The sequence below is a fragment of the Perissodus microlepis genome, chromosome 10, assembly GCF_051167445.1.
Source record: "Perissodus microlepis isolate ML-2025 ecotype Zambia chromosome 10, ASM5116744v1, whole genome shotgun sequence".
NCBI lineage: Eukaryota > Metazoa > Chordata > Actinopteri > Cichliformes > Cichlidae > Perissodus > Perissodus microlepis.
The window spans coordinates 11,364,016-11,507,039 of record NC_140470.1 but is presented as its reverse complement, the minus strand read 5'-3'; the positions used below and the strand labels follow the sequence as shown (position 1 = coordinate 11,507,039).

At 40.8% G+C, this 143,024-nt stretch overlaps 7 protein-coding genes across 12 annotated transcripts in view; 2 read left to right on the top strand and 5 right to left on the bottom strand.

The window, feature by feature from the left end:
• thoc2 (THO complex 2) overlaps positions 1-17,092 on the bottom strand; it is a 23,320-nt gene extending 6,228 nt beyond the window's left edge. For 2 of the 4 annotated variants that reach the window (XR_014801525.1, XR_014801526.1), the window contains exons 1-32: positions 16,945-17,092; positions 14,384-14,439; positions 13,777-13,868; positions 13,320-13,371; positions 13,134-13,204; positions 12,859-12,980; positions 12,632-12,765; positions 11,837-11,997; positions 11,585-11,677; positions 11,244-11,399; positions 10,143-10,315; positions 9,744-9,939; positions 9,598-9,636; positions 9,339-9,469; positions 7,492-7,593; positions 6,674-6,758; positions 6,030-6,123; positions 5,800-5,880; positions 5,605-5,701; positions 5,163-5,280; positions 4,877-5,056; positions 4,572-4,736; positions 3,983-4,258; positions 3,662-3,803; positions 3,090-3,247; positions 2,565-2,693; positions 2,342-2,473; positions 2,041-2,225; positions 1,275-1,450; positions 968-1,070; positions 401-786; positions 1-99 (exon numbers count right to left, since the gene is read on the bottom strand). The exon at positions 1-99 is cut by the window's left edge and continues 995 nt beyond it. Coding sequence is in view for 2 of the 4 variants with exons in the window: in XM_084941964.1 (XP_084798090.1) it covers positions 41-99; positions 401-786; positions 968-1,070; positions 1,275-1,450; positions 2,041-2,225; positions 2,342-2,473; positions 2,565-2,693; positions 3,090-3,247; positions 3,662-3,803; positions 3,983-4,258; positions 4,572-4,736; positions 4,877-5,056; positions 5,163-5,280; positions 5,605-5,701; positions 5,800-5,880; positions 6,030-6,123; positions 6,674-6,758; positions 7,492-7,593; positions 9,339-9,469; positions 9,598-9,636; positions 9,744-9,939; positions 10,143-10,315; positions 11,244-11,399; positions 11,585-11,677; positions 11,837-11,997; positions 12,632-12,765; positions 12,859-12,980; positions 13,134-13,204; positions 13,320-13,371; positions 13,777-13,868; positions 14,384-14,439; positions 16,945-17,009 (4,209 nt within the window). In the remaining 2 variants the exon portion in view is untranslated. The remainder of the gene's footprint in view (positions 100-400; positions 787-967; positions 1,071-1,274; positions 1,451-2,040; positions 2,226-2,341; positions 2,474-2,564; positions 2,694-3,089; positions 3,248-3,661; positions 3,804-3,982; positions 4,259-4,571; positions 4,737-4,876; positions 5,057-5,162; positions 5,281-5,604; positions 5,702-5,799; positions 5,881-6,029; positions 6,124-6,673; positions 6,759-7,491; positions 7,594-9,338; positions 9,470-9,597; positions 9,637-9,743; positions 9,940-10,142; positions 10,316-11,243; positions 11,400-11,584; positions 11,678-11,836; positions 11,998-12,631; positions 12,766-12,858; positions 12,981-13,133; positions 13,205-13,319; positions 13,372-13,776; positions 13,869-14,383; positions 14,440-16,944) is intronic. The other 2 variants (XM_084941964.1, XM_084941963.1) reach the window with 1 other exon arrangement.
• Positions 17,093-17,429: 337 nt separating this feature from the next.
• stag2a (STAG2 cohesin complex component a) lies at positions 17,430-43,190 on the bottom strand. The gene is made up of 34 exons (XM_084941965.1): positions 42,955-43,190; positions 39,466-39,578; positions 39,234-39,312; positions 37,907-38,065; positions 36,427-36,523; positions 36,266-36,342; positions 35,933-36,137; positions 35,674-35,825; positions 34,398-34,471; positions 33,976-34,099; positions 32,313-32,411; positions 32,087-32,166; positions 31,695-31,802; positions 30,732-30,840; positions 30,335-30,452; positions 30,029-30,132; positions 29,837-29,929; positions 29,657-29,746; positions 29,374-29,577; positions 29,200-29,270; positions 28,956-29,043; positions 27,431-27,511; positions 27,016-27,108; positions 26,716-26,887; positions 26,487-26,626; positions 26,301-26,402; positions 25,757-25,905; positions 25,546-25,674; positions 25,245-25,453; positions 22,088-22,328; positions 21,851-21,961; positions 21,620-21,746; positions 21,193-21,270; positions 17,430-19,751 (listed from the first exon to the last, which is right to left on the bottom strand). Exons 2-34 carry the CDS (start codon positions 39,507-39,509, stop codon positions 19,728-19,730), a joined length of 3,831 nt encoding a protein of 1,276 aa, XP_084798091.1. The 5' UTR covers positions 39,510-39,578; positions 42,955-43,190; the 3' UTR covers positions 17,430-19,727.
• An 893-nt stretch (positions 43,191-44,083) lies between these two features.
• Positions 44,084-45,733, bottom strand: epd (ependymin). The gene is made up of 6 exons (XM_084941974.1): positions 45,572-45,733; positions 45,360-45,391; positions 45,096-45,233; positions 44,822-45,008; positions 44,636-44,717; positions 44,084-44,540 (listed from the first exon to the last, which is right to left on the bottom strand). Exons 1-6 carry the CDS (start codon positions 45,645-45,647, stop codon positions 44,414-44,416), a joined length of 642 nt encoding a protein of 213 aa, XP_084798100.1. The 5' UTR covers positions 45,648-45,733; the 3' UTR covers positions 44,084-44,413.
• An 8,995-nt stretch (positions 45,734-54,728) lies between these two features.
• Positions 54,729-56,845, top strand: LOC146378860 (uncharacterized). The gene is made up of 4 exons (XM_084941962.1): positions 54,729-55,623; positions 55,721-55,822; positions 56,117-56,308; positions 56,422-56,845. The coding sequence occupies exons 1-4, from the start codon at positions 55,456-55,458 to the stop codon at positions 56,611-56,613; spliced, it is 654 nt and encodes a 217-aa protein (XP_084798088.1). The 5' UTR covers positions 54,729-55,455; the 3' UTR covers positions 56,614-56,845.
• A 148-nt stretch (positions 56,846-56,993) lies between these two features.
• On the bottom strand, positions 56,994-68,735 carry myo1ca (myosin Ic, paralog a). Of its 2 annotated transcripts, none has more exons than XM_084941960.1 (32): positions 68,162-68,735; positions 65,490-65,648; positions 65,281-65,396; positions 64,514-64,712; positions 64,260-64,340; positions 63,949-64,128; positions 63,769-63,867; positions 63,464-63,571; positions 63,296-63,367; positions 63,092-63,211; positions 62,896-62,978; positions 62,646-62,751; positions 62,473-62,553; positions 62,294-62,385; positions 62,117-62,211; positions 61,946-61,992; positions 61,724-61,804; positions 61,505-61,610; positions 60,820-60,937; positions 60,631-60,744; positions 60,433-60,509; positions 60,128-60,196; positions 59,741-59,825; positions 59,485-59,644; positions 59,288-59,371; positions 59,047-59,140; positions 58,896-58,951; positions 58,681-58,816; positions 57,792-57,862; positions 57,613-57,710; positions 57,440-57,539; positions 56,994-57,327 (listed from the first exon to the last, which is right to left on the bottom strand). In XM_084941960.1, the coding sequence occupies exons 1-32, from the start codon at positions 68,177-68,179 to the stop codon at positions 57,301-57,303; spliced, it is 3,132 nt and encodes a 1,043-aa protein (XP_084798086.1). In that variant the 5' UTR covers positions 68,180-68,735; the 3' UTR covers positions 56,994-57,300. The 2 variants fall into 2 exon arrangements, with proteins under 2 accessions (XP_084798086.1, XP_084798087.1); XM_084941961.1 differs by lacking the exon at positions 68,162-68,735 and adding an exon at positions 66,376-68,121.
• A 6,979-nt stretch (positions 68,736-75,714) lies between these two features.
• Positions 75,715-86,487, top strand: arhgap35b (Rho GTPase activating protein 35b). Its single transcript, XM_084941959.1, has 7 exons — positions 75,715-76,535; positions 78,270-82,176; positions 82,336-82,477; positions 82,877-82,954; positions 83,113-83,244; positions 83,459-83,564; positions 83,703-86,487. The coding sequence occupies exons 2-7, from the start codon at positions 78,463-78,465 to the stop codon at positions 84,112-84,114; spliced, it is 4,584 nt and encodes a 1,527-aa protein (XP_084798085.1). The 5' UTR covers positions 75,715-76,535; positions 78,270-78,462; the 3' UTR covers positions 84,115-86,487.
• A 2,221-nt stretch (positions 86,488-88,708) lies between these two features.
• On the bottom strand, positions 88,709-141,474 carry LOC146378857 (cell adhesion molecule DSCAML1-like). Of its 2 annotated transcripts, none has more exons than XM_084941957.1 (33): positions 141,121-141,474; positions 130,016-130,336; positions 127,486-127,632; positions 111,145-111,291; positions 110,792-111,070; positions 109,478-109,753; positions 109,009-109,305; positions 108,248-108,520; positions 107,099-107,383; positions 106,863-106,982; positions 106,586-106,762; positions 105,810-106,009; positions 105,417-105,513; positions 105,129-105,257; positions 104,867-105,034; positions 104,674-104,744; positions 104,146-104,386; positions 103,019-103,204; positions 101,883-102,038; positions 100,151-100,290; positions 97,829-97,982; positions 97,157-97,274; positions 96,845-97,008; positions 96,653-96,751; positions 96,227-96,415; positions 95,745-96,032; positions 95,475-95,630; positions 95,357-95,387; positions 95,113-95,231; positions 94,856-95,008; positions 94,442-94,642; positions 94,045-94,356; positions 88,709-91,797 (listed from the first exon to the last, which is right to left on the bottom strand). In XM_084941957.1, the coding sequence occupies exons 1-33, from the start codon at positions 141,341-141,343 to the stop codon at positions 91,364-91,366; spliced, it is 6,351 nt and encodes a 2,116-aa protein (XP_084798083.1). In that variant the 5' UTR covers positions 141,344-141,474; the 3' UTR covers positions 88,709-91,363. The 2 variants fall into 2 exon arrangements, with proteins under 2 accessions (XP_084798083.1, XP_084798084.1); XM_084941958.1 differs by having other exon boundaries at positions 103,058-103,204; positions 141,121-141,472.
• Positions 141,475-143,024: the final 1,550 nt, after the last annotated feature.

Genomic DNA, 143,024 nt, shown 5'->3' with positions numbered 1-143,024 from the left:
AGAGAAGAAACTGGCACAGCCTTCCTCAAGCCATACTAACCTTAACAGACGAGGAGTGGGACGGGGAAGCGTGACTGTCGAGCTTTCGTCTTTTGTGATCTGTGAGAGACAGGCCGAGGGACACTGGTGTTAATTTGTGCATTAGTGCCATCCATTTAATGTCTTACAAACATGCTACAAAAGGTAAGAAAATGCTGACTCTAAATATTTAATTTTACTTAAGTGAATTCATGTGATTTACAAATGTAAAGCATGTCAGAATCCAAGTGGACAAACTGTCGCAGAAGTAGAAGAATAAATGAGATGAAGTGTACGGACCTCGTAAGAGGCCTGACAGAGAAGTCAAAATGTCACCGCACACTGTCATGAGCAGTCTAACACCACTGGAACGGCTTCTTACCCCTCTCAGATTCAGCCGACTCAGATCTGGGACCTGGTGACTTGAGGGACCCGGCCACAGCACTCCTGTCTCCTTTCTCCTTGCTCTTGGCCTCCTTGACAGCATCACGCTCCCTGGACGGTTCCATGGGCTCCCCGTTCCCAGCTTTGACCTTGTCGTCTTTTCCACTCTTCTCCTCTGGCTTCACTTTCTCCCTGTCTGCCTTCGGGGTCTTCTCCTTACCCTCTCGCACCACCCGCTCCTCTTTCCCTGCCCTCTCATCTCTCTGCTTTTCCCGACGGTTCTCCGCCTTTGCCTCTGGTGTGCTGCCGGGTGTCTTTTCTTTTTTCTCTTTTTTCTCCTTCCCACTCTTCTCTTTGTCGTCCCGTTCTTTAACGGCTTTGGTGCTGCGGAGACATTTTTCCTTTTCAAAACCATTTCATTGAAAATGCTTCACAGAGAAATCTTCTGAATCCAACACTCAATTATATTTTATTTATACATTGCTGTATCACAAAACAAACTGCACACACTTTCAGCAGCCGATGAAACTGGTGGATTTTTTAAAGCTTTGTTTTATTCTCCTACCTGTTGAGAGCACCGTTGCCATTGCTGGTGGTCACTTTGGCTGCTGCACTGTTGGCTTTGTTCACTGGCTTTGTGGTCCCCTGAGATTTATCCTTGGCCCGATCTGCCCAAAAAATAAATAAATAAAAAAAATAGTCGGACAGGGTTTATTAAAATTACGGGCTTTCATATTGGAACTGAAGCACTGAGTGTTTATGCTGCATCATTGTGGGAAAATAGTAATATAGACATACACAACAAAGAATTTAGTGTTTGTCAGATTAAAGAGAAAGGTGGTAGGTGTCACACTTTAAAATCCTTCACTCACCACCATCCTCTGAAGTCCCCTCCTCGGTCTTGCTTGTGTTAGTGGCAGGCTTGCCTGTGCTGCCGGGGCCGTTCTGTTGACTGGCAGGTGTGGCGCTGCGTGCTGGCTGCTCTTTGTGGTGAAACTCATTCTCAGGGACCATGTGCACCTTCTGGCTTTTCAAGCGACCTGAATAACTGTAAGACGCATAAAGGGTTTGCAACAGCAGAGACAAAACTTCTAAAAGAACTTCTCAGTGTCACGCAGTGCAAGAATTAAACTTTTAGAAAGGGGTAAATATCAGGTAAAATAAGCCCCATTGTATTTGTCTAATCATAGATTGCACACACACACACACACACTTGTATGTGCTGATCAATATCCAATATCCAACACAATTCTTTCCTATACACAGTGAAAACGTTCAGGGAACAACATTCACTGCATATAGGATTTTTACTCAAATGTTTATAGAAATCCAGGTTCTGTCCTGTCTGCATACTTAAAACAATGGACTTGCTTTGTAGCTTTAATGGGTCAGTGGCATTAGGTTCTTCCAATTAAAAGTCACCTTACCACCTATTAAAAGGCTCAATTATCAACGCTTAACAACTATCTCCACTCTAGGGCTAAAAATCAAGTGCACCAACCCATATTTTAACATAATCATCTCAGCTACAGATACAAGCTTCCACTCCTACATGTCTGATAAGAGTTCATAACCCCACTTCACGCGATAGATGTTAACTATAAGCTCCACATAGAGCTGATCAGCACACAATGTTACCCCATTGCTAAGGCATAGAGGTCTGGTCGCTTATCCTTCTCTTCAAGGCAGATCTTGTGGACACGGCACTCTAGTGCTTGGCCCAGGTTCAGGACCTTCGGGTAGCAGGGCAGGATCTTGGTAAGTACTATTAAAATGTTCCTGATGTGGGTGTAATCTCCTGTTTCCAAGCAGTGAACGGATGCCTGGTTGGGGGAGAAAGAAAGGGTAAGATCATGGTTAAACACACACCATTAAGAGCTATGCTTAAAATCATTTGGACTGAATATAATAGAAGAGTAATGGTGAACAGACAACTCACTTTAGTCAGCATGTAATGCCATTTATGAACCACATGGCGGAAGTTTTCATAATCTAGCTGATCTGCTTTGTTTCCTCCATCAAAGCCTGTGGCTCTGAAGATGGTGAGGAAGCCGGGATAATTGGCACACTCCTACGACCGCACAAAAACAAGAAAGATTCACATCCAGCTCAACACGCAGCAGAAATTTTTCCAGGTACACAGAACATGTAGACATGGACACCTTCTCATAGATGGCACGGTCGCTGTGCCAGCGGGTCACCGTCTCCAACATGCAGCAGAGGAAGCGTCCATAGCGGTGAGACTCATTCTCCGTACAACTGGCCACAGTATAAATGATAGCAGAGAACACCTGCCAAGGACACAGTGGACAGATTTTACTTAACGACTAAGGCAGCATGATCTATACATTATAATGTCCATGTATATTATTGGAAAATAAGGGGCAGTGCCCACACAAATTATGGTAAGTGTTCAAGCTTTTATGCTAATCATCATTCAGCTGAACCTTCTTAGCATATCACTTCAACCTAACATGATTCACTTGAATGGTTGAAGAACCACTCAATGATAAAGACTTTATTTTAATGGATTATTTCTACTCCTTCTCTTCTGCAGAGCGGGATGAATTAGAGCCTAGTTTATTAATCACATTATGAATATTTATTATTTTTCTTTCTAAAGCACTTTGGCTTTAAGAAGCTCTAAAAGTGGAAGTTAAATATTGTTGTCATGCGCAACCTCTTACCCGGTCGTAGCACAGTAGGGTGCAGAAGTTGGGAGTCTTCTGCTGATGGACAAGCTCAACGAATCGGGCACAGTACACCGCGTCGATGGATGAGAAGATGCAGCGAGGGAACAGGCAGAGCTGCAGGAACTTTGTTATGGTCTCATTTTTTGTGGATTCTGTCAGTAAGCATTTAGATTTGTGTTGGTAAAACAATGGACATTATATCTTCTCTCATGAATGATCCCATTACATCAGCTTTATTCCCCATTATTACATTAACTGACTTACTAGTTACTGGCTGTGTCTTAAGGGAGTTCAAGGTAAAAATAACATGAACAACAAGAAAACAAAAACTATTACATACGTATGTGACCTGTCTGTCATTTACTTATGAAAGCATCACTGCAGCCATGCAGCTGCTGGATGTTTGCTTAGCGAGAAATGCTTGTAAATAATGCAGCAGAATTTATATTTATAGCTTTCTCTTTGGGTCAAAAGAAAATTGATGCACTACTTTCTTTTCTTATTTAGAAAGACTGTGCACAAGCTGACTAAGATACATCAATAGCACCAAACATTAAATCACTTACTGGCCAATAACCAGTTGTCTTTCTCCAGTTTGAGGCGGTGTAGAACTCTTTGGACATGCTCCAGCTGCTTCTTCTCCTCCTCCTGTAGTTTTTCCTGCAGTGCAGTGCAGCGTTCCTTCTCCTTCTTTTTCTTATTCAAGGGCTACATTGGAAATAAATCACAATCATTTTACAAGTACTTCACTCTTACAGATATTATCTTAGTCCTTTGACTTAGGAAATTACACTGATTAAAATCTTGTGAGCAACACAACAAAAACATCATTTCTGTAATAAATCTGCAATCTGCTGTCCAGCAACAACTCTCAAAAAGCTACTCACTATCTCAGGGTTCTCCTCGATTTGCTTGATCTGCGCCTTGAGCTTATTGACCTCACGCTCGTAGGCAGCATGTGGCACGGCCAAGTCGTACATGGTGAGGGACCAGAAGGTGGCGTAGAACTGAGGGCGGAGATCATCCCAGACCCTGGCTGGATGGAGCGATACCACAGCTTCATGCACCGGTGTCATCACCTGTTCGCAGGCCGCCACATACTTGTGCACCTTCTGCTGCTGCCGATTACCTTTTTCTGCCTTCTTCAACTCATCATACTTAGACTGCATGAAGAGAGCATGAAGTTAAAGGACCCTGAATTTTTTCAAGTTAATAAACAATATCCATTTTAAGCAATTCAAGCAAAAAACTAAACTAAACTTGTGAAGAGACAGATATACCATAAAGTCTTAAAACTTCAAACTTAAACAACAAAGTTACTTTTTAAAATATTTCCATTTTATTCATAAGACTCGAGTTCAGTCAGTTTTCAAACCCACTTTTTGAAATCTTTGTTTCAATGAGGGAAATCAAGTCCATAAGGACTGAGACAATTCAAAGGCAGTATGTTGAAAAAAATTAGAGTGATCTACTCACCAGTATCTGATGGGCATACATTGGCCTAGACAAGAAGAATGCAGCGTCATGTGGAGTGTGGAACTGGTTACAAAGGATGTCAATAGAGGGAACCCGCTTGATGTAGTCCTCCGTGCTGAGGTTGGAGGCCAGAAAACCACCAAACTGCACTAATGTGTCATGACACTGCAGGAAGTAAATTATTAATTATATATAGGAACAAATAAAACATAGTCTCTTAATTTTTTGTTGTTAGATGTGTTTCAATTTAGTTGTCAAATGCAAGGACAGTCAACTGTTTAATTTTACTGTGAGAGGGTGAGTACCTGGTCATACAGATGTCCAACAAGTTTAAGATGTTTCTCTCCACCCTCCAAGAAAACCACGCCGTTTCGTTGCTGGGCCATGAGTAAACACAACGGTAGTGCTAGTTCGTGATCCAGAAGCACCTCCTTCAGACGCTGAGACGACTTTTTAGTGTTTCTGATCTGGCCGAAGTATCCACCCTGCAAAGAGAATCAGACTCATAATCCGTGTACCTACGCTGAGGTTAAAACAACGGGCTCAGGAAATCTTACAGCTCTTTCTAATGAGACTGCATTAGTCTCATACCTCGGCTTTGAGTTGCTCGCCTCCCGTCATGGCTTCTAACTGTTCCGAGGTCATCTCATCAGTGATCTCAATGCCAGCCATTTTCTGCACCACTTCTTTCAAGATCAACAGGTCAAAACTGCAGTAAAAAGAGTTAAGTTCCTCATATGTTTAAATAAGAAACATATAAAGCAAAGTAGACAATGACCGCCAAAAACAACCACATGCTCATCTCCTTAAAGACATTTTATGATATTTTTAAAAGTGGGATTAATTAAATCTTTTCTGATTTCTCGGTAGTGATATTACAAGTTGTACAGCAAGTATCTTTTGTTATTTGAAATGATTATTAAAAAATATTTTATCAGGCAAAGTAATATGAAAGAAAAAAAATCCAATGGTCCTTGGACTCGCAAGTTAGTAATTCTATGCCGTCTCTGCTAAACAGTTTGTAACCACTCACCTTTTCCCTGCTTTTAGTTGATTGGTGACATATTGAAGGAGGCCAGCCAGCTCAATCGGGTACTTTCTGAACACAGCTCCACACAGACTTGCCAGGCCTTGGCGTATCAGAAGAACAGGTGTTTGTTAGATATTCATTAAAATATCAAACAATTTCTTTTCTTTTTCATGCAAATGAAACCGTGAAGCCACTCACTCTGAAGCCACGAGGAGATGGTAGTGTCATCGTGCTTCATCTTTTCCTTCTCAGGATTGGCCAGAGCCTCAATTATGCAATCTGAAGACAGAGTTAAAAGGAACAACACAGACGGACAACTCCCTCACAACTCAGAAACGCACACACACACACACTTGTTAACAAACTGAAAAAAGGACAAAAAAAAAAAAAGAACAAAAAAAAAAAGAGGAAAAAAAAGTGTAGGATACAGGCCAAGACATCGTAGTTGAGGGATGTGAGGTATTTCAGGGAGTCGACCACGGGGCTGATGAGGTTGTCGTACCATTGGATCTGAGACAGGATCTGCCATAAAACAATGAAGGAGGAGGATGAAAAATGACATTACACATTCCACCACACCTTATAGCATTTGTCACATATAAAAAAAAAAAAAACTGTGTCTGAACACACTGAAACAGATGAGATGCTCATTTGAGCAGTCTTATATTGTGAGGTGCACTGATTTGTTAAAATCAGTCTCCCAGATGCAGAACAAAATGTCCTACTGATGTGTATGAACAAATTTCATTCAAAACATTTTGCTTTTTTCCATGCAAACATTTCCTGCCATTTAGTTTTTGCCAAGTGACTATAAATTTGGTTAATGGATGTAGAATTTGCAAGCAGGACGCTAGACATGAGCAATTCCTCGAAACCATGTAATCAGAAACCAAGCCTGCTGTAGGACACAGAGAGAAATCTTACTGGCAACTGTATGGAATAGAAAAAAAAAAAAGGTGCCACATGTCTAGAGAAGTATTTCTTTACGGCCATAAAAATGAAGGATTGGTTGCTCTTTGTAGTTTGTGGACACACACAGTAAAATAAAATAATTGCAATAAAAGGGACTTACATAATCAAAGAGGATGGTGGGATTACTATGGCTCAGTTTTCCAATCTGCCTTCCAGATTGTTTCACGTTCTCTTTGGTCAACCGCCTAAAGAGTGGAGCAAAAGCAAAAAAAAAAAAAAAAAAAGGAAAAGAAAGGGAGGACAGGGGAGAGAAAAGACTTAATAACACAAGACGACACAAAGAGCACTGTGAGCAAAAACTGTCACTTCTATAAGTTTCAAAGCAGTTGGAAAATGTTCTTATGGTTGTCATCTTAAAATAAGAGAATTGTTACTATTTTTTTCCCCAGTAGCAGGACAGTGTTAGGATAATTACTTGCCCAGCATCAAAAGTAAGTCCCCCTTTTAAATCCTTTTGCTACAACATCCTCATGTTTAACTGTGCTTAAAACAAAGCTTCACTTGAAGTGGTTAACTAAAAACCAAACAAATCTCTGCATATTTCTATTAAATGTCCAACTTGAATAATACTACTACTACTAATAATAATAACAACAACATTTTTTTAAATTCCACAATTGCTTTTTAAGACTAAACACACACACACACACACACACACACACACACACACACACACACACACACACACACACTAAACTTTCATTTGCTCCTGCTCGTTTAGTGTCATGCAACGATAACAGTGATTAATATTCAACTATTATCCAAAATTTGTTCCTGAGTTTAGTAATGTACCACACATCATTGAAAGGTAATATGAAATTGACAGATTTCAGACAAAAGATTGATCAACACTTGAAGATTCAACAATATTAGATGTTGAAAAGATGATCCAAAGGCACAGAAAAATATTTTACTTACTTCATGATGTATTTGGCCCTATCCACGGTCTGAGCTTTGACTTTAACCAATAATGGATGGCTAGAATATGTCTCATTCTTCCATTGCCCATATAACCGATACCTTAGAGAACACATAATGAGAAAGCAAAGGTAAAAACTTAAAAACACTGGTAAGAATGGCAGTGTATGACATATTAAGAATCTACAATTTCACATCTATAAGAACTCAGACTAGAGCAGGGCGATATGACCAAAAATATTTATCACAATATAACTGACGATATAATTGACACTAGACAAAATACTTTACAACTCCACAACTTTATTAGTGCAAAAAACCCAATCAATGTATTTTCACTTAAACAAGCAGCTGTTTTTTTATCTGCATTAAAGTTAGATAAAAATTAACAGTGCAAATGTAAATTCCTTGCTGACAGTTTAACCAAAAGGCATTTCCAGTGGAAATTGGCCGACATATCCTCAGCATAACCATGTATAATATCCACAAAACTTAGAAAGAGGTTATACACACACAATACAGTAATATTATGTTGAAGCACAGTACATATCACTCCGCGAGGCTCCAGCCTACGATAGCCGTAATGCTCCGACAATCCATCAAGCGGTGCGGCTTCGTAGCTTGGCAAAGTCGTACTAAAACATTTGACAGATTTTCGAGCGCCGTGTACATAAAATCGTTTCGAGGTCAGTAAACACAACCAGAATTCAAACATAAGGCACACGGTATTATAAGGGGCACTGTCGATTTTCAGAAAAATCAAAGGATTGATTTTAAGTGTGCCGTATTTTCCAAACAACACGGTAATAACGACGGCCCGCTAGCATGCGCTACCAAAAATAGTGCTTTGTTGTGTATCTGACGGACGAAAGCTAAACCAGTTCCACACCACTGAAGTTGCAGCATTTTTACAAACCAGTTCTGGTTCATCGTTTCATTCAACGATCCGCTTCCGCCCTTCTCATTCTGCGTCGCCGCCATGCTTTTTCCGCCATGTGCGTATGAAAACAAAGGCACTGCGCATGCACGTTTTACCCATATTCTATCGTGATATTTTCTTATCGTTGCCCAACATTATATCAGTATTACCGTTAAAGGTATGATATGGCCCAGCCCTAACTCAGACGACGCTTTCAAGGGAATTAAGTTCATTAAACTTGCAGTTCAGAGCTGTTTAGGAATTTTCTTATGCATCTTATTTGCTCTTGTCAAGACAGCAAGTGAATGTCTAATTTGTATCACATGCTTCACAAAATTAAACAAATAATTAACCGTGTCATTTTTGAAATAATAACACTAATAAAAATGTTTTAAATGCATCTGCACATTAGTACTATGACAACCCCACTGGCAAATGAGCTACAGTACCTGCCCATTTGTAGTATACAGGAAATAATTTCTTTTGACACTGTCAAGACAGATCAGTATGCAGAAACTTTCCCTGTATTTCAAAGTGCAACTATCATAGGTAATCTACAAGTTTGTATTATCATCTGACAAACTGACATGTACAACCAGAAGTAAAACAAATCCTCCGGGAATATGGAGCATCAGTGCCTATCAGCGCTGTGTGAAAATGTCCCATCAAAGGCTCTAAAAATAAAATTCTTGCACTGCTTAGAGGAATAGAAAAGTATATTGCACATAGAGCCACGGATCTCACTTTGCATAACCAAGCATTGTTTTAAGAACTGAGCGTGACTGTGTGTGGTAGTTGTTCTTTGGCAGCTGGTATACACCATCCTCGAGCGACGCCAGAGGGTTTACGAACCAACAATTACACAGCACCACATGCGGTGAGTGATACTATGTGCAGCAAATGAGTGTGAGTCTGTGCGTGTCCTTACCTATGCTGGTAGGGAAAGAGTTTGAAGAGACCCCACAGCTCCTCAGACATGCAAGCATTGCACTCCATCAGAGAGAGTGACGGGAGTAGCACCTGGTCTGCAATACTCAGGAAACAGCTCAACAGTGTGTCCTACAATGAAGATACCATTAACATGAATAAGCTTCTCAAAGTTACATAAACTAAAAATTAACCCATTAAATATAGATAAATAAATATCAGTGTTTCTATAGGTAACAACCATGTGACTTTATGCTCACCATTTTGTCTTTCACCTCAGGTCTGTTATCACTTTGGTACTGAGACAAAACAAAACAAAACAAGAAAAACACAGAATAGCAGTCACAATTAGATGAAGGCTGCATTGCAGATGTGGAAAACAAATAGAGGGTGGTTTGTGGTGTACCTCTTTCATGAATGCCTTGCCAAGACGCACAATCTTGGCAAAGAGGATAGGGTCATGGGAGAGGTGAGGGCCCAGGTAGCAGAGCATGCTGAATGTGTCCCTCCTTAGGTCCTCAAAGCTCTCTGCAGGCTGAGGGGCCCGCTTGCTCCTTAGTGGGTGCATTACACATCCTCTTGCCCCTTTAGGAACACCAGCCCTAAAAAATACAGAGGAGCATATCAAAGTTTGTGTTTAATTTCATATTTTTTCCCAAATCAGTTCTCCATGTCCCATGTCCTAGTGGGCTTGTACACATAAAACTGAGAAAAATTCAAACCAGCTGTAAAATAAGATGTACTTGTGCATTCTTTTGGCTCTGACTACACATGGTGTGCAGTAAATGAAACATGAAATCAGCACCTTCTGTAAAGAGGCTCCACAGTCAGGTGCACAAGCTGGCAGAGTGCCAGCGCGATGGCCTTGTGAGAAGTGGCATAGAAGGAAGGCATCTGGTCCATAATACTCTGGGCATGGTGCCAGTCTCCGATCCTGAGCAGCGCTTCCAACAGACCAAGCTTCTGGTTATCAGGTGGCTGTAGGCACAAAAAAATAAGAGCAACTAAGTGTCTGTCTATTGTTAAATATGCCAACGTCCAGTAACATTCACTAATGTAATTAAAGCAGACGCAAAAACTAAGCACAGCTGCTGTCACAAAACAAACTGACAAAGAGGCTGCACTAAGATGTTAGTGCCTTCAGTTGCACACCATACTTCTTGCCTCTTTATTTGCTGGCATCAATTGTTCTCTAGCCTACACCGTCACACACTGAATCAATGCTTTTGTTTGGAGAAAGTCAGAATTTTATATTTTAGAAATCAAAAAATAAGAACATTCGTTTGGAAACGGATATTTTGACATCTCTTTTATTTTACCCATAGCTATCAAACCTTGTTAGTACAGTAAAGTTCCAAATTTTTTTCTACTAAGGAACCCTTTAATGATTAAAAAAAGCAATTTATACAATAAAATTTGATTTTTTATGTTATTCTCTTAGCAAAGTTACTCTATTTCAATCCAGTGAACTACAACGAAGCTTAAAACTGAGTATGATAAAACGCTTTAACTGAAAAAAAGAACAACTCAACTTAAAACTAAAATAATAATAATGTGAACTTTAAGAACTACTAAAATAAAAACATTTTTGCAATGTTCTGAACTTCAGTGTTCTGTAAGACACTGTCTGCATCATAATAACAAAAACACTCAAAATAATAAAAACCAAACTTAAAAAAAGGAACAGTTTAAACAATAAAAAAAAAACGAAACTAAAATCTCAAAACTCACTCTGGAAAGTAAATGAAGTAAAACTAAGTAAAATACACAACTATAGTAATTCTGCTCCAAGTAGACAGTTCTGCTACAGTTCCTTTTTGTATTGCATCACTTGCAAACATCTGGCTCACCATCCATCCTGAACAGACCTGCATGCAACCGTAATAAGAAAAAAACCCTTCATCACCTTGTCATTTTTCTCCTCTTCCTTCTCTTTGTCCTTTTCTTTGTCCTCACTTTTCTCAGAGGGCAACACAACCATGACCAGCTTGCGAGCTATCTGCTTTGCCTCTGAGATGTCTCGTTTGTGCTCCTCTATGATGGCGGCATCTAGTGGCATAAGCTGGGAAAGCACAAAAACAAAAAAACAACAAAAATTCAGTCTAGAGGCGATGCTTTGTCCACAAGAGTCACAATTAACATATTTGAACTAACAGTAAATTTAGGCATATATGATCCATAAGCCTAGATTTAGCTGATGTTATAACTACTGTCGTAATTAGCTGGATTTGCAGGTCTCTTCCTTACATGTACGTAAAGATCTTCCAGCTCTATCAGGTTATAGTGAAGGAGAGCAGCAGCAATATGGTAAAGTGACTTTGGGGTTTCCTCATTGGGCTCCTGAAAAAGAACATAAATCAACAAAGAAAACAGAAGTGATAAATATGATTCAGAGATTACAATTATAGGAGACATTTTAAAACACAGGTAATAACTTTGAGGTCATTTACTATACTGCTAGACACAGTCTGGCTTCTTTTATTTTTACGATGTTCTCACCTGGTAGAATTTGAACTTAAAGCCCAGGATGTGGCAAAGGGTGAGAGGCTCACACATGTAAGACTTGATGAGGGACAGGAAGAACTCATCTTGGTCAGATCGACTCTCATACACCTCCAGAATTATGTCCAATACTCGGTTGGGGTCTAGGTTGAAACATCCTGCAGGCAAAATAATCAGGAAAACTAAGCAGCCAAAAAGGAGAACTTAAAACAGCTAGTCCACAAATTCTGCTGCTATAATGCAAGGTTAACACAGAACAGCAGAGCCACCGGACCTCCTTGCGGTAGGGGACAAGGATACAGGTTTTTATTTTTAGGTCACCCCTCTGTATCTGAACTGCCTTGTAATACTATTCCTTTGATCTCAGACTGATGAAATCCAATATTGTCAATTTATCATACACTAAAGTAACCACACATTCAAGTATCAATTTAAAATCATCACTATCCTGATGCATAATATGTGGTAGAGACACTGAAGAACATTAATAAAAAGTACTGAGTTTATAAAGTCTGGTTAACAAAACTGATGCTGAAAACAAAGAGCCACGACACTGAATAATGGCAAGAAAGTGATTTTTCAAAGCATTTTACAGTGAAGCAGACCTTAGATCATTTGGATTTAAAATGTAATTACTTTATCATTTAATCCTATTAGACAACAGGAAAACATAATGTCTCCAGCCATGGCTATCAGTGACAGAGAGAGAGATAAAAACACCCTTAAGAAGTGTGTAAACGATAACAGAAGCACCATGTGTGAAGCAGTGACAATGAAAAAGCAGTTTGTTACCTATGAGGGATTTGATGCTCTCCAGAACAATATGGCTGGTAATATTCCCCGACAGGTCTTGGCCTAGCTCAGTGATTAGTTTGGCGTAGCCCTCGTTCTCCTCTCTTAGCAGGTTAAACTTTTGCTGTTTGTAACTGAAAAGAAAAAAAGAAATGTTACACAAATCTTGAAAGAACTTATGAAGAACCTTATCTATGCCTACATCTTTATCACATTTCTATACTTACAATAGTTTAGTCTTGATTTTAACAATTTTCTGATTGAACTGATGGGCTTGTTTTATAAGTCCAAGGGACTCGAGAGTTTCTGGATCCAGCCTCTCTTTCAGAATGGCTTCAGGGACACAAAACTGGGGGGGAAAAACAAATTTTTAAAAAAGAGGCAAGTAATTAGTTCATTTTAGTACATTATTAGAGACACGACAGTCAGTAAGGCCTCTATAAATTTAAATAGAAAGTGGCATACAATTTGTTCTATCAGCTGATAAGAAAGTAATACTTACCAAACATGCTCCGACCAGCTGTGTGTAATGGTCACGTTTGTTTTTTTCTTCCAGTGCACTAGTCTCTAAATCTGTGAAAGTAAACAAACATTAAAAACAAACAATAAAAACATATCAAATCAGATAATGTCGTCATAGTACTAAAACAAACAATCAAACAAACAAACTCAAAACCAGAAAAGTTACCTAGTATACTGAACACATCTGCTAAAACTGATGGCATGTCTTCTCGGAGTTCCTGAAAACAAACCAAAACAAAAGATAAGTAAAAATGTTTTAGGCTTGGCAAAATCTATTGTTACGAGGTACAAAGAAGCTCTAACAACAACTCCTGTGAGTGGGTAGATTTTGTTTCTTTAGTATCTGCAATTTACCATCATATCTTTAAACAGACGTATAATTACACAGAAATACTGAATACATTATGTGCCAAAATAAAATGATAGTGTTTATACACCTGACATACAGAACTTTATACACAAAAACAAAATTTGAGATGTATTGCTATTGGGTTAATAATGTTAAACCATGAGGTGGTAATAAGAACCCCCCCACCCCAAAAAAAACCACACAAAACAAAAAAAAGCCCAACAACAACAACAACAACCTTGAGGTAAAAACAACAAGCTAAAAACACATGTACCATCATGTCCCCAAGGACGCTGGTGACAAGATCCAACTTGAGATTCCCCTGTACAACTTGCCAGCAGAGCTCATATAAGGCAGTCTGTATGTCTGTAGGGGTAACAGATAAAAGCACAAGCCAAGTTTTATGTAATACTAAAATTAAAAAAAAAGTAACTGAGAAATAATTCATAACATAAACTAAAACATCAAAGATTAGTGTAAGTGATTCAATGCAGTTGAATAAACAAGGAAAGTATTTCCTTTACTGTCACAACGTGACAGTAAAATTTGTCCTTTTGGACATAAAATCACTTGATTACAGTGTTATCTGAAATTTTGTGACATGTGTCAGCACACACACCAAACAGAAATCTCCACATGGGCTGCTTAGTTCCCTTCTACCTTCCAGCCATTGTTACACGTGGATAGTACAGTGTTTCATTGATTTTATTTTTTTAAATCTACTTATTATTTAAATTTAAATAATTTTAAACCTTTTGCATTCGTTTTGGAAACTATGAGAATTCCCAAGGTGGACGTGTGTACATGAGGAGCAAGCTAAAATACAGTGACAGATGCATACAAGAAGAGTATTAAAGGAACGAGGGTCACACTCAACTCACCTTTAATTTCACTTCCATGATCTGCTTTCTCTGTAAGGTCTTTGCAGAGTTGTACACTATGAAGTAATGAGAGAATTCTTTTTTAGATTAAACTAGGATACATAAACATGATGATGAAAACCCTTATAAAGCTCAATGAACGAACCAGGATGCATGAAAACGTATTTAAATCTGTTTGTTCAGTGCCAACAATTTCTACATAACATTATTCTTGTAATATCCCGTTCACTTCCACCAAGTTATATTTCTAAACCACATAACACTATACCTTTATTTACACCTTAATCCAGTCTTAACATTACACCACAAAAAGCTTTAGGTTTATCCTAATTATCAATGTAGTAGCTCAAGAAATATTATATTACCTACATTGTCACTACACGAGTATTTATGCTGAAACTGCTGTGTTTGTATATAACAATAGCACTGGCTCTTATGTTTGCTGGATTGATTACTGACTGAATCTTTGGGCGGGACAACCCTTACCTTCTCTGTTGCCAAACGCTCACACAGATTTATAGTTAGTATTTACTGAGTGCCATGTTTCTCCCTCTTAAATTGACTGTGACTGTGATAGCTTAGCTGGTGGACTGAAAGACTTAACGGTTCACCCAGTTGACAGCTTGACTGGTCTTAAAATATCAGAAGTAGTGATGACAAAGGCAGACTAATAGAGCACGTTCTGCCAGGCACATCCCATTCATTAAAAGGTACAATTACACACACTGGAGCACACTAGCTCCTTTCCTCTGTAAGAAACGCAGCACAGTCCATCAGCTTAACTGTTAGTGATAACAGCTTGTCAGGTGCTAAACACACTGTGAACAAGAAATGCAAATGCTACAAAAAGTCAGAGTTACGGCAAGCGGACACCTTGGATTGCCAGAGCCTGTAAGGTCAAATGTGGCAAAGCTGCTATTTGTATAATGAGGCTGACACAACATTTTCACCACTTTAAGCTAAACCCTGGTCTCTGGGACTGGTTAATTGCAACTCACCTGGCATAACTAAATGATATTTTAAAAAAAATGTAGATCCAGATGTCCACAATGTTTTATATCAATGAATTATATGGCTTAAAAATATTGGTTACGTAATAACAATGTGATACTTATCAACATGAAAACCACATTTTCATTTGCTGCCTGTCATTACAGAGGATGGCATCTCATTGTGCTGCCAAATCACACTTCCACTGCAATGTACTCAGCTTTGCTATAACGGGTAATTTGCCTTGATGGAAATACTTTAATAGTTACCCCGTAGTTGCAACTGTTTGGCACAATTTCCAGTTAAAGTACTATCAGTTATTGACACAAGATAGTGGAACGAGAGTTTGAGTTGGTGCATCCCACTGCAGGCCTTTCTTAAATATGCAAGGCCTACAGCACATAATCGTAGCTAGTACTGTGGATGAGCCTATTGTGTCTCAGCTCACAGGCGATGGCAGTACTCAACATTAATGCGTGAAATTATTATTCACGCAACGTTTTTCTTGTATTTTTTGTTCTGAAGAAACTAATTTTAAGATAACAGTCGCCGTACATCAAGGTGTTGGGAGAGGCTTTTACAGTACTGCTTAAATTATTAAGTTTAACATGTAATGTTAGTGATAAAGTTGACTCTGGTAATCGAGATGCCTTTATACAGTACCAAGCGCACAGATGTGCATCGATGAATAACCTTGGCTATGTCCACAGTCTCTATGCAAACCTTACAGCGGCTATCCTACACCAACATCTAGGTGAAATTAACGCCAGCTAAGAAAAGTATGACGTTAGCTGTAGCTAGGTTAACATTGTGATTAAAATATTCATCTCCTAAAAGATATATCGTCAAATGATACGTTTTGTTACACTGAATCAAAAAGCGTCATCTTTATTCTTCCAGGCTTACCCGACTAAACATTAAAGCATACGAAAAGGAATTCAACAAAACAATTACTGTAGCTAACGTTACGGCTAATCTGCTAAAGCGTTTTGTCAATGTCCGTTGTTTTCCCTCCACACGATTATTTAGTGTTAAGGTTTATAACAGGCTGCCCAAGGGGTTTTCTCGCCAGCTAATACTCGGTTGTCTGCTCGAAGTTGATAACTGCTAATTCCTTGAACTTTGGAAGTACATTTATTCCAGTTTACTAGATAGTGCGATATCGAAGCAACAGAAGAGTATGCTATGTGTATGCTAGCTCGCTTAGCGTTAACAGCCATAGTGTTTACACATTGACGGCGAATCAAATGGGAGCGTAAAGCTAGCCTTACTGCTAGCAGACAGCATTAGCGTCCACGGTGACGTTCAAAGCCATTGACGTCTTCTTTTCACAAGTCTAACAAATTAACTGTATTCAGTACTCAGGAACTAAATTACATGTATTGTTTTTTTTTTAAGTAAGTGACACTTGTAAGCCACTTTAAATTTTAGCTGCTTGGCTCAAGCTAACACACCTAAAGACCGGCCTTATATTTGAGTGCTAGCTACGTCATTCTCGATAGTTTTTATTCGTAAACAACGGGTAAAAAGATGCAAAATTCAACACTGCGTTGAAATTCAGATGCACTCACAACTCATGTTTTCCTGTTTTTTCCCAGTTTTTGATCCATTCACTAGGAAGGGTAAGTGTCGCCATCTTCCATGCACACAGCCCGGATGTCTAGTTTATCATCATGGCACACACAGGGTCAAATGTGGTGGTTAGCCGCCGCTGCTAGATCACTGGTGCATTGTGGGACATCGACAGCTGTGCGTCCGAGGTTTTCGCACGGAGTGGTGGTGATGGTCGTGTAGTCTTGGAATAAGTTTGATTCTCCACGTTGTACTATTTAACTTGTTTAGTTAAATAAAATCCCGTGACACTTGAACAACCCAATTTAAATCTACCAGTAACATTTTCTCTAAGAACTACCTAAACAACAAATTGCAGGACAGCTGCGATTTCCATAATCCTCCGGTGCACTCATGTTTCATCAGTAAAAGCCAGTTATAGTTACAGTACAGGTGTTCTAATACCATATCAAATCATATTTATTGCTGTGTTATTAAGTCGTCACACAGTTGTAGAGGGTTTATTCTGTTCATGTTACATCTCCATACATAAATACAAACCGTAAAGGATGCAATGGGCACTTTGTAAATAGAATATAAACACAAATTTAATATACGCAAATATTTAAATATGTATAAACGTACAGATGTTTGCACATTTTCAGCAGTTTGATGCAAAACATAAAAGCTCCAAAATGACATGAGTCATGTAAATTTACAGGCAAGTCTAAGATGTGTTTTTCTCATTTGCCTAACATGAAAAGTTATTATGTATGTGGTAATGTTTAACCCTCTTGTTATGTTGGTTTCCAGGAACACCAATTATGTTCCTGGGTCAATTTGACCCGGGGCATGTGTACTCATCCAAAAAGTGTCAGAAACACTGGCATTGATTATTTTCCAATTTTCTTGTATAATTTTGATTTTCTGGATGACATCTCTTCTGTTCTGGGTCAACATAACAGGAGGGTTAAGACCTGATGATTTGATTCTCCAGATTATAGTGACACTGAGGAAATAAGGTATTCATTTTCAGCTACAATATGATTACACCTTCTTTCATAAAGTCTGATTCTGCCAGCCAGGCCAATACACAGAAGAAATACTGGAACAATCCACGGTAAAACAAAGAAAAAAAAACAATGCACTGTGTGTGCACTTACAAATTAGTAGATTAATGTCAAAGACTTACATTCTTTTCCTTTGACAATTCCCCAAAATTTCACACAAAAAGAAACTGTAAATATAAAATGAGCACCGATTCACAATATATTACACATTTGTAACTGTATAATATACAATTCTGATACTATGATTGTTGGCTAAAGAATTTAGAAGCTTTGTAATTTAGAATATTTCTATAACTCTTATACACGCAGCAGTCGCAAACCAACCAAACTGGCAGTTTGAAAACTATTTCTGAACACCTGCAAATACAAAAAACAAAACAAAACCAAACAAACACACATCGTTCTCAACCATTTTAAAAATCCTTTCTTTTAAAGATTGCAATCATGGCATGTCTCTAATATTAGATATTACTAGATACTATACAGTGGAAAAAAATAGTTAATATATAGGAGCGATTACATATTTGAGGTCGAGTCAAAGTTTTACAACATTGTGATTTCTTCCAACATTAAAAAATAATTTTAGATGCAGCCTCAATTTGTCAAATTACTACATCTGAGCAATGAGGTACGTTTGTACCCGTTCGCTACAGAGAGACGAAAAGAAAATACAGCTGGCCACATCTATAGTAACATAATCATTTCCTTTAAAAAGGATCATTTCAATCTCTATGTGAAATAACATGATTAATAGAAACCATTAATTTACATTTGATTGTCATTACAAAATATCTATAAATCAAAGTTATCTAGAAGGTATAAAAGCAGAACACATGTCTCTAAAAAATACCATCACAAAGAAATCTGAGAATGCTGTATATATATAACTTGTGGCAAGGCCTTTAAACAGTATGACACGCCAGTTCACATTATACTTACTGTGTACATGTTTTGATATATGGCTACATGCCATGCCAGAATCTACAGTTTAAAAGTTCAGAAGGTGAACAACAATACCACTGACACCCTTCCAATATAACGCAGTAGCCATTTAATAACTGCTGCCATTATGAAACATTATATGTTCAGCGTATGTTCGGATTGCATCAGAGAGGGAGTTCGTTTAAACCTAAGATAGTTTCTCGATGTAAAGCTTAAAAATGACCATCCAGCACAATTACCACCTCTGTGACAAAGTGCAGGGTTATTATAGTGTTCAACAATAACTGAACACTACAAGCATCAAAACAGTAGTGTTATTCTGCAAGCCTATTATATTTTCTGGTGTTCATGAAATTGTGTTCACCCTCCCTGTATATTGGCCGCTATGTATTTACAGACATTTTTCATCTACTTAAAGAGTTTAAAGGTATACATCATTCACTTGAATTTTGACCTGTTATTGTCCCATCACCATGCAAACTGCCACACAATATCCGTACCTGTACCGCTTCACACATTATAACAAGTGTAGCCAAGTGATAGCTGGCATCAAGTTTTTTAGGGCGACTGAACAAAAACCGAAACATCTCTGCCGCAGTGTGACCAAAATCCGGTGTGTGAAAATAGCAGAATAAAATTCAAATCCAAGCTCAAGCACTCCTTCTAAGTTTTAACAAAGTGTTAAAGAGGCAAACATTGGTGTCTCACAAGCCTACTAGTCCAGTCCACTCTCATTTATAAAGAGTCATTTCACCGTCCAAGGAGTTCGATGACATGCTGTCCTTTTCATATTAAAACATTGAAACATTGAGAACCTAAAGGCGAAAGAAAAAACCAGTGTTAGAAATTCAAAACCAAATAAAAACAAACAGATATCGAGTGTACAGTATGAACAGATGAGAAATGTGTGGCTATTTTTACACCTAAAGTGGTTCCTCCTTTGGGGTTCTTTAATCAAACGGTCATAAATAACAAGAAAATGGACTTCTACCAAATAAGGCTGGGCATGCGTGAACTGTACGTTGATCTATCATGCTTACTTGGCCATTCACTTAAACAGTTTAGAAAAATTGTTTCAAAAGCATGAACTTATCTCAAGGAGTGTAACCAGTGCCATCCAAAACACAGTGAGAAAGTTATTTATTATTATTTTTTGCTCTCTTGCTCTTGACGAAGGCGGTCGCACTTTTCTCCTCCTCCTCCTCTCCCTTAGCTTCCCTGCTTAGCCTCTTGTGTCCTTGTCTAGTCTCGTGTTTTTTGTATTACTTTTCCCTGGAACACTCTCTCACAGTCTGTTCTCTAAAACCTAAAAGAGGAATTATGGATTTGATTTGATCAACTGGTCCCTGAATACAATTGACACCCTTTTTCTCAACGAGAAGTCTGGGCTCGGGTGAGCCTGAATGCTGAAGATATCTACTTATTCGGAACCGTGATAACAGGTTTCTTGCTGATTGGAGCTGGCTTGGCCCTGACTTATCGAAGAATTAAGAAAGCGGAACCGGCTGTTCAAACCCCCACAAGGCTGCCCGCTGGGATTGAAACGATGGAACGAGGCGTGAGTTTCTCAAAAAGGGCTCATTGAATGCAGCATGGATAAGATCTTGGAGAAGCTTACAGCTGCCGTGAATACTCAGAATAAGACCTCTGAGCGCAAACTGGATCACATCTTGGAGAAGCGCACTGCGGTCGTGAGTTCTCAGAATCGGCTCTTTGAGCACAAGAATGACAACATCACGGAGCGTAAGTTTGATAACATGATGGAGAAAGCTCACGACTCTCCAACGGGAGATTGAGAGACCAGTGTCGGACTGTTAGAACAGCTTTGAAATTCATATGAGTTGTTCGCACTAAAGTAAAAACCACCATCACTTCATGCGGATACCCTTTCGGCGCCAGCTGCGGTCTCAAGGCTGGAGCTGAACAACAACACCCTGATAACGACTGTGTTTAGACTGTTCTTCCCATTCTATGCAAGGCCACCTGGGTTGGCTGGAAGACTGTTTACTTAGCCTGGCAGGGTGAAGGACACTGTCTCAGCTGAACTCTGGACACGCACACACACACGCACACAGACATATATACACAGGCAGATGTACACTCACTCTTCCCCATGTGATGTTTGTGTAATGTATGTATGGTCGGAAGGGTAAGACGGCGCTGGCACGGCTGGCAGCCTTAACCCAATTTCCCTCGGGATGAATAAAGTATGATCAATCAATCAATCAATTATTATATGAAGTGGAATACTCCTACCGAATCATCCATGATGGAAGATGGATCAAAGTAATCTGGCTTCAGTTCGGTTCTTTCTCTGCGATTCTTTGATGCCGGCTGAAAGATAACAACTCAGTTAGAAGAATACTCCACAAGATGAAAAAAAAAAATACAGTTAAAAAATTATTAATTTTAACATCAACATTTGCTTTTATTATTTATTTATTGGAAGGACTGGCATGACCAGCTTACTCTGCTAGAAATGCAGGATTCAGATTATCTCGGAAATTTGGTTCAGTTCATCTGGATGCTGCATTTTCAGTGGGAGAAACGTTTCATTACTCATCTCCCGCTGAAAATGCCACGTCCAAATCAGCGGAATCAACTTCCTAGGATTTCCTTACTGGAATTATTAAACATGCATCTAGACAAATTTAGACTATTGTTTGTTTGTTTTTTTAATTACCAAATCGATGTCCATTGTGTCAAAATCCATGCCCTCATTGATATCTTCCAAGCGGTCTTCAGATGACATCATCACATCCTCCACTATTGGCTCCTCATCATCCTCCATGAGCCCAGAGCCTCGACGACTGTGACGCGTAACAAAAAAATAACACGTCAGAAAAATGCTTTTTGTCAGACTCTTTATTGGCTCAAAGTTCGGCCAAAAACAGTTAAGTGCTGAACTTCTTACATTGCTTGCTGCATGTGGTTCCTCATCTTGGCGTAGTGCATGCTAACCCGCTCTTGCTGCTGACGGGCTTCAGCTTGTTGCCTTTGTGTCAGCATCCAAGTAACCTGGGTACTGTGGAACAGGGTTCATTACTTCATAATTCCCACAGTTTTAAAAAAGTGGATTTACATACTGTACTGCAACTAAGATCTCTGCAGACATGTATGTATGCAATAATGTAATACACATATTTTTTACTTGTAATCAATGGTAGTCTGGTGTTGAGGGTGTGGCTGCTGCTGCTGAGGAGGCACAGGCTGATGGGGATGCTGCTCTGCTGGCATGGTGAACGTGGCTGTGAAGCTGTCCTCTGGCCTCATTTTCTTTGGATCCCTCAGTACAGTGGAAGTTAGATGGGGTGAATGCATCATCACTGGCGTTTGCACATTCTGCTCACGGTTCATCCAAACCGCATCGCTGCTGCTACTGCTGTTCTCTTCTGCCAGAGAAAATCATTTGTTACACTCCTTGAATTTTACTGAACACACGCAGTGGCCATAACAATGAGTGAGCTGTTTGATTTATTATTAAAGTGGCAGGCTGTGATGAGAATTAACATGAAACATTTTGCAAGAGGATCCTAGGAGAAATACATGTCCCTAAGAGAGAGATGCATTTTTATGTTTATGTGTGACATTTGAAGGTGAATACTGCACCGTATTCAAATTCACGACGGCGTATTCGCTCACAGAAAGACCTTATTTCAATCTCAGGCAGACTTTAAGAAGTACAGCAAACAAACTGCTGTGTCAGTCATGGAATACAAAGAAAATGTTGTCACCTTAAATACAACTCTACTAACCAGCAGCTGTTTTGATGTAGATCAGGGGTCGGCAACCCTGGGCACGCGTGCCAGGGTTAACTGATGGCACGACCATAGCTGGACTGGCCATCGGGCATACTGGGCATTTGTCCAGTGGGCCCATGGTGATTTTTGGTTTTTATGGGCCGATGATTTCATTTATTTTTTTGTAACAGTATAAACAATGAAAGGTGGTGAATTGGCCAGATGCTGGCCGATGTGTAAAAATAACTCAGTTGTTTGGTGGTGGCTATGGCGGAGCTTCCACAGAGGCCAGCAGGTGGATGAGGGAGAGGGGAGGCAGGAGGAGGAGAGACCCGAGGTGGCCGCCGGTCCGAGTGTCAGGTGAACTGAACTTCAGGTAAGAAGTTATGACCTGCAGTCTGTCTGGGTCAGATATAAACCAAGTTTAGGTGGAGTTTATTTTCGTTGTGCTGACTTTTTACAGTCAGTTACAATAACTCTTACTGCGTACTAGCTAGCATGACGGAGTTCCTATACAGCTGGGTGGGTGCTTTGATGTTACTGATAGTGAACTTTATTTTATTCATAAGGTTAGTAACCTCATTATTCTGTCTTAACGCTGTCAGCTGCCTCTTCTCTCATTCTCTCCCCCTCCCTCTCCTGTTGCTACTTCAATCATGAAACTGATCAATGATCAGCTGATCGGCTTTTCTCTCTTGTTTGTTTATCACCAACTTTGTGCCAGAAAGAGGAAACTAGCGGATGTCACGCTAAACAACAGCAGCAGGTTTAAGCTTGATCAGCTGTTGTTAGAATTTATTTAATATTAATTTCTAGTATCAGCTGATGTTTGCTGGAGCCACAGCTGTAAAAGCTGCTGGTCATGATATCTGTTTGCATATTTGATGAGACGGAAACATGAAGATGAAACCAGGAGATGTCCTTACTGAATCATCAGAGCTGAACAGGTGATGGAGAAACAGGTTTACCTTTTAGGTGACATGAATGAGTTGAAGGGAAGTTATCAACGGTTTCTGAGAGACAAATAACACCAGGATCCTTTTTTTTTTTTTACATAGCTGACAGCTGGTAACTGTGCAGGGGCGGGTCTAGGAAAGTTTTGCCAGGGGGGCCAGGCAGGGCATTAACAGGGAGCAGGGGGACACAAAGAAATACTTTTCTTTCTTATTCTCATTTAAAATGTCTCGCTTTTAATAAATAAATATCTGAATCCTACAATCAAAGTTTTTGTCTGATGTAAAATGTATAGAAATCATACATATACCAATAAGACTGTACATCACTGTCACAACAGCGTCTGTTTTCATTAAAAGGTTTTATGGCTTTTCCTATAGTACCTGGTGGGCCAGTCTCTACTCAAAATGCCCGGGCCGATTTTTTTGTCCCAGTCCAGCCCTGGGCACGACATGCAGTGAATTAATTTGAGAAGGTGCATTAAAAAAATAAATGGCCAGGCCAGCAGTGCACATCGCAAATTAGCTCGCATAGACATGTTAGTTGTGCCGCTTCTTAATGACGGTATCTTAGCTAACAACCCCAACTACCAGATTCAACTTGTAATTGGCTAACTTAGCCTACTGGTGAGAGGGACGTTGCTAGCTGGCAGTTTTTTTCAAGTGATGTTGAAATTTTCAGATTCCAACACTTCAAATGCATCAGGAGCTGTTCGCTCAGCGCAGCATGAGCACCACGGAAATACTTGGATACATCCGAAGACTGAGACAGAATTCACAATGTATTTTCGGGACTTTCAGGTGTATGGACCAATGTTTTCTTTCTTTTCTGATCAAACCAGAAAGCTTTAATGAGCAGCTGGATTTGTCTCGCATTAACTGGCTGAGTTAATGCCAGTTAATGCGACATCGAAATGCAGCTGATTGAACTGAAAACCTCGACTCTGTGGGGTCAAAGTTTGCAGAACTACGAACGCAGCTGGTATCCAAAGCTGTGCGTGTTCATGGAGCTTGCATTTTCACTTGCTGGACATCACTACCTGACAAGTTTAACTGTCTTCAGAACATTGCAGAGACCTTATTGACAGTATTTGGTTGTACAAATAGCAGATTTTCTCTCACATGAAGAGTGTCCTCAGGTAGCCGTCTGAAACCTGGACACTTGGAGACCTGTGTCTCTGAGTGGGAGACCAGAGATCAGATTAACATGTGTGTCTCTGTATTAACAAACATACCATACTGACCCAGTTTATTTTTCTTATCATTGTTGTGAGGAGACCATAAATAGCATTTGCATTTTCTGTTGTACAGTTCATTTGCTGTTATGGATAAAAAGTTTCTTTTTTTGTTTCAAAATAGCTGATGACTATTCGCTGATAGCTGCCAACATCTGCGAACAAATATAATTCTATAACGTTGTTCTATATAGTGTGTAACTGTTAATATAGAGCATTATTAAATTTATTGCTAATGCACATTGACTTCCGAGGAAATTTTAGATGGCACTCATAATCAGAAAGGTCGCCTACCCCTGATGTAGATGAACTCATGCTGCAGATCGGTTGCTGTGGTAGATAAAATAAATGGTCCACCAAAGTACACCAGCAATGCTCACCTTCAGGCAATTTTCTTTTGCTGGCAGTGGCTGGCTTGGATTTCTTACTCCTGACAGTGGACCCTCGACTGCTGATCCCACTAATTACAGACATAGTGTCGTCGTCTGCTCCAGCCTGCAGAGAATTTCTGTATGAGATGAGAGGCAGCCAGCAGTCTTCTCTCTGCAGGGCCATCTGAAATGTCATGAATCGCTCCAAGTACATGTGACTGCAAAAAGTGAAATGACAGTAAACATTAGAGTCTTTTTAGAGGTTCTCATCATTTTCATGCTCACATTACTCATCGTGCCGCAAACTTACACTGTCCTCTTGTCCTGTCGAATTAGTTTGCTAGAGAACTCACTCAGGATATCCAAAAATGCTAAATTAAGCGGTGGACTTCCTTCTCCTTGGGGACTTGGCTCTTTAAAGGCAAACTCAATCCCGTCTCTAAAATAAACAAACAAGACATGACATATGAAAGTTCCTGTTCATTAGAGCAAATGAAGTTTGGGTTAGGGAAATGACTTACTTATGTAACATGGCAATAGCCTCTCTGGTCTTCAGCTGATCCAAACCAAACGTCAATGAGAAGCGCCGGGCGAGCTCTTTTATGCCGCAGAAGGCTGATGACGAGCGGTCGAAATTGAAGCCGAGTTCAGACAACATCTCATTGAACAACTGCAAAAGAGGTTTCAAATATTGTTTGTCTGATTTCAGTAATTAAAAGCCTCTGAAGACCCTGAGAAGATTTTTTTCCAGACTAAAATGCAAATAAAGGATTTTGGGGCTGACTCCTTTATCTCTTCTACTTGGTGAGGTATCGCTATTTGAGGAGGCCCGAAAAGACTTTATCGGGCTTCCAGCAGTATGATGATCTAAGTGATGATGATGCTGGATCTCAAGGACAGCCTGGCTGCTTACTGACAGTACAGAGACAAAAGGCGCTTCCTTATCTATGTGTTAAAACAATTCATCTGTGTCTCCTGAACAGCGGCAAACCTGGTCTCATCATAATATCAGCAACAAGTATGTTTTACACATTAGTGACCAACCATCTGTTTCACATGTCATACCCTTTGCAGGCTCAATATGAGCGTCTTTGCACACTGGATTTTGTCGATTTGTCTCGTCTTACTCATTGTTTCCTTGATAATATCTCCATAATCGTTGTAATACTGAGGAGAAACAGGAGAAATACTGTTAACTAAAACAACAGGGCTGGATGATTTCGTTATAATCTCTACAGGATTTAGACCTACCCTCATGTACTGTTTAAATATATCTGCTCCGGTGTTTATTTCCACAACATTGTAAATGATTAATTTGCAATAGGCAGCAAGAAGGTTTCTCCTCTTATGTAGAGCTTCGATTTTACTGGCTTCATCATCTTGTTGTCCATCTAAAAAAGTGAAAAATTTATAAAAAGTCATGTTCCTTCTTTAAACAGAGTGTGGTAGGTTCATATAAAACAGGGTAGTGTTTTCTGACCTGTGCTGTTGTCATCATCCTGATCAATGAAAACATGATCCAGGATGAAGTTGAGCAGCTCTGCCTGCAAAGAAGAGTCTGGCGAATAGACCAGAGACTCCAACTGTTCCCGGCCTGAAGACATAATTTGGTGACTGAAGATCAGTAGCAGATCACACAGTATAGTGAAGGCCTGGAATAAACACAACACTTGAGCATATATGGAAATGCTGACCACAGAAATTTTCAGTTGCGCTGAAAAAACGAAAAAGGAAATAAAAAGAAATAAATAAAAATGATCTGACTCATCAAAATCCTCACCTGCTCTTTGACTGCGTTGTTGATGGTGTTTATGTAGCGCTGACACATTAAACAGAAAGCTCGCATTTGCTTTCTCAAGGTTACCATGTCACCCTGAAAGGAGTAAAGGTTCAGTTAGTAAAACCCTTTCAAAGTAACATTGTACCTGTATTACCCAGGCATTAAGAAATGTATAACTCTATTTATAAAGCTTGACAGAAAACTGCAATCAGACTGGGAGGTGTTGTAAGCAAAACAAAGTAAAAACTGCGTATACATGGTGTCCAAATGTAACTACAGAGAGAATTTACTGTGACACAGGCGGAAGGATACTTTCAAACTGTGATACACTGCCAATCATATTTATTTGGGAAATGTAGGCACAGAAATGTTATTACATGTATTTTGCCAAATATCCCCAAAATGTGAACAGTACCTTTACTGAAGTACCATCTGAAACCTTCGCTAGATGCCACAGGATAATGTAATGTGTGCACTGCATTGCATGAACCACAATCTGAGAGGAACAAAAATCAAGCAGATTAGATAAACGGCACATTCAGTATTTTAACATGAACTTAACAGGTCACTCAGAGGGTAATTCTAGTTTACTTGAACTGTACTAACTTGGTTAATGGTAACTTTATTTTGAAAGCTTGACTCTAAATTTTAAAAGAGTTCGATGTTCAGTAATTATTAAGACATGTCAAGGTTCATTTGTGCTTGCTATTTCTTTTTAAATACACAAAAGAATTATTCATATAATCATCTATTTTTTCTGTTTTTATTTTCTGTCACGCACTCGCCACTTTGTTAGGTACACTTGTTCGACTGCTCCTTAACACAAATATCTAATCAGCCAGTCACGTAGCATCAACTCATTATATTTTGGCATGTAGATATGGTCATGACAACCAGGTGAAGTTCAAAAGGAGCATAAGAATGAGGGACAGAGGCAATTTAAGTGACTTTGAATGTGGCACGGTCATTAGTGCTAGACTCAGACTCTGGGTTTATAGAAAATTGTTTGAAAGAGAGAGAAAATATCCACTGAGCAGCAGTTCTCTGGGCAACACAATGCTTTGTTGATGCCAGGTCAGGATGGCCAGAGTGTTTGGAGCTGATAAGAAAGCAACAGTAACTCAACCACATATCGAGCCTTGAAGTAGATGGACTACAGCAAGCAGAAGACCACAACACCCCTTTAAGTTGCAAGCAGGAAATTGGGGCTACGGTTCACAGAGGCTGACCAAGACTAGACAACAGAAGAGTGGAAAAATGTTGGCTGTCTGATTCTGCTACATCACTGGGAAGGTAGGGTCAGAATTTGATGTCAACAACATGAAGTCATGGATCCATTCTGCCTTGTATCAACTGTTCATAATGGTGGCAGTGATATAAACGTGTGGGGGACACTTTCTGGGCACAGTTTGGGCCCCTTATTATTAACTGAGCATAATTTAAACACTAAAGCCTGCATGAGCATTGTTGGCTGCCTATGTCCATCCCTTGATGACCACAGTGTACAATCTTCTGATGACATGTTGAAGCACCACATCACAAATCTCAAACCACCTCAAACTGGGTTCTTGAACATGACAATGAGTTCACTGTACTCAAATGACCTCCAGTCACCATATCTGAAACCAACAGAGCAACTTTGGGATGTGGTAGGAGGGGAGAGCCACATCATAGATGTGCAGCATCTCTGTGATGCTATCATGGCAATATTGACCAAAATCTCTGAGGTATGCTTAAAGCACCTTGTTCAATCTATGACACAAATTGAAAGCACAACTGGGTACTAGCAAGATATATTTAACAAAGTGGCTGGTGAGTATATACGATCAATGATTCTTTCCAAATTATCCCTCACATCACCTGTAACTCAAGTAACATATGGGAATGTAAACACCCTGATTAACTCCATTTGTAGGATTTTGGGGATGACACTGTAATACCTGTTCAGGCATATCGCCATTCTGTAGACCTGTGTTGAGTAGCCTGTAGTTGCTGGTGAAGAGATCCCACTTAGTGAGGTCATGTGCACTGAAAGCAGAAATGTATATTAAATCTATAACATTTAATATGCATGCATGCTGTCACTGACAACTTAACCCAATATGAGAAAACAGAAACGTAAGATTTTTAACAAGTAATGTGTTCAAATCAAAAACTGAAACAGTTTCCATAAACTGCTTTTACTTGTGGAAAGTGGTGATCTTCTTAAGTGTGGATAGAACCTGGTAAGCATCATCCTCATCAGGTTCTTCACCCTGACAAACAAGAGATCATATGCTGAAATCTCAGATATTTGCCTCTACTCCTGCGAGCATCCTTTAAAATAATCCACACAGATAAACGCCTTACAGCACCTACCTCTTGCAGGAAGTCCTCCAGGAGTCTATTAAACTTGTCTACAAGCTCGTCAAGAAGCTGGGAGCGGGCGATGTCCACACGGTTGAAGATGGTGAACTCCTCGTTGCAGAGATAGTGGTAGGTGGTAGAGCAGGCCTCCAGGACCTCAGTGTCTGTGTGCTTATCCACGACTTCCCAGATTTGTCGCAACAGTGCGTCTAAATGCTAATTGAAAGAACATAACATTGTTTCACCAGCAGCACATACAATGCACTTCAGCTGTAAAACAAGCTTTAAAACAAACCTTTTCTAACCGCCCAGTTGTGTAGATGTCAAGATCAAAGAACTTTGGTATCTGTAGCAAATTGGTCACCTTATCAATATCAACGCAGTACTACAAAAACAAAAGGGAACGCAGTCAGGCTTATTTCATGAATATTGAACCTGATAAAATAATGAACTCTGAGAACTCTGAATCACTCACCTTTGCCAATAACAGAGGCAAAGCAACTGCAAACATCTCTGTGACTCGTGTCCGATCATCCAGCTGTGTTTTCTTTTCCTTTGCAGTCAGGACCTTTTCCATGCACAAAACCCCGACAGCACAGTCAACATGAAATCATTCAAGGAGCTAAGTTAATCCTTTCTATCTCAAGCATAACGGCTTGACACTCACCCTCTTCCCCGTGCCTCTGCCTACAGGAGGATGACATTCGCAAGCCTGCCGAATGGCACAGAGCATGATTTCAACCAGGGCTGTCTCCTGACGATCGTTTAGAGCTAAAAAACAAAAAACAAAAAAAACAAACAAACAACAAAAAACACAAAGAATGTTACCAAGTATCTAAGGAAAAGACTTGCCCTTCTAAGAGAAGCACAAATTAGAGTAAAAGTACAACAAATAAGTAATAGAGTGGCAAAAAGATTCATTTTCCTCACTAAAAATCTCAGGTGGGACTGTTCTGAGACAGCGCTTCCTTACCTTCCTCTCCTGGCATTGGCTCATCCAGCAACAAGCTGATCATAGTCTCCCAGTCCTTTAGCAGCTCTGACGCACACTCCCACAGGCTATCCACTAAGTAGGCCCCATGTTCATGGAGCTGTAAAAAATGGAATGTGAATTGTAATGAAATGAAATCATCTATTTAAACACAGATAATACATTTCTGCTATTTTTTTATTCTCTTTGAGCCACATAAAAAAGAAATTTCCAGTGCCTTGCAATAGATGTATGCACAGTTCTGATTCTTATTTAATTATTTAATCCAATCTTAAGAATAATTAAGTACAGAAACACCAAATTAATGATTGATACGTTTCAGTTGAAACTGCCATTTCTGCAAAGCAGGGGCACAGGGCTGACATAAAAGCCTGGTCACCTCACTCTCCAAGAAGAAGAACACAGTAGTCTTGATCAGGCTGCCGTTGAGGCTCTGCCTGCCCCTCCTGGGTAGTCCCTCCTCCTCAGGACCTCGATGGCTAAACAACCTTCAATCAACCAAAGAAACAGCAGTTTAATACACGTATGAAAAACAGGCTAAATGAACGTTTTCAGCCTCTTTAGGAAAGGAGGTGGGACAAATCTCCAAAAGTTTATTCTGTTCATCTGGACGTAGCGTTTTGTGGGAGAAACGTTTCGTCACTCATCCAAGTGGCTTCTTCAGTCTCAGCTGACTGCAGGCTTCCCCAAATCTTATAAACAGCACATTTGCATAAAGACTAAAACCAGCCCACTGAAGGAACAATGGGCTGGGAGGTCAGTTCCTTAATCATAATTATGCAAATTCTCATGACCATTGATCAACAACCACTGACCAAAACCCACTGATCAAAGACCACTGATCAATGGCCATGAGTACCATTCACAAAGAGTTGGGGAATGGCTGCAATCACAGCATTGTAAGATGGCGAAAGGTGCGACAAATATCTCATGCATATTTCCTGTGTCTCCTTTATGGAATCTAATTGACTTTACACTTAAGCTGGCCTTCACGCAAGCATTATTTTCATACTTTTGGTTTTGTAATAACAAGGAGCCAGTAAAAAAAAAAATTCAGAGCCACCTTCCGAGCCGAGAGCAGGGTGGAATATTCCTTTAAGCCCTTCCTCCTCTCCCTCCTTTCTTGGAGCTTAGTGTGCTTCCCATGAATGTTGCTCGCTATGCAGTGCCAACCAGACTCAGGCTGAATCAAAGAGCCTGTTTACACAATAAGCCAATCCCTGGAATGTTTCTGTCAGTTTTATTACTGGCACCAAAACCTCCATAATATTTTGAATAGATAACATTCATTCAAGCTGGTGATTCAATTACATCTCTTTCAAATCTGCAGAAAAACACATACTTTTTGAACAGGAACTCCCCCGCTGCGACGGCGATGGGTCGATGTGCCGAGTAAACCAGATGATAAACACTCTCACAGTCCTCTGCTGTCAGAACCTCATCACTACTCCTGTTACATGAAAAGCATAAATAAGTCTTTGTGATTATTGGATTTTTGATTAAGAAAAACAAACCCTGAGAATTATCATTGTTATTTACATGATTTGTAAAAAGTTTAATCACAATAGCTTTCAGAATTAGGAAGAAAACATAAATGCACACTAAGAAAAATAACACACTTGTCTGAAGAAAATGTTGACATCTGCTGTCGTGTTGAATTAAAACATTATGTCCTAATAATCACATGCTGTGGTACAAAATTAAATGGAAATTTGAGGAGGCGAGATTACTCACTGTAGGACAAGTGTCAGAAGTTTAATAGCTTGCACTGCAACATCATACTCCTTATCCAGAGTCATAGAAACAATGCGATCCTGTCAGTGAGAGAAAATGTCAGATCTCCATAACATTAGTTGCAGGTATGATGATGGACAAATGGTACTATTTTATCTTTGTCAAACATTTACATCTATGCAATGATATCCAAGAAGCATCTACATTTCTAGTAATGTTTACTCACCTTGAAGCGGCTTGTGAAGAGTTCCAGCCGAGTGCTGAGCTCTCTGTTGTAGAACAGGCCTTGCAGGGCAGTCAGGCACTTCAGACGCACTTCACCTTGCTGCAGTCGTAGCAGAGATGCATTAAATACTCGTGAAATCTGAATGCCTGTGTTACTCTGCCACTATTCCAGTTAAAATTGCTTATAATGCACCCCTAGAGGCAAGTTAAGTGAAGTTATAAGCAGGTTTTAGATTGATTTCTCTTAGGCAGCTGTTTGCAATCCAAACATTTTGAAATGCAGTTACATGAAAAGTCTATGTAGAGGTAATAAAAATGCGTGAGGACCAGCAATAATAAAACAAACATGGGACATAGCAGCAAGACATGAGGGTGTCTTTCAGCATCAAATAGGATTCTCACAGGCAGACGATTTCCACCAAACAGGAGGTCTGTATGACAGGCGTCTTTCTCACCCAGCACAAGTGGCTGAACAAGAAAAGCAAGTACACCTCATAAAGTATCCACCTGCTTTCAATGTGAGCCAAGTGAAGGCATAAGCTCAAGACTGGAGCACCCATCTAAACTCTGGATAAGTCTAGTGATTGGAGGTGTTTGGAATAAAAGCCCTCTAGCTGAAAGAAAATGGTAGCAGGAGCTCTGGATTTCAAATTTTAACTACCGTAGTTTTCGGGTCATAAGCCGCTACTTTTTTCCCCACACTGTGAACACTGCGGCTTATACTGACATGCGGCTAATGCATATTTTTTTTCATGCGGCCAAAAACATTTTGCCAGGTAACAGTAGACCAATAAAATTGATAAGTAGTATATATACAGTATATATTTTTACCAGTTGTTAAGAGACGTAATGTTGTTTGTGCACTGTTCCGTAAAAAAAACATAAGTAACGTAATTTGTGTGTTACTGATACGTACGTATACTTAAAGGTAGCCGTGTTACAGGCGCTGTTCGAGGAAAAAAAAGCATTTGCAGTATGTATTTTTGTATGTTACCATAACGTTTATGTTACCTTACGGAATAAATTAAACGTTAAAAATCCTCACGTGTAATATTTCTGTGTAAATATCTCATATTACGAGTGAAACGCATACGGCTTAAAATCTAGTGTGGCCTGTACAAGCACAAAATTGATTTTCTTTCTAAAATTAGAGCATGCGGCTTTTAATCAGGTGTGCTCTGTAGTCCGGGAATTACGGTAATAGGCTTTAACAAATGGGAGATTTTCCGGATAAAGGGTGCTACAAACTGAACGTGCTGTGTACAAACATGACAGGTAACCTATGTACAGAACGAATGCGTTGCGTTTTTTCAGAAAAGTGGTCCTCAAAAAGCTGACTGTTGACATGAAGTGACGATAAGCTGGTACTAATATTCCTAAACTAGAAAAAGAAGATTCTGAGTTCATCAAATTCTCATGAGAAGGAGCAGGGAGAATAATATGGTTTGAAGCCACTTTCATACATAGACTGGGATAACCTACTTGCCGAGTACATTCTTTTTTTAAAGTTGTTATTAATTATATCGATGCTTATCTCAATATCTCAATTATACTGACTGTTTCACCTCTGGTACTACTACATACGCTGACTCTCAGAAATCTAAGATTTAAGATGTGGGCTTTAATTTGTTCTTCCATAACACACGTTTTTTCCATAAACTCACCTTGTCATGCATTGTCCAGCCAACATACTTTAGGTAGCTGTCATTAAGGAAGGCGTCACTGTACAGCTTCATCCACACTCCTATTTCCTCAATACAAATGGCTCTGATTTCAGCAATGGCATCGCTGGCAAAAACAAAGACAATTCACTAAACTTAGTAAACGGGCCTGTAACAGACCTGGCAGCTGTAAACAGCACTGAAGAAGGTTCATTGTGAATAATGAACTCATGCTTGTATTAACATTGATTTTGCACTAGAGGGTGCCAAAACACTCTAAATGAACTCTGTTCTGTCTGCTTCTTGTTGTACAAACTCAAAAGTGATAAGAAGCCCGTGATGAAATCTTACATTCAGCACACAGTCTGGTTGCCATTTACCATAATAATCTGGGGGAATTCCTTATCGCTTAAGGATTTACTTACCGATATCTGTGAACAAACACTCCCTTGAAGATTGCATTCATCATGTTTTCAATTTCATCTTGATTTTCTTGAAGCTAAAAGATAAACAGAAGGTTTTTGAAATTAATTGCACAAAAACTCCCTGAAAGTCCAAGATTACGGTTGGCATTGTTCTATACTTTGATTTTTTACAGATTTCATCCACTATTTGTTACCATTGTTAAAGGTAAACCAGAAATCCTGGATTTATATGCATTTTGTGAACTAGAAAGGACAGTTTATGTAGAATGAACTCAAAATAAAAAGAACCAGTCCTGTTCAATGTGCTTATTACACAGGCAATCAATAAAGAAACCAGTCTTATCATTTCAGATTTGGATCAGTGGCCTTATGCAGTAATAGTTCAGTTTTACACTAAATCTTTCATACCGCTTCTGTGAGACATTCACAAGATCTCAAAGTGAGATTCAACGGTCTTTTGTAACTAATCATAAAATGTGTAATGGTAAAATCACTCATTTTAAACGATTCACCAGGAGACGTGTCGTCAGATTCATATAACGTCATAACTGACACTTTGTAAGTTGCCATTAAGCGCAGCCACCCTCCTCTGAATTTAATAACAGCCCATGCAATCACAAGTCTAAAAAGCCCCCAACTTTTTCTGAATTTCCAGATGTCATCTGAACTGATGCGGAAAGGCAACAAAAAGTGTTGGTGAAAAAACACACTGTTTTAATCCAGTGGCCAATGACGTGTCATTACAGCACTGACAAACTGTGAGAGAAAAGGAAACCGTGATTGAAAATGATGTCTTTCTAAATTAACCATGACTAATACGACATGCATTGAAGGGAAAGCAGCAGTCACAGGGATTCGGCCTTCAAGAGGCGATGTTAGGCTGCCTGCATTAAGACCATGAAGCAGCTGTTGGAAAGAGAGAAGTATGCTTCTGTGGCTGTGGCTAAAATAAACAGAGTGAATTACAAGGCCACGGAATGGTAAACAAAGTCATAATTTTAGGTTATAGCTGGTTAGGGATGGGGCTTTAAATAAATCAGTAGTGACTGAGTCTATTCTCCAGAGACACAAAGGCAGAAAAGACTACACCTGTATGGCATACCTGCACGTGAACGGGCAAATACAATCAGCAGCATGCCCCCCCAGTCAATTTATATATAGAGTGAAAAATTAAAATGACAGAGTTAAACAACGCTCACACCCACTGACGTGTTGCTGTATCACACTCCAACATCAACGCTGGGTTGAATGCTTGACAACTTATCTTTCTTCTTACCTCTTTGCGCTTCTGTAACAGTAGCTCCAACCTATCATTGGCCCTCTTAGCAATGACCTTGTTCCTTTCTGCCTCATACTGTCTCTGTGTGTTGTCCATATTGATGCTTAGGTTCAGAGCCACGTTCACCAAGGCTGTCATCAACTTCATGGCTGGCAGAGACAACAATGTTTAAAACACATGCGTGTAGGAACAACAGCTGTCAGATAACAGCAGCATGGGCGTGCAGGATGGAGACAAAATCCACAATAAAACTGACCTGCTAGTGTGCTTGTGTGTCTAAAGGCCCTGACCTGTGAGTCAGACAGGCCGGTGAGTAGCGAGATGATTGTGTCCATCATATACTCGTCATAAATGATGCTGTACTGACACTGTCGCACCAGAACCGCAATGAAGTCACAGAAGTTTATCCTGAATTTCTTCCACTGTGGTCCTGAGAGGGTTAATGGATAGTCTCCGCTGTCCTGTACAGCACAGAGATAATCAGATTGGGGTCCCAAGTATTACATTTGTTTCAGGCCAGATTAAAAACATCTCCCATGCTGGTGTGGTTCTTTTAAAATACGTTGTATTGAAACACAGCCTACATCACCTCATCAAACTCCTCTGTCATTTTCCGGATGATTTCCGAGTTCTGCATATGTCTGAACATCTCTCCACTCACAGCACCTAATACAGCAAAATTGAGCGTGTGAATGTGCTTTCAGGCACCCAACATGCTGCACATTTAGACAATACAAGTAGGAAAACTACCTTTACAGCCAGAGCACTGAATGAAGAAGTTGATTAAGTCCAAAAGCGTGGTGTCCCTGTCATGTTTGTATGCCTCAATCCAGTCATCAACCACAGACTGGAAAGGGAAGCACACTCACACAATTATCACATAATTATTTACACTTCTAACTAAAATATAACTTTGAAAACATTCCTTAGAGAGCATGCTTTGTTGACTCCTCTTAATCCATTAAGCTTGATTTATAGTTGTGCTGAATCCCCGCAATTCAATTCAGTTTTATTTATGTAATGTCAAATCACCACAAGAACAAGCACGTCAAGGCGGTTTATATTGTAAAGTAAAAAAAAAAACATATGTTAATACAGAGAAAACCCCAACAATCAAAAGACCCCATATGAGCAAACACGTGGTGACAGTGGGAAGGAAAAACTCCCTTTTAACAGAAAGAAACCTCAAGTGGAAGGTCGGGGGTGAGGGGACAGGACAAAGACACACTGTTGAACACGGCCAAAGATGAATAACTAATGGTTAAGGGGGGAGGGGGGGTATATAACCACACAGGAAGTGTAAAAAAAAAAAAAGGTGGGGGGAGTAAAGAAGAAACACTTAATACTGCATCATGGGAAGCCCCTAGCAGCTTAGACGTATTGCAAAGTAACTAAGGGAGAATTCAGGGTCACCTGATCCAGCCATAACTAAGAGGAGCTTATGCCATGGTGGCTGTCATTGCCGTTTGCACTTGTACGCTGAGGAGCCTGCATCGGTCTGACTTTACGAGTGAAACTGAGCTGATCATGTTTGACTTGGACCTATTACATTTTGAACATCTGTTACGTTTAGTAAAACGCAGAGCAGAGAAGAGTCCTGAAATGACTGAGCCATAAAACAGATTATCAGAGCTAGGCTAATGTCTATGTTGAAAGAATACTAGCTATTGCATTAACATCAAGCTACAGTCTATTACATTTTGTTTAATGGTATTATCTTTGTGCTAATCAATATGCTGCCTTTCGGTGAATTGAGTCGCTGCCATGTGTAGTTAATGCATCGATGCACATCAGGCGTGGGTAATATTTTTGACTATTCGAGTAGTCATTAGGTTATCTTTTAAGAAAAAAAAAAACCTGTTTGTCCAGTATTACCACCAGGAGGCAGCAGTAATACACCTAGTTTTTTAGCAGCCACTACTGAACAAAAACAGAAACAGAACCTGCTTCTAACCGCAATGCATAAGGTTCAAGGAAATCAGGTCAGATGTAAAGACAAAAAAAAGCTGTCAATAAGTCTTGCGTGGCACTCCTTTAAAAAATAAACAGAAATGAAGTCCACTGCATAGAGTGTGTTGTAAGCTTGAAATGCCCACAGTAACTATAGCAAAGGTTTAATACAGTAATATAAATCAAGCTTTATGGATTAAGTATTCAAAAAATGAGAACCACAGACACTAAACCAGGCTACATATTGTTACTGATTGAAAATTAGAATCCGTGCACCCACCTGTGTGGCGCTCTTCCCCATTTTAACCACCTCAAACAAGGTCATGTTCTCCATTCCATTCTCCTGATGGTGGCCATTCACCCAGCCGGGACCAGTGACCCTCCCAGCTCCACCACCTTTGGCCTTGTCTCCAAGCGCCTTCTTCCCTTTCTTGGCTGCCTAATGAGGAGAAAGATGTTCTTCTGTTATCATACACTGCATCAGTGTGCCTCTATACTCAATAGCTTATCTGGTTACTGGGCATTAGAAAAACGGAACTAAATCACATTACAGACATTTGATGCAGAGATGAAACAGACTTATTTTCTTATCAAACGTAGCTGCTGCATGATATAAACTTTTTTGACTATGTATTAGCATTGTGATAGCGGGAAACCAGTGAGGATGTTTTACTGATTTCTACTCAGTGTATGCTGGATATACTGCAAGCCTGCGTGTGACCATGACTGCACATAAACCAAGGCCTGTGCTACAAGGCAGGATTTGGGCTTTTCCAGGTTTCACTCTGGCTTTTAAGAAGGTGGTTCACTTCCTACTGGAGCACATAGTAACTAATGGTGTTTGAAATGAGAAATCAACAGGTACAAAATCACAATCCAATAACCAATCAATTCTCTGAAAAAAAAAACCCAACCTTAAACTATCTAATTAAGTTATAGTTATTACTAATTACAATTAGTAGTTAATATTATACAATAAAATTACGATTATAATATAATTGTTATGTAATTGTAAAAAAAACAACTACAAATGTAATCAAATTAAATAAAAATGTATTATTTACATTATCATGATCAAAACATTAATAATAATAACAATAATAATAATAATGGCTGTCTGACTGCTAACTGTTTACTTACACAGTCTGCATTTTTGCCAATTTTCCCTTTCTTGCTTCAAATTGGCTAAACTTTATTTATACAGTAGGTATTTTCCAGCCTTACAGCACTTTTCCTCTCACATGCACTCACACAACAAGTTTCTGCGCAATAACTGTGTTACTTTAAGTCTGTATTAGGTGTGTAACCACTTTACAGTTTCCTGTTATTATAGTTTTATTTTCCTTTCTAACAGCAGCCGCTCTGCCGTCAGCAGACTTCTCAATATCTGCGATCGTTCATGCGCTACAGTCATCCCATTCATGTGGAGGTGCTCTTAGATAGACTGATTATAACCCTGGGTTGACTAACACTTTTAAATTTCAAACCACTTTCACGTGACTGCTTTGCCTGATCGCTGATGTCGGAGTAAGTGAAGCCAGATAACAGACAATGTTAAAAGTGCTTCTCAGCACAGTGCCCAAGATAAGAAAGTCAGGAAAACATACCAGGCCCTTTCCTGTCTTCGCATTTTTGCCATCGGGATCCTCAAGGTCAGTATCTGAAGACAACTGAGATTCTGCCTCTCTGTGCATAACACATTATTAGTATTTATTACAACTGCAAAAAGTAACACAAGCATAGCAAAAACGATCTCAAATATCATCAGTGCATACATACAAAATAAACATTGAAGGACATAAAAACATTACAGCAACACTTCCATGTTGTTCTACTTACTGAGGAAACTGAAACTCAGTGTGCAAGTCCTGCGCTGCTATCATTTCTTTAACATTTTCTGGATCTGCTGGAGTAGGTGCTCTTACTGCTCTGGGTGCTGAGCAAGGATATACCTTTATAATAGCACATGAAAAAGAAAAAGAACATAATTATTAAAAAATGAAATGAATGAAGCAAAAAAAAAAAAATCACTGTACAGTCAAAATAATCTTATATAGGGCCCAGCCCTGCTGTTTCAAGAAAATGTTAATAAATCCTTTGAGAAGGCCGGGATTTCCTTCTGCATAGATTACTTATAAATGTTTTTTCTAAGTTACAGTTGGACTTTACATGTTGTTATTTAACTCTGTATAGCCATTCACAAAACAAGCACTGATTTGAGTGACCTGTAGAACTGCCTTTATCAGCTATAAACTCCATCAGATGTTTCTGGTTTTGAGACTTCAGCAATGTTTCAGAGATACTTTACAGCAGCGGTCCCCGACCTTTTTTGCGCCACTGACCGCTTTATGCCCGACAATATTTTCACGGACCGGCCTTTAAGGTGTCCTGGATAAATACAACAAAATAAAACCAGTACCCCCCCCCCCAAAAAAAAAAAAAAAAAAAAAAAAAAAAAATCACACTAATTTTCAACTCTCGAGGCCCGGTACCAAACCCAGGGGTTGGGGACTGCTGTTTTACAGGACCAGGACCTTTTTCACTCATGCATCATCTTAACTGGGTAAGAGTAAGACTTTGGCCAAGTCAAAAAATGTATAACCATTTTTATAATGATTTAAGGTCGTGAACAACTTGCCAAGCATTTAAGAGAAGTTCTTGATTCGATTTCATTATCACTGGTCTATCAATGGCTGCAAGGCATCCAGGTACTAAAGTAGCAAACCAGCCACAAACCATGATGTTCCCTCCACTGTGTTTTGAGGTTTTACTGTTACTGTGCAGTTCCTTCAAGGATTCACCAAAATATGTGACTTTTCAACTTACATCCTATCAACAAATAAGACAACATTCACATATCCCTGTGGCCAATATTTATCTGTTAGAAAATTATTATGAAAAATTCAACATTACCAATTACAATAAAGGTAAGAATAAACTTAATAAACAAAAGCAAAAGAAATTTAGCTGTTATTTTAAACCCTCAAAATTTTATCCTTATAAATGTTGTTTAATAAATACACCTTGATTGGACTTAATGAACTCCATTTACATTGCTCATATATGGGTCATACTAAACCTTCTTTGGCAAGAAGGACATTACTTTTTCAGTAACAAGTCTTTGCATGATTTTAGTCATAGTCTTCTTAACCATTTCATGTGAGCCCAAAGTCAAAGAAGTCTTCAACACACAATTCCTTCTAGCCTACAGTTATTTTTTAACGTGCTCAATACTGACATGAAAAGTACATTTTGTTTGCTATTAGTTTAGTCATACTGCACATAGTTGTGGTATGCAGTATGCAGGTTGTAAACGCAAACACAAGATATCGGCAATGGAACGCGGCTACAGTATGTTAAAATGTGAGCCAAACCTGCTGACAGACATAGTAATAATGTTAGCTATGCAATGGGAAAAGCAGAGAGCGTGTAACAGAGCCGCTTATCTCAACCTGGGATGCACCATGTTCGTTCGCAAGTCAGCTAGATCTATCTAGCTAATTAGTACATTGACATTTAGACAACAATAATATGTTTTGATGCCAGTTGTAAGACCAATTAATGTGATTTATCCAGCTGAAGCAGCAAGATAAAAATTACACACTGACATCAAAATAAGAAATCCACCCATCCAGGCTCCACATAACCACATCAGCAATACCAAACCTCTGCACTTGCCATGTTTATTACCACTATCAAGGGCTGTTAGGCTTAGCAAAAAAAGTCTCTATTTGTTGTGGATCACTTGACAGTACTACAGCAAACTATTAAGTAATACATGAAATTGCAGATTAATCTTTTTGACAACTAGGGGCTGGATTCTGGTTGCTGCATGGTAGCTGCTAAGAAAATATTTCAGATGACTGAGACCGCAGTAGTGCGCACACTGACTGTGTCACACTGTTGCAGTTTACTGGGACACATGGAACTATTTTTAATGACATCTGTGTTTTTAAGTGTTCTACAACAGGCTTATAGACTGAGAAATGCAAGAGGAAATGCTTGTTTGACTGCACTACTGGTTCAAAATGCTCCAAATTTGCTGGGTCCAGATTCTAAGATGTCATGACTTGTGGCCTCTCCTTGGATAATTGAGCAAAAAAGTAATACAAAGAAGCCTCTTAGGCCTCTTCAAACCATCTTCTTAAAAAAAAGGGGGGGGGGGCATAAAAACATGTATATCACATTAATTAATTAATTAAATACACTGGCAAAGTTAAGTAATACATCTTGTTAGTGGCCATTCTCAAAAAAAAAAGCTTTCCAAGCTTAAGGGGTGTGTTTTCCCCAGACTCGCTTTCACTCTCCACTTTACAACTTGCAAACTACACTTGTATCTCCAACACAGCTGTTATTCGGAGCTGAAAATAAGTGATTTTGTCTCCCAGCTCTAACACTTAAAACAGATACTTAGAAATGTGTTACTTAATGAACTTTTTTTAAGAAAAAAAGAAAAATGCATGTGATCGCGACTGTTTCATAACTTTCTGCGTAACTTTACGTTTACAGCAGATACTTTCAGAGAAAAGGGGAAACTGCGGACCGCTCTTGTTCAATAGAACATATTGTAAGTGGAAATCCCAGTAAACACGACACGGCTTTTCCTGAGCAGAGTAGGGGCTTGTCCCTAGGCTCTGAACGCCATAAATGGATATGCATACTGTACGGATTTCAGCGTCTCAATAAAACGTTAGCTACTGATGAGCACAATTGTCTTTCGCTTTTATTACTGTCCACCGTGTCGGTAAACTGCATCGTTACTCGTAATTTGAAACAATTTAATGATACCGCAGTTGTGACACGCGCAGTTGTATACTTCCGAAATACAAACAACCACAGATGTTTGGGAGGCTGAGTCTGCTATCGGCTCTCATCTCCTCCTGACGTGCCGTCGTTTTTACGACGGCCAAGCAGTTCTCAGGCTAATGTGAGCTAAATCTATTGATAATGTGATCTTGGCCACAGACGTCAACGCTCTGTTTAGTTAGCTACCCTTTGACCTTTTTCTCTAATTAATTAATACCGGGCTCCCACAACTGCGATTAGACTTCGCGCCAGTGTTTTGATACACCATAAGAAACTAGCTTAGCTAGTATTACCGTTAGCTGTAGCTGGCTAACTGGACCACTAGCACATATAACACAAACTGGAAACACACAGAGGCTGCAGTTGGTAACTATCTTGACTATAGCACATTCTGATGAACTAGTATTTCTATAGGTATGACTATTGGTGACACTAACAAGTGTCTTGACAGCTAACCCAGAAAAGCGGCTTCAATGGCAAACTCCCTTGATGTTAACGTTAGCTATCCGCCATTTTACTTACCTCGTTTTAATTCAAAGACGGACTGAAATCAAATAATCCACGCGGTACGGACTGTTCATAGAGAATGCTTTCGTCAGTTCCCTGCACTGGCTGTCATTTTCCAAATTTTAACAATTGTAGTTTTATTTGTTGGCTAACGTTAAGAAGCTTCTTGGTGGCTAATATAGCAAGGTACAGTGTGTATTGTCGTTGTTATGCATGCAGCACACACACCACCTGTCGGCGACACTGTGTACTGCCGCTACGAGGGACCATATCCTGTCAGGGCTATCGTAGCGGCAGGTCCATATCCTGGTTCCTCGTAGCGGCAGGTCCATATGGACCGCTCTCATGTGATCGCCGATTGAGTCACGGAGATTGTCCATTAGGTAGGACAGTACCTCGCATGCTGTCTAACTTCCCAATTGATTATTGATAGTCAATCAAATCCTAACCACTGTGCCCTAATTTACGGGCACAGTGTTGTTGGGATAAATGCTCTCAGCTCTTTGATCAAGTAAGAACTTTAAGACTGAACTGGAATCAGTAAAAGGGCAAAGTTTGGATATAGCTGGTAAAAGCTGCCCTACATCTTCCACTCCCTGCACTGCTGAAGTTTTTCGGAATGAGTTATCAGAAAATAGATTAGTGGCCTACTGAATGAAAATCCAAGTAGGCTAAGTATAAGTCAATAGATGTGTACAATGTTGTACATTTAAGCTTATTTTATTATGCTAACATACAAAGTAATAATATGTTTCTACTTTGTACCTTTAGGGGAATTTTCTGCTTTCTTACTACACAAAGAATGATTAATCAACAGTTTACCTCAGTAACACAATCAAAAGAGTTCATTTGGGGTCAGAATACACATGTTAATAGAATGTTTTTTGTGTTGTTTGTTTTTTCACTAATCACACTGGTACCCATTAAATTATATAGGCTATTGATTAACAATGATTATTGCTGTTGTAGCCATTCAATTCTTAAATTGTTCACTCAATGTTGGCAGTGTCTTTACTATGAGATCTCCTATATTATTTAATATATTTTAATATATTTAAAAATGTGTCATTTGTTTTAGACACATGGTTTTTGTTTTTTTGCTCCAGGGCAAAATTTGTACAAACTCAGACCAACAAGAAAAACATGAGATTTTTGACAGCTTTGACATTTTATTGTTCCATTAATCATATCTTACAGGTTTTGTAAGCAGGCCGACTTGGTAAGCCACCAACTGTTAGTAATTGTAACTAATTCTAAAATCCATTTCACCTCTTCTCCCTTTACATCAACATGTATGCTTACAGTATGACGCGTTCAAAGCCATATCTTCCCACGGGTGCTGAGGGTGTGATGGAAACAGATGTGATGCAGTGCAGTGTCACAAGAAAAACTCACATAAAAGGAGAGAAAAGTCTATAGTTCTGGCAGGCCATGCTTGCATAAGGGGCTTAATTTTCTGCTGGTGAGGCTTCATCTACACAAACTCATTGAGGAAACCATTTACTGTCCCTTCAGGTGTGTCCTCCACAGGCTGTCCCATACAAAAGGAAGGCACCACAAGGAGATCGGGGTCCTTGATCTCGTTTTCAATCTCCATGGTCCTGTAAGAAAGTAACAGAGATACTTTATGGGCATGCATCCCTGTAGTATATCGCTCAGATGTTAAAAAGAGCTGAAAAAAATCAACACAGCTTACCTGAAAAGGAATGATGTGGACTCAGTGAAGTAGAAGGTGAACACAGGCAAACATCCCTTGGTTACAGACATGGAATAGTGGCCTGAAAACGAGAACAGAAAACATTCAAATACAGTGAATATCACCACAGTTATACAGGAGCGTCCCTCGAATTCTCTCCTCTGTTTATAGCGCGTCACCCCATACCTTTCTTGTCGGGCATCGATCCTGTCCATACGTCTAGCTGTAATCCCTCCCCTTCGATGGCTGCACTCCCAGAGTGTTCTTTAGTGGAAAACGTGGCATCATCGGGAATATCCAGAGGGTGCATGCTGCAGTGCAGCGTTTTTTTCACACAGCTCTGGTTTTTGCTTTCAATCTCGTAGAATGTCCCCTGCCAGAGACAGACTTGCATGTTAAGTTGCTAAACAACTTCAAGTCATGTATTTACTTGTCGGCGTTACAGATTTAAAGCAGTTACCTCTTCGAACAACATCAGCAGATCCATACTATGTGAAGCGTTTGTGGCGCTGCTCTCGTTTGATCTGAACCGTAGCTTCTTGCCCATTGAATCATAGGTGAATGCACCATATGCTTTCATTTCACCTTTCATTGACATCTAGTTTCATTCGAAAGCATACGGCGAGACACAACAAGGGAGAGTTAAAGAGTTTAAAATGTCATGCAAGGAGCAGGAGTTGATCTGAATGACAAATAATAATAATATATATTTTTAAAAACTTACCACAGACATGAATCCTGTCATATTGGGTGCATCTGAAAGATAAAAGTATGACAGTTAAGACCTTTCATATACTAACAAACATTAAATATAATTTGATCCAATACACAGACTGGAGTTTGTGTGTTGTAACTAAAAAAAATGCAGCGATCCTAAAAGATGCCTGAAAAATAATTTCAATTTTTTATGGATAGGGTAAAACTGCAAAGTCTTACGACAAGGCTGATGGTGATCTGCATGGGTGCTGGCGGTCAAGCACATGAAGAAGAATAGCGTAAGAGCTGCATACATTTTTCTGGTCTGGAGGGAATCACAAATGAATGTTCGAGATGGCAACAGCAACCAAAAACCCCAACCAGAAGCACATCTAGCTCTTGGTCAACCAAACAGCTGCTTTTATAGGGCTGGTAACTGGCACAAGACAAAAAGTCTGACGTAAAAAGGACCTGGGGTCATAACCCCCTGGACTTCTGACTTCAAGCTGTCCAAATACATTAGTTCTTGTCCCTGCTGGTCGGCACCCAGTGGAAGAGTTTTACTTTTCGTTTTTGATTGTGCAGCTGTCCTGTGATGTTTTCATGCAATGTGTCTCTGGCTGGCCCCCTACTTTCAAAAGCACCTTTCAGAGTGTCATGTGTAAATAAAGGGTAAGACCAATCATGCACGGGGGATTATCAAGGCTGTGTCAGGGAAACAGAGTTAAGTATAGATGAAAAATGACTTTATGCTAAGTATCATAACAGCTCCCTGTTTACAGTGATGTTGTGGTAAAGAGGAATGTAGGACTGTAGGTTGTAGGCCTAAGACTGTGAGTGGATTGACTGAGGGGTTGGAAGTGAAATGTGTTAGTTATACATCCAATGTCTGTTAGGAACTGAAACTGAACCAGGGAATCTCTATTCCTTAATGAAAGCTGACTGACATTTAAGACAATGTTAGAATCCTTTAAGCGCATGTCCTCTCTCTTATGGCTGGCAAGCCAAGGAAGTAAAAAGACAGCTGGAGGTGGCTAGGAAGCTTGAATGTGAACATTCAAGATCAAACTTATCAGTAGATTATATCCAGTAAAATGGCATTTTCTGTTTATATATATGGCCGGTGTCCTTTTTGGAACTGGTTTCACGTTCCTTTTTTGCATTTATCTGCTACAAAGCATCAAACCACATCATAGTATTTATTTTACAGTTTGTGTTGTTATGTCATGTTCATCATATGTTTGACAGCTACATGTAAATTATTGCATCCGTGCATTCTCTTCCACTTATCCTTTCCAGGGTCATTGGAGATGACAGATGTTTTAGGGTGAGAGGCAGGTTGTTAGTCTGTCACAGAGACATACAACCATTTGCACTCACATTCACACCTATGGGAAATTTAGGATTACCAGTTAACCTATCCCCACTAACTGCATGTCTTTGGACTGTGGGAGAAAGCCGGAGTACCCAGAGAGAACCCACGCAAACACGGGGAGAACATGCAAACTCCACACAGAAAGACCCCGATGGAAGTGAACGCAGGACCTTCTTGCTGTGAGGCAACACTGCTAAGCACTGTGCTGCATTTTAATTGATATTTAAATATTTTTGATGTCAAAGCACTCATCTGCCATATTTGACTGTAGGGACAAGGACTCCTGCTTCTTTAACTCGAAGTCATGGTGTTCACGGAGAAAGGACAACTGATGAAGCCTTGCTTCTGTATGACCAGTAATGAATAAAAAAAATCATGTTTTTTAGATTTGAGTCATGGTAACCTTTGAACTTCCACATGAGACACAGACAAAGGAGGGAAAAAAGCAGCCAGGTGTATGTACAATTTTACAAAAAAGTACTAAATGTGTGACTGTGATGACTGACCCCCCCCCACCACCACCACCACCACCACCACCACCAAAAAAACAAAAAAACACTCTTACCCTTATCTTTATACAAGTGATCCAAGCTAAATAGAAATCCTGGGGTGTGTATACTGGATCAACTGCAAAAGTCAGGGCAGAAACGTGTTGTTTTCACAGTTTCAGTGTGTGCAGCTGTCTGTTGTTTTACTTGCCATCAAAATTGTGTGTGTATGTGTGTTTTCATGCTAACATTGTGTGCACTCTGTCAAACAGGTGAGAAACATGCATCAATAACAGGCTTCTGAAAATATGAATCAGTGCATATAAAATACTGGCATACTCGCATTGAAGTATTTATGATGTAGTGGTATGTTGGTATACTTTTAACAAGTAATCACTAAAAGCTCCGTAATGTTTGTTTATATGATTTTCAGCTCGTTTTATTTGCATTGAGATTTTCAGATTTCTTTTTAATATGAACCCAGATGAATGAATTCTCTTCTACTCTCATTTCAGTTTTGCGTGAAAAGAAATCATTGAATGTAGTTTTTATATTTTCAACTGACTCGACTTTTGGTAAGAACTAAAAAAACAGAACACTGGCAATAACTGTGTATTCTGTGCATTTCATTTTTCTTTCCTTCATTATTTTTTGATTACTGTTACTTTCAAATTCCATTTCAAATATAAATTTATGAAAACACCTACTTGTCTCAGGAGACTGATTTACGATAAACTACATATCTGGATTTCAGCTAAGCAGTTTGCTGTTTCTCTTTCAAAATAGGAAGGAAATGAATAACAAAACTAAAAGGATGCTTTATACCACAAACATTACAAACAACTAGGTTCAACTCAGACTTAAAATAGATTGAGAGTAAACTGCGGGAATCACATGGGAAATTTAACATCACTGTTTGAAGGAACTATTGAGGGGGAGGGGGGGAGGGGGTAATGGAAAATGAGGGAAGCCCTTTTCTCAATGCACTTCTTCCCCTTCTGTTCACAGTTCATGAAAGGCTCAGCACTTTCTTTTTCATAGAGGAAGTAAGCTTATTAATGACCTGCCTCACAAACTGGGCACTTTTTGTCTTGTAGTTTAGCTCTTAGTGTTTAAGGCTGTCCTGACCTTGTCTGCAGAAGTTTCCTCTTTCTGCAGACAATCATCAGGAGACACTGAAGCCAGAATGAATCCCATCTTGTCCTGCTAGATCGCACTTGGGCAAAATAAGACCCGAAGGCTGGAAAACAAACACATACAATCTCAACAAGGTCCAAGAACTCCTTAAAGCAAAACTGAGCAACAAGAACAACAACAAAAAAATAAATAATACAAAATATTATGTCACTTACTGCAGCAGAGAAAAACTAAAATATATTAGAGTTCTCTGCAGACAGATAAACACCTGTCTATATTTTACTGGTCTTCCAAAGAAAGTCTTAATTATACCCGCAGGGCTAAACGAATCATGTTTTTATGACACACTGTAATTTGGAAATAGTTCACAGATGTGTAATAATAGAAGCTGAAGTAAAATAGCCTGGAAATGATATCATGAAATGACTCTACTGATCAAGAAATGTGTTTAAAAATAGTAAATATAAGATAATCATAATCAGAATACTTTATTAATCACAAAGGAAACTATGTGGTTACAGTGGCTCTAAGACAATAACAGCAATAGACTGAAATACATTAAATAACACAATATATTACAAAGTTTACAATATATAAGAAATAGCTTTAATATATACAAACACCAAATGTCTTTTTTGAGTGATGCAGATCTGAAAGTTGCCATTTTTATGTTTAAATAAAAATATTTTTCAGTGATTGATACGGGCATGTACTCAGATGGTAAACAAAAGTTTGCCACCATTCTCTTTCACTCTCTTAATCTCTCAGACACACACACCCACAAACAAACAAACACACACAAACAACATTTTCAAATTGAAAGTTTTTAGTTTTGTTTTCTTCTTCTTTAGTCAGATCCATATTTATTTTAAATCAACCCTCTACACCAAATCCTCGCTGTGGTGTTAATATTTTGCATTATACGGCTGCTTTTGCAACATATTACACACACATTTCTGTTGATAAGCAGATGGAGCAAGTTTATCCAGTTACTGAATTACAAGCATGTCTTAAATCTAAACAAGCAAGCGTGAGTGCCTGTGCAAAAGCAGAAGTTGGAGCATTCAATGCCACAATCCCAGGCGTGGACATCCTACCAAATTCACCCCAAGCCACAGAATGCTCGGTGAAACTGCAAAAAACCCAAGAGCTACACCTCTACAGGCCTCAGTTAGAATATTAAATATTAACGTTCATGGCAGTGCAATTAGAAAAAGGCTGAACAAACCACAGGAGTTGAGGAACAATGTCCCTTGGTGCAGATGTGCAGATGTCTGACCATAATACAAAGCACATCAGTGGAAAGAACTTGCAGCAACTGTCAAGCACGGTGGTTGAGGGGTGATGATTTGGGCTTGTTTTGCAGTTACAGGACTCCTCTGAGTATTCTAGAGTCAAACTTGAGGCTGTGATCCCAAGCACACTAGCAAATCTACAACAGAATGACAGAAGAAGAAAATAATTCAGGTGTAGCAATGGTCCAGTCAAAGTCCAGACCTCAAGCAGATTGAAATGCTGCCGTGGGACCTTAACATAGCTGTGCACTGAAGAAATGCCTGCAAACTTCATGTTCATGTGCTTAGTTTTCACAAAACAGTCCTGTGACAGACTTCTTTTTCTCGTGACTGTATGTGTTTACAATAAGCCGAAATCTGGGTTTGCTGTTTATAGAAAAAGTTGAAAAACTGGAAGAAATTCATAGCAAAACTAAAAGGATGCTTAAAACCACAATTGCATGAAACACAAATAGGCTGAGAGTAAATTGTACAAAACGTGGGGGATTTAACATTACTGTTTCAAGAAAATAAGCGAAAACAGGTAATGAAAATGAGGGAAGCCCTTTTCCGACTTCATCCCTTCCCTCCCCGCTGACCACATGACAGTTCACAAAGAGCTCAGCATTTTCTTTTTCATAGAGAAGTAAGATTTTTATGACCGGCATCAAAATCAGACCACTTTATTGTCTTGTAGTTTTTATAAGCTCTTAGTGTACATGTCCCTATGAATTTTCAATAGTCTCTTTATGTAGTGACTGTGGTGTGATTGAGACACAGTGGGTCCAGAGGTTGCTACTGAGAGCCACCAAACCACATTCCACACAACTTACAACTCTTCCCCAACCCTTATTCCCCGTGTTTTAACACAGTGGGCATGATTGCGGATGCCATGCAGGTGCGTCCGCACGGCACCGCAGTCCACGCTCCACCACAGTGACATTATATTCTCCCGAGAACCAGCCTTATTTTCTATGTCTTCTATAATGGACATTTGTTTTTGATCTATATCGTTTGACTCGTTTGAGGTACCTTACTAAGTCTTGATGTACGAAATAGAGGACATCCTGGGCTTTCCATTGATTTCTCGTGTGTTTGATTAGCTCCAAAGAGGAAGGAAATCACAAAAAGGTGTAGTTTTTTCCACGGTTCTCAGGAGGATATTGCAAAAAGGCAGAAATCTATCATCAACCCTTAACACTAACTTACCTTGAAGACATCAATTGATATAAAAAGGCTAGGGTTACAGGGTTGGGTTAATACTCTCCATCATTTAGAGGCTCAAAGGAAATATTGAAAGTACATTTCCATTGCAACATGGATGAAACCCATTTATGCTCAGTTAGAATGTCTAAAAGACAAATGGGCCTGAATCCCCTTTAATTTCCTGCATCTAAATTCAGATACAAATTAAGTTACCACGTTTGGTGATATTGAAATAAAATACACAAATTTGTTACTTCCAGTGCACACTGTTACCATACTTCTTTATTATTGCTTTGATTGAATAAAATTCTGAAAAGCCTTCAGCTTGTCCGATGTGCTTTGGAGGGAGTACTTACAGAAACTAAAAACAGAGCTCATAGATCAATGTCTCTGCACTGACTGAACTATCAGCCTTTGCAAAATGCTATCATGTTAAGCTAATGAAGTACTTTGTGTGATTTTAAAAGAATTATATAATTAAATAATGCTTATAAAAAGTTATAATAGTAACGTTTTTACAACTTAAACCGCATGGGCAAAAGCACCGAGCCACCCAGTTGTCACACCTACAGAAGGAAGGGTTTCCATGGCCTTGAAGCTCCCAGCGCACAGTTACTGTGCTGATGTTAATAGCAGATGAGGTTTGAAACTCATTTATTTTTATTCATTTAGCAGAATGTTGGTGACTTTTGTACTACGCGCCTTGCACTTGGCGACTCCTCTCTCTTTATATGTGACTCTAACTTTATGTGGTCTGCTATGTGTCTGAGTTCCTGTAGTTCAACTTCACAATATTACCACTTACTACTTACATCATGGGATATGTCTGAGGGAAGAAATTTCACAACATGACTTGCTGCAACAGCGGCATCCTGTTACAGTATCACACTGAAATTCTGTGAATTCTTTAGAAAGACTTATTCTTTCACAAATGTTTGTGAAGGCAGACTGCATGGCTTAATGCTTCATCTTATACCCATGGCAATACGACTGAAAACACCTGAATTCAGAGATTAAGGGACTGTGTGGCCCAGTACTTTTGTCCATATAGCATAATGCCTCAATATCAAAAACAGCAAGGAAGTAGTACCATAGTTCGAAATGACAAGTGAAAAACTGTAAACCAGAATCAGAATAACTATGTGAAGAGTTAAATAGTTTTACCTAGCCCTCATTTGTTTGCGCAGTTCAAAGAAACTTTAGAGAAGTTTAGCATATCCAGTCTGACTGTGTGAAATGTTTTTATGTAACAGCAGATACTTTAAATAAATGTAGGATAACCTGACGTCTCTCTAGCATTTCCAAATTAAAGGAATCCTAAGGATCCAACATTTTAAATCTTTATACTGTATGTTTAACAAGACTCGGTGAAAAAACATAATGTGTAATTTGATTTATTGTAATCTTTGCTTTATAAAAAAAAAATACAGTAGATGCAGAAAAATAAAACCAGCCAAGTATAAATGCATAATTTCACAGTACAAAGTACAAATTTCAAAATCCCCACCATGAAGGTGCATGAAAGGCTGGAGTGTTAGAAGTGAATTAACCTGACCCCACGAAAACATTCGTACCCCGTTTTTGTTATATACAAGTAATCCAAGCTAAATAGAAATCCTGGGGTGTTTCTGCTGTATCGCTGTAAAAGTCAGGTCAGAAACGTGTTGTTTTCAAGACTACAAAGTGTGCAGCTGGCTCTTGTTCTTCTTTCTGCCAACAAAGTGTCCCAGTTGTTTCTATGAACTCTGTCAGACAGGTGAGAAACGCAGGCCTGTACTTGTGCTAGAAGCGTCGTCAGTGGAGTCTAAAAAGGCCGCACAGGAGAAAGTCAGTCACATTTGGTTACAGCAGGTTAATAACAGATTAATAACCACCAGCTAGTAAAAAAGCACAGACCAAAAACAGAATTATTATGACTGTCTAGATAAAAACAACCTGTGGCTTCAACAAGCGAATTCACTGAAACCATAACTTAAATGCCAAAGTGAAACTGTCACACAACAAAGAGGTAGGGTGAAACCTCCTGTCAATAAAATTTCTAGGGATAAGGAATTGTCAGAATTTTTCATAGTTTGAAACCAAATGCATATCAGAAATTTCACAAAAACATACCGACTCTGGAAATTTGTCTAAAAAACACTGTGTGAATACCCAAACCTAATTTAAGATCTTACAGAACATTTTTATGTTCCTCTTCAGAGTTGTTCTGAAAATGCATTTTATTTAGTTTAAGCTTGGTTGTTAGTAAAGCTACCCATTTGAGTTTCCTCCACTGTCTGAAAGATCAATTTTGCACAGAATAAAACAACACAATAAAGCAAAGGTAAACTGTTAGAGAAGACACATTGCTCTGTCACAAGATAAAACTTGCTTCTGTACTGAAATTTACTGGCTGAAGTTAGGAAATTATTAAAAAACTAAATGTAATATTTATGTAGAACATTATTTACACATGAACTAAATATATTGGGAATTTACCTCAAAATCATTATCAACCCCTTTACAGTTAAGCAATTTTCTGGAATAGAACGCTGTTCTTTTAAAGCTCAAGTAAAATTTGAATGATTTTGATTTTTACTCGAAGAGACCTTCTGAACCTACCTGAAAGCTGCAAAATACCTCAAACCAGGCAGCACAAATTTCAGTAAAATATCATTAATTCCTAATTATTTAATTTTATTTATTTAAACTGTGTGGTTTTTTTTATTCTTATAAGAAAATGCTGATATCAAAACAGGTACCTTTAAGGAGGATACAAGAAGAAGGACTCAAAAGGATTTAGGATAACATCATTCAAAGATATATATAAATACATATATATTACTATTAAAGAATTCTGGATCTTTTTTTCGTTATATATATAAAACGAATAAAGATCCAGAAGTCTTTAATTATAATCTGTGTATAGCTACAATTGCTTTAGCAGTGAGTGTGTGGGTTCCTGACTTGCGCTTTCAAGCGATGCAATTGATGAAATCATGGGTGTTTTTTTTTTAAATTGGTCTTTTTTTCCATCTTGTTTCCCTGACATTCAGTGAAACTGCTTGTTGTAACTTGTCCACATCATGAGACTGAAATATTCCCTAAAGATGCACAGTCAAAAAGTGTTCGATGTTGATGAAGTGTTTTTCCACCTTTCCCCTTTCCCGAGGTAAATTACTGGACATTTCAGGAATTAAGAAAGTTATGTTTTTATTTATTGTGTAAACTAAACACTGAGCGTTGCGGTCAACTTGCCAGAGTGGCAGTTACAGCTCAAACAGATGATTTTTTTTAAAGTATGCTTATTCTCATGCTTCCTTTTCTTTTCTGTCTTATCAATTTGTCCATGTTTAAATGACCTAAAAATGGGTATAAATGGGTGAGTATAGAGTATAGAAATAGAAAGACACAAAAGAAAAGCAGTTTACAAGCATGATGATTACAAGTGGGGGGAAAAAATAGCAAAAAAATAAAGAAGGCAGTCCTATTTTAGTTTCACAGTGAATGACTTTTTCTGAATCATACAGTCACCACAAGATGCTTAGTGAGAGAGAGAGCGAGACGGCAGAGAGAGGAAAAAAAAACAAAAAGTCCAGACACCATGTGAAACCGAAAGCAAGAACATGAGAATATATAGTGTTTGTGAGTGCCAGTAAAGCATGAAATTATCTTGTTTCGAGTGGCACTACTCCACTACTCACTACTCCTCCAAGGTAAGCCCATGTTACACTAGTTTACAAGAGTCTGAGGGTGTTTGTGTTTTTCTGATAAATAGATATAAATATCTATATCTATATATGTATATATATAGATATGTGTGTGTGTGTGTGTGTCTGTGTATATATATATATATACATACACACACACTATATATATATATATATATATATATATATATATATATATATACATACAGATATTTTTTACTACTGAATGGCACTTTGAACTATTATGTATATACACTATAGTGTTTATGTATGCTTAATGACTGTGCTGTCTTAATGTACATTGAACTGGGAGATCAGGGAACTGTTATCCTTCCAGTTAATAAGCGACTGACTGACTCAGCATGAAGACTGTTTTGCATCGAGAGCATATGTAACAACAAAAAGAAGAAACTTTTTTTAAAAAAAAGGAAGATTTTTGTTTCTTTTTTCTGCTGATTAATTTCAACTGAGTCAGGAAACCTGAAAGGGACAAGACATACAACGCTTCTAATTACAGGATTCCTGCAGTGGCAACCACCTGCTGAAGTCAGTTTTATCTGTACTCAAGAGATTTGACTTCAGGTCTTTGCACAGACACTTTTAGGTGCAAGGCTGAAAAAGAAGAGGACATAGAAAAAAAGAGCTTCCTTTTCACAGTTTAACCATTTATTGGAATTTAAGAAAGAAAGCATATGGATGTCATGTGGCAGGGGATGACAGATGAGGCGTGGAATTTCTTAGAGAAATGTTGTTAAATTTCCCATCTGCCATATTCATTTTCTTCAGAAGTGTTACTTTCTATACATAGCAATTTTACAGGAAGTCCAAGTCAGCTTATTTTACTTAATCGTTGGGAGTTTAAGCAGCTGCGCAAACTGTTCGTTCATTAGTTTATCCCATGATGGCGCACGTGGTTGCAGATGATTTCTAACCTATAACTCTGGTCTTGTCTCCGATGTTTCAGATGACTGTTTGGAAAGCCCTCTTGCTCCTTTTTTGTATACTGGACTGCATGGAGCAATCCGCCTCATTACCAGTTGCTCAGACTAATTCCATGTATCTTAATTGCTTCAAGCACACACGGTCCACTCGAACTCGTGTGCAACAGCTGCTAGGGAAATATGTAAGTACTAAATTTAGTACTACTCCATGGTTCGACACTAGTTGTTTTTTTTTCTCAGCTACAACTTATAAGTTATTGTTTTGTGTAATATTTATAGAAGGAGCAGCAGCTGGGAAACGGGCAGTTTGAGGACAGAAGCCGACACTTGAAGGACCTGCCCTCACTTTCCACAGAATTCTATCGGTGGATTAATCTGACGGTTAGTAAGTCCCTCTGTGTTTCAAAACACTTTCATAGAAAATCATTCTCTGATTAACTTTTGGTGTTATTCTGAGAATTTCTTGTTTTGACCTTTTCCATTATGAGGAGAACAAAAAAACAAACAAAAAAAAAAATAGAAAGAAACCTGATGACTCTGTCAAAAGGTTTGCTTTTACAGAATAAAAATGCTTGTAAAAATTTGCATGGAATTCCCCTTTTTGAAACTTCAAGCACAGATGGGGTTGTGCAACGCTTCATTATGCAATCATGTGCTTGTCACTTGTGCGTTCAGGAGTGGGAACGACTGCATGCCGCTTTCTGGGACATGAAAACCTACTGGAATATGCTGGAGTGGAAGAGAATACAGCTGGAGAACGAGGAGAAAGATCAGAAGATGGTGCAGGATGCTCGGACAACTCTAACTCAGAACATCAGACACATTCAGCTGGACTTGCGGGACCTGATTAGCCAAGTTAGCACTCAGGTATCAACAGTCTTTTTACTGAAATCCACCCACATTTCATCATCCCCCTTCCCTGTGGAGGAAGTGACACCAAAAATGGTCTGATATAAGATTTGTTTTGCTTTCTCCTCTAGATGAGCTCTTTGAGAAGCTCTTGGAAAAGGCCAGCAGCTGCTTTGGTACAAACACCCCTGAACCCAGCAAGCAGGTCCAGGACAGTATGGGACAGCCGAGTGGAAGGTTACATCATCCTGAGGGATCTGGACCTTTACCTCACCAAGCTGGCAAGAGACTTTCTTTTACTGGCTACGAAAATACAGTCATGACTCAAAACTGAAAAAAAGACAACACACACACACACACACACATGCGCACAAAGTCAAAGAGAAAAAAGGAAGAGATAGTTGAACTGACTCTCAGCACTTTGATCAAACTGGAAAGATTGTGATATTTTTCATTCAAGTGTTTTTATTAACATTTCGCGAGGGGCTCTGATTATTGCGAGTCTGCTTTTTATTCCTTCTAATTTTAAGGGCTTTCTTGGGTATTTCCCAGAGTTTCTGTCTCACCTCTGACTGTAAGTTAGACATGAGCTTTCAGAACGGCGAGAACGCTTCCCAACATCCTGTTTTTCCACCCACGCCCTCGATCTAGTGGACTTTCCAAAGATATTTTGCTATTTATTGAAATATTTATTACAATGCTATTTATTTCAAAGTGGTTTATTTTAATTCTCTTGCAATATGTAATACAGTGTTTTACAGAAGACATTTTATATTTGATAAATATTTTGTATTTTTTTCAATAAAGAGTTACAGCATTTGAAATGGCGACTACTTCATGTCTTGATTTTCATCTTTGGTTATCAATAGTTAATGCAACACTGAAGATAATCTTGTTATAATGAAGATGTACAGAATATGATTCAATAAGCACTCTGTCGGGCATGTTTTGTATTCTGTGGTTTTCTCCTGTAAGCTGCAAACTGATCAGTTAGCTGGTTTTCTGTGTCTTCATGTGGCGTTGATCTGAGGGGCAGTCTGAAGAGTGAAATCAGATTGAACACAGTCAGCTATCAAATGTTTTTGGTATCAAAACACCCCTCCCCGTCTGCAGGCTCCCCACATGATATCAGAGCAGCTGCTGACTCACCACTAGCAAATGTCCTCGTCTGCCTTTGGTCACTTTCAGCTCTGCGCCCCTCACAAAATCAATTATTCCTTCCTTGCCTCGGGCCACAGTAAACTGGATGCTGCGTGCCAAGAACAGATGATAAGATGGACTGATGGTGACCACCACACAGAAGCAGTCAGTCTGAATCTTACCTGCCCGGGTTGATGTTGACGTTGCTGGTCTTGTTGGCCATCATGGCTAATTTTGTCACCAGCTCGATCGAGTGGCTGCAGTGCAGCAGCAGATCCCCCTGTGGGAGAGACAGCGGGCTTTAGAGTGGCTGCATGGTTGCTTTATTCCACACAGGCATGACTGTTGTGTCCTACTGTACCTTCTGTTTATTGTCCTCCCTTGTGATGTGAAGAACACACATCCCATCGCTGAGAGAGCTCAAAGCGATATCTGTTTCAAGAAAAAACACAAAACAAATCACTAAACGCACACTGAACACTCACAATGTGCATAATGAAATACCTAGCAGTGTTGTGGTGACCTCCTGAACCGTAACACGAAGCTATTGCAAAAGTGCCAGAAACCTTTAATGGCCACTTGAGGCTAACTCCAAAAGCAAGTTATTCCCCGTAGACTCCGATCTTAAAAGTCCCCAACTTTACAACATCTTTTACAGTCTGGTGCAAAACAGTTTTGATCTCTGTGGATAGTTTTCCCCTACGATAACAACTGTATGGGGCAAATCATTCTTAGCTGATTCATATGCACAGCGGAGTTAAGTCTGTGGCCGTTATGAGTAACAAGTGTTCCTGCAGAGGCAGCTGTAGCCAGCAGCTGCCTGCTAGACATCCCCTCTGCAGAGAATTATCTGACTCATAACGACTTCCCGTGTAAAGCCCATCCACGAATTTGTGAAGGTTTTTATTACATTGTTTTACAGCACTAATTAGAATACGTGCGTGAACTTGAACCTGTATAGTTTGCTAGCAGTAGCTGATAAGTTCACAGTCCACTTTATCATCCAGATATGGAAACTTCTGCTTGAGAGTCTCTAGAGACTGAGCTGAAGTTTCCAGAAAAAGCCGTTTAGATTTTGTGACCGCAGATGGACGTTTAAAAAAACAGAAGAAGCAGGATTTAAAACTGTAAAGATTCCTCCCTTACAAAAAATATGCATTTACAAGTGATGCATTCAAGAACATTATCTCAATCACTATCTCAATATACTACATTTGTAAAACTGTCCTCTTCTCAGGGCTGGTTTTCACCTCTCAGAGCTGTGTAGTCGATCCTCTGCTTGATTTTGGTCTTGTCCACCAACACAGCAAAGGTGTTAGTGAGGAGCAGCTGGCGAGGGCGCGGCTTGAAACCCCTTTTGTCATACTTTATGACTGAAACACCGTACTGAAAAGGACAAGGAGATGCATTACTCCAAAGCAGCATTTATTATCGCTATCAGGCTTTAAACAAAAAAAAATCCTACCTGCACTTTGTCATTGCCCAGAGTCTGGACGACTTTGAGACTGATTTGCTCACGTTCTGTATAAAGCAGTAGAAATGCTCTGTGAATTTTTTATGCTTGCCAGTGGGTGGTGGATAACAAGTGCAAAGACAATGAATACATAAACGTGTACCAAGCCTGGAGTCCAAAAACAGCTTTGAAACACTCTCAGGGTAGCTGTCTTTCTGATCCTTGAAGATCTCACTGGCTACAACCTTCTGCATCATCTAGAGGACAAACAAAAATCAAGTGAGATTTAAATAAAAATTAAAACAAAACAACTAAATGAAAGCCAGTCAGCTGCAATCTGACCATCTTGCAGGAAAAAAACAACAACAAGATAACAGGTAGACCATCTTCTGTTATCAGTGTACCTGCTTCTTCCATTCGGGCTGGACTCTCCAACAATACTTTGTGACCATGTTCCGCATGTGCAGCCTCTGCAGGTGCTCCGATGCCTGTAGGAGACCATAGAATTAACAATGCAGACTATCTATTCAAATATCATATTATCTGTGTGCAATGATCTTAGACAGCAGGGGGACTCAATTTGAATGTGGGGTTTTTGCACCTCAACGAGGGACGGAGGAGGTGTCGGCCAGGATTTGTCCAAAGCACTCTTGGGCAGGTTTTTGCGTAGATTTTTCAGGAAGGAGTAACGAACATGATCCAGGAAATAGTCATTCTCAGGACCGTATTCCCCATGACGGTAGATGAAGCCTTTAATGAACCTGGAAAAAAAATGCAAAAATCATGATGGAAATTATTATATTTTGCAAAATACAGCACCAAAAACTAGACGCCAAAAAAAAGTTTCATTCAAGCACCTGCGAATTAAGTCAGCAGCCTGGCGACGCCTTTTAGCTCTCCTGCGTGCTTTCATCCCTCGCCACCCCGACTGGATCACTATCACTATATATATATATATACACACATGCACGTATGAACACCAAGACAGCTCTTATACTCAGCCAAAGAGAACACCCCAACGTTAGTGCAGCAGACATATAAAGTCAGTTTAGACCCACAAAGGAATGCTGGGAAAATGAAACAAAGCTGTAATGCAGATTTATGCATTTGTACCAAGCAGGTAGGTCCAATGTAACAATACGATACAAACACATTAAACACTTGTATATTCTCATTTTAGGGGCCATTCTTTAAGGAGAAAGGTGGCAAAGTATGAGAGCGCCAACAGCTGGAGGTGGTCTGACCTGCACGTCTGATGCGCTGGTACTTGGCCCTCTCTCTGTAGCCTCTCCATGATGTCTGCAGGGTCAGTGCTGAAACATGAGGAATATAGTTTTACTGCGTACCTTATGATTGTGTTTAAAATGTGTTCATTTTGATGATTAAAGTCAGGAGCTGTTTCACTAAAACCTCCCAAAAAGCTGAAGCTTCACATCTTTGACACTCTAAACTCATTAGAAGTGTGTTTCATGAATATTTGCATCACTACCTTATATTTTATTTCAGTTGTGATGCCCTCAGTTTGATAATCCTTGCTATTGCTGCTTACCTATCTCTGGCTTTTTCGCTTCTAGAGCATCTTCAGTATTGAAAAGAGTTTTTGGAAAACGGATGAAGATTTTTGATCTGCAGAAAGCAGCCAAAAAAAAATAAATTGTGATCAACACAAAATCAGTGTGCCTTTCAATGGACACTTATTACAATTAAGTGTGATTAAATGCCTTGCATACAACATTAAACAAGTTACCTCCCCAGTTTGTACTCTTCATCTTTGTATCCCAGGTGCTTAACCAGTGTCAAAACTCCATCTGCGAGTCTGCCATGCCAGTTGGGCCACGTCTCAGGACACAGGGGCTTATACCTAAGAGCATTTATGAACGGTTACAATAAAAGAAGAATGAACATAAAGTAAACAGCCACTGCAACTGTGAACTACCGCTGCAGGAAGGCTTCAAAGCGCCGACGATATGCAAAGCCAGCTCTCCTGACCCTCAGGTTTTCCATCAGACCCAGGTACTTCACCTGATGTCGAACCAGAACTTCATCAAACCTTCCTGCGGGGACAGAAACGGTATTTATTAGTAACAAAGAAATATTTCTGGCCAATGATATGAAACACAATCCACACAGCAGGATAAGCTTCATTACATACATTAAGAAGCTGGGGTTTTATTTATTTGAAATAAAAAGGACATTTTTATTAAAACAGTTGCAACTAAATCAAAATTCCTTTTGTTAGATTAACTTATAAACGTCTGTAATCACATGCTAGTTTGTTGTTGAATCAAACAAAACACATCTTCCCCTTTTACTATTAGAGTGTTTAAGAAGGTATTTCCTTTTCTGAGAGGTTTTGATTGAGAACGGGAAATGTAAGAAAAGAATTAGGTCAAACATAATTAGTTTATGAATCACCAACTAAACATAATTTCTAGTTCACTGCCTTGTGACAAAACTGAGAACACAGCAGCCAGTATTAGACGGGTAACCTTTATATTGTTTTTCTTGATCTGTATTTAGGATCTTCTAATAAAGCCTTTATTTGACTTTATTGACCCGGACCCTCCCTAATAAAAACGCTTATATATCCCAATTAATATGACAGGATGTGAAACATGTACCTGGCTGCTTGGCGTCATTTGGTTTGATGCAGCGCACGTAGGATGGCTCTTTAGACCTGAGGATTTCTGTAAGTTTCATCAGGCTGTTTTTGAACTGAGTGGCAGCCTAAATGATCAATAAAAGAAAATTAAATGATGTGAAATTCTCAGAGTGTATTTTCTGTTTTTTTAAATCATGCCTACAAATGATCAACATAGAGAGTGTGACTGATTTGTTACCATCTCTGGGCGTTTCTGGTCGATGACTTCCTCTCTGCGGAAGCAGTGACTTAGGATCTGGTTGTCTGACTGGCACATGACCTGAACAGAGACCAAACCACAAAACCACAAGTCAACATTAGATGCCCCCCCTCTTCCTCTTCACTCAAGCAATGGCAGGAGACAGAGTGGTTTTCAAAGGTTGCGGTGAGGCTCTACCTTGTCCCTTTTCACTATCCTCACCTCTTTCAGGTTCCTGTTCAGCAAGTCATTGTTCTTGTCGAGGAAACCTGAATGGAAGCAAAAACACGGTCATTGAGGAATAGGCTGCTTGTGAATCATCCTCTCTATGTGTTGTCTCATAACAGGAAATGTAAGTATGAATACACTATTGATCCAGCCTTAACAGTTTACCATTGACATTGTAGTTGACCTCTCCGGCATAATGCAGCAGTCTGAACTCCTCCCTGCTCATCACCCTGCGAGTCTTTCCATTTGCCAACTTGTGCCTGAAATAAACACACACATATAGATTTACTCACATATATTGTACAGTACAAGTACAAGTCTTTGATATAAGATGATGCTTACGTGACAAAATGGGGATGGCCGCCCACTGTGTCCTCCAGTTTCTCTAAAAAGGAGACATCACAAGTTTCTCCGGGCCTTAGGCATTCCTCGTCCTGTAAGTTATTCACACTATTTAATTTCTCAAAAAGGGAAAGAGAAATAAATAATCAAAGATACAAACTCAACGCTGTTTTACGCACCAGAATGGAGATGATGCCTTTGTGCTTCTCTTCTATCAGGTCACAAATGATCTTGTTGTCAAAGTATTGCACAGTTTCCCACTGCATGTGATGGGAAAGAATGTAGTTTTAGCATCGAAATTCGATATCAATAGTTGTTTCACACTGACTACGCAATTAGCAGCTGTACTCACTGCAATTCCTTCCGTCTCATATTCTTCCTGCTCAGATCTGAGGGTCAGCTCTATAAACAGCTGCTGGAGCTTCTCATTGCAGTAGTTGATGCAGAACTGCTCAAAACTGCAGGCGGGAAACTTCTTTTACAACAGAACAAAACTACCACACGTTGCAGGGACACTGAAGGCTACTTTTGACAGCGAAACCGGTTGACGAACTGCGCTAAGAAGCAGATGACGGTGAAGAGGAAAACAATATAATCCATACCTGTTGTGCTGCAGGACCTCAAAGCCATAGATGTCTAGAAGCCCTATAACTGAGGAACCTTTGCTGCTGTGGTAGATTTCATCCTGCACAGCATATACAGTGCACATCATTCAGACAGAGATAGAAGACAACAACGGCCTCACAATAACATGGAGGAATTTCTCTTGTTATCTTTAAGTTGTTATGAGTGCTGCACCTTAAGAGCCAGCGACTGGTTGATCTTCTCCACCAGCCACGTGAAGGTCCGGCCATACACAGCCTTGGCTAAGGCGTCACGGGCAGCCTCCGCTTGCTCAAAATTTAGCGGGGTGATCATCTGCATAAACATAAAAACAGCCCAGTAAAAACATGTGCATCGAACAACTGAAAACCTGAGGAGTGATGATGAAAAGATGATGACCTCTTCTCCCTTGGCTGTGAGCTTCTTGTGAGTGAGTGCCTCCCTAAGGGCTGAGCCATCAACACCCAGCAGCTGGAGAACAACAACACATCTTCTCTCAGTCAGGATGTTTTGTAAGATTTCTAAGCATATTTAAACATCTGTCAATACTAGCGGGATTGTACTGACCCTTGCAAGATTAGAAATCTCAGTGGTGATATAGGTTTCACCTTCCTCCCCTTCCCCAAACTGCGTGTTTCCCAGATGGAGAACACTGGCGATGATATTCAGCAATTTCTGAGGTGGGAGACAGAAAGAACAGCTGGGAACAACCTCACAGATGAACAATTTGTTTTTCAAATGCGTCGACGATGATGTAGTCTTCAGAATAGCATTATTTATAGCAAAACTGTCAGAAAAGAGCTCATTAAGGATTCCAGTGTTGCAATGATATAAAATGATTTTAACATGGTAAAACTCTGACTGTTACTGACCTGCACTTCTTCTTCTGTGAAGCCAATGACAGGAAGGGCCTTCATCACAACCTTCCAATTATTCTTGTCACTTATGGAGCTGACTCTGGGACAGTTGCCCTGAAAAAAGAAACAATTTAAAATGATGCCAAAACGAATGGCGCAGACAATTTGTAATTCTTGAAACTGCGCGACACACACCTTAACCAGATAACGGTAGTTCTGGGGGTTTCTTTCCAGGTTCAGTGTGTTGAGTTGGTCATCTTCTCCTCCATCCAGAAGCTGATAGAAGATGTGGAAGTTTCTCTCACCGTGGTTCTGGTGTACTACGCGAGATTTCTCCAGCAGGTAGTTTAAGATGTGACCACCCACCGGTGCCCCCTTGAAGAGGTTACACAAAAAGATGAGAGCTGAGAGCAACTATTAAACACAAGTTTTCTTCTAGAGTTGTTGCTTTTCGATGCTATGATGACTGATATGATGTTATCCAATATATCAGTTTTAGCGTTTACCCTAAAGTCAAACTGGACATCCATGTATTTCCCAAAGCGGCTGGAGTTGTCATTCCTTAGTGTTTTTGCATTGCCAAATGCCTTTGCAAAAAAAAAAAAAAAAAAAAAGACAGGAAATTAGAGAAAGGAAGTGAAATTAAAAGAAAGAATGCAAAATAAAATCCCACAATCCCACAAAAATCCCATATAAAAATAACAGATAAGTCAGATGCAAATACAGGCAAAACAGCTTGAAAAGCCTAACTTTTAAATACCTCCAGGACAGGGTTTGACTGTAGCAGGCGGTCACCAAGTGCAGCCATGCGATCATTAGTGGGGCAGGTGACAGCGTAGTAGAGGAGGATCTTCTTGGAGGCCTCTGTTTTACCTGCTCCACTTTCGCCTGATATGAGTATACACTGGTCTTTTCTCTCGGTCCGCATGGCCCGGTAAGTGTTGTCTGACAAGGCATAGCTGAGGAAAAAACAAAAAATGCAGGTTCAGCTACAGATCAACATGTAGGTAAAACACAGCAGTGGAATAAAGTCACACAAAAATCAGCGTAGATCCAGAAAACCCAAAGCAAATACAGAGAGGTTGTTGTTCCATCTGCAGTAGGGATCTGTTATGGGACCTCCCTGACCGTATGTAAGGGTTGTTGCAGCTGTAGGGAGCTAAAACAATTTGAATAGCAAAAGGAGATTTACGGATACGTGCAAAAAGCAAGCTCAGATCAGCCAACTTTACATAAAGCCACTTTCAGCTACTCTGTTATTCACAAATGGTTGGCACAGCGAGTAGCTCCACATGATTAATTTTATAATCACTTTATAAATAATATATAATATTTCAAAAATATCAGATTTAGTTCATAATTATCTGCTCATGTGATTTGCTTTCTTCTCATCCTGACTGAATATTTAGGGTTTTTTGAGCTGTAGTCAGACAAAAGGCAAAAACTGAAGCAACATTTCATTTTTGTTTGGTGTTTATCAAACTGAACCATTAATAAAAAACGCCTGAGGAGCCTGAAGTGACTCACATGTGAGGCGATATTTCGTAGAAGCTGACCCCTCTGTAACGATCCATCTGCTGCTTGGAGTAAATCTCTAGCTCTTTGTACGGGTTCATCGACACCAACACTGAGCCGATATACGTCTGACATCAAACACAGGGAGTAGACACCACGTTCAAGTTATGGCTTACCACATCACGGGAAATGTTTTAGAAAATATGAAGAAAAATTATTACATAAATGAGGTTTTCTCTGAAGCGCCGCCGCAGATTTTCTATGAAGGCTGCCTCGCTGTTGTAGTTTTCCAGCAAGACAAAGTCCTGCACCCCAACCCTGTCCCGGGCAGTCAGCGCACCCTCCATGACCAGACGCACTCTTCCCTCAATGTCCACCTCCTACACAGAAAAGGAGAAAAAGAATCGTTACAAACGTACATGGAATGTGAATTTCTCTTCATTCTTGAGTCACTTCCTGCCTTAAATGGCAATCGAAGACAGGTTTTTAATCTTTCTTATAAATATCTAACATAAGCAATTGCATGCTGCTGACAAGCAGGGGGCACAAAAGGACAAGTCATATTTCCAGCTTCACCCAGTAGTAAACAGGTTAATACGCAGCGCACAAGAAAACAATAATTACCACATGATTTTGATGGCACAATATTTATTTCAAAACACTTTCAAAATGCCAGGGCAAATGAATCAGGCCTAAATCCCCCCAAGCGGCGCTCTCTAAAGTTTACAGAGTGCTTCTTGACTGTGGAAACAAGTCCTGCAAGTGCACAAAGAAGAACAGTTCCACCAAGCATGCCAAGATTAAACAAAGAAGTAATTTAAGGAATCCTAATGATAAACAGACAGGATAGACTCCTCTATTTTTCGACAGAGACAGTGTATTATCATGTGTGTACACAGTACACAAAGTTTTATATCACCAGATGGGGTTTAACTAGAAAAATGTGTGTACATGTCAACCCCACTGTGAAGATAAACATCGTAGTGGAGACAGGAACGAATTACTAGCGAAGTTCTTAGATATGCCCTAAAGTCAGATATAACATACACACAACAACATGCAGCATCATGCAAAGAGATAAAAGAAATGTCAGCAGTCATTACTTACTGATGAGAAATATCCAGAAAAACACTTGAGAGTATATTAAATGCACAATATACCACAGCCAGACAAAAGGTGCTCTATGTTCGGTATCAAAGGCTCATTTAAGAAACAAGCCCTACTCTTTCACATTCATAAAATACAAGCAGTAAGTGGAACAAAGGGGTTAGACTTCCACAGGACGTTTGTTTTTCTTGAACGCAACAGCCTCTCGAGGGTCTCATTTGGCCGGCCAACGCTGCTAAAAGGTCATTATCTCTGACCACTTCATGCAGGAATATCCTTAAAAAAACAAGAGGACAACAGTGGACGACAGCCAAGAAGTGAATGCAAAGAAGTCACCGCACACTTCCACTGCAGCCCCTCCTCTCTGCTTCACCTTGTATTATTGTTTTCCCACTTGCAGGTGGGCTTCCTACAAAAAGCAATTACTGTTCAAAGTCAGATTTTCCAAAAGGATATGTCTCAAGAATTTCAGGGTCAGATTTAGGGCATGCTTTCAGTGATTTTGATGCAATTTGACATTCTACTCATTATACCCATATAAAGACAAGCAATGAGCAGTGCAGACAAAAACTTATCCTTGCAGTACTTTTAACAAAGGGAGTGCAATGATGTAGCAGGTTTTCAGTTTTCAAATGTTCTGCAACAGCTGTAATGAAAAGTGCCTGGATAACACTTGTTTTAGCGCTTAGGTTACAGTCAGTGTATGAGGTTGCAACTCATCACATTCTGTACAGTGTCACGGGGTCTGCCACATTATTGTGAAACTCAAGAGTTCATCTCAGCGTGTTCTCTCGCTGTAGATGACTGGGCCACAGTTGAAGCTCTGGGCTTTAACGGACTTGCTTTGCCTAAAGCTTTCATTTCAGCTTCCTTAGCCCTCATACCTTAAGAGTTTCTGTGCTGTGGAGTAGCTGCTGTGCTCAGAGTACCTGCGCAGTGTCCAGCTTGAATTTGTAAGGATCTTTTTCAAGTTATGTGTTTTTGCTTTCTTTCATTACAAGATTTTTGTCAACTTGATTGATCAGAAGCCTCATTCAGTACTCTTCTTTGATACCAAAATCAGAAAGATTGCTACCACTCGTGTTGGAGGTAATATGTGGTTCAGTTACGTTAAGGGCTATAGGACTGGGATGGAGATTTAACCAGAATCAAGTGTAATCCCTGTAGCTTTGTTTTCTGTGAACTGACCTGAGGCCTCCTTTTTACAGCACCTTGAGTGTGATCTAGCTGATGGTGCATGAGAGCTTAATGTAGGATTTGACTCTGAGTATCAGGGAACTTCTGTGAAATCTGCAGGTTTGTGGGTGCAGCTGCAGCTGCAGTAAGAAAGTTAACAGCAGGACTTGGCCCTAGGCCTCATGACTAAGCTCTGCAGGGCCAACTTCATTTCGGATTGTCTTCCTTATAAGGCATGCCCCACCACTCTGTCCCAGGGATAAGCAGCAGTGGTACCATGGTGGGCTCCTGACCAAAGTTGTGCCAGCAGGGATATGATGGAAAAATAGTGTTTATGTTTTTTTTTTTCTTTTATCCGGACTGCTTGAGTTAAGGCTTACACAAAACCCCAAATATACACTGACTCATACACAGGAAAAAAATTCCAAGTGACTCATTGTTCTGTTTTGCTTTTCCCCCTCTGGTGTCTCCATGGCAGAAAGAGGGAATAGGTTGATCGGATGTCGACCAGTACAGAAAATGCTTAAACATAGCCACAAGTAACCACAAATCGCGAGTAGGTGGGCTGCAATAAAAAGGAAAATAAAACAACGAGCATCATGGACCTTACCCTGGCTTGGTACCTCATCCTGTCCTGTTGTTGCTGGAAGAAGGTTGAACTGGTGGTTCCCCCTCAGGCTGGTGCTCCTCCTCCTGTCTCACAGACTTCTTAAACGCAGCTTCTCATCCACCTCTGCCCATGGGCAACACAATTAGGCAACTTTACGTCTTACCCTTCGGTCACTTTCTCTGTTTCTCTCTGCCTTGGCGTGTCTTCCGTCACGTCTTTGCGCTTCCTTGCTTGACTCTCCTGTGCACACACACTTAGGCCAAAACACAAGCGGCTCCTCTTGTTTGCACCTTCAATTCATCTTGTCCATGACAGGTCAAAGTAAATCACCGCCTCTCTGTGATTCCCTGTCCTTCCTTCTGAATTATTCTGCATGAAACAAGGGCAGGAACTACACTCACACGTCACTCTGAAAGAAAAAAAAAGTCGAGGGAAAGTATGCTGTTGGATAATGAGAAAAAAAAGAGGGCCAGAGAAAACAGAGAGCGGAGAGGGTTAGGAAAAACTTGCTAAGAGCCCCAGACTAAAAACATGTAATCACTGTGCAGCTATTAAGAAAAGAAAAAAAAACCCAGAAATCACATGATTGGCCCTTAGGACATTCTTTCCTTCCCTCCCTGTTAGTTTGCTCCCTCCCTTTTCTCCCACAAGCCGAGGCAGATTCACATGGGATGTGAATTATGGAAGTGTTTCACCAGCAAGACTGCCTGTCTCCTAGTGGCTGTCATCCACTGCTGACGAAATAACTTACACCATCATAGAAATATCACTCCGCAGATATATTAATATGAAGTGTTACATTCCCCATCTGTTTCCTTTTCCTGGCAACAACCACAACACAACACATTTTTAACTTAACACTGACTTAACATATGAGCCGTGCGCATGAATTATCAGATTCCTCTCTTATTATCCTCCCTCCTATTCAAGGCATTTTTTTTTATGTGTGTGTGCTTTCAAGGCCACATCACCTTTCTAACAGAACAGCACCCTCCTCTGGTTCCCCACTCCTCATCTTTCCTCTCACTTCACTGTAGCTCAGCCTGTTTCCATGCCACACCCACTTTCACATGCCAGCATCAAATATCCAACAGAGAGGAATCTGAATAATGCTGCCCAGATGGGAAAATCTTTTACCTTTTTTTTCCCCTTCTTACTCTCAATAGTGCTTAAAAGGAGATAAACAGTTTTGTATAAGCAGTAAACACAAATACACCAATTTTAAACCAATCAGCCTCACTTCATAATGCAGAGGTCTCCCTTACGCTATCAGAACAGCTTTGACGCTTAAGGATGTTGATATCAAACCTCAGCCTAAGCATGTGTTGTGGCTTTTGATTCTGGGAGTTGGTGGGATTCTTTGTGTCCTGTGGGTTGTGAGGTGGGGCCTCTGTGATGTGGGCTTGTTCAGCTCATCCCACAGATGAGCTGGATTAGGATGGGGAGAGTCTGGAGGCTGTGGAGTCTGTGATCTGTTCTTAAGGACTATTTGTGGTGTGATGCATTGTCCTGCTGGGGTAAGCTGCTACCACTGAGGAGTGCTATTGTCAATGGAGAGGTGTGCATGCTCTATTTAGGATCATCCACATGGATGCCAGGGCCACATGATTCCCAGCAGAACATTGCATTGTAACAAGAAGATACATTTATCCACTTCACTCATCAGTGGTTTTAACATTATGGCTGATCACTGTATGTCAGCTGGTGTGAGTATTTCTCGTGCTGCCTCCTAAAGTATACAGGAAATACTTCTTACATGAGTACACAGATTTATGCACAACATGCCCTTTGTTTACTCGGTTCTCTCACCGTACCCCCTCCAATTGTGTAGCTCTATTCACTGCAGGTCAGCTTTATATGAAGCACAAAAATAAAAGGAAGTGTGTACAATGAGCTGATAATTGATCATTAAGTTGGGTCATAAAAACCACAGCATATTCTCCTTTTGAAGTCAAACAATGTGGAAATATTCTTTATAGTTTGGTGGCTTGTAAATGATACTTCCTCTTATATGATCATTTTTTTCTCCAAATACCTCTGTGGTAAAAACCTAATTCCATTTGCAGTATTTAAGCTTACAGAAAAGTCAATTTAAAGCGTTCTTACTATACAGGCATCTGAGACATAATATGCACCAGGCTGACTGCTGGCAGCAAATATCCAAGATACCGAATGTGCAATGACATGCATATGGAAAACATGAACGCACTTTCTCAACAACATCTGCATTTTTCTGCTCCACAGACAGTATAAGTAACACTGGCAGGCTCACGCCCAGGAAACCCGCACATATACTAAAGTCAGTGATGAAGAAATTGCAGTTTCATGTCCATTCCCGCCTCCTAAGATATGTTATTTTCCAGTTGAGTTGTTTTTCAATCATTGTTCCTATCTTTGTTTAGCAGTTCCTGTAAGAGAGATTTCCTTCCTGTTTCCTGATGTTCAGGATCTTCCTTTATTAGCGCGCTTTGTGTTTGAGTGCAATGTGATAAATATTTTTCTAATTATTCATTACATCTTCTATAACTGTATATTAGCACCTTAAAATAAAGGTTAAATAATGTGTATTGATGACCTGGGCTCTAATCCTAAACTAAAATATGTTGACAAGACTGAGCTGATTGACTCAAACTAAGTTCCTCTTACAAACACACCCCTCAACGCTTCACCTCAGATGCCCCACTTCTGTCAAACTCGGTGCTAAAACACTGTAAAAATATTCTTTTAGCGTCTCAAAGGCAAGTCAAGTGAAGCACATCTCTGCCATTTTTTTTTCAGCTGTTTCCCTTTCATGCAACAACCCTCTGCCTGAGTTCAATTTCAGATAATCACATTATAAACTCAAAAAGTAATTCTGAACAGCTGACACATTATGGAAGAAATCCAGAGAGCCCAGCCTTCTTGTCACAAGCTGCCTGTCAGCTGTGGAGACCAAGATTTAATAATGTTTTTTCTCATTTTGTATTTAAGTCGCTCGGGTTTTCTGATTCAGTAGAACAATAAATCATAGAGGAATGGTGTTTTATTTGGTATGGAGGGAAAAGTGGTGTTTCTCTCTTCCCCTCTGTTGCACACACACTATGCATGAATATTATAAATTTAACTAAAACCATGAAGGAAATTCTAATATCGTTTGTTTTACCTCGCCTGGCTAACCCAGCTGTTTATTATTCCTCCGTGGGGAACCCTATCGTCCATCTGCACTGAGCTCCATCAGCACCCATCTGCTGTCCCTTTCACCTCACGCTCACCTCCGCTGCCTCTCATCCCCCAGATCTCTGTTACACGACAAAGACCGCTTTATAAATTGACCAAGGTGTAAAACTAAACCCAACCGAAGAAACAAGCTGTGGAATAACTTACAACAATCCAGAATGAACATGTAGTACTGGGTGTAGTAATCTATTTCCTTCAATGTTAGGCTTTTTCACTTTTAATAAGAAGAAAAGGCAACACGAGGATGAATTTCAGTATTTGTAGCTCGCCCTGCATGATCATTTCACCATAACAAGCATGAGTGTCTTAATATGTTAAGCCTTATTTGATGCCCTAAATTAAAGGAAGGCTTAGGGCTCTGCCTAGTGGTTGTAATATCAATTACAGTGAACAGGCTCCTCTGCTATTATTTTAAAGGGATGGATTACCATTAAATTTGGTTCCCAGAAAGTGAAACCTAATGTTTTGTTTTCTGGGAACATAAAAATACGATTCCAGGACTTTCCCTGAAGTCTACTGGCATTTAAGATCTAGCTCCATGTTTCTTCCAGCTCTGTTGAGCACAAAAACTTTCACAGAAGCGTACTAAAGTACAGTACAAGCAAACATCTAATAGATCACAGAAACACACACAGAGACATATAAATATATTGCACACAAATGTCTGTAATGTAGCATAAACAGAAATAAAGAACTATATGCTTACCTGGTCTAAGTTTTTAATCAAATAGAACAGAAACATTTTCTATCAGGCTGAACTCCAGAAGAAGTCGGGTAATAGCCACAGCCTCGGTTACTTGTGCAGCTCCAGGCGATGCTTGCAGACTACATCAAGGCTGGCTTGATTTTCTACAGCAGCGGGGACTAAATGCACTCCAGTCCAGACCTGCACAGTCTAAACAGATAGAATTACAGAAAAGCACAGGCACTCTAGACTACAAGGCTGAATCTTTTTAAAGGCTAAAATCTGTGACCAAAAGAAGACTTCTCTGCAAAGGAAATAGAAAATGTCAGGCCATTTACGGACTCTAAATCCACTAGGAGGCAGTAATGTTAAAGTTAATTGTCTGCTAAAAGTAATGAGATATGACGCAGATGACTGAAGTCAGCCTCTATCAAAGGTGGAAGAGTTGTATTGTACTTTTCCTGTAGAAATCAGACCAGCTTATGGCTTCCTGTATGAGTTTCCTTTACTATGTCGCAATTTAAATGAATTTTATGTGGTGCACTTTTGGGAAACTCAGTAATGCCAGATCATACTTTGTCCCTGTTTACTTAGTAAGTTTTCTGGGGGAAAACGAAAAAAAATAAAATAAAAAATTAAGTATCGCATCTTATTTCAAACAATTAAAAAATTCCAGGAGCCTGGTAAAGAGCTAGGGCAGCCTGAGGGCGGAGGCTGCATTAAGCAGGCCTGTGAGTTGGAAGGGCAAAACAGCTCCACCACTGCAGAGACGTGATCTGGAAGGTTAAATACACGCTATCAGTCAAACGTTTGGACACACCAATTTAATGGTTTTTCTTTAATTTTTACTACTTTCTACTTTTTAGACACATACTGAAGATATCAAATATATGAAGCAAGATATATGGAATTATGTAGCAAAGACAAAATGATAAATAACTCTAAATGTGTCTTATATTTTAGATTCCTCAAAGTAGCCACTCTTTGCTTTGTCGACAGCGCTGCAAACCCTCGGCCTTCTCTCAATAAGCTTCACGATGTAGTCACCTAAAACGGTTTTCACTTCACAGGTGGGCCTTGTCAGGGTTCATTTGTGGAATTTCTTGCCTTCTTAATGGAGTTGGGACCATCAGTTGTGTTGTGCAGACGTCAGGTTGGTACACAGCTGTCAGCCCTATTTGACAACTGTTAGAATTCATATTACGCCAAGAACCAACCAGCTAAGTAAAGAGAAGCGACAGTCCATCATTACTTCATCATTAAGAACTAAAGGTCAGTCAGTCTGAAAAACTTTGAATGTGTCCCTAAGTGCAGTCACATAAACCATCAAGCGCTACGACGAAACTGGCTCAAATGAGGGCCGTCCCAGAAAAGGAAGACCAAGAGTCACCTCTGCTGTTGAGGATAAATTTATCCGAGTCACCAGCCTCACATATTGCAAGTCACCAGAGTTCCAGTAGCCAACTCCTAGCTTCCACAGTCACCTGACCAAAACCCAATCGAGATGGTTTGGGATGGGGTGGACCGCACAGTGACAGCAAAACGGCCAACAAGTGCTCAGCATCTCTGGGAACTCCTTCAAGACTGACTACCCTTCTACCTGAAGCTCATCGAGAGAATGCCAAGAGTGTGCAAAGCAGTAAAATCAAAGCAAAGGGTGGCTATTTTAAAGAATCTATAACATAAAACATGTTTTGAGTTATTTCACACTTTTTTGTTTACCACATATTTCCATAAGTGTTTTCATAGTTTTGATGCCTTGAGTGAGAATCTACAATGTAAACAGTCATAAAAAGAAAGAAAAACCATTAAATGAGATGGTGTGGCCAAAATTTTGACCTGTAGTGTGGGTTAACACACAGATTCTGACAGAAGTCTGACTGTCAGTGACAGATATGGGCAAGCGTGTCCTGGATTGTTGGGATGGCATGGCGGTGGCAGTGGTGGGAGAAGAGCAAGGCTGGGGCGAGCCACTGGGAATCAGACAGTTATATAAAAATAATAAAAGTGTAGAAAATGATGTATAAAACATTGGACACAATTTTCAGGCTCATGCCCTGCATCCTATTACAGATTTATTACATGTAAAGTACAACTGCACATGAATTAAACATAATCTTGTGCTGGGTAAATGCTCTGCAAAAAAAAAATGTTTTATGAGCCTTTACTCAAGTTAAATTTACACCCCGTTTAAGCAACTTAAGAGTACACAAGTTGTACATTCAAAATAAGGTACCTAAATAAAATGTCCTCATTATGTAGAGACTGGGACTTCTCAGAATTACAATTAGGCCATTATTTTATTGGATAATTGCAGCTGTGGAAGACTTTAATCACTCGTATACTGCTGTGTCATTAGATGTATACAATTCCATTTATTTTAAAGCTGACTTATTATGTTGCAGATAAATAACAAACATGCATGCAAAAAAAAGTAGAACTGGAAGAGAAAAATACACAGTACATTAAACCTGCACTTTAATGAAGTTATGTTCCTACTGGTCCAATCCATGCTATTCATGCTTTAATCTTACAGTTGGGCACTGTAAGATTAACAGTACTCTAGTTCAGTGGCTCAGGAGAATGTGCTGAATCTTACATGAACATTCATAACCGCACATATAACAATGAGACAACAGTGTGTGACACAAGAAAACCTTTCCACAGCTACTGTGAAAGTCAGCGCACATTGGTTTTATTACTGTTTTATATTTTTTCACTGGTTTGATTGTGATTTTATTTAGAATTTTTACTTTCAGTTCTGCTTACTTTTGGTTAGTTTCCAGTGTGTTTGCTAGTTTCAGTTCAGCTTTTATTTTTCAATAATATTCATTTTCGTTCTGAGTATAATTCATTTCACTGACAGCTTAAGTTGCAATATAATTATAATGTGGGTATTAATTTTTCAGGGGAAAGTTTTAAGGTCAGAATAGATATTGCAATATAAACACAATGCCACATTATAAAGATTAAGGGAAAGTAAAAAACAAACAAGCATAAACACACTGAAAAAAACTCAAACTAAAGGCATTTCCTCTATATTTTATTCCAATTCGTTTTGTGAGTATAGACAATCAACTCAGTTGGTTCTGTAGCTTTTATTTTTACTTCATTTCCTATAACTAAACTTTTTTGCCACCATATGCAATGTTTGTTTAATGCCTAGCCTAACTTCTTAAAACTTGTCCATAACACCAACAACAGCAAAACATTAAAAAAACAACAACATAGGATATAAAAGTTAAGCTAAAAGTGAAACATTTAAAGTTAAAACGCGTGCATTTTGAAATGGGTATAAAGATAAACAACTGTAAATGTTAGTTTTTCCAGCAACTTTGCTTTACTTTGACATCTGAACTCATACAAAATATATATGTTTTGAAAACTAACCATAAGTAATTTACTTTTAGGTCTATATAGTTCAAACTTTTCACTTAAGAGTGGTTTATCCTTACTAAAAAGCACACTGTCAATCTGCATGCTAGCCAACAACAACTTTATGTAGCATTGCTGTATGCTAATTACAAACCTTTATCCTGATATTAAACCACTTTTACACACATAAAGTTCACAGAGAGGATGCAGACGCCCTCTTCATGCAGTGCACTAGTTAACAGTTTAAAGAGCTGCTGTAAGGCGGGTGTTGTCAAAATACTCGGACTGAACGTGGAGAAATCGATTACTTCTCAGTAACGACCTCTCCGCATAGTGTGGCGAGCTAGCAACAGTGAGAGCGCTGACCTGCTGCAGTTGTGTGAGGGCGCCACTGGGAGAATCCCTCTCTCCGCTCCCTCTGTCTCCACAGCTCCGTTTTCCCAAAGAAAAGAAGAGGAGAACTAGGTCCGGGGAGGAGGAGGGCCGCCATTACGGAAAGCTGACAGAAATACCACTTTCACACGCGCAATCTGCTCCTAAATTGATCGGGACATGAGCAGTTTGTGTTGCAGCAGAAGGCATTTCTTAAGCGAAACAGCACCGGCGATTGCATCAAACTCACCGTTGTCTCGTGTGCGCGACCGGCCCAGCGTTATGTGGGCACAACAATGGACAGAATAATTATTGAAAAAGCAACGTGGTGAACCGGGAGGAGAAGACGACTGAGTAGATTTTTTTTTTCTTTTTTAAACACACGTCTCAATCTCGCACTGGTGAAGAAAGCGTTGCGGGGACAGAAATCGGATTGTTCTATTGTTCGGGATATTTATTTCTTGCCTTTCCCGTGTTTGATTTCAGTTAAAACATTAGTGCAAGGAAAAAAAAACAAAACAAAACAGGAGAAATCCAGACATGGGTGAAGGATATTGTATTCAGATGAGCACATCGCACAAATTGTAGAGGTATCGGTTTCATGTGCGAATAGTTCCGACCCACAGTGCATTCTCTGCGGCTGCTTATGCACATCAGGCGGCGGCGAGGGCTGCGGCAAGAGCTGGCCTGACAGATGCAAGAGGAGAAAGGGGGAGAAATGCAATGGTATGTATTCTACGTGCTCGCTCTGCTTTATTGGCTATTTCCTAGCGAAGCTGTCGAGTGCTACACCCCAAGACAGCTGGGTAAATACATTCCCGTGAAAGGTTGTCTGTCTGTCGGTGTGCAGGAGGTAAGGCTATCCCGGCTCTCCGGCGCTGCCATTTCATTATGTAGACAGCAGGCCTGGCGTGGTCACCCCTCTCTGTGCACCCTCAAGCCCGTGTTAACTGTTAATCCTTTTGCAGAACATATAAGGTTACACAATCTTAGCTTTAAAAAAAGTAGGTTGTGTGAAGGGAATTGATTAAAAGGGCGCTTTGGTGTGCTGTTTTGCTGATGGCGTTTTGGTAAAGGCATGCTGGTTGTTTTTTTTTTCTTTATTTGAAAAGAACTTGTCTGCTCGTTTGGATATCAGGCCTTGCTCAGCTGAGCTGTTTGGACTGCCCATGTTTTCTTCCAACCCCACCATGAAGTCATGGTCATATGGCAGGTTAAATATTTCTTCATGACTCATGCTTTTTTTGTTTTGTATTTTTAAATGCAGGATTTTTTCACTCAGGAAATCTTATTACACATTAATTAACCTCTGCATATGGTTTATTTTTTAATTTTTTTAGATCACATTATGTGCTGACTATTGTAGCAGAATTGCATCAGTGCTATAATAATAATAATAATGGAAGCATTAGTCTGTGCCATAAAATTGGCAGTAACATTAAGTGTCTTAAAGGTGTGAGCAAGTCCGTAGCCCTTTGGCAATGATGGTAAGTGTGACTAAGGCTGTTTAATAAGCTCTTCATTCATTTTTTTGGTCAGGGAAGATGCTTTTAAAGATAGCTGCTGTTTCCCTTAGGCTGAAGAGTGTTGACTGAGGCGCTTTCACCATAGTCATTTTAATGCTTGTCACCCCACTCACTGATCAGCTGAGGTCGTCATTTTAACAAAAAGGGGGAAAAAAGTACCACTCCCAACATGTTTCTCCAGGGATTAATGTCATCTTTTGATCCTCTGTAGATGTTTTTAAGGAATTCTGGAGATCAGTACAGCCGGTGCTGAAATGAGTCGATTAAATAAATTTGTCGATCAGATAAAAGATTATTCAAAAATTTAGATGAAGCGCAGTCAAGTGTACTTGTCCATTTTATTCAGTTCATTAATTGAATGTGCAAAAATGAGCCTTCTTCCTTATTTGAGATTGTGTTTGGCCCCCTGCAAGGAGACCACATTGCTGGTATTCCTGTTATTATATGTCTGTTTTCATTACGCTTTGCTGGTGGCAGGATGTATGCCAGTGTGCATATAATATTAATGCAGTGATGTCAGGCAACTTGAAATCAATTAAAAATAATGAGAACCAGTATTGGTTGGTGTTACGGGTTCTTTGTGGCATTTACCATTGAGAGGATTCATCAGTCTTTGTCAAACAAAGGGAATAAGCACAAAATGGATTAATATGTGCCTCCATTATTATGATAGATAGATCTGTTGTTAAGAAGGATAAAAGTAAAAAAAAAATGCCTCATTCAAACTGACAAGTACATTTTTACATCTTAAAGTAGCATAATGATATTTACTTTTATTATTATAGCTGCTTAAGGGGAAGAAGGGCCTGACATTTGCCCAGTCATTCTCTTTCATACTGCTTTGTTTTCCCCCTTTAATTCAAAATGAGTTTTTGGTTGATTGCTTATTTTGTCTGATTTCATTTTTTTGTTTGTTCTCTGTTTCTTTTGACAGGATCTGATTCATGCAACGAGTGAATGAAAGAACCGTCTGCTCATATCACTGCGGCGCTGTCTATTATAATTTAAGCCCCAGCAGACGAAAGAGAAATCTGATCTCCTTTGTAGATCAGCAACTTTATGGACAAACATTCAAGTGAACTCCTTCATACAGTGCCTGTTTAAGGCAGGATGAGTGTCAGCAGGCTATGATGGCCAAAAAGCAAGATGCGCGGTCGCCCATTTACAACCTCATTGTGGTGGGTTTGTCCGGAACAGAGAAAGAGAAGGGGCAATGTGGGGTTGGCAAGTCCTGCTTGTGTAATAGGTTTGTGCGTCCTAGCGCTGATGACTTCTACTTGGATCACACGTCCGTGTTGAGCACCAGCGACTTTGGGGGTCGAGTAGTCAATAATGATCACTTCCTGTTTTGGGGGGAGGTGTCACGGGTTCTCGAGGAGGGGCCCGAGTGCAGGATGCATGTTGTGGAGCAGACCGAATTCATCGATGACCAGACGTTTCAGCCGCACCGTAGCACTGCTATGCAGCCCTATATCAAACGGGCAGCAGCAACCAAGCTGGCCTCAGCAGAGAAGCTCATGTACTTCTGTACGGATCAGCTGGGTCTGGAGCAAGACTTTGAGCAAAAGCAAATGCCAGAGGGTAAGCTGCAAGTCGATGGCTTCCTCCTTTGTGTCGATGTAAGCCGTGGCATGAACCGAAACTTTGACGACCAGCTGAAATTTGTCTCAAACCTGTATGGTCAGCTGAGCAAGACTAAGAAGCCCATTGTGCTGGTCCTCACCAAATGCGACGAAGGAGTAGAGCGCTACATTAAAGATGCACATACCTTTGCTATCACAAAAAAGAGTCTACCGGTAGTTGAGACATCGGCACGCTCAAACATAAATGTGGACCTCGCCTTTCTCACTTTGGTTCAGCTTATCGACAAGAGCAGGGGCAAGCCTAAGATCATCCCATACTTTGAGGCCCTAAAACTCCAGAGTCAGCAGATAGCTTCTGCTAAGGATCGCTATGAATGGCTAATCAACCGTATAGTAAAGAATCATAATGAAACCTGGCTAAACACCAGTCGACGCATGAACAACTCCCCAGAGTACAAAGAATATGTCTTCTTGGAGGGAACGGCTAAATGCAAGAAACTTTTTCAGCAGCATGTCTACCGTCTGAAACAGGAACATATTGAGAGGCGTCGAAAAATATACGTAAGCACTCTTCCTTTAGCACTTAGCTCTTTAGTGCCTGACCTGGATGAGATTGATCAGCTGAGCTGGTCTGGGGTACAGAAAGTCCTTGAGTCCAAGCAACACTTCACCCACTGGTTTGTTGTTCTGGAGGACTCGCCATGGGAGGATACGTCTCACATCGACAACATGGAAGATGAGCGAATCCCTTCTGACCTGTTGGAGACTGCTGAAGCAGAAGAAATTTTTAATGCCCACCTGGAGCATCTGCGCAATGAGTGCAAACGGGCGGAGATGAGGCAGGAGTTTAAGCACAGACTGGCTTCCTCCCCTTTCGTAACACCTGGTAAACCTTGGGAGGAGGCCCGGAGCTTCATCATGAATGAAGAGTTCTACCAGTGGCTTGAGGAGCCAGAATACCTGGATCTCTATAATCGGCACCAGAAGGAGATCATTGACCGTGCTAAAGAAGACTTCCAGGAGCTTCTGCTGGAATACTCTGAGCTTTTTTATGAGCTTGAAGTGGATGCTAAACCCAGCAAGGAGAAGATGGGGGCAATCCAAGAGGTTCTTGGGGAGGAGCAGAGGTTCAAGGCACTACAGAAGCTTCCTGCTGAAAGAGATGCTTTGGTATTAAAACATATCCACTTTGTCTATCATCCCACCAAGGAGACCTGCCCTAGCAGTCCACACTGCGTAGACTCTAAGATCGAGCAGCTGTTAGCATCACGTTTTCCCTCCCATTACCCCTTTTTTGACGTGAAAGCTCATTTTGGGGACACCAAGGCTGACAGAATAAACCTCGTTATACTTGGGAAGGATGGACTAGCCAGAGAATTTGCCAATGAGATTAGAGCTCTCTGCACAAACGATGACTGGTATGTGTTAGACGGGAAGATGTACGAACTGACACTGCGACCTATTGACGGAAATGTACGTCTTCCGGTAAATTCTTTCTACACCCCCACTTTCACTCCTCATGGGTGTTTGTGTTTGTATAATTCAAAAGAATCACTTTCTTATGTGGTGGAAAGCCTCGAGCGACTTAGGGAGTCAACTCTGGGCCGAAGAGATAGCCAGCTAGCACAGCTGCCGACTTCACTGCTTTTAGTCACTAAACGAGGTGTAGGATCATACGTTGATATAGGTGGTGACACTGCCTTAAACTTGATAACACAGGGGCAGCAGTTTGCAAGGAGATTGCAGTGTAGCTTTTTAGACCCCGCCTCCCCTGGTGTGGGCTACGGCCATAACATAAGCGAGACCCAAATAAACCAGGTGCTGAGGGGCCTTCTGGATATTAGGAGGAGCACATCTTTTAGTAGCAGCTCCCCACCTCTCCTCCCTGAGCCTCCAGGTCTCCGAGACTCTCAGCCAGTCCCAGAGGCAGACCTTCGCATTGTCATGTGCTTAATGTGTGGAGACCCCTACGACACCGAGCAGCTCCTGTCGCCTTTCTTAATGCATCAGCACTGCAGGCCCATGTCTAATAGCGGCACCTCCGTGTTGCTGGAGCAGACAGTTGGTGGACATAAGCTGGCTATAGAGCTCTCTCTGCTTTCATACCACGCCTCCTTCACTTTGAGGAAGAGCAGGTTAGTGCACGGCTACATTGCAGTCTACTCGGTCTCCCGAAAGGCCTCCCTGGAGACCCTTTGTGCATTCTTGTGCGAGGTGCAGGACATCATCCCTATTCAGCTGTTGGCAGTCGGAGATAGCCAGGCAGAGCTCACTGACAGCGATTATGCCTGTGAACAGCTGATCCAGGGGGAGGAACTAGCCCATGAGATTGAGGGTCGCTTCAACAGCGTGGTTTGTGGGTCTGGGGGGGTGGTGGGGGGCCTCCACAGGATAGAAATGTTTCATCCGTTTCTGATGGAGGTAGTAGAGAAGCGCAACATCGTGGAGGCCACGCACATGTACGATAATGTCGCTGAAGCGTGTACCAATGAAAATGTCTACTCCCCGCGCTGCAGCTCTCCTAGTCCTGTCACTATGTTCCTGGATTCCGAGGACGACGTAGAGCCGTCGCCACCGTACTATGATGGCACGCTCACATCTCACAGTAGCGGCTTCAACATGCCCGACTTAGATTCCAGTGACATCTCCGTCATATCTGATATCAGGGACTTTGAGAACAAACTGAACAACAAAGTACCCCCCCAAGTGAGAGTGAAACCAGGCGTCACTTTCGATTTCCGGAAAATGAGCCGTAACCCATATATCGACACGCTGGGTCATCGGCGGTCCTTACCCTCTGCTGTCACCTGGGTTCCTGGCGGCGACATGGGATACGATCCCTCAGACTACGCCGAACCCATTGACGCTGTTTCAAAACCCCGCCCGAGCAACGAAGAGATCATCTACTCGGTACCACATGACAGCACACAAGGAAAAATCATCACCATCCGCAACTCAAACAGGATGCACTCCAATGGAAACGGCTCAGACAGCGAAGCGGACAGCAGCTCTCTGGAACGAAGGAGGAAGTTCTCTGCAATTGGCGTGAAGCCTCGTCTTTACCGTGACCGCTCTAAGCGGCTGGGCAAGTTCAGTAGCTTTCGCACGAGCTTCATAGGCAGTGATGACGAGATGGGAGCTCTTCCAAAGTCCAAAGAAGATGACTTTGGGACCCTTAAAGGTGAAAGTCTAGTGAATGAGGAGAGCGAAGACCCAAAGAAGAGGAACATTCTGAAGAGCCTGCGGCGGACAGCCAAGGTGTGTTATTATTGAGAAAAGCCATTTGTCATGTTGCATAGCTTTCAAATTAGTGTAATGACTGGACATTTTGTTAGAAGCCATGGAGTGCACCTTGGTGTCAGCGTAATTATTGCTTTGAGATACTAAGAGTTTCGTTCTTTTTCTTTTTTCCTGCAGAAAACTAGACCAAAGCCCCGTCCAGCTATTCCCAAGCCCTTGGAGAGCAACTACTTCGGGGTCCCCCTGGTGAATGTGGTATCCCCAGACAGACCGATCCCTCTCTTCATTGAAAAGTGTGTCCGCTTCATTGAGACAACAGGTAAGTGACTTTTATTCCTCGTTAATTAACAGCTTATTTCGTGCTGTTCCTTTAATTGTGTTTAAAGTTTCATTCAAAGAAATTCTCACTGCACTCATCACTTATCAGGTTTTTAATTTGTACTTTTGGTAAAGGTCTTTTATGGAATTTATTTTAGTGATTAATCATCTTCACATTCCTGCAGAGTTCCTAAACCCGTGCACCTGCTCATGACCATAATGCAATGTGAAATTAATACTAGGGTGCGTTTAATCTTCAGCATCTGTTTAATCTTCGGCGTCTGTGTTGCCTCGTCTGTTTGCAAAGGGGCTGATGAAGTGTTTGTGCTTTGCTTGTTTCCCACTGTGACACCCACCCACGTTTTTCCCCCTTTTCTCTGCTTCGCACGTTCTCCTTCAGGCCTGAACACGGAGGGTTTGTACCGCGTAAGCGGCAACAAGTCGGAGATGGAGAGCATGCAGAGGCAGTTTGAGCAGGGTGAGTTGCTCATCGTACTTGTTTGAACCAGCTGTAATTATGTGACTGCCTAATCAAAACATGAGCAGGGTTACTGGAAGAAAGTGACACAGAACTCATTGCTCATTCCCGATGAATGCTACGACTGACGGGCTTTAACTGTCATTCTCCCTGTGCAGACCACGGATTAGACCTAGTGGAGAAAGACTTCTCCATAAACACTGTGGCTGGAGGCCTCAAAAGCTTCTTCTCTGAACTGCCTGAGCCCCTGGTGCCTTGTGCTCTGCAGGTGGACCTACTGGATGCTTTCAGTAAGCAAACACTGCTGGGCTGGGAGAGTCTTTACTAAAACATAAAAAGATTATTTCTTTAGAAAGGAACAGGGGTGGGAAGGTTTTGGCAGAGCTGCTCCATTTTAGGTGTTTTAGTCTTGACAAACATTTTTCTGACGGCGTAGAGAGACGTTTCAGCTTTAAATCACTGTGTGTGATGAAGTCTTTAAAAAAAAACATCCTGTTTGTGCAGAAATCAGTGACAGAGAACAGAGGCTGTATACCATGAAGGATGTCCTGAGGAGGTTCCCCAAGGAGAATTATGATGTCTTCAAATATGTAACGAACCACTTACACAAGTAAGTCCCCTGTTTACGGTTTAAATCACTTTCATGCGTTCTCATCTCCTATTTTTTTTTTTTTTGTTTGCTTGTTTTTTACCCCTCCTCCGCTATATGAGAAGGAATCAGTCAGTGTACCTTTCTGTGTTTTCTCAGGGTGAGCCAGCTGAACAGGGTGAACTTGATGACCAGTGAGAACTTGTCCATCTGTTTCTGGCCCACCCTCATGAGGCCAGACTTCTCCACCATGGATGCTCTGACTGCCACGCGCACCTACCAGACAATCATTGAGACCTTCATCCACCAGTGTGCATTCTTCTTCTACAACCAGCCCCTCCTCGACTCCCCCACCGGCCTGGGGGGCCTCCCTGCCTCACCCACCACCACCCTCGGCGGGAGCTCTGCCTACTCTTGTTACCGCTCCTCTCCACCTCACACCACCCCTCACTTCAGCCCCTTGCAGCAGTCCCCACCCACCACCCCCCAGTCTCCCCTGCAGTCTCTGCTCCCTCCCCTCCACCAGCACCCCCACGCCCACCATTCCCCCGCTGAACAGGAGACACTGTGAGAGACAATGAAACCATGTGTGCCCATGATGATGCTGGACCTTATCACCAACACACTAAAAGAAAAAAAAAAAAAAGAGTAAAAAAAAAAAAAAGAAGTAAAAGAAAAAAATGTGCACATGCACATTTCATTTTTGATCATGATGGACAACCCAGGTTATGAGGACTGGAGATGGAAAGTGTCTGAGAAACTTCCCCAACCTGCCAATTATGTTCATGCTTGTGTGCGTCGGAGCGGAGGCTACCATTACCAGTGAAGCTCCTTCCGCCCTCTGATCTCCTGGATGAGTGGATGTCGGGTCAGAGAAGTGGAGGGCAGGGGTCACGGTCACAGCGAGCCACCACTCATCCCATAATACAAAGAAATAGAAACCTCTATGCCAAGCTGGAAGAGAAAGACTCGGGCCCACCGTGTTTTTAGTATGTGTAAAAACTGTTTTTAGTTTCTTTTTCTCTTGAAAGTACTGCCACTGGATTTATAGTCTGGTCCTCTGTGGGTCCTTTGGGCAGCAGTTTGCTCCATATAGCAGAGTTTCCTCTGTGTCTGCCTTTTGGGTTTCTGTCATCGGCTCTACTTGAGGGGTCAGCATGGGGATGGGAGGGAAGGGAACGGTTGGGAGTAACACATCCAGGGATGCACTTTAATGATCACTGTTGGGTTTTTTCTCCTCAAAAGAGGTTTTTCTTTTTTTTTTGACATACTGTTTTTTTTCTTACGTGATTTTAATTTCACAGCTCAAACAGCCATACCCATTGCCACGACAGAGCTCTGGCAGATCAAACTTTGTTTACATCAGACCTGTTTTTTGTATCCACAAACTTATCTGAAGCACTTTTTTTTTTTTTTTTTTAATAGTGTAGTGTTTAAATATGAAGAAATGCCACACGGATTCATTGTTCATGTTTGTTTGTGTAGTGGTCAAGTGTGGCATCAGTACAGGCTTGTGAAACAAGATCCTTTTTGTAAAAAAAAAAAAAAAAGAAAAGGAAAAAAAGTGGATCCGGTGTGGGTGGGTGGGGGTTTCCCATTTTAGGTCGGTGGGAAATCCAAATCCGCTCGTGTTCCTCATTCATCCAGCCATGTGAAAAACTCGTTTTGTTTGTCCTCTTTTCTAGCTGTTGGTTGATCAGAGTGGGCGTATTTAGGGATGCTTAGTTCGATTAGGCCGTTGGAATATCAGTGAAGGCTTTGCCTGCCGTCGGTCAAGTGAAGGAGAAAACTTTTGCCATTTTGAATGTGTAACCCAGCCACGCCATACATGCAAATTTTACGCTAGCATCTGTTGTCCACGTAAACCAAACACTTGAAACATGATAGGTTTCCGGACGTGTTGCTGTGGCTGTTTATCAAACCAAGCGCTTTGTATCCATGTACTATTAACTCTGAAGGTTTAGTATTCTCAACGCACTGTCACTGCTAGTCCTGCTATTGAAACACAATGACCAGTGGAAGTGAAGTACCTGCGGATCGAGACGTTCAGGAAGCACCCGTGGCAGTTTACTTGCTCTAGTTGATTAGTTTTGTGCTGCAATATCGTCCTTCATTTTCGCTGAAAACAAGCAGCACTGATAATGAAGGCCTAACAACTTTAATAACGGTTAAGTCCATGAGAGGAAGCACTGTCAATGAAGGTGAGAGATGTGGACCAGAGGACTGCAGCTCTGCTGTAGTTCTCGGTTGCTATGACCACAGAATAGTGGGATCAACTGTATGAATATTTAGGATCAACAATTACTGGTACTTTTTGGGATCATAATGCTGTTGGAAGTCAGTCATTTTACCTGTTCGTCAGGAGTATAAAATGAGGGCTTTCCTCAAACCGTGCAGTGCTCGCAGCTGAACCTGGCACAGAACCGACCAGACAACACGATTCCCTGGAGTATATAAATGTTACGGCATCGCTCGCGATGCCCATCCTCGGCAGATCCTGCTGAGGCAAAAAAAAAGTGAGTGCGTACTACTCTATGATGGTTGTTTATTTGTATGTTTGGGGGGGAGGGGAGGGGGACACCACCTTTTAGTCAATAGTAGAAAACATTTCTAGTGTGTATTTCAATGATTGAAAGTCCATTTTTACAATTTTGTGAATGGTTCGAGGCCACCTGAGTTTAGTGCATGATTTAAAAAAATAAACAAAACACACATACACACACATGCACACACCAGGGGAGAAGGACGAAAGCCTCCCTCCCTGTTTTAAAACGTGAAATTAGAAGAAAACCAATACTGAAGTGAAAATAGCTGCAACGTGAAAGTTGATGTACTGTGCACCAGAAGCAAACCATGGAATTTGTCTGACTGAGAATAGTGTTTGAAGATGAAGGCCTTATGTGAACTGTATAATAGTTAATAAATTAAATCTTGTAAAATTGTCCCCAGTTTTCGCTGCTGCCTCTGTCTCCCATTGATCCTTTTCTCCGTTCAGGTTTGACATGAGATTGGAGCTCCGCTGGTAAAAGCGCATTCTTTTGATTATACTTTGCGAAGCCACACAATAGCAGCCAGATGAAGGTTGTCACAACAGTAGAGATCAAAGAATTAAAAAATATCAATCATCCCATTTTGTAAGTTAAAAAAGTCACTGTTGTAGGAAAATGGAGCGGAGGGCTAATGACAGTTTTTGAAAAGCTATTCTGCACTGTGCTCCCACCCGACAACATATAAGGCTGTTATTTTCCACTTTTTAGCTGTGGAGTAAATAAGTGTGCTTTTTCTATTACTACTATTTTCTTGATTGACAGCTTAATAAACAAGCACAGCAACGCATGAATAGTCTACATGGCTGCTGGCACATATTGCCAAGGACAATGATTGAAGATTGTGTTGTATGAAACTTTTAATATAATAATCATAATCATCATGATAAGGTTATTCTCCACAGCATGCATGCAGAAATACCTTTACAGTAGTAGTAGGAGCTATTAGTGAAGCACACATGGTGCTTGTGACTCTGAAAAGCATCAATTATTCACAGTGTATCCGTCATGAGTGACTGCACGCTTTTGGGCGAGTACTGTCGTCACAGTATCTGTTAACCTCTGTGGGGAAGGGTCAAACATTATAGCGTTATGTCGCCCTCTTGTGGCCGTAGATCTGACACAGTGGGTAGGTGTTTCATTACATCTCGTCCATGTTGTACAGTTTTCTGGCGAATCTTTACAAGCGTGTGTCTCTGTGTGTCTGTCCTTATGTACTGCTACTTTTAGTGCTATTTCTATTGGATTTACTTATTACGGTGGGCTTGTGAAAACACGATCACTTCTGTGGCTTAAGAACTTCTTGAAGTGTTAGAAAATAAACCACATGATGTCATAATAATATTATTACCTATCATGGCTCCACTATTCAAATAAAACTAAGGAATCCTGAGCTGAAAGAAGGTGTAGAGTTCAGTATTTTGGACAAGTCAATTCTTTTTCAGTCTTTCTCTTTCCAGTATGCAGATCTAATGGAAATACAAGCAGATGGTCATTAGCGCATATATCTAATCAGCCAATCACATGATTGAGAATGGATTCTTGATGGATTTGAGCATATATATAAATGCATAAAGAAAGGCCTGCTGAAATTCAGAATGAACATCAGAATGGGGATCTGTAGTTTACAGAGAATGGTCTGATATCAGAGATCAGAGGAGAATAGCCAGACTGCTTTGAGCTGACAGGAAGGCAACAGTAACTCTTTGCAACCACGTTATGCAGAAGAGCATCTCTGAACACACAACACATCAAAGCTTTAAGCAGATGTGCTACGGCAGCAGAAGGCCGCACAGGTGCCACCTCTGTCTAAGAACAGGAAATGGAGGCTTCAGTTTGCACGGGCTGAAAACTGGACGATGTAAAACGTTGTCTGGTTTGATAGGTCTTGATTTGTACTGCAGCATTTGGTAGGGTCAGAATTTAGTGTAAACAATATGAAAGCATAAAACATCATGTTTTACTAACATCTACTTATTTCTGTTCTTGGATTTCACTAGAGAGGCTTTGCACAGTTCAAAATAATCCTTGTTTGTCATATTCTGAGTCTAGGTCCATTCCCTCAGTTCATTGTCTGCCTAAATCTGTGTTAGCTCCTTTCCCCTCTTTTAGGCCAGCTGTCTAAGAAGGGTTTGATCAGGATGGGCTCTTGTGCTTAGCGCCACAACCGTGTACCTGAGATGAACTTATCGAGGATATTAGGCATCATGAGGAGCCAAGTGTAGAAAAATCTGTTTTGTAGAGAATCTTTCAAACATTTTTTTGATTTCCAAGAGTTTTTGGCTTATGGAAATCCATGGAAGATGACCTTTAGAGAGCATCCACCATAATAACAGCATACATATGACAAAACAGAAGGTCAACCATCAAATGTAGCCTCTTAAAATGTTGTATGATGTCAGTCTGCCACAGATTACCACAATTATGTAACTTTTCAAGACTTTTTCATTCACGTGGCAGCTCATTTACTATATATATATATATATATATATATATATACATATATATATATGTATGTTCATGAACACTGGTTTGGCTGTAAACTTCATGCGTGTGTAGGTCCAGACATTTTCACAAGACATACAAACAGACCTCTAGATAATGACAGAAGCCGTGACATATGAAAGATAGCTTTATTGCACAAGGTGTTAAATGATCTTTTTAGTTTTTGCTTTCTTTTCATAGAAAATGTACCTTTGAACACAAGCAATTGCTGTAACAAGCAACTCAAACAAATGTTTGGGATACCCTCAACATTTTTTTTTTTTAAGTTTGGATTTTCATACACTTTTTCCCTTCAATTTTTCCCTTTTAGCAAGCATGCAATGACTTAATTTGAGGATGAACAAAATATAAAATAATGCTAATTTAAAAAAAAGGAAAAAGGACAAATGACAACATCAAAAGACCCTAACCCACTTTAAAAAAAGAATAAAAATTCAACAAATTAGTATCAAAAAACGTAAAGGGAAAGAAAAAATGTTGGTTTTTTTGCCCATTTCAGAAGTAAAATACTTTTTTCTTAATACTATTTCAATTTTGAAACTGGGGCATTCAACCCTGATGTGTCCCCTGATTTATTCTGACGAAAAAATAGCTCTTCATACAAAACTGTGTATATGTACAAGACTTAATCTATAAACAACACTGACAAAGGTAGAGATGATGGATCTTGTATGAATAGGGTGTTGAATTATTTTTACTTAAATTTATCTGAATGGGGTTTAAATGACAGGAGCCTGAACGATTCAGGTTTACAGACAGACTCCTGTCCAGTATATACACAATACAATAGTAGTTTGTGTGACCAAAAGAGCTACGAGTCCCTGATTTTCACTTGGCTGAACTAGTTTTAGCCACAGGCCACATAGCTTTGTACCGTTTGGCCTCTGGTACCAAAAAATTTAGACCAAACAAGTTGAACGGAAAATCAAAATGTGAAAATCAACCGAAGAACAGATTCCCCTCCCCCTAAACAAACAAACAAGCAAACAAAGCAAATGGATAAATAAATATAAAACCACAAAACCACTGCTTTGTAAATGCTTAAAACAACCGATCCAATAGTTTCTTGTGTGAATGCACGTTAGCGCAAAAAATGGAGGGGCATCGAGATGAAGAAAGTGTGGCGTTTACAGTACTTAAAACTGGACAACAACAATGATATCGATCATATAATTTTCAAAACTGAACTCCCTGACATATAACATCTCTCGACATTAAATTATCTTACTTCATTCACATCATGACTGGGACTCCTTCAGCTAGCTGTCTTTTTAATCTACGAAGAGCAAAGCCTAGCTGTGTGGCACGGCTGACGGAGAAGTTGGCAGGATGCTCTATCCGTGACTGTCAATCTCTGCCGCCCGTGCCACAAATAGAAGCCTTAATACTCTATAATAACTAAAAGTCTGTGACCACTTTGCAGCAAACCTTCTCCCAGCATAAAACTTACTCGGGGATCCTCTGAGACACTGATTTGGTTTCTGAATGTTATTGTATTTACCAGCCACTCAGGCTACTGACACGCTTAATAAAAAGTCAAGGAGCCTATATCCTCATGGGTAGACTTATATTATTACAGAAATCCTGGAAGGCCTTGTGTCATGATTGTTTTCACCAAACAACCAAGGAGGCATTGCAATCCAAGGATGTCGTGTTCTGCTGCACTGTCTCGCTTCTCCCATGACACCGTGCGGATAGGAAAGCATCCCTCTCTGTCCAAACGTAAGCAAAACACCCTTCTTCTAGTCACCCTACATACAGTAACATACAAAACATCCTGTATATATACTAAACATTTTCTCTCTTTAGTCGAACCTTCATTTTTTTTAATTTCTCTTTTTAAAATTTCATGATTGAGCGATTGTCTCGTTCTTAAAATTTGACATTAACATTAAATTGCTGTATATAATACTACACTATCGTAGTATGTAAAATTTATACTTTGTCATAATTTCACTTAAATGTCAATAATATACCTACATAGAAATATATATGTAAATTCTTTATAATACCAAATATTCTGTATTTGTAATGTGAGAAATTATAGCTGGTTCATTTGGGTTGTCATGATTTGTTTAAGTTAGACAATGTTCAGCTGCAGAGTGATGTGTGGAGGATGCTAATGTGACTAAAATCTTCTTGGAAGGGAACCTGAATCATTACTTTTGGGAATCAACATTATAGAATCTGCCAATAGCATTATGGGGCTTTAAGAGACACAAAGAGGGTGAAAGATACAGTAAGAAGAGGGAACTTAATCGGAAGGCTTGCAAATTGACAATAATACTCAAACTATGGAGGACAGTGTGTGTGTGTGTGTGTGTGTGTGTGTGTGTGTGTTTGTGTGTGTATGAGACAGGATGGCCACACAGCTTCATACTGGCTATGGTAGTCTTCATATTCATAAACACAGAGGTTTTAGCTCCTCGGTTACAGTCAGTATTTCAAAATGACCACAGAATCGCTTCCTGGTTTTTCGCTGTGCAGCTCCTGCGGGAGCTGAGTGGAGCTGAGCACCAGCCGGCTGGAACTGTTAGTTGGAGTTAGTAGTTCTTTTATAAGAGTCCCACATGAACATGAAAAGTAGGGTTAGCTGGGTCTCTGTCTGGGAGAACATCTTTCCCAAGGTAAATCAGACAGGATGCTGGGCAGTTCACCATTAATTGGGTTTGAAGAAAAAATGGTTGCATGCCCATTCAGACCCAGATCGCAGAGCGCCAGAGTGGGGCTGGCTGAGGAGTGGGACAGCAGTCTGTGCAGAAGAATGGACTACACCAGCGTGTATGACTTGGAGTAGGCCCCCACACTCTGTTTCTGCAACCTCCCCAGTGCAGAGGAGCTGCTCTCTAGGAGCGAGTCTCTGGAGCCCCCCACCTTGTTACTGTTGGTGGGGTTGCTGCTCGTGCTGGAAGTGGAAGCTGTTGCTGCATTATTGGAGCTGGGCATGGTGAGAGTCCTTTGAGGCAAGGTGGCAGTGCCAGAGCTCGCACCCAAGCTGCCCAGCCCAGAGTGGCCCAGTGTCTGGGCCTGCTGCTTCGCAGGGTCTAGAGTCTTGTGACGGCCCTGGGTGTGATACGCCCGCTGCGTCAAGCTGCGGATCGACGCTTCTCGCGGCGGCACTGCTGGGCATGGGTCATGCAGCTCCCCTTGCTTGCGGAAAAATGGGTCTGTCTTCATGTAAAGGGGTAGGTTACAGAATTCACCTAAAAAGGCCACAGAAGAGTCAGGACAAAACCATACAATTTATTCATATGAGTAATAACCACTTCCTATAACAGACACAAGTTGGATATTTTGCTTGTGTATCTTAAGTCTGTTACGTGCATGCAATTATTAGTGCTATTAAATATTTTCTGATTCATCCTTGAATCATCCAGAGTAGCAATAATTCATTGGCTTGCACTTTTATCTTCATTGTGTAATAAAAACCTTTCTTTGTTTATACAAATGCCAACTTTACACAGAGACCTTTTTATTCCCATTACAATATTTCCAGTTTGAATATTCTGACCTGATCACACCTCTTTGCCCTTCATTGTGTATAATGAAAGGCGAATGGCAAAAGTACAGAACAGAGCAGGCATCAGTGATATGAAAGTCAGATACAGTGGCTTGCAAAAGTATTTGGCCCCCACAACTTTCCCACATTTTGCCACATTACAGCCACAAACATGAATCAATTTTATTGGAACTCCACGTGAAAGACCAACACAAAGTGGTGTACACGTGAGAAGAGGAAGGAAAATCATACATGATTCCAAACATTTTTTACAAATAAATAACTGCGTAATTATTCAGCCCCCTTTGGTCTGAGTGCAGTCAGTTGCCCATAGACATTGCCTGATGAGTGCTAATGACTAAATAGAGTGCACCTGTGTGTAATCTAATGTCAGTACAAATACAGCTGCTCTGTGACGGCCTCAGAGGTTGTCTAAGAGAATATTGGGAGCAACAACACCATGAAGTCCAAAGAACACAGCAGACAGGTCAGGGATGAAGTTATTGAGAAATTTAAAGCAGGCTTAGGCTACAAAAAGATTTCCCAAGCCTTGAACATCCCACGGAGCACTGTTCAAGCGATCATTCAGAAATGGAAGGAGTATGGCACAACTGTAAACCTACCAAGACAAGGCCGTCCACCTAAACTCACAGGCCGAACAAGGAGAGCGCTGATCAGAAATGCAGCCAAGAGGCCCATGGTGACTCTGGACAAGCTCCAGAGATCTACAGCTCAGGTGGGGGAATCTGTCCATAGGACAACTATTAGTTGTGCACTGCACAAAGTTGGCCTTTATGGAAGAGTGGCAAGAAGAAAGCCATTGTTAACAGAAAACCATAAGAAGTCCTGTTTGCAGTTTGCCACAAGCCATGTGGGGGACACAGCAAACATGTGGAAGAAGGTGCTCTGGTCAGATGAGACCAACATGGAACTTTTTGGCCAAAGTGCAAAACGCTATGTGTGGCGGAAAACTAACACTGCACATCACTCTGAACACACCATCCCCACTGTCAAATATGGTGGTGGCAGCATCATGCTCTGGGGGTGCTTCTCTTCAGCAGGGACAGGGAAGCTGGTCAGAGTTGATGGGAAGATGGATGGAGCCAAATACAGGGCAATCTTGGAAGAAAACCTCTTGGAGTCTGCAAAAGACTTGAGACTGGGGCGGAGGTTCACCTTCCAGCAGGACAACGACCCTAAACATAAAGCCAGGGCAACAATGGAATGGTTTAAAACAAAACACATCCATGTGTTAGAATGGCCCAGTCAAAGTCCAGATCTAAATCCAATCGAGAATCTGTGGCAAGATCTGAAAACTGCTGTTCACAAACGCTGTCCATCTAATCTGACTGAGCTGGAGCTGTTTTGCAAAGAAGAATGGGCAAATATTTCAGTCTCTAGATGTGCAAAGCTGGTAGAGACATACCCTAAAAGACTGGCAGCTGTAATTGCTGCAAAAGGTGGTTCTACAAAGTGTTGACTCAGGGGGCTGAATAATTACGCACACCCCACTATTCAGTTATTTATTTGTAAAAACTGTTTGGAATCATGTATGATTTTCGTTCCACTTCTCAAGTGTCCACCACTTTGTATTGATCTTTCACGTGGAATTCCAATAAAATTGATTCATGTTTGTGGCTGTAATGTGACAAAATGTGGAAAAGATCAAGGGGGCCGAATACTTTTGCAAGCCACTGTATAGTATGAAAATGAGGAACTGATGTGGAAGTAGGTTTCAAAATGGCTTGGAACAAAAATGTAGTTGTTTTAGCAACCAGTGGCTTTTTGTTACTCTCATCCTTGTGTCTTTAATTGTGGGCATGCAATACATACATATGGGTGTCCTAACTGTAATTATGTGCAATTCTACATGTGCACTGAATGTAAAACAAGTAAAAACAACAAAACAAAAGAACAGCGTCCCCACATGGGTCTCAGCTCTGATACTTACTTTTGTTAGCACGGTGGGGAATGGGCACAGCCACATTTTTACCGCGGTCGTAGTCCTGCGGTTTGGGTGGTGAGGCAGTGAAGCGGCAGATGCCTGGTTCAGAGGGTGTACTGAGGGAGGTCATGCTGTCTGCTGGGTCATTGGTACCTGTCGTCATTTGATCAGACGAGCTATCGGAGATAAAACATTCTGTGATTGTAAACTTGGCGTGTTGTAGATGCTCCTCCAGCTTGGCGTGCTCATACGCCCTAGCCAGCTCCTCGTAGGTGGAGGACGCGCTCTCTGTGGACACCATGCTGTTCCGTCCCTTATCTGAAAGAAAAGAAGTGTAGTTTTTTTCAACCATTTACTTAGCTACTCAGTTACCAGAGAGTAAGTTTTCTTAATTTTAACCCACCTGTGTCCTGTGAGAGGCTGGCACTGTAGCTGTCACTCTCGGTGGCTGTGATGCCATGAGAGCCCATCGTCCGCCAGTCAGACGTCAGAGTTCGTGCAGAGGCTGTTGACTGACTTTGACTGGGGCGGCTAAGCGTCCACTGGCTGGAGTATCTGTTTCTAGAGCTGTGGGCTGATTTTATGCTCTTTCGTGACACTGGGTCTGAGATGAGAGAGGTCACAGGGATCAGAGAACATCTTAGGATCAAAGATGCTTGGTATCCATGTATTAGCTGTCAATAAGTCTATATTTTCTCAAATGTATTGGAGATGTACTTCAATAAAAGATCAAATCTGTTGCTCATATTTAAAGGCTCAAACTATTTCACTGAAAGCTGTGACAAGCAGAACAAATATGAACCTAAAACAAACTCACTTGTGCCAGGCCGAATGTCTGACATGTCAATCAAAGGGCCTGAATTCTGGATAAGGGCTTGGTGATGCAGAGAAACGCCTGTACAGAAGTTCTGTGGATTCACTGACTGGCTGAACTCTGTGTCTGTCACCGGCACTGCTGCCTTGTCCTCTCCTGTTTCAAGCAAGGAAATAAACGAGTTACTAAGATCTTTTAGAGGCTTCTAAAAACCCCTCTATGAATTGCAGCTGTGTTGCTGTCAATGTGTGGTCACATGCCTATCTGTTTGATGCCTTCCTTGTCTTCAATGAGGAGCTGGACACGTGGGATGTCAATATGGAGCCTTGGTCCTTGAGGAGGACCCTTCACTGGAGTGTCTATGCTTCGATTGTTCTTGCTACACAGAGACAAAAAAACAAAAACATATATATTAAGCCTGAAATTGCTTGTAAGTGATTTATTTATGCAAAATACAGCTATTCTATACAGTACACATAACAAATAAAGCTAGCTGTCTCTTACCTGATAAGCATCTCTGCAAGGCTCTTAGCATCTGCGAGAAGACGGTATAATTATATAATTAAGACATATTTTTTCAGCTTGTCACTTGTGTTAGTATATTAAATAGTTTAATTCCCACCTCTAAGTCGTTTGAGCCTCTTCTCCTTGCGTTTCTTTCGTATAATGAAGAGCAAAGCAACGCCAAGGGTAACCAGAATGACAGGAGAGCCGATAGAGAACAGTTTCTTCACATCGTCCCCCTCTCCACGAGCTGATTTAATGGGAGGGATTGTACCTAATGAGAGTAGAAGGAGAAGAAAAATTTGATAAAATTTACAAGGGTCAGTAACAGAAACATGAATGAGAGGAAAAAGATACACAAAGACCTAAAAAACTAGGAGAGACTTACTCCCATCGTAGTCAGTTGTGGCAAACTGGGAGGTCTGGTTGCCACACCCAGCACTGTTGCAGGCTTTCATTTTGAGCTCGTACCAGGTGGCCTCTCGCAGCTCGCTGAGGAAAAGCTGATTTGTGGAATTGGCCTTGAGGCTCTGCCAGGCCCAAGTACCTTTGGGCCTAAAGTCCAGCATCAGGTCAGTGATAGGGCAGCCCCCGCTGGTCCAACCCTGAAGGTTGAGGCCTGCGTGAGTGGAGTTGATGTGCGTTAGCAGTGGCTGGTCCTTGTTGAACACCGGTTCTGGAAAAGGAAAAGACACTAGGTTAGAAAGATAATCATAAATTAGCAATTTAAGATGTATTTATCTGTGATGCATTGATGGCTTCATGTTTGAGAAGAAAGTTGTAACTGCTGCTACAAGAACAGACAGTAAAGAAAGAGAAGATTTATTTCGACTTAATTCCAGCTTCAACACTTTTCTCTAGACCCCTCACCTCTTCCATGCGTCTTTGCCTCAATGATCTCACTGATGCGTCCTGAGCCCACACTGTTCTTGGCAGCCAACTTGACCTTGTACCAGGTTCCACAGCGGAGATTGTCCAACCTGAAGGAACGCTCGCTGGAGCTGATGAACACATCTCTCCATTCCTCTGTGTTGTCCACAGAATACTGCAGCACAAATCCTGCAGGCACACCAGTACACATTTATGTCAAACACAGCTACTAATGGTGGTGTATCCTTGCTGCAGCTCCATCTGTTGGACACCAGGGGGCAACAATCAGCTACAATTAGCTACAGCCGGCTGCGGTTTGACTTCCTTTTACCTAGAAACATAAGCTTGTTGCACAACTGGATAAGTACATATGACATCAAAAGTGTGAAGCACCCTTAAAAAAACAGGTCAACAATATTTAAATACCCCTGATGGAGCTTCCTCCATTATCCCCAGGAATCCAAGCCAGGGTGATGGAGGAGGTGGAAGTAGTGGAGACAGTCAGACGAGGCTGGTCAGGAGGAACTGGATGTACACACACACAGACAATAACTTAGCACCAGGACAGAAGTGTCTGTTTCACTCAAATACATTTATAAATTTTCTGTTTCTTCTTACCTTGTACCACAAGGTTCACTATGATGGTGTCAAAGCCTAGGGTATTAGTGGCCGTACAGGTGTAGTACCCAGAATCCTCTGCTTTGACTAAGCGTAGCACCAGTGTACCATTGGATAAGATCTGCCGTTGGCTGTCAGCTGTCACAGGAATGGCAGAGTCCTCACTGATAAAGAGCAGACAGGTTATTCAGGATTAAGAGCCTTATATTTAAGTAGGCAGTTTAAAAAAAATCAATTTTCCTCACAAGAAATAGCATCAGCATGTGTGCATGATATCTCTGATATCTAAGGGTATATAGTGACCGCTCTGACCTGTCTTTGGTCCATTTAATTGTGGGAGTAGGCTCTCCCACTGAGCTGCAGGGCAGACGTACTTCTTTCATCCAGGGAGTGGTCACAGTGCCCCCAAAGGACAGGATTTTAGCTGGGACTGCACACAAAGATGCAACCAGTAAAACTCAACATGCATCTTTAGCACATGATGTTAAACTCAAATAGTAAGCATTACACCAAAATGACTCTATTCATACTTCAACTTGTCTTTCTGTGTCTACTTTTGCATGATTAAGTGGGCCTGAATCCTTTCTCCTGAGGGATTAAAAAGCTGTACCGTAGTGTTTTAATGTAGCTCCCTGTCAAAACTCTTAGTCTCGAGTCTATCATTTCTCCATAAATCCTCCCCTCTATTGATTTTGCCTGCTTTCTCTCTCCCCAAGGGTCATTTTACTGGATAGGCCCTGTTCATCACCACATAATTAACAACAACGTTTCTTGCAACACAGCCGCTGCTCAATCAATACCACGGCTGTCAATCAATAGCAGAGATTGTACACAGAGCGAGAGGGAGGGAGACTAATGAAAGTGATCTGTGTAAAGGAGATCATGCTGCCAGTTCATAGCCATGTTTGGCGCGCTCTCCCTGATAACCTTTGCACAAATCTCTTTACCCTTCTTCGCTACAACTGGCATGCCTGGAGGACCCACCTTTCCCAGCAGGCTCCACAGTGACCTTTGCGCTAATGTTGCCTCTTCCAGCAGTTGTCACAGCTGCAGCCCAGATGAGGTATTGTTTACCGCGGGTAAGGTGCGTGATACGGTAGAAGAGCATCTCTGGGTTGGCCTCATACTCACTGGGAGCCTGGGACAGAGGGCACGCAATGTCACGTTAGCAAATAAAACGGAAATATAACAGGTGTGGTGGCAGCTTGTGGACTTGATTAAAGTGCTACATTTTATAAAGCTACAAAGGAAATTAAGATGAACATAACATTAATTTAGGCTCTATTCTGTTTAAGTTTCAGCATAACATACGTGACACCAGGAAACTGAAACTAATGCTCCTGCAGTTGACAGGTTAAACAGTTTTTTTTTTTTTACATCTGTCCTTTTCCTATTGTGACACATCAAAATGCGCTCAGTGAAAAAGGAGGTGTGCAATTTTCCTTGAACACTGTCGGTATCTTGAAACATCAAAAAAGCATACTTTTTGGAGAAATAAAGGGAAAGCCAAATACATCTGTCAATGTCATCTGTTTGTTTAAAATTTTAACTTATTAGCCTCACTGGCAGTGTTTGCCTCGTGATAAAAGGCAGAAATGATACATATATTGTTTCTCGAATCACTTAAATCCAAAGCACAAACATAGAGTCCACTGAGATGTTTTGTCTCTGTAACACTGAGAGCAACTTGCATTTTTGACTCTTTCTTTATTTGTCTTTCCCAAAATTTAAGGATGATACTGTGCATTATTTTTGCCGGGTTTTCTCAGCTATGGCTGACCTCCTTATGGATTCCATTTCCACCCAGATCAACTTGTGAATTCATTGTCTGAACAACGTAGATCTTATGCTGTATACAACTTGACATCATTTGAATGTTTTGAGGGAGTTAAAGCTTTTTGCAGAGCAAACTGAGTGTTAGGTTGTAAAGGAGAAACAGATGTGGTATGTGGTATTCTCTCTCTCTCTCTGTTTTTTTTTTTTTTTTGTTCAGGCAAAACCCATAAAACCATGTTTTTTTTTAAACAAAAACTATAGAAAATATGCACAGCGAGCAGTATGATTGCTCAGAATTGAACACAGGTTTTAGGTCAACACAAAAAAGGCAAAACAGAAAATGTAAACCTTTGTGCGGAGCTGTCTATTTGTCCCACTACTCAAAATAAATTTGATGCAAATGACCTACAGCTACTTATAATGCTGTACTCAACACTGGATTTAAGGTTTGCTTGGATGTATTTTTCCTCCAAGCAAACCTTTGAGAATGAACACACTCTCACCTGCATCCACACAAACACATACATGGCAATGCACAAAAAGACTGTTGTCTCTTAAGATGATCCTCTGTTCTCTCTCTTTAATCTGTTCATCTCTGTGTTCTTTCACCATTTGCTTTTTCTTTCCCTCTCTGTCTAGCTCAGTGAAGAGGACTGGATGGAGGGACACAGAGAGGGGAGGATGTGCATAAGTGTGTGTGTGTTTGTGTGCAGGGGGTTCGAACATTCCTTCAGCATCGTGGCGGTGTTGTGGTGATCCAGGGAGTGATACAGGGAGATAATGAAAAGACGGACAAAAGCACTCTCATCTCGATGTGACTGATACCCTCCTCTCTCCTCCATTCCACCCTGCTTGTCTCTCCCTCTTCCCTCATCCCTCTCTTTTTCTCTCATTTCCCCTCGGTCTTTCCCTACCTCTAATGGTGTGCTTCTTTTTCTCTCTCAACCTTCTTTCCACCCCCCTCCTTCCTTCCCTCTCTCCTCCCTGCCTGTGCTCATTTACATGGCACTCATGCACAGAGAGGGAGGAGTATTTGTGAATAATAAGAAAGTGAGATTCTAGCCTGATATCAGACTTCACCGTGTGCTGGTGTTTGTGTGCACATGATCTAACCACAATTGAAATGCTTGCACGTATGTGTATAAATAGAAAATGTCGAAATGTGATGTCTCTGTGAGTGTGTGCTTCTGATGCGGCAGTGTGCATGTGTGAGCTTGTTCTCTGGCTCATTTGCATATCTACGTCTCATCACGTTGCCAAGACAACCTCATCTGTTCATCTGGGAGGGCAGGAAATAAAGCGATGGTGCAAACACAGTGAAAGAGAGACATGCGCAACACACACACGCACACACACACACACACATACACATACACACACACACACACAAATGCATGCATACAGGTTCATTTAATAACAGCGCTTACAAATGAATTATTTCCATTGGTAATTTAATAAGTTACTTGGTTTTCACGGACCTCAGAGATAAATTGGCCCTATATGAATCACACCCACAGAGGAGGCACTTACTGGCTGTCCAGATCCGGGACTGGAGCAGTAGATGGTGTACTTGCGGATAATGCCATTTGGTTTGAGAGGAGGCAACCAGGACACAACCACACTAGTTGAGGAGGAGGGAACTGCCTTGATGCCAGCCGGTGGACCAGGAACTAGGAGAAAAGACATAGCAACATCAGCATGGCGGGCATCCATATGTGTGTGTGTTTGTGTTTGTGCAGGCACATGCTGGGTGTTGGATGGCTATTAAAGTGAGCAGGCTTTTTTTTTTTGCGGATTGGAAGTCTTAGCCTGTACTAAGCTGCTCTGGAAGGACTTTGAAAAACATCCTTTTGAGGGGATGGCTGTGACATATGTTCATTCAGACACTGGTCAGCAGTTCTGACTCTGTGACACCCAGCATTCTCAAAACTCTCAAACAGATTAGACATTAGTGTCTGATCCTCTGCTAGCCACTTCAGCTTGGCACTGGACACTGTTTAATACTCTGATTACGAGATAATGGCACAAAAGGGGCTTAAAAAACATGCACACTACAAAAACACATCAGGACACTGGATACTGTGAAAGGTGAACAATAATGCTTTTGTTTCATCGGTCTTACAGTACTGGGTCCACACTATCAACCCTATTCAAACCAAACCATAAATATAACTTGTGCCTGACAGTGGGCCTCATCTGGCCTCTACAGAAGGAGGCTACCACAGTGTAAGACCCAGCCCTCTAAATCCATCCCCCATTCCTCTTTTTTTCTTTGTGAGGCCCCCTGATGCCGTCATACTGCCACTCTCTACCCTCAGATCTCTTTCCCCTACAGAGGACATGAGTGGGCAAGAAAACAACAAAAACTCAGAAAGCAGAGACGCAAGTTTTAAACGAAGTAAGCAGGGACAAAAAAAGTGACAGGGATCATGTAACGATGGCAGCAGGGAGGCACACAGGAGGCTATCATTATCATAACTGGACCCCCATGTCAAAGCACCAGTAGGAGATGGGACAGTCAGGTCCCATCTGGTGCCCAAAATCTGCCCAGGACTCCAGACAGACAGATACACAGACAGACAGTCTGCCAAGACAGTCTGCTGCAGAACTAGCACAACCCAAGTGATGATGAGGAAGAGAACACTACTAAGTGAACAGTCTCATTTACAAAAATACACGATGGAACACTGAGTCAATCACAAGAGGACAGCAGTCTAGACACAAATAAACAAACACCTCAGCTGTGGTGTTTCTCTTATAATTTTTTCACTCATTATTTTTTGTCAGCCAAGAACGGGCTGTGCGATCACCATTGTATCTTTCCATCTTCAGCCCCCCAGGCCCCTCCTCCTCCTTTATAAAGAGACATGGATCTGGCTGTAATCCTGCCTCCAATGGTGTAAGCACAAAATTAATTCTCTCTAATCCAAAAGGAGTTAATCCCTATGCCTATGGCAAGAGGGCTGGTGGTAAGGATGCAGGCCCAGGCTGATGGCTGACTCCTGGATGCTATATGCTCTAAGACATCACCTCTCCCTCCTCCTCCCGAAACACCTCCCTTAGCCCTGAGCTGTGGACTCAAAGCCTCTTAATTCTCATTAGCACAGCTAATGGAGATTCCCAGCATAGCTTGTTATGAGCTTTTGTTATGGGTTTGAGATACAACCAGCTCCCTTTTTTAAAATCTACCTCTATCCCATTTCCCATCTCCTTACATCGCACACTTTTCTTCATGTAAAAAACAAATGAATTGTATACTCACGATCCTCTCGGGTTTGGATATAGAGGACATTGCTGCGGACCCCATCGCCAGCTTGTGTGTAGGCCAGCACCTGAACACTGTAGTTAGTGAACTTCTCGAGCCCTCGCAGTTCCACCTGTTCACGTGTGGTGGTGATGTTTTGCATCTCTCCCCATTCTGAGGGAGAGGAGAAAAACTCTTTTTAGAAGGTATAGGTGATGATAGGAGTAACAACACACATCAACTCTGTCTCCTACAAAATATATTTATTTGCAGTTGCATTTATTTGGTAATGTAATACGTGGCCATTACTTTTTTTTCATGAATATAATTACCTTCCTATTTCAACATTGTGTCTAAAGGAGGAGTAAATATTTTTTTAGGAAACAGAGTTGCACAGATATTGGACCTACAACACACAGACACTCATTGCTATACTGTGTGACTTTCTGATCACAAGTCTTATTAAAAATCTAAGAAACTATGACAGACTTAACAGAAGCCTTTGGGGGTGAAAAATGAAACCAGTGCAGAAGTGCCAAAAACTCAAATACCTTAAGGCAACTTTCAAATTAAAATGACTAACTTAAGAGCTGAAAAAAAAAAACATGTTTGCAATATGCTACATAAAAATGATGCTGTAGCAAGTCCTACGAACTCTACAGAGGCATCTTTTTTACATAACTCAGTCAATTAAATGTGATTAGGACTTATGCTTTGTATTATTAGGTGCATGACGTTGATCGTGTCTGGGGTGTTGGTGCTTCTGGAGCAGTTATCTGGCAAATAATATAGCACGCTGTGCAACTAACTGTTAGTTTTCCAAGACTTTTATTTGTATGTAGTAAATAGTAGGTATTTGTGCCTCTGTGATGCACCCCCGCTGCCTATGGATGGGTGCATCACCCTCTCATCTAAATGTGGTCACTTCTGTGAAATCAAAGGCTAGCCCTTAAGCTAAAGTTGAGCCATATCTCCATCTTGGACATACAGTCTATTTGACAAACAGACAAATTCAAAAACACACAGGACCAGGAAGTGCTTTATGAGAAAGGTGTGGATACACATCAACACATTCTGACTCACAGCACTGACAGAAAGGTAGGTGAGTGGGAGGGCGGGTTGGTGAATCTTAGAATGAGATAGGTGATAATTACTCTGCATTGGCCACTGGGCCTGGCCCCCACAGCACCCACCTCCGTCAGGGAAGAGGGACCAAAACACAACCCGGTAGCCTTTCAGCACACCGTGCAGCGTCAGCCGTGGAGGCTCTGCCCATGTGATCACTGCCTCATCTGATGTCACAGAGATTGCTCTCACGTTCTGCGGAGGCTCGCTGGGCACTGGGGAACATAGAGAGTGAGTGTTAGTGCTGCACTGTTAAACTATATTTGAGTACTCTTAGTGTTTTAATGGCTTCTACTGAAATCTGGTCCGACGTAGCATGGCAGCCGAAGCACTGATAAGTAATAATAACTCAATGCCACAAACCACAGGAAATCTCCGCTGAAATAAATCAGTCAAATAAGCTCAAATTAGTCCTGAATAGCTCCTTGTTCATTCCTAGCTTTTAGAGAGGAGAGGAGAAGTGGAGGGGGCTTGATGGAGAGGAGGAAGAGCACTGAGAGAGCAACATGAATAGTAAAAGAGCTACACCAAAGGGGTCAAAATGCAGATGAGCAGGGTGTGAGCTGAAATGTGGAGGATACAATCTAAAGGAAGACAATGTTCTTGTTTAAGCTAATTGAAGCTGTAGAGGCAGCTTCTGACTACCTGCGTGGCCAATTTTCATCATCCAAGTGCCCGTCATTACTCTCCTCTCAGACAGGAAGGGTCCAAAAAAGTATAAGAAATAAAAACACGGATAATAGACAGAGGACCAGTGAGGAGGATGACAAGGAAACCCATGGGAAGAAAGGGAAGATAAAGAAGGCAGACCAGGGAAAAGGGAGGTAGAGTGGGCAGACATTTAAAGAGTAATGGGGTTCCTTGTTCCTCTCTCGCTCTCTACCAGCCTAATGAAGGTGCTAATTAAAGTGGAAAGAATAATGGGGGATGTACTGCGAATTTATTTCAAACATTTTGTTTGAGCATGCATTTCTACATGAATGTTATGTTCATTCACGAGTGTTTCATCCTGTTATTGCATTTGACTATTATTTTCATGTTTTCCTTTTGGATCTTTAAATTTCTTTCTTACAGTCCCTCCTCTTTTCCTCCCATACTCTCCTAAATTGTATCTCACAGTCTTCTCCTCGTTTTCTTCATCTTGCTGTCCACTTACCATCTTCCAGAGTGGTAGCATTGATCTCGGTACTGGATGGGCCAGTCCCAGCTCTGTTGAAGGCCTGGACCACCACCCCATACTGGGCAAACTTCTTTAGGTTGTCTAAGGTGTACACTTCACTGTCCCCCGTAGCTTTCATCTCCACAATACTATACTGCCCATTGCTACCTGGACCGTTCTCTCTGTATCCAATCTGGTAGCCGCGGATCACACCGTTTTGCAGCTCCTTTTTTGGAGCCTGAAAGTTTGGAGAAAAAAAGATTTACTATGAAATTTGACAGCAATATGTAAAAAAAAAAGAAATTAAACGAGATAAATTCTAAATTTTATTTCTTTTTGCATTTCTGTAACCAACAATTTCACAGGTGTCTCTTAACATTTTGGATTTGTTTGTGAGATCACTGAAACCTTGTTGTTTTAAATCATGGAGCATATCTTTATATCCCATCATTGTTTGCTTTCTAGTTATTTCCACTGATACTAGGCTTAATACTTAAATGAAGTCGTAAGCAACAGTGATTTTACCCTCCATGTGACTCGTATGCTTTGAGATGTCATCGGTTGCAGGATTACATCCATCGGAGGCCCGTCAGGTGCTGTTGATGGAAGATATCAGATAGCCTTAATGCTAATAGTGATGGCTCTACTCCATACAGAGACAGCAAAAACAAATACTAGATACTAAAAACGTGATATTTAGAGAAAAACAATCACTTACGTGCTTCTTCGGTACTGATTGTGAGCTCTTTGCTGGGAAGACTGCGGCCAATCTTGTTGTAGGAGTACATGCGGATACTATAAACGCATGCCGGGTGCAGCTCTACAATGTTGGCCTGATTGTTGGTGGGTGAGATGTTCCTAGTTGTGTACATGTGATCCCATGTGTCTGTTGAATATGAGCAGAGGTTTATTTTTTCAGTTTTTAATTATTGAAATAAGTTTTACATTAGGGATTAGGCTTGTTGTTTTTAATAACCCACCTGACTTGTTTTTGTACTCAATGTCATAGCTGGTGATGATGCTGTTGCCATCAAACCTTTGGATCCAGCGCAAGTTCATGCTTCTGTCCTTCACCTCCCGTACTTCGAGCTCGGGAGGATCGGGTGGCTCTGCGTGAGGGTGGAAAAAAAAAGAATTTTCCTGTGTTTTTACCACCATCAGTATCTCGTTAAATAACCTTTCCTCATTAGGTTGTTTACATACTTTTTTCCCCTTAATTCTTTATTTAAATAAAAGAAGTAGGGATTTGCAGTTGTTTATAGAAATACCTTGTACAGTGAGTTGGATGAGCCCTCTGCCCTCTCCATAGGAGTTGATGGCATGGCAGGAGAAGAAGACAGAATCTCCTCGCTCGGCTGGGTTAAGCTGCGAGCATCAGCACAAACAGGGAAAGATGACGTGTGAAATTTAGGAATATAATATCCTAAAAATATTCCCATAATAACTTCCTTTAATAGGACTTTTTTTTAAGAAAATATTTCTAGAACACTTTTGCAAAAAAATCCCAAAAATAAATATAAAATCTGAAAACATGCACCTCTAAAGCTTACTAAACCCTGCAATAGCCTATAGTAGAAGTAGATTTTTTTTTCAGCATAGTTCGGTGTAATGGCATTAAGCTACACTAAAGGCCTGAAGAGTATAAGTATATATTATCTGACCTTTAGGGTGGAGATGACTTCATCCCCCTTTTTGTTGATGCTGATGGAGTAACGGGGATTTCTCTCTGCGTCAATGACTGTGTCCCCTCTCTCCCAGCGGATAATAATGGGCTGCTCGCCCCGTGCTGTGCAGTTCAGCTCCTTGATCTGGCCCTTCCTCGCCATGGTAGTGTTTGGGTGGCTGGTGATCATGGCAGGGACTGAGCAAATTCATAGACAAGTGTCAGCATGATGAATCGTTTTGTATGGAATAATGACATGAGGGAAAACGGGTGTGTAGTATTGGAAACTGAGCAAGGATATATTACACATGTATAGACATCTCTTTTTTTCCATTTTATTCCCCATTTTCATTTCATGCTTCAAGCCCCACTGGCCTCTAACACCACCTCCTCCCTCTTTTTATTCTTTTCGGTCTCTACTTTCGCTTCTCTTCCTCCTCTGTTACTTAGACGTAGATTATTGATTGAAGAGGTTCCTGTGGTTTTGCTTTCATCACTAATTCATCAACCCTTTTCCCCACCAAACATTCTGTAGCACACAGGCTGACAGCCAGAGAACATCAGTCAATAGGAAAGGCACCCCCAGTGAAGGATGTGCAGGACAGAGACTAGGTTAGGCTATGTTAAGCACAGGCCGCACTAGCCTGGGGCAAAAGTGCATCTTAGAAGAGCTGATCCCTGTCCAAAAAGCTGAGACTTATCTCGCCGCAATCCAGGAGATGTGGGTTTGAAAAGAAATGGGTTCATGCCAAAAAGCAGAGGATTGACACTTACTCTTGACAGTAAGGATCATGCTTTTACTGATGTCTGAGCCCACTCCGTTGGAGGCCTGACAGAGGTAGTACCCCCGGTCGTCTTCAAGAACATGTCGGATCAGCAGAGAACCGTTTGACATGATCTGGATACGGCCAGTTAGTGGGACAGGATGGTACTGCTGAGGGTTTCCTACGCCTGCAGGACACAACACAAAGCATGTATGGAAGCATGACACTTTTTCTTGTTCGTGTGTAGCTTTTACTGCAATGCCATGAGGATAATGTACAGATTTTACCTTTGGCATGTTTCCACATGACTTTTGGAGGGGGGTAACCTTCCACGGAGCAGTTAAGTACTCCAGCTTTTCCATAGATACAGTCTTGATTGTTGGGCTGCACCACAAAACGCGGCGGCACTGAGAAACAGAAATCCTGATTTTATATAAATGGAAAAACTTGGTAAAAGTTACAAAAAGTAAGTGATCACATAACAGTTCTATGGTTACTTAACACATTACACGTCACCCCTCACCAGTAACAATCAACTGTCTTTCCCAGCTGACAGTTGCAGCAGCATTGCTGGCGATGCAGGTGTAGTTTCCATTGTGCTTCAGTGTCACATTGGAAATTTGCAGGGAGCTCATGAACTCTTTGGTCTCTATTGCAACACCAGAGGCAGAGCCTGGCACGATGAGCTGGCCGTCTTTGTGCCAGGTGATGCGTATGGGCATGTCCCCAGATGATACCACACAGGCGATGTACATGAGCTTCCCCACTGAGGTAGAGGGGATATCGAAGGGCTGGATGAGCGGTGGCACTAGAGGAGAGAGAAAGGAAATCAGTGGAATAAAGGCAGTGATAGATGTTGAAGAGCGGCAATGTGGCCATCTGGAGCAATGCTAAGAGTCTGAGAGAGAGAGGGAGAAGGTCATTGGCCAGTAGGCCCCTCTTCAGCACCCCCCACCCCACATCTCCTGCAGCCCATAATAGCTGCTCTGGTTACAGTCCAATTGGCAGGGGGAAGTCATTCCGTTGCCATGGTAATGGAGGTTGAGGTGGGGGTACTACAGCTGAGACATCTGGGGGATTTAATCTAGGCTTCATTATTATTCATCTAATTAAATCAGAGACACACTCACACACAGGCACATGTACACACCCTCAAACACCTCTGCAGCTGCCCTGCTTACTGCTATCGTTATCCCGCTCACAGACTAAATGAAATACGCACGACAAACATAAATCTACCCCCAAAACACCATTCATCTGCATTCAACAGCATTACTAAAGTTGCACTTGACAGCTTTGTACACTGGTGTCCCCCAAGTAGCAGTGACTGGCTGCTCTTCATCAAGAAATTTTATTTGCATCGCTTTTTTTCCCCATCTTTTTTTAAGCTAAAGGAAGCACTTTGAAAACCAAAGTAGTATTAGTATTGGTGATTGATTTCTTAAGATTTTTTTTCACTACTGTTTTAAGTGAATTTGAATTTTGGGTATGCATGGAGCATTACCTCTAGTTGAAATAGATTTGGGAAAAGCATGAAGATGCAATATCTCCCTGTCAACTGATGTGTCACTTTATCTCTACTGCAGCTTAATTCTATAAATTGGGTTCATAAAATAGGTATAAATTGACCAAAAACACTGCCCAGTGCATCCATACTCCTCTTCAGCTTTACCTTTGACAGTGACGTGGACAGTCTGGTTGATTGACACCTGGGGCTGGATCAAAACGCTACACAAGTAGGTCCCCTCGTCTGCACCCTTCTGCACGTCTGTGAGCCTCAGTGTGCCGTTCTCAAACACCACTTGACGATGATTATCAGGCAGCTGCATGCCGTCCTTCAGCCACTTAATGGAGTAATACGGGTACCCAATCACACGACACGTTATATAGGTATTTCTGCCCGCCACTGCGGTGATGTCTCGCATGGGTCTAATTCGAGGTGGACCTGGAGACACGGGGAAGAGAGGGAGGGGATGGAGGGAGGAGACAGAGAGAAACACAGAGGTTGGAGAAAGGGGGAGATGAGGTGAGGGAGGTCATGGCAGAATATAGAGGGCAGCCACGGAGACAGGAAGGGAAGAGATAAAGGTTGAGGGATAGAGTGATTGGGGCCAGTTGACAGGTGGAAAGGGAGGTTAGTTGTGCCCCCTTTACTAAAATCTGATAGAGGATATTTGTTGATTTTAGCCTAATCACAAATTCACTCAGTGTATTGTGTGTATAGATAGATAGATAGATAGATAGATAGATAGATAGATAGATAGATAGATAGATAGATAGATAGATAGATAGATAGATAGATAGATAGATAGATAGATAGATAGATAGATAGATAGATAGATAGATAGATGTGTGCAATGCCTCTCACTAGCTCCTGTATGTTTGTATAGATTCAGGTGTAGAGTGCATTTATATTGAAAAGCAGACAGGCACCTCTTACGTTTATGCGCGCTTGGTACTCGGCGCTACCGGCCGAGTTGCGTGCGACGCAACGATACACTCCTCCGTCTGGAATAAGTGGACTGCTGACGTTGACGTGCGATACAGTCAGGCCATCCGACAGGGTGTACTGGCTGGTCTTGTAGGTTGAATCTCTAACCACAGGTTCATCGTCCAGTGTCCACGTGATAGAAGGGGGTGGGGCTCCTTTGGCTGCACACATAAGGGAGAAAGGCTCGCCGGGGTTTACCACCCGCTCGCTGAAGGAAGACACAATACGAGGAGTACCATCTGAGAGGACAGGGGGAGAGAGGAAACAGAAGGACATAAATAGAAAGTGAGAAGTTCTGACAGAAAAGCAGAATACTTGAGAAGTTGCAAAGCCCACAGCAAACATATTAGCTTTGAACACAAAGACTATGGCGCCTAATACCTGCACTTATTTAAGTCACTGTCCACGTACCCTCTAGCAGAATAATAGAGAAGTCCTGAGCAGTGTGGCCCTTTCGGGAAGCAAAGCACTGGTAGGCCCCAGAGTGAAGCTTCTGTGCTGCAGTGATCTGCAGGGTGTCATTGTGTTGTCCTTGGATGGAGATGTGCTCGTCTGGGACAATTGGCTCTGTGTTCCTGTACCAGGTGATGGTATATTCTGGAGAGCCTTCCACAGTGCAGGTGAAGAACAGTGTGCTGCTGATGCCCGTTTTCAGATTCTTAGGGGACAAGGTCACTCGTAGTGGATCTGAGAGAAGACCACAGGAGTTCATAAAACAAAAATGTGGATCACTTAAATAGTATATCTGCTATAATAATCAAAAGGCATCAATGTGATTTGTAGCCTGCTAACTTACCTTTTTATTTACTAATTATATTATCTTATTTCAAAAGGAGTTTTTTTGTGTCTTTTGCCTTTCCTGCATCACTCTAAAATCATTAAACTGGATTCAAAACATGACACATGGTGCTTACAGTAGGCGTTTTCATTCACAGAGATGGGGAGAAAGAGAGCGAGTACAATCAGCAGTGGTGACTCAATCAGTTGGACGCACTCATTAAAAAAGCAGCTGGAGATATCGCTTCACATCTCTGTCCACTTGTGTGTGTGAGTGTGTCTGTGTGTCAGCGAGAACGCGTGTCTACATGTGTGTATGTGTGTACGCAAATGTCAGTGAGCAATAAGGCAGCTGGTGGTGTATGCTGGGGGGCATCACTGTGCCTCCCAACCCCCCCTACTCACCCTGTCAGAGTCACAGACTGTGCTGCCATGATGTGCCCACTGGCAAAGCCTACCGCCTCTCTATTCTCTCGCTCTATCTCGCCTCACTCCCTTTGTTTCTTTGTATACTTTACACACTTTAGCTCAGCCTTTCTTATTATCTCGTTATTACATTGTAGATAATGTCATTCCAGCACTGTCTGGGTGTCCGACCGCCCCCCGCATGACCCCTTGTCTTTATCTCTGTCTTCCTCACTCTTCTTCTTTTCTGATGGTAAATGGTGTTGGCAGCTGTGATATGGAATCAGCCTGAGCGAATTACCGCCCTGTCTCTCCTTTTGAGGTCTGATATGATGGGACATCCTACAGCTCACACATATGTTTGTAACAGACACACTTTAGCTTGGACTTACATGTGCGCCCCAAACCAAACACTTAAAGGTGCTTACAACTGTGTCTGTCTGCAAGGCTGATTCACTGACAAGACAACGAGCCAGTCTGCCAGATATTTTGCAGATGTGTGTGAGCGTGTGTGCGTATCTGTGTGTAATGAGCCTCACACACCTATCACGTGAAGCTGTCCAGACACCTCCTTTGAGCCAAAACTGTTGGTGACCTCGCATGCATAGCTGCCGCTGTCTTCTTGCCTCAGGTCACTGATGGTCAGCCCTGTCAATCGCCGCGTCCAGCGGGCATCTGAGGGTAGTGGGCGACCATCTTTCAGCCAGCGCACAGTAGGGCTTGGGTATCCTCCCGCTATGCAGGGGAGCTCAATGCTATGGCCTGCGTAGACCTCCCCTGCTTGGAAACTGTCCAGGATGGTGGGTGCAGACTCGTTGGGGTCTGGAATGCAGACATGGTGTTACATTTTTGTCAAGACAAAGAGAAAAAGGTAAGTTCACACACCAGTTACTCACCCATTACAGAGAGCCTGGCTCCATTGCTTTGCCGTGTTTCGCCACTGTATTTATGCTTGGTGATGCACCGGTATGTAGAGAGAGCATCCTCTTTTTGAACATCGGAGATGTAAAGAGCCCCAAAGGAGGTCAGCAAGAACCTGTTACCTGAGGAAGACACATTAAGAAAAGATCAACATTAATCTTCTCAAAGGAGAAGTGACAACAGGTAAAACATCACTCTGAAGACCTTGTGTGTAAAAACCTTTTCACTCCCTCCTGTTCCCACACTTTCGTGATGATCACTCTCGTTCAAATACATAGTGCATACTGCAAAACCATATTGTTCTTAGAACAAACAGCTGCCTGAACAGTTGGCACTACCTGCCTAATAATGCTGCTTCCCAAAGCCTGGCACTCTTTCAAGACCTGGAGGACACCCAGCGGTCACTTACACCACCCACAGACAGAGGAGAGACAGATTTACTGTCTCCCTCCACACACAGCTTATAACTCTTGCACATCACACTAACTACCATCACAAAACTCTTTAAATGTTCTTCCTTTTATGCATGATAAGAAAACAGGAAGGCCAAAGATCAAGTGTGCCTCTGTGTCTTCTCTTTCTTAGTGTTTGTTTTATGCTACTCAAAGAACAGTTATGTCAGCATTACAAAGTCTTCAAGCTGTGTATAGTGAAGGCAGACATCAGTTTGCAATGACTCCCTTTACCAAGATATTCTTGCGTAATTTATACAGCACATTGTTTCTTTGCATAAAGGTAAGCTGTCTTACATTTCCTGATAAAGTCCACAAACCTCACATTAACAAAGCTGTGCTATGTCCTCACAGCACAAATAATCTCATAGCTTACCTTAAGTGTGACAGTCATTACAATAAGATTTCTTTAGGTTTGTAAGCATTAATTATCAATTGTGCCTTTTAGCATCCAACCACGGGGTAACAACTGGACTGGCTGCTTTCACATTCACCAGCATCAATATTTAAACTACAGAGTCTGTGTTTATCAGGGTCTTTCAGAGGGTTGAGCAGGTATACGGAAGGTAGCAGTTATGCACTGTGAATGTGTTTGCATCGAATATACTGTATGACCCGGGAGGAGGCACAGGCTGCAATTTCACAGCAGCCTTTGTTTGCCCCCTTAGAATGAAGCCTTACAGGATAATGAGCACTTTAAGACTGCTACTCCCACAACACCGACGACTAGCCTGTCACAACACTCTGACATAGGCAGGGAGAGAGAAACAGAGAGAGAGAGAGTCAGCAGGATCTGTCAAAGCCATTCTTTCTGTCCCCGTCTGCAGCAGTGAACTGAATTCATCCCATCTGCAGCCTCTTAAACAACACTTATTACACAATACACATCACATTAGTCCTCTCACTATCCAGCCATCACAACTGAGTGGTTTGTTCATAGAATCAGTCTATCGTTGGTTGACTCACTTCATGTCTTTGTGTGAACCCTCATCAGTCATCAGTCTCACCCTTTTCCTCTTGCTCTCTCGCTTTCTCGCTGTTTTCTTTTTTTTTGTTGCTCTGAGTTTCTAAGCAGAGTGGCAGACAGAGTAAAATATTAATTACTAAATCCGAAATCACTGTGCTCCCTCAGCTTTTATTCATGCTGACTTGACTAGACAATGAGAAACAGAACTGTACATCTTTCTCTCTCTCTCTCTCTCTCTCTCTCACACACACACACACACACACACACACACACACACACACACACACACACACTGCTTCAGGAGAACACACAGAAATGCATGCATACTGTACAGGCATTCTGAATATAAAAACAGTACAGTAGTTTCTGTTGCAGATTTCTTTTTCGTTGTGCCTCCTTCATGTTACACAGACCCTTACAGAGCTTGAAGATGATGGATTGGATTGGATTTGTCAGACTCGAAGCTATATTTTGTCTTTAGTTTCAACTCATCCATGTATACTAAGCATAAAGGAAGTCAGAGCCATGCACATGTATGTATGTACTTAATCTAGAAGAAAGATGCAAAAACTGCAGCAGATAAAACTTAAGTTGGAAAACTGTTAACTCTTGAGATAAACCGCAAAATAAAGATTCTAAAGTCGGATTTAGACTTCTCTGGGAAATCTACGTCCTAACCTCCGACATCACCACAAACCCCTTTCTAACCCTTGCACACCATTCAAGCCTTTTCGGGCTGTGTCGAACCAACGTGTATTTACATTTCTCTGGAAGTGCATCTCAGGTTATGTGGAAGGTTACAGCATAGCGTTTTGTAGGAGCTTCTGGTTTTGTTGTAAGTTACTGTGTAGATTTCCTGCTGAAGCATAATCCAGGGATAACCCAGCACTTACACAGCTCAAGATTTGCATTTTGAAATGTTTTATTACCTTAGCATTAGATTTTAAAACACTGATCAACAAAAAAGGCAATGTGACTGCTTAGTAAGACTACAAAGCAATATATAAATACCAACCTGTTTAACATCTAACCAAAACGGCTGTAAAATAAAAAAAAAGAAACAGAGTGAGGCACTTACAGATCCTCAGAAATGCTCTGAAAGAACCATTTAAAAGGTTAAAGAATTTTGTATCATGTATAAATGATTCTTTAAAGAGTCCTTTCACCCGAGAAGAAGCGCTTTGAAAGAAGCTGCATGGCCTAGAGGATTGTGACATTGTTAGATCCTGTATGAGTTTGGTCACTCTCAATGAGATGCATTCACAGGCAAAAACAGGGTGATGCCCAGATGCAGATGAGGTCCAGAGGGGAACTATTTTTATCTCCTTCTGCAGCTACAAGTACGGGAAATGGATTTTTATTTCTGACAGAAAAAAACTGTATATAGTGTGGATAATTTAACGGTTTAATCAGGAGTGTACATTTTTTTAGTTTTGATGAAATTTTTAAAATAACTGAATTGGATTTGCTCTTTTTCCCCTTTTTTATGTAAATGTTGGCACATAGAGATAAACTAAGGTTAAGTCTGCTATTCCAAGTGTATAAGAGAGCCCAGTTACTCATGAGCAAGGCACTGCAAAAGCCACCTGCTTTACCCAATCACTTAATGGTGTTTCACCAGGCAACTACTCTGTAGCGGTGTATACTCCAGCTGTATGCTCTGCAATGTTAAACAGGGCATTAGTAAAGTTAAAGTTCCTACCAAGCCTGTGATAAAGGTGTGCTTTCACTTTATTTTTTAAACCAACAAAATGCCGGCAGCCTCACAGTCACACAGACCAGAGCTGCTGCTCTGACAAATTCCAAAGAGAAGGAAGGAAAGGGGAATTAATAGAAGTGTAAATGTGTGAGAGAATAGGAAAAAATAAAAGCAAGAAATAGTCTATAAATAGGATGTATACTGTAGCTCATGCGAGTCCAGCAGTGTGTATGTGTGCGCACCATGTGTGCGAGTTAGTAGCAGCCTCATTTTCTCACATGCAAATGAAGGCGTCGGCGCAAAGATAACGAGGCCCATATTTCCACCTCCTCAGTGGGGCCATTATTTATTGATGTTCTGCATCTTTCCCCCTCCCTCCCACTCTCACGCTTTCTTCATCCTCTCCCTGTTGCTAGGGTCTTCTCACTGGCATCCTGTTACGATTTTGGTGTACTTTCAGCAATTATTAAAGCACAGCGTGTTTACAATCATCAAGGACCAAATGTTGATACCCTAGGTGTTGTGTGAATGCAAAAATCGCAACGGCAAACTGGCTGTTGAAGTCGCTTAAATCAATAAAGAAAAGTAGGATCAGTTTGAAGTGGCTAAATATAGCTTTTCACATGCAAGTAGCTTCGTATCCAATCACAAATACTTTACAAAAACATACAACACAATGCACCGTGTTATAGCTTCCCGATTTCCTAAGCCTCAGTTGGAGGTTTGCTGGTTTCAGAGATCATTTAATCCAGTTCTGCACCTCAAAATCATGAAAATAACTAACAATTTGTCACCTCCTTTAACTAACTAATAAAATATTTGGAACTTCATTCATGAACAGTTTATTCAGCACTATTCCCAACAGTGAATCCGACCTACATGTTTAGAGGTGCAAATTTCCACAATATCCTATATTAGACCAATCAGTCTACTTAAAGGCACCTACGCAAGAATTTTCTTATGATACTAACCTGCTCAGTCTGAGTAAAACACCTTTGCTCCCATGGGACTTCCAATATGGACCCCATATCTAATGAGTTTGGAAAAGGCTAATGAGCTATCGAACTCTGATTCCTGTTTTCCTCCTGGTGGATCACTACAATCTGACCCCTGGATTCTTCATCTTACTCAACGCTGCTGATGGTCAAAGGCAGTAGATGCTTGTTTCTAAGGGCTTTCCCAGTTAAATGAAGGTTACTGCGCATTATGACGAGTGTAAGGCAGCACACGGAGAAGGTCAAAGGTTTTAGATTCCTTCAAACAATCACAACATTACAGTGCCTCTCTCTACACAGAGGCTTTCAAACAAAATTGGGACTGTCGTTTCTCTGCACATTTCACATGTCACAACACTGATATTTAATCTCTACCTGAGGCTTTTAATGTAAATTGATTCATTGTAACAAACTGTTGTAAAAATGCAGGAAAATTTGTGACTGAATGTATAATTTGTTTTTAAAATACTGTACAATACTTTTTAAAATCAGAAGCATTAAACTATTAAACATTTTAATAATTTAATAATTGACCACAAAGTGTTGACAGTTTGTTATTCCGAAAGAATATCAGGAAGTCGGGGGATTGATTGATTAAATAAATAAGGACAAAAACTACACCTGAGACTTGAGCTCTGGTACTTTTAAATCTCAAAAAAGTGAGTAAACCTAAGATGTAAAAATACATTAAAAAAATAAAAATAAAAAAGAATCGTCATCAATCAAAGTTATTTTTTGAATAGTGAATTAAAGCTGAACTGAAAAAACCTAGTAAATCCACTCTGGATGCTACCTGAAACTAATCTGACTTTAAAAATAATTAGAATATATAAAACTATAAATAACAAACCTGAAAGTGGGTTTATTTTGTAGCATAAACGATACAGATGCCATTTTTAACACTTTGTTAAAGATGGCATCTGCACTATTGAGCAGAATAAAGTGTAAAGTACAGAAAACCCAGAATGTAAAATGTCCCCATATGAAAACGTGGGGTCTCAGGAGGCACAGGGGTGAGGACATGCAGTTATATGTCAATGTAAGAAACTGTTAGTGTAGAATACAGTAGGGACATTGTAAAATAACAGTTTACTGCTAGTTATTAATCCTGTCAGTATCTATTAAGTATATGTATAGTACAGTATGCCACATTTTGCAGTATCTTTTACAGTTAAAACATAATTCTTCACAATGGCTTGGAGGTTTTAAGTTATGACACTAAAATCCAGGTTTTTCAAAGTATTTAATTACAGTGGAAAAGAAATTAACCTTGATAATATTTTGATTGGAGATGGTAACAGAAGGGTTTGAGCTCCAGACCCACAAAAATGCATCTGCACCTGAGTGTCAAAGCTTTATTAGTCTTTTCTAATTGAAATTGATTTTATATCCTTTAACCTCCTAGGACCTGGCGCGCACATATGTGGACATCACATTTTGGGTTGTCTAGACCAAAATACTAAATTTTGCTCTACAAGGGCCTGATATCCACTTACAAGGACATTGTACTGCCTCTGTTTTATCGAAATTGAAAACGAATGTCCTCATACGTGGCTCTCATTTTTCTTAGAAACAAAAATCAGGTAAAAAAAAAAAAGGAAAAATCTGGTGATTCCTTGTTTTTACATTCATCAGGGTCTAATATGCCCAAATATCAAAGAGAAGTTAAAAATGCATGCCATGGAAGAGTTCGGGTTTTAGGAGGTTAAACACCAAAATGATTTTGAGCTGCTAAAAAACAGCATTCGGAGTCTCACTTTAGAAAAACTGCATTCTGTATTTCTGCATTATACCTGTGCTCTTAACGGCAAGTTGCAGAGAAGATTTTGAAAGAAGGTGAGAAGACAGAGGAGGGGAGGAGGAGCAGATCAAAGACTTGTGACTGTCACAGAAAGAAGACAAAAGAAAAAAAAAGCACAACATATTCCGGAGATATTCTCTGCAGTGCTGGAATATGCTTGGTGCTCACAAATCCAGGCACACGAGGCCTGGATTTGTGTGTGTGTCTGCACACACACACACACAAAGGCACGTGCACACACAAAGAAACACCTACCGGGCTTAAAATAGGACAAAAACTATTAGCCTGCTGGCACAAAAAATAATAAACTACGTGTTAAAATTAGCACAGTGGATCCTGTGAATGGCAGTAGACCAGTTTTGCACTAGAGGAATGCTTTAAAGTGGAAGAGGGCCATCGATGAGTCATTGACTTGATTTTAATAACGAGAAAGAGAGGATAAGAAAAAGGGTAGAAGTAAAGGGCATGATGCTGGGTAAAGTAAGAAGGAGATAACAGCCCACGTCTGTATTCTCCACTCCTTTATGCAAAAAAGGGGGTGTTACATCTGTATTCAAAGCGGGAGCCCTCTCAACCCTCCCTCTGTTCTCTCCCTTTTCTATGCTGTGTACATTAAAAGCTCAAGTAGAAGCAGGTGTCAACCATTTAAATATATACACTGTCCTGGCTTTTATTCTGCTGCACACTTACTTAACATCTATGAATGGCACCCTCTTAACTCCTTTTAATTCATATTCAAAGCAGGTTTTATTGGCACAACTGAGGTGTAAAAACAAATTGTGCAACTGGAGCCACTGCATCTCCTTAATACGAGAGACTTTGTTAACAACACACAAAGCATGAGTCAATGTGCGAGATAGGACTAAAGCCACATGAACAATATCTGTGTGTCAGCGTTCGATTCTCTCTTTCTCTCTCACTCGCTTCTTTGTCACTCGCTCATTTTCTGGAAAGGGGTCGAGATTGCAGGGCATTGAGGGAGCCGCGGTTCTGTCATGTTTTCATTAAAAAGCCACGCTTCACTGTCTAATCCTAACTGCTCTCCTCTTTCCTAACCAATTGTGACTGCTTACCTCATCTTTCAATCATGTTTTCCCTGCCCTGCCCCTTGCCGCTGCGTGATGTTGTACACCAACTCACCGTGAGGGTAACGAATGACATAAAGTTGGGGGGACAGAAGTGAGGAAGAGGCAAACATGGAGGCTAAGAAGAGGCAGGGAAACAGAGGGATGAGGTAGAAAAGAAAGCAGAGTCCAGTTTTCCACCATGATGGGACCACGTCTCTTCTGCTCCACTGACTGCTCTGTCCCAATTTGCCCTGTGTGACTTTAAACAGTAAACACTGGGGGAGGGGATGAAGTGTGTATGTGTGTGTGTGTGTTGGGGGGGGGGGGGGGGGTATCGAGAGACTGAATGGACCGTCGGGGACAGACATGAAACCAATTGTATGCAAAAGACATTGTTTGCATAGATATACCTGAACAGAACGCTGCAGAGGTGCCATGTTACCCCCCATAAAGCCGTCCCTAATCAGACAGGGCGACAATGCAGCGTAAAGCTAAATGGACCATCTCAGATAGAGAAAATTAAGCATCAGTGGAAGCATCAGAGGAAACGAGGGATGCAGGGGAAAGAGAGTGGGCGGATAGGGGAGAAATGGGGAGAGATGTAGAAATAGGACTCCATTATTCATGACGTGTGTTTCATGTGCTTGGTGACATCTGGGACAGCAGTGATAATGAGAGTCCCGGGAGACAGAAACCACACACACACACACACATGTATCCCAATGCATGGCATCGTAGAGACACGTGCCACTATTGTCCAAACACCTTCTCTTTACTGGATGTCCCATTAATTCCTATTGAACAGCTAATTTTCTGTGCACTAAAGCTTAAACACTGAAGTAACTTTGGTCTTCAAAAAAATGCACCTCAGTATAAAAGTAAACATCCGGCAATGAAAAGCTTTCCACTCCTCCACCTTGTTTTGATTTAGTTGCAGATAAGAGACGATGTTGGATTTATGGTGTGTGTCTGCCATCATATGTGTGTGTGTGTGTGAGACAGAGAGAGAGATGAGATGAGATGTAGTGTACTCCAGCTTAGCCCCATGGCCTGGGGCAGTGAGCTGCATTAGCAGCACTGAGTGAGCTGCCTGGTCCCTCCCTATTAGAGTGCTGGTGGCAGAGGAGTGTCACTGCCCAGTATGAGGGAGAGAGAGGGAGAGAGAAAGGAGGTGGGGGGGGGAATGACTGATATAACCAAAGTATCAAATATCCTGAGTTTCATCATCGTTACTGCAATTAAAGAATGGAGATCACCATCTGAGAGGTGGAAGTCACAGATTTAAAGAACCACTAACTCGGTTATTCTGTCAGCATAAAAGATTCAGTTTTTAAAGTTTAGTTCTGAAACAGTGTAAGCAACCTTCTTTGTGACCTTCTTTGTGACTGTAATATGTAAAAATTATCTGTAGGTGAAACTGAACCGAAAAGAAAATGTCTAGCGTACAGTATAGCTACAGTTACATTACAGCACGTGCAAATGCTGAATGTGATTTCTATGATGCACTTTCTCCTTGAGTCTGCATCGAATGCTCAAGAGTCCAAAGGCTGTCAGTCTGAATTTGTAACCCTATGACAGAGTCCAGCTTCACAGTAACGCTACACAAGACAAATGTGTACACACAATAGAAGTACACTCACTCTTCTGCTGTCAGTCTTCATAGTTAGCATTTCAAATTAGCTCAAAATAGCTAGAACAGCCTGTGACTGAAGATATGAAATTTCTCCCCCCTCACCGTGCATGGATTAGTCCCTGCGTCCAGAAAGATATACAGATCTGGACTACGCTATGATGCTATATATAGAAATAATAAGGAATTTTCTCAAAGTTTCCTGGATCCAGATGCAGACACAGGCACTAAATCACCTACTTGGACTCATAAACCTGATTATGGATAATGCTTCTTGTTCTTTGTTTTACACCACTTGTCTTCCTCTTCTTGCGACTTACCTCCTAAATTTATAAGTGCATACTGTACTATATAGATAGATAGATAGATAGATGCATGTCTCTCTCTCTCTCTCTCTCTCTCTCTCTCTCTCTCTCTATATATATATATATATATATATATATATATATATTTCTTCCCCGTAGTATGTATATGCTCAGTTATTGACTGATGTCTTAACAGAGTTTCACTTTATAGTGATCAAACCACTCACCTACTGCAAAAATAATGAATTATTGAACATTTCCTATGTGCATACTAATCTATAAGCAACAAGCCACCTCTTCCTCAGAGAGGCGTTTCTGTCACATTAAAACCTCAGAGGAGCTTTTCACTATGACCCACGCTATAATCAGTCGGGGTCTGTGATGTTGATCTGGCCTTTGTGCGTGTTTGGATAGCTAATAGTGAAGCGGATCAATAGGTCTGATTGAGAGGTCATGTAGGAACATGGCACTTTGATGACCACCGGGGATCCCATCCAGTCCCTCATCATGCCTCCTCATGAGACTGTGAATGATAAACCACATTCACAGAAACATGAGGAAAAGAACCTCTCACTCACACAGAGAGACTCACAGAAGTAGAAAATTGATACCAGAATTTTGAGTGTATGTAAACATATATTTTTACTACAATCCCACACATCAAATATGATAACATTTCAGGATAAAACAGTGGGGCAACACTGTAAAGCTATAAGTTTTTGCATTGTAGAAAGCCAGGATTAGAGAACAAATCACTGCCTTTAATAATGAGATCAAAAGCAACACAGAAATGAAGAAAGAAAGGGACACGAAACTTCTAGTCTCTGCTGTGAGTGGTTGTGAAAATAAGCATTTCCTTAAATACGATTTCTTAGTAGATCCTGCTGTAATCTCCTCGCTCTAATCCTGCTTTCGCCTGCCTAAACAAAAGCGTGGAAGGAAGTAGGAAAAAAGGGGTAAAACCTCTTTTCTTCCAATCCTATTTCTTAACCCAATCCACGCCACATAAACCCTGCAACTCTTTTACTCTAAGCCTTGACACAAGCCTTCCTGCTTTCACTTTCCTTAATGACTGTGGATGTGGACGGAAATGCAGATTAACAGCTATCTCTTACAACGCCACCGGGGACCCGTTCTTTGCCTTGATATCACAAAAAGTGTCAATAATAATGGCAACGATAATAATACTGACTGATTGGAATGATAGCTCAGGATTGTGGGTATGACCTGAAATCAATGAAGATAAACTACTTTTATTGATCTGCTTTCCTTCTCATATTAGCTTTTTGTCTTCAATTATAATGCGACAACTTTAGTAACTAAGCTACTAAGATTCTGTTTAGATGCCATTATTTGCTACTGCGCATCCATTTATATTTACTGAAAATTAAAAGTTTACAATTTTGGTACTTTGATTCTCCCACTATATCAACGACATTTGACCGATATGTCTCCATAATTCAATTACAATATAAGTTAAAAGCTGATTTCTGCATTTTAAAAGATGTCACATTTGTTGGAAAAGTTCAAAACAGTAAGATTTGGCCTGGTTGGCTTTGTTTCATTTTATTGGTTTGCTTTATGTGACTTTTCACAAAAAATTTATTTTCATCACAAAAAAAAAGAAAGCCAAAGGAGCAAAATAATCTTGGTAATTTGTCAATGCAGAAGAAACTTCCTAAACTCTCGCTTCCTCTCTCCCTCCTTCTGTACTCTCACAGCCTGGCTTGAAGGGTTACATAGTGGCCAGGTTTCTGTCAGACTGATGTGCTCGCAGGGGCTTTCCTATCATTCCCTCTTACTCTGAGTGACACTGATACACTGATGCACTGTAAACATAAACATGCTGCAAGTGTGTGTCTATAGCTGTGTGTGAGCCTGTGTGTTTTTGATGGAGACAAGGAGGCGAAAAAGCAAACGAGAGCGACGGCCGAAGCGTCAGAGTGTGTGCATTTCTGCGTTAAGTGCACGTGAGCAGGCGAGTGTAATAGTGTGTAAATACTCAATAACAGCCGACACTTGTCAGCCCTCTGCTCTGTACACACAAAGCCTGTGGTTGGGCCATTGTTGAACTCCGCCTCTCCATGCCATCCCTCCAACCCCCCCATCCCCTCCCAAATGGGCTTCTCAAGCAGAGATAATTATGTCTATTGTGCCCCTTGCAGCACGCGCTCACACTCACGCACACACACACACACACACACATACACATTCACTGGTTTGTGCTAATTAACACACCCACCCACGTGTCTGCTCAACCTAACTGAGTAAAAGATGGCTGCCAGCACCCCATCTGTTCCTGTCCGGCTCTCAGTCGCTCTCAGCACACTGGGGCAAATATGAGAGGGGCAAAAATATCTACAGAAAGTGAAAGACCAACTGACAGAGGTGAACAAACCACAAACAAGTGAAAAGACATACATTTCCACCCTGTCATGTTGATTGTTATGTCTCGGGAAGACAGTTTTTCCAGCACCTCATTGCTGAGTTTTGGTCATACTGCCACACGTTTGCAGGTGTATGCTCATGGTGGAGGCTTCATCTGCATGATTTAGTCCCCCATTAACCCTTCCCTATTGCCTGCTGTGTACCACATGGGACAGAGGCAGGGGTAGATGAGGGAGAGGTGAGAGAGGGATGATGTGACACCCAAGGGTTGGGGGGGTTATGTTCCAAGAGCCCTGGGGATGCCACGTATTCCCCATCCTCCTCTATCACACAACGTCCTGATGTACTCAGACGGCCCGAGCACAACAACAGGCGAGGCGTCACAAAGCAGAGCAAACCACAGCCTTAATGTATCCCAAGTTAATGTTTAATGAGTACGCCATATTCAGGCTGGTACATGCAAAATCTGAAAATGGCTTTATTGTGTTACTTTTGAAGGGCGCGTGTGTCTGTGTGTGCAGAGAGGCTTGTTCAGTTGTACTTACTAGAAGCAAGTGTGTGTGTCAAAGTGTGTTTACAAGCGTCTGCCGTGTCCCAGACAAGTGTATCCATTAATGTATTCCTGCTCTGAGTACACAAGCACAGATTTACAGACATGGTGTCCTAACACACTGCTGCTCTCCATGACGTCCCTCTGCCTTTGTCACCTCTCTCCTGCACCTGTGTGAAGCCTTGTGACACTAACTTTCTAATTACACAGAGGGAAAACTGTATAACCATCTATACACATACAACAGTATTGTTATATAATGGTATTCCCTATGTGTGTGTTTATTTTATTTATTTTTTCACCGTTTTGTATACTTAGTTTTTTATTTTTCCTTTTGTCCTACAGAAATTATAACAAGCATATTTCAGAGAAAAAATACAATTAATTGATCTGTTTTATAAATAATCTGCATATTAATTGACAAAGTGGACTGGAGTGTGCTTGTCAGCATCATCAGACTCCCATGTGTATTTGAATCACCTTATCCTGCAGACCAGTCAATTCAGCTGCAATGTTTTAGCTGTTTGCGTAGATGTATGTGTGTGTGTATGTGTGTGTGTACTATTGAGTCTATGTAACCTCCTGGTGTCCAGCACCCGAGGGGGCCGAAGATTGATTTGTAATGTAGCCTGTAAGTGACCTCGCCACCTGGTGACTCCTGTTAGAATCCAATTTTACATTAGCGCCTGATACTGAGCATTTACACACTGACAGGTTATGACAGGTTACAGTACAAAATGTGCCTGACTTATGATATACTGCGGCTATTTTGTTAAAATATTAGAGGGGGTAGAACAAGATAGAATGAGAGTTTGGAGTGTGACTGAATGAGAGCAGAAAATATTGCTCTGTGTAGGACAGGAGTTTATTAATCTGGTTTTCTAATCTTATATATACACTGTAATTCTATTTTGTGCCTTTCAGCCTGAGGTTTTAAGGAAATGTTTATCAAATTACTGTGCAAATACATAAACAAGACCAAACAGTGTAGCAGGTGGATTAGATGGGGCATGGTTGGGCATCTTCTGTGGACCACCATGTGGCTACAGCCATCTGCTGGTCCAGTCTCTATTCATCGGACCCACTCATTAGCTTTCTGCTGATTAGACCGACGGCCTCGATCGGCAAGCTGAACCCTCTCTGTGTCCCACTGTTGTCTTTATTCCCGTCCACAAACCCTCCATCTCTCTGTCTCTGCTCCAGCTCGCCTCCTTCAGATCACTGCTCAGATTAGCAGACCTCAATTGTCTCACGAGGGTCACAAACACGCGTGGGCACACGCACGCACACAAAGCTTAACTACAAGGATAGTATGGGACGGGGAAGCGAGAGGGAAATAGGTCAGTCTGCCTGCACCCCTCCCCTCTTAACCCCCCCGTCCTGGCTGGATGGGAAAGTGGGACAGGCAAGGGGACAAACACACACACACACACACACACACACACATACATAATCATGCACACATATAATCACACACACACACACAAAATGCTCCAGAAGGGAAACATGTGTGTTTGACAAAATAGAACCTGTTGTGGTTCAAAGGGCATGGCTGCGTTGTGTTATGTCATCAACTCAACCTTCACACCAATATGTGACTGTGCTACTGATCAGAGTCTACACATAGCAATGTCTCCGTGCAAAAGCACAGATATGAAGTGCAGATAAACTACTTAAAACTCTTTTTTTAATTCAATGTAGGGCTGTCATGATATCAGATTTGCACATCACAGCAACACTGTTGCCATATATATAAAAAAACAAAACATGCTATCAGTCAGATTCGTCTATGACTTGGTTCAGTTTGTGTTGTCTGATCCACTAATGTAAAGAAAACAGGCCTGTCTATTCATGTATGTACTCATACTGTGCTTTTGTTTTGAGATAGGGACAAATGACGAGGAGGAGGTACAGGAAGGAACTGTGATCAGATTCATTGTTGGTTCGGTGGTGCCACAAATGTTGCTTTGAAGGTGGGAAACATCAGTGAATCACTACGCCTAAAATACTTCAATTTACATTTAAAAAAGATAAAGTCATAAATAAGCACTGAGCTATGAGCTGAAATGCATTTCTGAAAATAAGAAAAAGCAAAAGTTTTTCTTTTTCTTTTGTGACAGTTAGCCAAAGCCCACCAGATGACAATACATAGGACTGAATGATTGAATGCTTTGACTTGGTGCTTGCAGACCATTTCCATCAGACAATGCCCTCTCTCATCAGTAATAGATAACAGAGTATTTGCTCTCAGAGATACATTTAAGTGGGTCTGATCAGAATAAAGATTAGTACTAATCAGATGTTTGAATATTATTTGTTGACAGTCGTATTATTGTGTTACTAAGTGGCAAAACCTAAAGGATTTTTATCTGTCCCCTGCTTCTCATTACCCTAAATTGTAACAAGCAGAAAAGGAAAATGGTGCAATGAATGAGTCTGACTATGTGTGTCTTTGCACAGTGGCTTTATTTCCTCAAATTTCACCATCATCTCCTGCTGTGACAGGTAGTCACCTACTCACGTGCACATCGGGAGCTTTCCATCATAAAATCTATTTTAACTTTCACATCTTCATTAGATCTATCCAGACAGTCCTTTGCTGGCCAATCAGGGAAAAAGCATCACTCTGTAGTGTTTGAAATGATCTAGTGAGGAGTAGGAGATCAGAATGAATACACTGGACTGTTTATATAACCACATGTATCAGCTGTATGTGGACATTTACTGTATGTGTCCATGAGTATGTTTGCATATTGTGCACCCATGTGAGAGTGCAATAACAATATTCAGATTATGAGCTGTTGTGCAGACTATGTTGATTGGCTGTGAGGATGACGAGGTCACTTTGCTGATTGGAGGGTCAAGGTTGAATGCAACCACGCTGCCAGTGTTTGCCCTGTTTGTGTGTGCTGCTGTTGTAGTGAAACGAATGCTGAGTTCAGTGAGCAGCTCATCGTGTTCAGCATCTGATCCTCACACTCACTGCTCATCAACTGACCTATATACCCCTAATTACACACTGGAGCCTCATGACAGTACAGAAACACCCCATACATAGAAATCACAAATATAGACACAGAGGGCTGGCATACCCAAAGCAGATCTACTATATTTATGTTCAGGAATCATCAGAAGTCACATGTAAACCAAGCGTGACGTCAACAACTCATAATCTTAAGAGCCGAACTGAGGAAAGGGAAAGAGAGCACAAATATGAAAGCATACGAGTAGAACATTTATGTCTGGCTGGCTGATGTGTGTATAATATGAGCATTCATGAGAATTTTCATGAATTTAGCTAAGTAAAAAGCAGTAAAGTATTTTTCCCTACACACTGTAAGTGTTAATAGTGAATGCCAAAATAAAAGTATGGCAAGAAATACAAAAAGTGGGTGATTTGGTCACAGCCCTGAAAAATGTGGCCCATTAAAGCAGTCACGTTGGTAACTGAGGACAAAAAATAACTCTAAATACACAAAAATGCTTCAGTATTATAAAAAAAATACTGTACCCTGAAATGTCTGAAAATGACAAATTACTGCAACCTTGGTGCATGTACATGTGTGACACAGAGTCTGTGTGCTTTGCATACATATAATATAAAACGCCATCTGCCAGGACCTGAGGCCGTTCTTGCCCTACTACCCTCCTTGCTACTCTTCCTTTGGTTTGCTCTTCTTTTCCATCTCTCCTCCCTCTGCCCTTTATTGTTATTGCAAGGGGTTTTACATGCAGAAAATAATTAGGCCCACATCTCAAACAAAATCATGAGAAAAATGTACCTACAAAAAAGCTGGAAAAACACATAAAGACAGATCTCAACATTTATCTTTTCTCGCACACACACACACGCTCACATACACTAATGAGGTTAATGAAGATGAATGCAGGGGCACAGTCCTATTGACATCCTGTATCTCTAATTGTGGCCCTGTTCTTCAAGGACATAGTGGCAAGACAAGCAGGGAGTGGACCAAAATAGATCTGATGAGGAGAAAGTGTGGAACGGTCGTGCAACGTGGAAAGAGATGTCTGTCTTTCATTTTCTTTGGTGTCAAACACAATTAAAGGCACTAGTTGACATTAGCTTGAGATAATTAAATGTGATGTGGAAAGCAGGGCTAGCAGAGTTGGAAAGATGGAACCGTCCAAAGAAAGAAGGTGGCAGACGAAAGAGGGTGAGGGTGGAGATATGTTCAGGAAGGAAGGAGAAGGAGGAGGAGGAGGACCGGATCAGTGATCCAGAACAGTGAACAGACAGAAGACACGAGTTAAGAATTCGGTCAAACACAGAGCACAGTGGCACATCAACCACTCTCACACACAAACAGAGACACAGACATAAAGACACACACACACACATAAAGACAACCCTGAATCCAACAGTCAACAATCAATGTGCCTTCACCATCTCGCTCCAAATTCACTCACCCCATACTCACACACACACACACAGGCCTACCTGGGACAATGGAAACAGTGTCTCTCTCCCAGGATACAACACTGACGTACTCCTGCACAGCAGCGGGGATGAGGCACTTGAACACAGCTACGTTGCCCCGCATTGAGCGTTGGTCCGCCACCCGCACGGTGTAGGGCTCCCTGAAAACTACACAAACACAAACACAATATTACATACAACACACTGCATGTAGAAAGGATTCAATCTTTTAAATGGGGTTTTCTACCAAGGAATAAAGACTTCCCTATTTTTTTATGAACATTAAAAGAGATGAATTTGAAAGATGATGATTATCTACATAAAATATCCCAGAAGTGTTCCATTTAGAAGATGCGTCGAGAGAGTGTGAGCGCCATCAACATGGTCCTATTACCCCTCTTGCCAAGGCAAAAACAACAATCAGCACCGTGTTTACATCATCAAAAACAACACATTAACACTCCAGAGCAAAACGCCCTTTCATCAATTACCACAGCACTCCGCATGTATTCACTGGAAATTACTGAACTACTCCTGTCTATTGTTTGAACTCTTCTAATCCTGCCTCTGCTTTTGGCACAAATGGCACAAGCCACCATTAGGCAGGATAATCATGGAAATCATTTTCTAGCTCGGGGATGACATCATAATAAAACACTGATGTTTTTGCTCAGAACTTCCCAAGTATACAACAGACTGAGCTGCACTGAAGGGTTAATGGTGCTTTGGTTTATTCAGGTTCATGCAATATTTTACACTCTGTTGAATGAGCAGGAGCTCATTAGCGAAATCACATGAAAGCTAGCACGTATCTGAAGGTTGCTAAGAAACTGGTTCGGAATCCCTTTCCTGGTAACAGACATGATGACAGCATGCATACATTCCTGCCGCAAGAAGAAAACACTTGCCAAAACTTACATCTTCTTTAAATAAATAAATTAAATGAACCCGTTCTGTTGAGTTCTTTTGAAACAGTATAATGAAACGCTTCTGTTGTGAATTTCTTTACACTTTGCTGTAAGCCACGAGGCAGTAGCACTGAATTAAATTTGACTCCTGTCAATAGCTGCTCAGTGGCAGTGCAAGCGCAAAACTGTGGCCATAAAATCCCAAACAAAACACCCACATCCTGTCTGACTGTATAACCTGTGCACCAAGGCTTGACTGAAGCCGTTGGCTGCAGGATGTTTGGTTCATGCTAATCCCTCGGCTCCTGAGGCCTGGCTTTTGGGTCATGTGGGAATGAAGGCAGCAAGCGGCTGGCATACAGCTCAGGGTCCTGGCTCAAATCCTCAACTTGGCACTAGTATTAGTATTAGAATGAATATGAGTATTAGTTTAGGTCGGTGTTGGGAGGCAGAATATGAAAACAGATGTTGATGGCAGGCGGGAAGGGGGAGGGACTCACTGGCCTGAATGAATGATGGGAAAGGGGGAGGGCAGGGCAATAGATGTAGTGTAAGTGTATGTATCTGCTGATGTTGACGTATCTGTTTACCGGGTAATTTTCCTCTTCGTGTTTCTCTTCTCGTTGTAGAGCTGGAGCTTCCCAAAACCCCTGATGTACTATTTTACTTTAGATGAGGTCTCGCCTATTAAAGCCTCACATGCGCTAATCAATGGAAAGCACCAATTAGGTTTGTTAATGAGAGATAATTAAAGAAGTGTGCTGTGGCTAAATTTAGTCTGGCACAAGAGGACAGTTTGAAGAACGAGGGAGCAGGGAGGAGAAGGAGGACAGAAATGGGAATATGATGGCAACAGAGGCAGCTTCCGGTCAAAATTCACAAAAATAGACTGTAGAGAGTCTAGTGGTGTATACTTTGTGTGTATCCTTTACTATAAGTGAAACCCACAACAATACACAACAGAGCATAAAACTTAGTGTATAAACCTAAATTTTAGTACTCTACACTTAAGTACACACATTTCTTTTTTATGCAGTGAATTGCTTTTCACACCCTGCAAAGCATTTAAAGGTACTTGTTTAAGAAAAATTCAAGTGGCTGTCAAGCTCCTGTTTCTTCTGTTGTGCTGACCTTTGATAAATGGAAGGACTGCCAACGAGGATGAGCCAGTTAGCTCATATAACCTTTTGTCACAGTTTTCCTCCTTACCGGATGTGGTTATATCTCACAGTAGAGCTGCTACTTCACTCTAAGTACTGTAAGGGTTGTGTTTTGAATTTCTTTCTACCAGATGGTGCCACGCCATAGATGAAGGGGTTATGTTGGTGTAAAGTGCAGTGGTTCATCAGCAGCTCAGTCAAATAGGTGTGAGCAAAGGCCAAGGCCTGATGTAGTACGTGATGCAGATGTTCTCTCTGTAGACTGTGTTCTAGGTCAATCTGTGTTCAGGTCGAGACAGGCTATTTTAGGGCAGGTGATTCTGTGTGTGGGTTGGGCTTTTTGCAGCTGCCAATCACATCTGCTCTAGTTTATGCTTCAGCAACAGTCTCTTCTTGCTGTGTCTCGCTTTGACCTTTCGCTCCATAACCCCACTTTTCTTTACCCCAGAGTTTATTCCCTTCCTGGCTGTCCGTTCAACTCACCGGCTTTGATGCGAATGTTGGGGCTGCGGATCTTGCCGGCCTGGTTTTCCGCGGTGCAGAAGTAGTCATTGTCGTGGATGTAGCTGTTGTAGGCAGAGGGCGAAAAGGGGTACAGTTGCAGCGTGCCATTGGCGTGCACATGCCGGATGTGGGGCACGTCGTAGATGTCGTCGCCGGTGGCCAGGTACCAGCGCAGTATGGCACTGGGGGTGCCCCCTGCTGGACAGGGCAGGGACACCCCCACCGAGCTTGAGTAGGTTACCCTCTGCAGGGAGGCATTCACAAAGTACAGCCTGGTAGAGCCCACATCCTCACTGTGTACTGCAGGGGCAAACATACAACACATCATCACGTAACAGGCAGAGATGGAAGTAAAGAGTCAATAACAAACACCTGTTACATGCTGAAAACACACAATAGTGTCAAAATAAACTTATCAGATTTCAGCAACACTGATTTAAAGCATTAAGCACCACAGTAAAGTGAAAATGTTGGACAGACAGGGAATGTCCTTCAAATCTGTGGCAAAATAATCATAACAAATGTGTCCAGCTGCAAACATCAGTCACATGATGCAGAAAGCAAGGGATTTGGGCCAAAGTCTGTGATGGTTTAGGTGGATCTGGGGGGTGGGAGAGGAGGAGCCTGTTACCTCCATATAGTTCATGTACAAACACATAAAGACAAACAGAAAGCAAGAGAAAGAGAGGGAGAGAGGAAGGGAGGAAGGGAGCATGTAGATAGGTTATGTGATTGGAATTTCTATGCCAGACGCAGAGATTTAAGTCTATTTAATCTCCTTACATATTTAACACACACACACACACACACACACACACACACACACACACACACACACACACACACACACACAAACAGGAATGGTATTCATTGGCACTCAGATTAAACACATACACCTCCAGCACTGAGAGGACAGTGAAAAAAAGGAATGAGGCAGGCCCGTCTCAAATTTGAGGTCAGTATAGGAAAGATTAGAAGAAAAAATGGAAGGGAGACACCGCACAGATGTGGATGTTAATTCTAAATTATGTCATCTAATACAAACTGTACACCAAATGGTCACCCTTGTACAGCTATACTCAGAACAGAAAGTCTTTAAAACATCACCAAAGGTGCTAAACGATACTAAAGTATCAAGGATTTCGATCAAAACAGGTTAAACTTAGCACTCAGTTTCAAATAGATCCAACAGATGTTCCTCTGAATAGCCCTGATATCTAATACTGCTTTTAAAGACTGAATTTAATCAGTAAAACTGATCAAATTGAATAACTTTCTCATTGTTATAATCACATTCACTGATTCAAATAAATGTATGTATGTATTTATTTAGGTGAGATCACTGACTTTTATGGGATTCTCTTTTTTTCTTTCATATTTATTCCTCATTTAATCTCCTCCATATATCTAATGCACTCATTCATTGCATATCAATAGGCCCAAAATGTTTTCTGATGCAGTTACATAACGGATCTGATGACAATCTGCAAAGCCTTTCGAGAAAATTGGCTTGGGGAAAAAAACACAACTGCTGAGCGTCTTGGAGCCCAAATGGATTGAAAAATATCTTTTTTTTTTAAAAAGTAATTTAGCACAAAATTTCTGATGTGAATAAATAAAACAAAATCAGAGCTATAACAGTAAACCTCATATCCGGTGATATAAGCACAGGACTTGCAACTAACAGTTATTTCATTTACTTTTGTCACTATTTTATTGATCACTTTGGTCAACAAATTCTTACAATGGGAAAAAACTTGTCACAATTTCAAATCACATTTTTTTTTAACAATCCTCAAAACCCATGAAAAGAAAGGCAGGCATTAAATACTTAGAGGTGTCAGTGAGGGAATATTTGACATTTTTGCTTGTTTGGTTTTTTTTTTTTTTTGGTTTTTTTTTTTACCTCATTTTTGCCTTTTTGTAATTTTTGCTGGATTAATCACAAAAAATGTTCATCCTATTAGGCTGTTCATTAGCCATCTCATTGTTTCAGCTTTAAGAACCGGAAAACGACACAAAACGACACTATAATCTTGATCACCTGAGTGTGTTTTTGACATCAAATGCACTTTACTGTATAAAAGTTTATAGGAAGATGATAACAAACAACAAAGATCACAGCCAACAATCTTCAGATGTTTTAATACACAAAATATTTCATTATTTTCCATCGTTAATGATCTAATTATAATGGTAATTGTTTTGTATCAACTAAATAGAAGTCTTACTGTGACATCATTTTTTAATAATAATAATAATAATGCAACCGTCCTATAAGCCTAATAAAACCCAGAGTGGTTCTAAGTTTTTTCATATTGTTGCAGTGATTTTCAACTTATCAAACTTATCTTATTATCAAAGACATGATATAAACTTATCACATTAAATCTTGAGTGAAAAAAATCTGCATGTGATCATACAATGCATTTCTTTAGTTGGGAACATCCAACCTTTCGAGATTTTGGGCATGTAGTCAGTGAAGGGTGGCTTCAAGCTATGGGTGATGTTTACGGTCAAACATTAACAAGTGAAGTCTGGCAGAAAAAATCAACACCATCAACAGTATCATCATGGTAGGACTAAGCTCAATGTTCCAGATCAAATAAAAATGCAGCTATCTTATCCATTTAGTGGGGTTAGTCAATAATTCCAGCTTCCTTTTAAAGAAGTGCCACTGTCCCTGATGTAGGGATTGATAAATCTGGGCAGCATGTTACAGATGGTATATGAAAATGTGTCTGGCAGTCCAGTGGTGGGCTGCAAAAACCAGGTCAGACTCCCTCCCCTCTGCAGATTACTGGTAATGGCCCCTGAGCATAAAGCCCATATTAAAGATTGCAATATCTATAATCTCCCAATGGGGGGACAGCACTAAAGTACTAGAGTGAGGGGGTCACCCTGAGCTTGGGGGGCTGGGCATCAGGAGAACCTCTCATACAGTAGATTATATGGCCTGGGGGCGTTGGCACCAGGCGGGGCTTGGGAGCACTGGGACTGATGGAGCAGGAAGTGGAATACGAGGGGATCAGAGTACTTCCACTCCCGAGCTGGTCAAAGCCAGGCAAACTGCACGTGCACCCAGCTGACATAAACAGACATGCAGACACATAAATACATTCACATACACATCCCAAAGTAGCTCTCAGTGCTCAGTCACACTGGGGGGGGGTGGAGGAAGCGGGTTGCCATGGTGGTGCTGGCACTTGAAAGCTGTGACTGAATATAAAAAAACAATGCAACAGTCTACCCTAACAACAATGACCCACTGAACAATCTAAATTTAGAAACTGCAAACAACCAAATCCCATAGTCTGTCACACTTTTCCAAATATGAACAGCTGCTGAAGTGAGCAAATATGTTTAAATGGAAAAGATTCCAAACTAAGCACAGCCACACATTACAGCTCAGTTAAAAAAAAACGTGTTTTACTCACTAACATACCAGAAACTGCTATTTTGTTAAGTGTGTGAGGGACAGCATTATCATCCCTCTCCACCAGGTGCACTCCAAAGCTGAACTGGCACTGGTTTGTGCCAGACTGGCAGAGTTTCCACTCAATTTAAAACTGACAGATAAAATGTTACTTATGACCTGTGCCCGTGTACAAGGCTTGTGTAGCAAGCATCAAAATGCCAACAACACTGTAAACACACGCGTTTATGCATAGCTTGTAATGGTTATCCCCAGGTGACAAATGCTATGATGCAGAAGATGAAGACTAACCTTGGCCAAATGCAGACAGTCCACACTAAACTATTCAACATGTTCATAAAGACAAACTTAACTGAAACTGGTGCAGTGCAAGCTAATTATATAGCGTTAATATTGTGTGTGGTGATATTATGTTAATACAGGGACAGCAAATGTTGATATTTTATTAAACAAATGAAAATACTATCCAACATTGGAGCATAACGGCTCAGTCAGACAAGTAAAAACAGGACAGGACAGCAACCTCCTTATATCTACAGTGTAAATGCCAGAATTAAGTTGTGGTGACTAAGTGATTGCCCAGAGCTTGTCTTGGTCTGGCAAGCTGACTTGGTATCAGTTTCTGGTTATATTCATAAAAAAACAGTTGTAACATTTAAATATCAATTTCTGTCTATGTAGACAGCAACAGATATGTGATTTTTTGACGATCCATCAGTTAATTGCTATATTATCAGAAATAGATTGAATATGATTGTCAACTTGACAATCAATCACAGACTGATATCAGACTCAGTCTTACTGCAACATTTATACTAAAGTTCATTAATCAATCAATCAATCAATAATGAATAACTGAAGTGACACAACTTACATCACTCATAGCTTGAAACGGATATTAGAATAGAATAGAATAGAATAGAATAGAATAATCCTTTAATTGTCCCACAAGGGGAAATTTGGTTGTAACAGCAGCAAGAAAAACACATATACAAACAAACAGGACAGAAAGGAAAACATACTATTTTTTACAAACTTACATCAAGGACAATAGTCACCAAAAACAGAGTACTGTACAGTAGGGCTGGGCCATATCATACCTTTCACGGTAATAACGGTATAATGTTGGGCAACGATAAGAAAATGAAATATCGCGATAGAATATGCGTCAAACGCGCATGCGCAGTGCCTTTGTTTTCATACGCACATGGCGGAAAAAGCATGGCGGTGACGGAGAATGAGAAGGGCGAAAGCGGATCGTTGAATGAAACTGATGAACCAGAATTGGTTTGTAAAAATGCTGCAACTTCAGTGGTGTGGAACTGGTTTGGCTTTCGTCCGTCAGATACACAACAAAGCACTATTTTTGGTAGCGCATGCTAGCGGGCCGTCGTTATTACCGTGTTTTTTGGAAAATACGGCACACTTTAAATCAATCCTTTGATTTTTCTGAAAATCGACAGTGCCCCTCATAATCCAGTGTGCCTTATGTATGAATTCTGGTTGTGTTTACTGACCTCGAAACGATTTTATGTACACGGCGCTCGAAAATCTGTACGACTTTGCTAAACTACGAAGCCGCAGCGCTTGATGGATTGTCGGAGCATTACGGCTATCGTAGGCAGGAGCCTCGCGGAGTGATACGTACTGTGCTTCAACATAATATTACCGTGTTGTGTGTGTATAACCTCTTTTTAAGTTTTGTGGATATTATACATGGTTATGCTGAGGATATGTCGGCCAATTTCCACTGGAAATGCCTTTTGGTTAAACTGTCAGCAAGGAATTTACATTTGCACTGTTAAATTTTTATATAACTTTAATGCAGATAAAAAAAAACAGCTGCTTGTTTAAGTGAAAATACATTGATGTTGTTTTTTTTTTTGCACTAATAAAGTTGTGGAGTTGTAAAGTATTTTGTCTAGTGTCAATTATATCGTCAGTTATATCGTTATCGCAAATTTTCAAATGTATACCATGATAAATATTTTTGGTCATATCGCCCTGCTCTACTGTACAGTAATTAAAATTAAATAAAATTAAATACAGATAAGAGGCAAACCCAGGTTGTAGTGTGAATCGGTTGATAAAATAGTGCAAGTTACAGTGCTGATGTAAACATCTGTTTGTTGGGAGCAGTTTTGATTGTAAATTGGATATTGACAAAGTTTAACTTTGAGAACATAATTTGGAGCTGAAAAAGGTTTTAAAAAATCTCAATATATGCTATTGCAATACTCATCATATCACAAAATGTTAAAAATCGCATTAATGTCATATTTTGAGTAACGTATTTAGATAATATCACATCATGGGGTGTCTGGTGATTCCCACCTCTAAATGCCCATTGTGCTTACTCCAAATTAGAGGACAAAAAAAAAAAAACAGGGTAGTTGAATAAAACCTCATTTGATCACATATTCATATAGAGTTCCACCAGGTGCCATTAAAGAAAAAAGCATATTTTCTGAGGGTCCAATGTGAGGGTTTCAAATGTTTATTTGCCCAAATAAACCCCCAAACACCAAACATCTTCTTCCTACGGGGCATGTCAGAACATGTTCTCAAGCATGACACACAAACTGCGAAACTGTTTGCCAAATTGCCATCCCACCCCTATTTTTATCCCCTCCCCCAAAAAGTTGAGTTATAAACTTAAAGTTCAGCACAAATGCAGGAGAAAACTTTTGTTTATTTCTCATGATATTTAGTTTCTAAATCTGCTTTGCTCTGACCTCGGTAAACACTTTCCCGCTGACTTTATGGGCATCGGTGATCATATTGAAAAGAAAATAATAAAATTGTAAATCTTGGTCATACTGTGTTTCAGGATGGAGGATTATCTGTAGTAGGAGTTTCTTCTTCACAGTTAGACCTGCCCTTTGTCCCATTTGTTTCTTTGCAACTGATTTTTGCCTTTTTTAGGAGCCATTTTTCTGCAAAATCACTGTATCGTGATATCATTGTTATTGTGGGCGCTGTATCATGAAATCATGAGTTGTGATTTCCAACCATAATAAGAATTTAAGTCTAGCAATATGTCTACAGACATTACCCTAATAGCAGTATTGACCAAAGCTGTGGGGTTTCAGTGTTGTTGCTGCTGTAGTTCAACTGCACCCAGGAGGCTTCATCAAGCTCGTTCAGACACAGCACCAGAGAGCAAAGCAGCCCTCACTGGAAGGTGTTGGAGCACCGAAGGCACCGCTGGAGCTAAAGCTTAGGCTGTCAGAGTCACAGCCACTATTTTATACATCCTGCCAGAGAGTCACGCATGAATATGTATGTCGAGGAGGCAGAAGTCATAACCTATGCAAGGTTTCATCATGCATAATGCAGCTGATCTACGCCTCTCCAGGACGGGATGGGAGTATGCACAGGAGTGCATGCACACACAAGCACACACGCACACACACACACACCTTACGTTCATAACTATATTGTAATGAAGGAGGAAAAGAAACTCTTAAAGTCCCATTCAGATGTGCCTGCAACCAACCATCAACATATTACATCCACAGGTTGCTTCTCTTCCTCCCCCTCTTTTTTCACCCATCTCCATCTTCCCATTCCTTCCCAGTGCTACAATAATTTTCACAGCATTTTCATCTTTCATTAACTGGTATGGCACGTGCAGTAAAGGTCAAAAGCAGGATTTACATTTGCCATGGCATATGTCAAAACCCCTCTCCCGTCCTCTCCTCCAGTTCTTGCTATTTTGGAAACAGGTTCACTTCCAAGCAGACTGTGGCTACTACACCGAGTACACTCCTTGCCTGCCACCTCTCCATCACTCATCCTGTTTTTGCGACAGAAAGTTGTGAGTTGTGTTTTGATAAGGGGGCAAAGGGAGTGCAAGTGTGTGTGGAAACAAAGCGGCACAGGATGCACTAGATGAAGACACACTGGCACAAGAGGTGTGAATTGAATATTGGTGAGATATGGGGGGGATAAAGATAGGTGTAAGCTTAAGGATAATTCTCAAGGGTCTGGCATAAGTAGGTGGTTGGTGGGTGGAGAAGTGTGCGTGTGTGTGTGTGTGTGTGTGTGTAGGGGGGGGGGGTTGTTGAGGTTACATCTAATCAACGAAGGGGTATCGCTGTTCCCCACCCACTGTCTTTCTGTACACCCTGTCCCCAACAATATGCTCCCCACTGCACCCACCCCCACCACCAACCACCCTGGAGTGTGCTGTGTCAGTAAAAAAAAAAGTGTGCTACTTCAGCAGTCCCCTGGGACCTGCTCCCCCTCACATCAAAGCAGCCAGTTTCTCTCTTAATGTGAATATCAAATCTGTGGATCACAAGTCCCAGCACAGTCTGCATAAACTGCCCCTCCCCCAACCTTTAATTCTGCCTAGTGATGAGGGAGAAGAGAGGGAGGGGAGTTACTGCGAGAGGAAGCGATTGAGGGAGGGAGAGACGGAGAGAGAGAGAGGGAGAGATGGAGGTAGAGAGAGGGAGATCCAACAAAAACAACTACTTGCTTCAGAGATTTGACATTTGCTGAACACTCCCTCCTTCTAAAAATGTGCAGCGCCGGCATCCAATAAAATTTGGAGGAGGTCTGGATCTGTTTGGCACTGTGTTTGGTGCTGTTACACAGAGTTCTTGTTGGAAACAAAAAAAAACAAAAAACAGATTTCTTACTGTAATTGATATTTGTTTGCACCCTTTTTCTCTTGTTTTCATTGATGACTTCTTATTTATAAACTCATTTGCATGTATAATAGATTTCAGGGCGAATGGGAGAGCAGGATGACAGTGACAGAGCTGTGACGTCCTATTGGTGAGCTGGGAAGTGCAATAAGCCCCTTTTTTTTGCTGCCGAACACCAGCACAGTTTCCCCACCATTTGGCAACGAATTTGACTGCAGGAATGTTTTCTTTGTTAAATCGTCAATGATACGCGTGGGCTTTGTGTTGCTAAATAAATTCTGATCAGTTATCATTAAACTCTTGTATTTTTATTTTTTTTTATATATTTTTCCTAGAAATTTCTATATTCATTTTTCAGCTGTGAAACATTTCATTTAGTTTGAAATAAATAAGTCAGAATTTGGGTATTTTTACTGTTCAAAAGGGCAAAGTCACGCAGAAAGCTCTTCACTTTTCCTTTAACCTCTTTAAGTTTTAATTTTACATTCTTAAATGTGAAATTAAATGATGCCAGGCTTGATCTGGTTAAAAAAGGGCAAATAAAATGGAGGCCTGGGTCCTTCCTGAGTGATGATTGGCACCCCTGTGGACCACGCATCTCTGTCATTGAGTGGTGCATAAAGCTCAGATTGCAGCTTTAATTGTGTAGCCCTGCAAAGAAGCACAGGGAATTGAGCTGGGAAGGGAAAAGGGGGGATTTTTTCACATTTCTATTGGCAAGGGGGATGAGCAATGGAGAGCGCAGGGAGCAGGTTCACCTTAGCGCTTTACACACCTCCAATTAAAATTTGGGATATATCATTCACATGCTACACATAAAATTTTACCATTTTAATTAATTAGATTTCATATTAAAATTCAAAACAGGCCTACAGCAGGCCTTACACATGAAACTTGATTTTATAACCTGCTAATTAATCCACAGTTACACTGAATACGGTCTGTGGCAATAATTCATTAGCAGCAAAATGAAAATACCTAATTTCACTTTAAAACCACCAGTTAGCGCTATAAATAAATCCTTGTTTAATTGTAAATAATGCTAATTGTAATGTATGTATGTGCTTTTCTTTGAACATTTATTACTTACCCTGCGTCCTGCCTGTCTCCTAAACCCTCTGACATGATTTAGTACCCTTTAAAAACATTATTCGTGTATAAATTGTGTCGTAAAGAACCTTATATTTAAAACAAATAAGTAAAATAACTTCGAGTTTCAGGAAAATTCAAAACACAAGCTAACAACCAAACCAAGAGGGACGTCCCAGTCACTTGCCCTCCTCCACGCGCCCGCCAACACAAACACACAAACAAGAACCCGGGGCGCACGCGCTGGCACACGCGCGCACACTACCGCGGGGTCCAGGTGCGCTATTAGCGAGGAACATGACCGGGCAAGTCTATAATCTGCACCCACGCCCCTGGAGTTTCTCATTTGGTGAAATAAATTTGCGCATATATTAATACGATCCCACAGAAGCCAGCGAGGCAATGAAGTGACAGCTTTCAAACTGAATAATTTATTTGTATGAATAATCAAAATTAAATCTGAATAAAAATCATGTAGCGCATATAGCTAAGTCATATTATTGGATAACTAAAAAAAACCTCAATAAATTAATTAGTTAATTTAAAAAATAGAAAGACAGAAAATATCACAACTTAAAAATGGCAAATGGACCTAATGGCCTACTTGAGATCGTTTGCACTGAGAACGGCCATATTCCTTCTTCCTGTCAATCCACCGTATCCCGGACTTTCTGCTAAATAAATTTACAGCTTCTCAGGGCCACTGCTAATAAGGAAAAACAATGTTTAAACAAGTCTCTAAATAGATAGGCTACACAAAGGCCTATAAAATGCTCTCATCTAGAGATGGTGTTGAATTTTGGTATTTTGGACGCAGATTTGTTCGGGATTATTATAATGCACTGCAATAGCAGAAGATCAACTTTGCAATAGGGTCAGGGATTTGCTGCATATACTGAAGAAGAAAGGAAAAAAAACCCGAATCTATTTAAACAAATGCAACTCCGTTTTTTGTTTTTTTGTTTTACATTTTCAGACAGAATTAAAAAAGGGGGGAATTTTCAAAAGGACCAAATAAATTAAATAAGGGGGAACATAATCTGAATACACTTAATTATGGCCTTTATGTGGGTGGAGACCTATTAAACTAATAAGGCCATTCTAGGAGAATGGGCCTTTTATTTGTCATCCATTTTAAAATGGGAACAATTTGTCATCACACAGGAAAATCAATTAATACCCTTTAAAATCTCGTCCTGAAAAAAAAAAAGAAAAAAAAAGAGAGAGAGAGCATCTCTTTGGAAGCGAGCGCCCGCAGTCAAATACAGCCCATCAAAACAGCTGCAATTAGCAAATGCTACACAATGAAAGCGACAAGATTTCAAAAATCACGCGCATCCAACCCCTTTTAAAAAAAAAAAAACTTTACAAGAGGGCAACATTTTGAGGGGAATGTGTTCGAAAATTGCCAATCAATTTATGTAATTGCAGGCCGCTCCATGTTTTCATTTCTGTCTCAACCCTCCCTCTATATTTGCACCTCATTCTCCCTATTCAGCCATTTTACATATTCATAACTGGAGTTGGTAATGCGAAAACAATCCGTGCTATCAGCACCATCTGCGAGATCAGGGTCCGCTGCATAAAACCACTACACATCCAGGTGAAAAAAAAGCACTTCACACCTTTACTTTCACACATTTTCTACTTACTCAGCGCGGAGGCTTTATGCGTTTTTTTATTTTTATTTAAATGATCTTTTGTTTTTTCAACAAATTACTCATTACAAAATACTCGATGATGCACCAAAAAGCAAACGCCACAAATCATCCAAACCATCACATGCATCGTAATCCTCTTCAGTACATTTCATCAAACTTAAAAAAGAAAGAAAGAAGGAAGAACTCCAGCATTCAGTATGAATGGTGTGAAATATCCCAAGCATTTCTTTTTTTTCTTACCTTCTTGGAGAGAGTACAGCAGGAGTAAAGTTACAAGCCACATGCCATAAATAGCAGGTATATATTTCAGGAATATTTGGCAATCCTGGCAAGTGTGAGGCGCGTTTTTTTGGCCAGGCGGGTCTCCGTGCTGGACTGGCGACTGTGCTCCCCGGAGGTCTCTCCAGCCCTGCTGCCCCGCTAAGCATGGAGGGGAAACGAGAGGCGCCTCAGCCCCGCCCATGTCCCTCCTCTCCTCCCAAGACTACAGTGCATACAAATCCATCCTCCCTATACTGATCAAACACAGCGGAACGATGGATTGCAGCTAAACCGATGGTTAGTTTTAGGCGAACAGTGTGTTTTATGGACCAGTTGTGTCCAAATTGTCACACTGTTTGAGCGGTGGAGCTGCGCACACAGATCTGTTGGCACCTTTGGAGAGCGCACCCACCTGTGCGCCCCTGGTGATCGCCTTTTCTTTGCGCAATGTGGAGCTACAAAAGCCGCCTAGAGAGTAGAAATCTGTCACTATGCTTTCCTTTCAGTTTAGGCTTTAATCACAGGGCCGAGACGCTGCAGATGTCAGTAAGCCACAACTGATTTCTTTTTCTTTGTCTTTCAGAGCTGTGCATATGCGTAGACATTTGCGCACAGAAATGCACTGCAGACTGAAAGAAAGGAGGAGGTAGTAGCAAGGTGTGGGGCATGACACTTTAGACTGCGCCACAGGTAAATGAAATGAAGGATAAAATGTTTGAGCGAAGCCCTCACGGATTGTGATTAAGTTCCTACATCGCTGCTTCGCCCCTTTCACTCCGCTCCGTGTCGCGATGTGAAGTTCCACTGTTCACAGAAACGAATGGAGAGAGGCAAGTTGCAGGACACTCCCAGTTCATGGAATATTTAAAGTCACTGTGGATTCTGGCGGTGAATCTGAAAAGTGATCCTCTGCTCGGAGCTACACATCAGTGTGCATTCAAGAAGCCAACAGAAAGACCGACGATCTACACTTATGAAAAAACCTAATAGAAAATTAACCGAATTCAGCAAAAGTCGGTGTAAAATGTGACTGAGTGACACATTTACTTTGCATATTACAAAAAAAAATAATAATAAAAAAATCTATCTCAAGTTTTTTTTTCGTTTTTGATTCTGGGTTTTTAAGGTAAACATTAAGACTTGCCCTTCACTATGAAGTGAATCAGATGATGTGATGTGACGATACTTTAATTTCGAGTTACAACTTGGAGGTCTTTGGAATTAGATTTTTTTTTATTGCTCTTTTGTTGTTGCGGCAAACAGTTGATTAAAAGTGCTTGTAGTGAAACTACCCGACCAAATATTCTTTTTATATATATAATAATAATAAATCATCTCCTAAATGTTAGTAACAGTTTCCACATTCAAAAAAGTTGCAGTAGCATCCAAAACAGGAAACAGCCTATGATAGAAGTGGCACAAGTGCATCTATGCGTGTTTGACACTAAAGGGGTCAGAAGTCGCTCATTAAAACAGTCTGTGTCGAACCTCTTTTAACTTGGAGAGAAGTCTGTCAGCCGGTATCCTCTCCACCCCTCCCTGAGTCTGCAGAGGCTGCTGTGCTCTGATCTGACCCGAAGTTTGAACATTTAATTCCACATGCAGGTCACTACTGACATCTGCTGGTGGAACTAACATCAGACATGTAAACGGCTCGTTTGAGCAAATCTCCTCACAGTGATTTACTATTTTGGCAACTTCTCGGCCTCCTTCACTTACATATGCACATCTTTGGATCTGGTATTAAAAGTTCCTTGGAATCAAGTTCATACTTTTAATTATATAATTTGACAGAAGGACCAAGCCTCAGCTAACTTACTAAGTAAGCTAAGTTACTTTTGAGCCTCTGAAAGCAGGAGACTTTGTACAAACTGTGTGTATAG

Coding starts and splice junctions, on each gene's coding strand:
- stag2a (XM_084941965.1), bottom strand. CDS start 39,509: ATGATAGCAGCGCAGGACTTGCACACTGAGTTTCAGTTTCCTCA. Junction 25,675..25,756: donor GCTATTGCCATGTTACATAA/GTAAGTCATTTC, acceptor TGTTTATTTTAG/AGACGGGATTGAGTTTGCCT. Junction 21,962..22,087: donor CAGACTACCATTGATTACAA/GTAAAAAATATG, acceptor CCTGTTCCACAG/TACCCAGGTTACTTGGATGC.
- arhgap35b (XM_084941959.1), top strand. CDS start 78,463: ATGATGGCCAAAAAGCAAGATGCGCGGTCGCCCATTTACAACCTCATT. Junction 82,177..82,335: donor GCCTGCGGCGGACAGCCAAG/GTGTGTTATTAT, acceptor TTTTTCCTGCAG/AAAACTAGACCAAAGCCCCG. Junction 83,565..83,702: donor GTAACGAACCACTTACACAA/GTAAGTCCCCTG, acceptor GTGTTTTCTCAG/GGTGAGCCAGCTGAACAGGG.
- LOC146378860 (XM_084941962.1), top strand. CDS start 55,456: ATGTTTCAGATGACTGTTTGGAAAGCCCTCTTGCTCCTTTTTTGTATA. Junction 55,624..55,720: donor AACAGCTGCTAGGGAAATAT/GTAAGTACTAAA, acceptor TAATATTTATAG/AAGGAGCAGCAGCTGGGAAA. Junction 56,309..56,421: donor TTAGCCAAGTTAGCACTCAG/GTATCAACAGTC, acceptor TTTCTCCTCTAG/ATGAGCTCTTTGAGAAGCTC.
- myo1ca (XM_084941960.1), bottom strand. Junction 63,572..63,768: donor TCACAGAAGAAGAAGTGCAG/GTCAGTAACAGT, acceptor CTCCCACCTCAG/AAATTGCTGAATATCATCGC. Junction 57,711..57,791: donor GGGAGGACAATAAACAGAAG/GTACAGTAGGAC, acceptor TCTCTCCCACAG/GGGGATCTGCTGCTGCACTG.
- epd (XM_084941974.1), bottom strand. CDS start 45,647: ATGTATGCAGCTCTTACGCTATTCTTCTTCATGTGCTTGACCGCCAGC. Junction 45,392..45,571: donor AGATCACCATCAGCCTTGTC/GTAAGACTTTGC, acceptor TTTATCTTTCAG/ATGCACCCAATATGACAGGA. Junction 44,541..44,635: donor TCCACATCATTCCTTTTCAG/GTAAGCTGTGTT, acceptor ACTTTCTTACAG/GACCATGGAGATTGAAAACG.
- LOC146378857 (XM_084941957.1), bottom strand. CDS start 141,343: ATGGGCGGGGCTGAGGCGCCTCTCGTTTCCCCTCCATGCTTAGCGGGG. Junction 111,071..111,144: donor AGCCAGGCTCTCTGTAATGG/GTGAGTAACTGG, acceptor TCTGCATTCCAG/ACCCCAACGAGTCTGCACCC. Junction 105,035..105,128: donor TGAGTACAAAAACAAGTCAG/GTGGGTTATTAA, acceptor CATATTCAACAG/ACACATGGGATCACATGTAC.